The following is a 121896-nucleotide window of genomic DNA, read 5'->3' as shown; positions in this document are numbered from 1 at the left end:
ACGTTAAAATGTAGTACATGGCTGCAGACTGAATTTGATGGGCAAATAATGAATGCCTTCATAAAGCTGAAAGTCTGAACTTTGATCTTTGTTTCATTTCAAATGCAATGTGCTGAAGGACAGAGTCAGAACAACCACAAATTGTGTCATTGACCAAATACACATTGACCCATCTGTATAAATCCCATACCAACCTGGGTTGAGGTGCTGCAGTTCAGTCCCATGTTGACTGTATCATATCCTAGTCAGTCCTAGTCCTACTTATGAAGCATTCGAAGAAAAAGTGGGATTTCCAATGAACATAGTTATGGTATCTATCTCGGAAAAGGGAAAAAGAAAAAGACCTGAAAGGAGAATTGGAGAAGGAGGCAGAGAAATTGAATCAAAAACCAAATCATGACAGAAAACACTTTTTGCAGGCAAAAGCAAAATTAGAAACACACAAAAAAGAAAAGTGCCTAGGAGCCATTATAAGAAGCAGAGCGCAATACACAGTGGAGGGAGAAAAATGCACAATTTTTCCTAGGCTTAGAGAAAAAGAAACAAACAAAAAATTACATCACAGAAATTCTATAAAAAACTGTCCAAAAGAGAAAGAACAGAACAGAAGTGCATAGACACAGTGCTGGAGACAGTGAGTGCAAGAATATCTGAGGAGGACAAACAAATGTGTGACTGAGACATTGCAATAGAAGAAATCAGAACAGCAATAAAACAAACAAAACCCAATAAAAGCCCTGCATTGGACGGCCTAACCCACAAATTCTACCAAAGCTTCTCAGACATTCTTGCACCAATCCTGTTAAAAGTGTTTGTGTGCATGAGAGGGGGGAGAGGGAATGTTGACAGGGGTAATCACTATCATTTATAAGAACAAAGGCAGTCCACACAAACTGGAAAATTACAGGCCCCTTAGTTTACTGAACACAGACTATAAAATACTGGCAAAAACACTGGCAAACAGAATGAAAGAAGTAGTAGGGACCATTATATCACCAACACAGACATACAGCATACCAGGGAGAGAAATAACAGACACAATTTGCGCAATCAGGGACGTAGTACACAGGATGGAAAAGGAGGTACAAAGACGGATAGTTCTAAGCATAGACTTTTGCAGCAAAGCTTTTGACAGGGTAGAACACAATTTCTTAGAACAAACAATGACAAAATTTGGGTTTGGGAACAGAATGGTCAAATGGGTCAGCTTGATCTACAAGAACGCAAAAAGCTGCGTCAAAATAAATGGAGCTCTAACTGATGCTTTCCCACTAGAAAGATCAGTAAGGCAAGGATGCCCAATGTCATCACTGCTATATTCCATAGCAGCTGAACCACGAGCGACACTGGTAAAAAAAATGACACTTCCATCAATGGCATCCCAATTCCATATGGCACCAACAGTCTCATCCATCAATATGCGGACGACACAACATTCACAGTAAGGAAAGAGGACATACAAAGGATCATAAATCACCTAAACATCTATGGGAAAGCATCAGGAGCAGAGGTAAACAATGAAAAATCAATAATCATGTGCGTAGGGAACATAAACATTAGCAAAATACCTTTCAGTGTTGAAAAGAATTACACAAAAATATTGGGAATAAACATAGGGACAAAAGCAAAAGAAGCTAGGGCAACTGGACAGGAGTATTAAACAAAATAAAACACTCACTCAGTTTTTGGAAAGCAAGAGATCTTAAGATAAGAGGGAAAGCAATAGTCATCAACTCACTACTACTGACAAAATTAAACTTTTTAATAGGGGCAACTGACATGCCAGCAGGGTGCTGAGGGAGGTACAAACAGCAGTAGAGAATTTTCTGTGGGGAGGGAAAGGAATAAAAATAGCAAGGAAAACACAAATAGTACAATACGAAGAGGGAGGGCTCAAATTAATAGACTTAGATAACAAAAGAAAAGTGATCAGAATAAAAACAATAAAACATATTTGTATGACAAAACAGAATTTGGGTGGAAAGGGTTCTTTAAAGAAGCTTTGGATGAATGTGGAAAATGTGGAGAGAATGGAATATTTATGAAAATGAAGAAACATATGACAGAAAAAGTATCAATGTATTATCAAGAAGTATTGAGTGCATGGGTGGATGTTGTGGAGATGAATGTGAAAACATAAACCAAGTGCTAAATCAACCAATTTACCTCAATCCTAAAATATGTGTGAATGGCAAAACATTGTACAACAAACTGTTCATACAGGCAGGAATAAAACAAATCAAAGACATATCATATGAATATATAACAGGATTTTTACCAGACACAGCGATTTCCGATGGCATAGTGGACATAGGGAAAACAAAAGTAATCAATGAATGCAACAGAGTCAAACAAAGTCTGCCAACTAATTGGGTCAAGTGCATCGAAAATGAAACTGTGAGGGTGGGGGAGGATGGATTACCACCTTTGTACGTAGACATATTTAAGGAAAAAAAATACTTATCTGAAACTAACGTTAAAACCATGTATAATGTCTTGGTAGGAAAAGAAATCAAACGGCCAGCTTCAGAAAGCACATGGGAAAAAATATTCCCAGAAATAGACGTAAAATCAATATGGACCAACCTAAACATAAAATACAACAATATAGAATGTGAAAATCTGAATTTCAAACTTAGACACACCTACATATACATAAATGTGGTAATCCATCAAATCAACAGAAATACAGGAAAACAGTGTGATGTATGCAAAAAAGACGCAGAGACACAGGTACACCTCTTTGCTGAATGTGAAGAATTGAAGCCTTTCCAGGAGAAAATCAAAGATATGGTAAAAAAAAGAATTGGAATATCGACCATAAAGAAAAAGAGTGGAAAAGAATATTGATGTTTGGAATCTGCAAGAAGAATAAAAACATAAACACAAATTTACTAAATTGGACTTTGAGCCATGCACGATATGCCACATGGGCAAGGAGAAACACTATGCACTTTGAAGGGAAGAAGGTGGATGTGTGGATTTTTTTTGAAGCCAAGATGAGGGCAGACCTATTTGCACTGAACAAATACTTAAGCAGAGCACTATTTGGGAAATGGTTTGTAAAAGGGTGCAAATTAATTCACATTGAAGAAAAGGGAGGTTTCAAAATTAACATCTGAGGGTGGGAACACGGGGGAACACCAGTGCATCCTCATCAAGGTTTTCAAGTTTGTCTTCATGTTTTGTGTTTCGTTTGTTGTAAGGAAATTATGTACCATGGCTTGTATATCATTTCTTGATGAAAGACTTTCTGTAAATATGAACTGATTTTAAACATTTTTGATAAATAAATAATAATTAAAAAAAAAAAAAACATGCCCGACCTCGTCCAATTTTGGAAGCTAAGCAGGGTCAGGATTGGTTACTTGGATGCGAGACCGCCTGGGAATACCAGGTGCTGTAAGCTTTTCCTTCTCTTTTGTGATCAGAAATAGGCTGTTCTTTCTTTTGTGGAGTGCGAATAAATGGATGGACAGAACGAGCACCATAGATAAGGAGACTAAGCTTGGTGGCCTAATAAATTTGTGTACTAATAAATTGCCACTGTGACCAGCTCAAGAAAGACAATTGAAAGGAGAGAGCCCTCACACACTGAGTGTCCAAACAGAGAGTATGCCTATAAAAAGATGGTGCCCATCCGTGACTGTGGCTCACGGCCATACCACCCTGAGCAGCGCATGCACGAAGTGTGTGTGTGTGTGTGAATGTGTGTGTGTGTGTGTGTGTGAGAGAGAATGAGAGAGAGAGAGAACCGGGAAGAGAGCAGAGCAGAGAGCGTGGAGAGTGTGGCGTCCTCCAGTTTGTTTTCATTATTTTGTGGATAATATCACCACCTTATCACCATTTAAACAGTCGTTTTTCTTTTTAAGAGTGTCCCCCAGCAGTTGGTGGCTGTCTGGGGGCACGCCTTTTTCGTTATTTCACAAGTTATTCAAGAAATAATTTATGTAAAGGATAGACAAAATGGCAACGGACCATCAGAAAAAGGCAAAGAGAAACGGACAGGGGAGAATAACGCGATCATGAACAGATCGTAGGGGACAAGGAGAGAATTACAATGATGGAGCTACTGAAGAAAATAAAAGAAGAGTGTGGCGAAGTCATTGGCTGCATTTTTAAGACGCTAAAGAAATACGAACTGACCATGACGAAAACGGGAGAGACAAGGTAATCAATGGATTAAAGATAAAACACATGTTGGTAACGGCGAAAAGGCCGGGGAATGATGAAATGGTCGTGTCATTTATCAGCTTGCCCACATACACCAGAGACGATGATAGAGTGGGGAGTGAAAGCGCTCTCCCCGATTAAGAGGCACATGTTGCCGGGGACTGACATCGCAGACGGAACAAGATTCCTAAAGGTAAAGTTCACAGACACGGTAAAATCTCTCCCTTACTCCATGAAAGTTTGAGACGGCAGAAGGTCCACAATATTTCCGCATAATTCACAACAGGCAGAGTGTGTCGCCTCTGCATTCAGCGTTCCCGTGCTTCAAATGGGGAAAACAGGGCCATTACGCACGAGAATGTGAAGTGCAATCTCAATGCTGTGTGGATGTGTGTGTGCGTGGCAACGGCGGTGTTTGGAGGTGAGAGCAGAGACGCCGAATATTCAGACATCTCCGACGAAGGAGAGGAAGAGACACAGACAGACGGAAGAGGCGAGAGAGATGACAGCCAAGACTCGACTGCAGCGGAGTCTGGGTGCAGCGAATTGGGTTCTCGATTCTTGTGATCATTATGTAGTGTTTTTGTAGTGTCTCTCGCCCTGCCTGTGCTTCCCTCCTATACTCTGCCTCTCGTGTCTCTAGTTTCCTCAGTGAAAAGTGTTGGTGTTCTTTTGTTACCTTGCCAGTTTGAGTTCCCTCCTGGACAACTTAGGTTATTTCATAGTGTTTCTTTGTAACTTTTCCCGTTATGGTGATTTTCAGTTGCATAGTCCTAGCTCTAGTGTTTTTTCCCCGCAAGGTGGTTTTTTGTTAATAAAAATCAGGTTCATTTTCCTCCGCATCTTGGTCCTGGCTTCCCTAGCTGGAAACAGTAACACAGTGGGAGGTACAAGCTGCAGGGAGGAGTGGATAGGAAAAGGAGTTAAGATATCAACAAAAACTCTTAAGAGTATGAAGAGGGGGGATAATAGACCAGGGGCCTGTTGCACAAAAGTAGGATTTAGACATCCAGGATAAGTTATTGAGCCTGGCTCAACCAATCCAAAACAACAGAGTTCAGGCTTAATTGGTTGCACAAACGCCAGGCCAGGATAAGTAGACACGGATTTATCAAGCCAGGTGAAACCAATCCTGGATAAGTTGCAGCACACAGCTCCTCAAATAGGGCCAGCAATCAATCACAGATTCACTGATTCACCATGGCATCTCGTGCAGCATACTTCTCCCCATTGGAGCAGGAGATAATTATGGACGCATATGAAGAGAGAAAGCGTGGCTAATCATTGCAGATCGCCTGAATGCGTAAGTATTGCACAAACACACTCACGACTCCACTGAAACCATCATCCATCACCATCCCCAAAAACGTAGTTGTATTCTGATTATGACACAGCTGGAACTACCAGTGAAATTGACTGCAGATGTGAGTAAAATCATGTAAATGCAGCTCCGTATTTGCTCCTCATGCTCCTCTGTTGTCTATCTATACACCGCTGAATCCTTTGCAGGGTCACAGGGGGGCTGGAGCCTATCCCGAAGGCAGGGGACACCCTGGGCAGGTCGCCAGCCTACCACAGGGCTACATATACAGACAAACAACCACACGCTCATTCACACCTTTGGACAATTTAGAGTTATCAATTAACCTAAGCATGTTTTTGGACTGTGGGAGGAAGCCGGAGAACCCGGTGAGAACCCACGCTGCACAGGGAGAACATGCAAACATGCAAACCCAGGCGGGATCGAACCGGGGATCTTCTAGCTGTGAGGCGACACTGCTAACCACCGAGCCACCGTGCAGCCCACTCCTCTGTTGTTTCATTCATTATGTGTGTGTGTCCTTTGTTCATTTTTTTATTTACTTTATTATTTTCAGATTAAACATGACTGGGCCCAAACGAACTTGGCAGCAAGTCCTCTGCAGTCTATCTGCGCCTGTCACAAGGTGAGCCACATGACCTCGATTAATAGCCACTTTTAACATCAAGGTTGTGTCAAGAATGTCCCTCTATTGATGACATTTTGCATTCACAGGTGAATTCTCTGGTGTGCTGCTGGGGGGCAGAGGGTATGCCTGTGAGCCTTTTTGCCTCACATCTTACGCAGACCCTCAGGGAGCACAGCAGGCATATAACAATGCCCATGCCAGGACAAGGGCTCGGATCGAGATGACCTTTGGCCTCCTGAAAGCACGCTTCCAATGTCTACACCATCTGAGGGTCAGTCCAGACAGAGCATGCGATATTACTGTGGCTTGTGCTGTCCTCCATAATGTGGCCTGGCTGAGGAAGGAGAGGGCCCCCAGAGTACCCTCAGATGACGACAATGGTCGGCTGATCACAGACCAATATGTTTTCAATTATTTCAGTTAAAGTGCATTCTGTACATTTAAGTTGAACATGGCCTGCAATAGCAGATGGCTATTCATTTGGCCTATTGTACTGTGTGTACAGGCCTGACATTTGTCTGTTCATTTGTTAAGTATAGATTTGTCCTGCATTCTTGTGATGAATAATATGCTTTGATTCTGTGCTTTCTATCTTGTAGAGCACAGTGTGACTGCACTTTGAAAGGAACTGATGGATTACTTGCTTTGATTTATTCTATTCAATAAAGGAACGTCATGTCACTGTATGATGTGTATTTTTATATTGATTCCTTTTTTTCGAACATGTAATAAAAAAACAAAGCAAACAGACAAAAAGTGATAATAAAAATAAAGAAGAAAAAAAGTCACCCACTTCAATTCATGTTGATCTCAGATTACATGAGCGAAAGGGAGTAGGAAGAAGTGTAAACTTATTAAACCCTACCCCTTAAGTATTACAATTATCAAAAAACTCATGCATCATCATAGATCCTGGAACTTAGCCTGGTCTGGAGCAGGCTAGCTCCACAGAATATATCTCCATGGTAACTTATGTCAAAACATATCCAACTTCTCCTTATCCCACTTTTGTGCAACCAGATCAAGGATAAGTTGATCCAGGATAACCAACATATCCTGGATTAATCCCTTATCCTAGTTTTGTGCAACAGGCCCCTGGGGGTGAAAATGAGCAATAAAAATAAAAACAATGAAAACGTTTTTGTTTGACAAAGTGGAATTTGGGTGAAAAAGGGTTTGGGTTTTTTTTTTGTTTGTTTTTAGAGAATTTCTGGATGAATGTGGAAAATGTGGAGAGAATGGAATTTTTACGAGAATGAAGAAACAAATGACAGAAATGGTGCTGCTGTATTATCAGGAAGTGTTGAGTGCATAGTCGGTTATTGTTGAGAATGTGAAAACATAAATCAAGCACTAAATCAACCGATATACCTTAACCCAAAAATCTGTGAGAATGGCAAAATGTTGTACAACAAATTGTTCATGCAGGCAGGAATAAAACAAATTAGAGACATCTAATACGAATACATAACAGGTGTCTTACCAGACAGAGCCGTCTCTGACAGCGTAGCAGACTGGGATGAGGACATAGGTAAAGCAAGAGTCAGCACTGAATTCAACAGAATCAAACAGAGTCTGCCTGGAGATTGGGTCAGGTGCATCGAAAGTGAAACTGTGAGGGAGAGTGGATTACCACCTTTGTACAAAGACCTGCTGAAAGGAAAAAAATAATCTGTCTGAAACAAATGTAAAATCCATGTATAGCATCTTGGTGAGGAAAGAAATCAAACAGCCAGCCTCAGAAAGCATGTGGCATGTGTGCTTTAAATGCGGAAAGCAGGGCCATTACGCACAAGAACGTGAAGCGCAATCTAGGAGGAGAGAGCAGAGACCCCGAATATTCAGACATCTCCGACGAGGGAGAAGAGGAAGGAGAGGAGGAGACACAGACAGACGGGAGACGCTAGAGAGATGACAGCCAAGACCCAACTGCAGCGGAGTCTGTAGCTGTTGACGGAGAGTTAAAGGACATCACCTCTCCGTGCGAGCAGCGCGAGAGAAGTGGAGGGAGAGGAGGGATGGCGGTCGGCACACGGAGAGGGAGAATTCTGATAATAGAATTTGAACTAAACAACAGTGTATATAGATTGATCAATTTACACTGAAAAAAATGTAAATAGCAGGTCTTTGAATTTACAAAAATGAAGTTAATAAATGCAACACGATTCATTTATATTCCTTTGGTGAACATAGTTTAATCACGTAGACTTCACTTGTTTATGGAAAATGTTGAATATACATGTTGATTGAACGTGATTTAATTGAAAATTTTGAATCAATGCAATTGATTTTTGTCATCACCGGAAATGAAATATATTCAAAAGGTGCCAGGAAGTGTCATTGGGCGATCCGGAGCAGAATGTGGCGGAAATGAGCCAATAAGCTGAATGCCAACCGTCGCGATACAAGAAGAAGTGTTGACCGTGGTAATTTTGGAAGATTCTCCAGCTATTTGATGCCTCCAACAGCGACCTAATTACTGGACACATAAGTTAATAGGTTAATTAAAAGTTAATTAGTAAGTTCCTGTTCAAGTAGGCGTCATTTTCACTTGATTGCTGTTTTCGTAACGTTGCACAAAGTATGAATTCCAACAGTCTGTCGACTTGTTTGTATATATATCTTTGCTTTTTAGCTAGCTAGCTTAACACCAACAGTATCAATCGCTAGTCCCGCTAGTAATGGCGCTGCTTCAATGTACTCGCAGCCAGTTGAGCTTGAGTTTGTGGGGATTTCCCCGAGCTTCGCCCCTCCGCTTCAGACTGTGTGACTGTGGCGGGTGGGGCCGGAGCAGTCGGCGAATACGAGCGGGAGACGGGGGTTGCATAAATTAATAAGAAGTTTAGAACGGCGCGTGTCTGGGACAGAGAGCTTTTGTGTGCAGGCAAACGTAAGCGATTGATTCTCAATTGATTATATGCGTGTGTTTGTCAGTTTCCTTATATACTCTCTCCTCACGTACATCGACTAAGTGTTCAAATGAATGAAGCAACGTTCTTAAAGTTGGACTCAAAGTGGACTTAAAACTATTTTCATCTTGCCACTGTGTCATTGCGCCATTTTACAGAAAATACTTAAAAGTTGATGCCTGTCGGATCTTTGCACTGTGCTTTTGTTGTATTTTTTGTGGTCTTTTAAGTAATTGAGGCAATCCACTGAGTTCACCTCACTGATTCTAAATATTTTTTTTCATAGGTCCATTATCATATTTGCACAGCATACATACTCAAAGGCTTTATAGTGGTAAGTGCTGTCATACTTCTTTTATTTTGTGTTGCTGTTTAAACCCAAAATCTGCATTTTTGAGACTTTCTGAATAAATAAAATAATAATAAATAAAAATAATCGAAGACTTTGAGGTATTGATGGAAAATGGCAATTAATTTTGTTTATTTTTCAATTTAGTATAATTAAAAATATAGATTTGCTCTACTCACGGCAAACATTGCTAGTCTGAGCAACATCAGAAAACACTGAAAACACATTTGCTTGTTGTTTAGTGTTAGTTCTTGTCTTTAAAGATCTATCAATTCATTTGGATGTGATGGCAGATTTCCAAATGTTTTCAGTTTTGGTAGTGCAGCGGACCTTTTAGTTTATATTTGAATTGCAGATTGAAGCTCTTATGGTGCGACTTATGATGATCTTGATGTATGTTGCAGGCTTAGGTGGTGCAAATGAGGAGTTTTAAGGGGTGCACAGAAACTGTGTCAAGTAGGTCCAAACTTTTGCATCACTACAAATTTAAGCATCCACATTTTGGACGTAGTTCTCGCTTTCCATGTACATACCTGCACTGTCCATGCACATTTAAGACTTGGAATGCCCTTATTGTCCACCAAAGTAAAATCCACTCCACAGGGGTCACTCGCAAAGAGGAAGCAATATTCAGTTGCCACTTTTGTGCTTGTAGTGATTTCACCTCAGAGAGGGATTATTTTGCTCATATAAATGCTCATGTCAAAAGAAATGAGACGGTCATTTGTATGTTTTTAGGCTGTGACTTTAAAACAAACATTTATTGTACATTTAAATCACACAAAAACCGAAAACACTGCCATCACAGATTGGTTGATTTTAAACCTGGAGTAGTTATAACTAGGATACCATCTGTGAATGAATTGGAGGCAAATAGTCAGGAGTGTGTAGAGTCCGATACAGCCATTTCTTCAAGTAGTCATTGTGCAGTATAAAGTCTATGTCAGTGATAAGGAGATGGAACAGGTAGCCCAGAGTCTTAAGACACATCCATGTTGAACTGAGAAAGGGTCCTGTACTGGATATGGTGGATGGAAGACCAGTTTAAAGTATAAACTAATCTAACTACCGCACACACCTGAGAAAACTGGGCTGTCCAGAGGTGACAGTGAACTCTTTAAAAAACAAACCCGCTGGACAGTGCAGTGCAGCCTTTGGTGTCAAAAAGGCAAAGAGGGCAAAGGTGAACTTTTGCCCGACATACCCATCATCAGAAACTGAGGAGAGTCTGGAGGCCATGCAGAAAGCTCTACTCTTAGATGTAAAGAAGAGGAATAACAGAGAGGTTGTGAAACTCAAGATGGAAAAGACTTTCGCACACAGAATTAAGACAGTAATCAAGAAAATCTCCTTTCAGTCTAATGATATAGACACTGGACGAGAGTGTATCATCAAGGGAGAATGTATCTACATGGGTGAAGATCCAGAAAACCTTGTGCGGGAATATGTGGTATGTACATAAATCAGTGCTTACTTTTTCCCCTTATCTTCCATCCTTCCCTTGTTCTCGTACTTGATCACTTGGTTTTTTAACTATTCACCTGATCTCATCTTTTATTTTATTCTTTAATGTGTCGTTCTTTCATGTTTCATCCTTTTCATTTTGTTAAACAGCTACACAGTTCTCTGACATGAGTAAAGCAATTGAAAATAATAAAACAAAAGTCAGTTGCCAATATGATGATTAAAGTTTGACTGGCAGTATGGTGGCCACAACAGGGTTCATGTGATTTAAACATCTTCTGAAATTTGTTTTAATGTTCATCTCTAGTTACTTGTTCTTTTCTTTAAATTTACCTTCATTCTCACTTTACTTACTTACCTTGTCTATATACTGTCACTATGCCTAGCAAATTTCATATTTATTTATTCTTTTATTGATAGGGGCTTTTATAAATAGCTTTATTTACCTTCCTTTATTTGCCTTTTTTGTCTGTTTTGTACAGGGCATGGATGAAAACGCCATCAACGAGGCCATTGAAGACACCACTGTTGGGATTTATTTTCTTAAAGAACATGCTTCAAGTGATGAACCTAAGGACACTGGAATTGTCCTTGAAGGCATCAAGGTGTTGCAAGATCTAGATAATGTAGCATTAGCTGTTGCTATGCTGTTCGGACTCATGTATGCACTGAACCTCAGCTACCCTGCTGACCTCCGCTTTACCTTTGAGGTAGTCCAAAAGATTTTCATGGAACAGAATGGAGATAAACTTTCTAACAAAGCACTCACTCTAAAAACAGGCTCTTTCAGTGTTAGGGGTCAGAGACACTGTGTTCCCAGCGATAAACAAACAAATAAAAAAAAAGGACATTTGAATTGTCCTCAACGGCATCTTCATTTTCTTTTGTAAATCCACTGTTGTAAGTTGCCAGTATTTTCTATTATGAAAACAAAGAGGGTTTGTAACCATTTTAGTTTGCTGCTCTGAGTCAACTTACCAAATAAAGCAGCTGTTTTTAATTTGTTACTTTGAATCCTCTGACAATGGCTTGTACAAGGTGTTGTGTGCTGTGTTTATTCCTCAAGGAAAACAGGGTTGATATTTGTTCTTTCAATTGTAAATCCACTTTGAAAATACTGTGGTCCATACTGTGAAAATAGTGAGTGCAGGGATAACCTTGGGAGTACACTTATTAACAAAGCACTAGCTGTAATTTGCCTTCTTCACTTTCTGACATGTTTAGTTCAGTGAGAAATTGTTATTCAGTTTTGTATTTGCTCCTGAAAATGTACTGTTTGTCATAACAGTTGACAGTATTTTGTTTTTGCACTTTTAAATATACTGTGACAACAGTTTACGCAGGGTTTATAACTATTTGCTTTTTTTAATCTACTCTGAAGATGTGGTGTATATGCGATTCTATCGATATAATGTGAAAACGGTTAATGCAAGGTCACGTGTTTTGTGTATCCATTGCACATCATGCAAAATTTGCATTTTTTTCTGTTGTGAATCCACTGTTCTGTGAAACCACAAACAGTTGTGTGGCTTGTATTGTTGTATATTTGTGTTTGAATCAACTGCTGTTGATGCAGAGCTCAATACATGAAATTTTGATATAGAACTGACTGTCTTTTTTTTATGCATATCAGCTTTTTTACATTTATGATTTTATATTTGCACACATTTAACTAGTACATGGAACCAATGTCTACAATATGTTTGGATAGAGTAAACTTAAACAAATCAGGTAGCAGGAACATAATGGAATTGTTTTAAAGTTACGCAATACCTTTGAATAATATTAGCATTAAGAAATTAAGTAGGAGTTGCAGTTGAAAATCAGGTATCATGGACATGATAAAATTACTTTAACATTACACAATAAATTGGTATTACAGTAACTGAAAAATAATGTGTTGAATCAACATGACTCTTTCAAACAGGCAAACATGAATGCAATATTTTGGTTTGACGAGCAATAATTAATTGAGAAAAAGAGGAAAATTATGTCAGTTGGCCACATTCTGATCATGTGGGACCGATGTACACATTTAAATCAAGTAAATTCAAAGGACTTTTTTTTCAGTGTATATGCACCAAATATAGAGACCAAGAGGAGGGAAATTTTCGAAAAGGTGGAAACAATGTGTGTGGGGAATTGTATAATGTTGGGTGATTTCAGTGTGTGGTGTACAAGATTAGATGCGTCCATCCATGCCATTTTCAGATCAGACTCCTCAAGGCAAACCTTACAGGAGCTGATGCTGGGACAGGACATGGTGGACACATGGAGGGAAGAAAACCCACACAAAAGAGAATAATCAAGATGACAAACGGCGATGGGCACTTTGAAACAGAGCGGGATAGATCTATGCTTAATCAAAAGAAATGTAGTGGGCAAAGTAAGAAACATAAAACACAACTTTATTGGAATAAGTGGTCATGGTGCACTAACTTTTGGTTTTGAGGAGATGTGAGGATGTATGGTGTCTAAATTCAAGCATGTTGGCAGAGGAAAACTGCAGGAGAGTGATCACTGTATAACCAAACCAAAACAATGTGTGCATGGTGGGAGATGATAAAAGTATTAGATATGCAAAAGAAAGGAACTTTGAGAAGAGAAGAAAGACAAACTAAAAGATTTAGAGAGAGAAACGGAAAAATTAGATCAAAACCCAAATTTTGACAAAGTACGCTTCTTACAGCTACAAGCAGAGATAGCATCTATTAAAAGAATAATGTATCAGAGCTAAACTGAGAAGCAGAGCTCAGTACACAACAGAGGGGGGAAAATGCACAAAATTCTTTCTCGGTTTGGAGAGAAAAAAACAAAGGAAAACTATATTGCTGAAATTGAAAATGGGAGAAATAATAAGTGACTGTAGGAATATTAGAGGTGGTGGAGTCCTTCTACAAAAACCTGTTCCAAAAAAGGAAACTAGAACAAAGGTGCATAGACAAAATACTGGATACAGTGAGTGCAAGGTTATCAGAAGAGGACAAACAAACATGTGACGATGATATAACCATAGAAGAAATAAAAACAGCAATAAAACAAATGAAACCAAACAAGATGTTGTGGTCTCGATTCTTGTGATTATTTTGTAGTGCTTGTCTCTCGCCCTGCCTGTGCTTCCCTCCTCTCCTCTGAGCGCAGAGAGGCGGGGCAGTCTCCCCGGCAGCAGGGCTCATTAGTCTCACCTGTTTAGCATTCAGCAATCAGCCCGGCTTATTGGGCCACCTCCAAACTTACCTTTGTGCCAGATGATTCCCTTTGCTTTGTTACCCTGCTCTCAAGCTGATATCCTGCCTCCTGTGTCTCTTCTTTCATCAATCTAAATTGTTTAAGTTCTTTTGTTACCTAACCAGTTTGAATTTTTCTCCTGGACAACTTTGTTTTTTCTTAGTGGGTAGTCCCCTTCGAGGTGATTTTGTGTTTCTTTGTTATTTTTCCCGTTATGGTGATTTTCAGTTGTTTGATCTTAGCTCTAGTGTTTTTTTCCCTGCAATGTTTCTTTTTGTTGAAAATAAATATCAGATTCTTTACCCTGCATCTGGGTCCTGGCTCTCCTTGACTGAACTGTAACACAAGAGCCCTGGCTAAGATGGATTATTCCATGAATTTTACCAAAACTTCTCTGATATTCTTGCACCAATACTGTGGAAAGTGTTCACATGTATGGAAGAGAGGAGGGAGGTCCCAGAGACAATGGCAACTCGATTGATAACAATTCTGTACAAAAACAGAGAGTCAATTAAGGTTAGAAAATTACAGACCACTGACCTTACTTAACACAGATTACAAGATCCTAGCAAAATAATCTAATTCATCAATACATGAATGACACAACATTTGACAAAGGTCGTGACCTGTGATGTGATAAATACATGCTTACACATGGCTGCCACAATATGTTGTCTGAAACGGAAATAAGGCTAAAAAGGCTCGTAGGTTCCCCTTCACTTATAGCGCTGACATGTGTCTCATTTAACAGGGAAAGACACCGACACAGCGACGCTGATCCGGGTCAGGTCAGCAATTGACCATCTCTTCACCGGGAACAGGCATACAGCCAAGAGGCCTGGGGGTGGGTTCAGTGTTGCACAATGCTATATAGCTCACCAGCACACGCACGTGCACTGTGTGGGCAATGCAACGTCGCACTGCCTCCATTGTCCACATACCGGCTACATATAGGGTGCGCCCGGAGTATTACTGCACCTATTGCCTGAACATACATCCCTTCGCTCTGCTCAGTGAGACCCACATGAGTCAAATGGCATGAATGTGAATAAACCTTGGTAGTAACACAGACTCACGTTAAATACAGTGCACATGCATGAGCATTTGGGACAGTAGATGTTTTACACAGTGCATCACATTCTAGTGGTTACAGTGTCTACATGTGCCTGCTAAAGTCTGTCACTGATATTCCCTAGGAACTAAGGAACTAGGACAGACGGGGGGAGGCGACGGCAGCCACAAGGCCCTGGTTTGCCCAGATGCAAGAGGCCATTGGGGGGCGTCCCTCTATTGAGCCCCCAGATCTGTTAGACTCATGCGACATTGCCGCCAGTGTCAGTGCTGCACCATCTCCTGGAGCTGGGGCCGGTACATGCAGCCAGGCATGTGTGACAGGGAGTTAGATTCCCCACAGCCTGGCACAAGTGGCGGCACCACCACACGGGTGGATGATGGGCCGTCCACCTCAGGCAGGCCCCCATCCAAGAGGCCCCGCACATGGAGGGGCACTGTGATGGTGTTCCTCACAGTGGAGGCAGAGAGGGGGCAGGCCCCTTTTCTGGACCATAGTGCAGATACAAAATACTTCCTTGAGGTATTTAGAGAATTAGTCAGACAGTAAGTTCTATATGTGCAGTCAAATGTTTAGTTAGTTTTATATCAAATCATTTATGTTTCCAATGAATAAACTCCTTCTTTTGTGGCATCTACATCCTGACTGCAGGTGCTGGATATGTACTGCAGCAGACTGGGACCAGGGATCCGTTTCACAAAGCAGGTTCAACAAACTCTGAGTGTAACCCTGAACTCTGAGTTGATCTACCCTGAGATAGGAAACTCTGAGTTTTCGATTCCACAACAGCAGATTTTAGTTAGTTTGATTAACTCAGAGTAGGTTCACCTCGAGTTAAGCGCGTGCACCGCAACTTTAAAAAGACAGCATCAATGGAACCCCGATATGAGGAGTCACCATGGCAACGGGGAAGCGGAAGGCTGCCAACTTCACGCCACTGGAATTGGACATTTTAATGCGCTCATACAGCGAATATGAACATGTTTTTAGACGGAAGTCCAACACCGCTGCAGCTGCGAAGGAGAGGCGTGGGAGAACATTGCTGCTCGGGTCAATGCGTGAGTATAAATGTAGTCCTTTGAAATCACAATAATATTACAGGGCAAAACTGCTTAAATTGGTTGCCTATTAATTTATTTCATTTAGGTGCAATCCGCTCTTTGCAGCAGCTTAAAATGAAATATAAAAACATTGTTCAAACAGGTAAGACCTCGGCATGATCTCATGGAGGTAGCTACCTCATTTTTAACATGTTTTACATTGTAAAGTAAATATTAAGTGGCTGTTTGTGCAGTTGTTTTATCCCCAACATAATGCTGTTTTCACACACATAAATATAAGTTTTTTTTCTTCTTTATGCTCCCTTTCATTGTAAAGTTGGGTATATTGTGTTCATATAATGTTTTGTTTTTTGTTAACGAATGAAATAAAATTTAAAAAGGAAAAAAAAGTGTTCTCATCTATATCATGTTATGTTAAATAATTAGGCCTATATTCAAACTAACACAGACTTTTACTCAGCCAACAGAAAGAAGGCAGATGCACGAAAAACGGGTGGTGGCCCAGCACCGCCACCTCTAACTGAGGCAGAGGAGCTGGCCCTAAGCCAGAATGTAGGAAGGCCAGTGGCTGAGGGAATCCCTGGAGGGAGTTTTCTTTGTTTCTTCAAATTATAGTAGAGCCTTTGGTGTTTTTGTTTAGATTAATTATCAAAAAAGCCTTACTGACAGACAAGTTGTCCTGTTGTGTTTTATTTGTAGTCTAGTTGGTAATGTTTGTTTCTTGTTATCCCCTTCGTTTCACAATGGTCTGATCAGCCACTATATATGTTCCCCTGTCCCCCTGTGTGCAGTTCCTGAGGTCTATTATGTGTGTTAGGCCTGTTCTTGTGTTGGTTAGGTCAGTTAGGTCTATTTTGTCTTTATTAGGGTAGTTTGGTCTGTTCAGTTCAATTCAGTTAAGTTCTGCTCAGTTGACCTCTTTTAGGGGCCCAGAACTTTATATATTGACTTAATTTTCTTGTAAATAAATCATTTTTTCTTGGAAATCCACCTATGTCTCCTCATGCTTGCCTGCTTGGTCCCTCGCATAACTATTGGAACATTACCTAAACAAGCTCTTGTATTTGTAGGAAATACAAATGAAATGTGTATTATTGATTTATTTGACTGCTGTGGTGGTGGTGGTGGTGATGATGGTGACTTAATCTCGAAAATGATTATGGCATATGGTGTCTCTGACAGCTGGCAAGTGGAAGGGGTCATCATCAGGGTCGTCCATTTGTAGGGCAGGTTGTTGCTCTCCTCTAATAGTAGCAATATTATGAAGAACAACACAAGCCACAATAATATCGGGCTTTCAGCAGGCCTATGGTCATCTCCACCTGGGCTCTCGTCCTGCAGTGAGCCCGATTGAAGTTCTGTTGGGGGCCTGGGTCAGGGTAAGGGGTCAGCAGCCTGGGTTGGCATGGGTAACCCCTGTCACCCCTGTAATGTATCGTTAGAGTATTAAAGGAGGGAGACAAGTGAATTGTGCACATTGAGCAACTCTTTAGGCTGCTTACCACGTTGCAGTCTTATGCTCAGGTTAGACTCGCAATAAATCATTGAGTCATGAACAGACCCAGGCCACTTGGCCTCCACATTGGAAATAATGTATCCAGCATCACATATGATCTTGACAGTGCAGAGAATGACAGATGTTTAACTATGAAGCAGTCTTTAACATTTTGAAACAGTAGTCAATCTACATGTACCTGCACATTTATGCTGTGAATGGACTTCCTATTCACATAGTCTGCTTCATTATGTGAAGGAGCTATGTTGGGAATATGTGTGCCATCTATGCAGCCAATCACACAGGGAAATCCAAAAAGAAATTAAAATTACTAATCCCAGTCTGAGGTTGCAGCATGTCATTAACCCTTAAATGACCCTTAAAATCCATCCTGATTTGTCCCTCGTGGCAAAAAATGTCCCTTTCACAAAAACTGCTATAAAAATATCACACATTAATATTTTTGCCACTTTAAATGATTGAATCTTTTAAAACTACTTCAGCCTGAAACATACATATCAAATATTAAGCAATCATTGTTTTTTTTAACCCTTTAAAGGCCAATAAGTTTACATTAACCTGCTGTTTTTCAGTGTAAAAAATCAAAAAACATAAATAATTTCAATAATATACATTTCAATGAGTATTTGATCATTATTATTATTAGGCCCTGGGGTGGGTCAATGATTGGCAGCAACATTGAATTCGATGCATAATTAATTTTTTTTTTGGAGTGTCAGATTTAAGAAAAAACTCACTCATTTGTCCCTCATGGCAAAAAATGTCCCTTTCACAAAAACTGCTATAAAAACATCATATATAAATATTTTTTCCATTTTAAATGATTGAATCTTTTAAAACTACTTCAGCCTGAAACATACATATCAAATATTAAGAGATCTTTGTTTTTTTTAACCCTTTAAATGCCAGTAAGTTTACATTAACCTGCTGTTTTTCAGTGTAAAAAATCAAAAAACATAAATAATTTCAATAATATACATTTCAATGAGTATTTGATCATTATTATTATTAGGCCCTGGGATGGGTCAATGATTGGCAGCAACATTGAATTCGATGCATAATTAATTTTTTTGGAGTGTCAGATTTAAGGTAATAATCTAAGCCTATATTGCTATATAACGATTTTCACAAGCCCTTGTCTTACAACAGGTAAATGTTTTCTTTCCTACTAAATGGTGATTACACTGTCATGTTCTAAAGAAATTCCAACCAAACAAGATCAGCTTGAACCAGAAAACCTTTTATTTTTAGAAAAATTAATACTGAATGAATGAACACTGAAAGAGGAAGAGACAGAGAAATGGAGAGCATGTCTGGGCGTGAGAGTCCATCTCAGGTGGAGCAGAGGCTGCAGATGGACAGACTGTGGTCTTCGCAGGTGACCTTCCCACATTTGCAGCAGGTGTTCCCAACTTTTCTCTTTTTGTCTCTGCAAAACTTGCACTGCCTCCTGCCCTTACTTTTGCCAATGAAAGAGGGACCTGCAGCAGCAGCAGCCTGCAGATTTGCAACTAATCCTGCAGCAGCTGATGAGCGGGGAGGATGCCTTCTTTTCTGGATATGTGGCGTCACCAGCATGTCTCCCACCTCTTCAATGTAGAGCCTCCTCCTGTGTGGTTTCTGCTACTGCCAGGATGGGTCAATTGATGTCCACAGGACAAAAGCGTTGTAGAGTGACACATCAACCAGGTTGTGGAAGAGGGCCAGTGGCCACTGATTGGTTCTCCTCCTGCAGGAGTAGGTGCTAACAACCTAAGAAACCCCCAAAACAGAAAACAAGACAATATGAATAAATGATCCAATTATTCTTTCTCATGACACACATATTTGTTTTATTTGATAAAAAATCAACATATATTTTTGACAAGTACATAAGAGTAAGAATAAATGAATGTGTGTGTGATTGATGCATAATGGCACCTACCTTATCAAGACTGTCAACTTACATCTGTTGTAATCCTGGATGATGATGGGCTTCCTCTGTGTCCATGTCTCTCCAGTCTGCCATTGAGCGTTTCCCATGCAGGTTTGTCATGGCCACAATATGGTGCAGGATTTCATCCGTCAACAGCAGAGCAAAGCTGGACGTCGGGTCACTGATTCCGGCAGCAGCATAGTGTGTCGGTCCTGGAATCAAACCGGTGGATGTCCATAGCGGAGTGTTGCAGAGTTTGTGGGAGACCAAAATATTTTCCCATTTCTTGATGACCATTCGTGCTGATCTGCTTCATCCCTTTGCTCTCATCTTCAGATGTGTCAGCCAGCGGATCCGTTTCTACCTCTGAGGCTTCCTCCATGTCAGTCTCCAGGTCCTCAGAGTCCCCAGAGGAGGATGAGGAGCTGTCCTCACACTCAGACTGTATTATAATGTCCAGAGCCTCTTGTGTGCTGTATCGTCTTGCCATCTCCAAAATCACTGCTCCTCACTGCTGATCACATTTATAACCGTGGATGCAGTGCGCCTGTGTAAACAACCTGAGCGGTAGCCAAAATGAAGTTGGACTTTGGCTTCTCATATAACAGTGTGTGTGGCCTTCAAGCTTTTGAAGACTTTTGAAGTTGGAAACACACACACACACATCATCAATCACACATCAATAGTGACACAACAGATCATTTCATTTGCACCCCTGCAAATGAAATGTGTTTTCAGTAACAGTAAAACAGTGTTACACAACTTGACCACAGGGATCACTGTGGTGATACACAAATACACATAAAAGACAGGTTTTTGTGCATTTTTTTTGTTTTGTTTTTTGGGGGTTAATAGACCAATAAAAACACATTTTTAGAAGTTTTTCAAAATTAGCAGTGTGGTGTGTATTCTGACAAATTGTTACATTGTTACATGACAAATACACATTTACCAACACACACACACACACACACACACACACATTCACGCACGCACGCACACACGCACGCACGCAGGCACCATCAATCACACATCAATAGTGACACCACAGATAATTTCACTTGCAAGGCACCCCTGCAAATGAGATGTGTTTTCTCGCAGAAAACATTAAAAAAGTGTGAAATTTTGCTTGCATGCTTTAAATAGGAAAAAGTGGCACCATTAGGTGGACAAATATAAAAATTAATAATTGAAGGGAAGAAGTCCAAAATGAAATCTTAACAAAAAGGAATGCATTAGTTTATGTTACGATAAATGGGGGATCAAAAATGGCATTTTCAATGGGGCATTTTTTGTCACAAGGGACAAATGCGTTTTTGCGTGAGCTTAGCGTGGCGAATTTTAAGAACTGACACCAGAATTCAAAAGTTTTTTAAAAATTAATATCCTCTGGCAAATATGAGCTATATTCATTCAACACAGCCAAAAAGACGTGAAAATAAAAAAACAGAATGGCAGAAAATGTCCCGAGGGCCATTTAAGGGTTAAATAAGATTGTTTCGGGGCTGCTACTCCTGTAAAACATTAAGCTACCGAGACTTTGATTATTACGTTTCTTTGTTTCTAAAGACGAAATGTGAAGAAACGATCTTTTCATTGATAAATACCTTTCATTTGAACTCCGTGTCCGGGGCCGCACTCCGTGTGTCTGATACAGAAGTTATCGGCCCAGCAGAAGCCCTCTTTGCAGCGGCAGACCCTGTTGCTGACTGGCGTACACTCCTTCTCCACCTCCTGGTTCTCATAGCAGAAGTTGTTGCAGTACAGACACCTGGGCAGGTAGTTCCACAGCTCGGTGTACAGTTCCCCTTTGCACAGCGCGCACCTGGTGGCCGTGGTGGCTGTGCAGTGCGCGGCCATGTGCGTGCCGGGTGGACATTTGGCACAGATGAGGGTCTCCCCGGGTTGACGGGTAATGGCGCTCGTAGGTAGGAAAGGATTCCTCCACCGAAACATCGCAGAGGACACCAGAGAGGACGAGAGGCACCGCTAAGAGGAGCTGAAGAGAGGACCGCGATTACTGCTCTGTGTCTTAATACAACTATTACTGCTGTTGGCTTCACTACAGCTGACTGGATTGGCTAGTGGATAGGACAGCCCACAATACAACTAGGACTTGTAGAAATACTAATGTGGTTCATAGAAGAATGCTAATGTCACAGCAAGATGATCAAAAGCAGCAATATCACTGTGTGACACTGGAGCCAAAAGAGGATCACTGATATAACCTCAGTATGAGCTCTGTCCATCCAATTATTCTCACTCAAGGAAAGAAGGAAGAGCCTCCTATTTCTGATCACAAAACAGATGGAAAGCTTACAGCACCTGGTATTCCCAGGTGGTCTCCCATCCAAGTACTAAACAAGCCCGACCTTGCATAGATTCCGAGATTGGGCGTGTTCAGGGTGGTATGGCCGTAAGCCACAAGGAAAGATTCGCACAAGCTTTTTATAGGCATACTCTATATTTGGACACTAAGTGTGTGAGGGCTCTCTCCATTCAATTGTCATCCTGTCGTGGTAACAGTGTCAATTTATTCGTACACCAAGAGTATTCTCGTTTTCTATGGCCATGCTCTGTCCATCCAATTATTTGCACTCAAAGAAAGAAAGAACAGCCTCCTATTTGTGATCATAAAAGAGATGGAAAAGCTTACATCACCTGGTTTTCCCAGGCGGTCTCCCATTCAAGTACTAACCAAGCCCGACCCTGCTTAGCTTCGGAGATCGGGCGTGTTCAGGGTGGTATGGCCGTAAGCCGCAATGAAGGTTTTGCACAAGCTTTTTATCAGCATACTCTATATTTGGACACTTAGGGTGTGAGGGCTCTCTCCATTCAATTGTCTTCCTTAATGTGGTAACAGTGTCAATTTATTCGTACACCAAGAGTATTCTCATTTTCTATGGCCATGCTCTGTCCATCCAATTATTTGCACTCAAAGAAAGAAAGAACAGCCTCCTATTTCTGATCACAAAAGAGATGAAAAAGCTTACAGCACCTTGTATTCCCAGGCGGTCTCCCATCCAAGTACGAACCAAGCACGACCCTGCTTAGCTTCCGAGATCGGACGAGATCGGGCGCGTTCAGGGTGGTATGGCCGTAAGCTGCAATCAATGATTCCCACAAGCTTTTTATAGGCATACTCTATATTTGGACACGAAGTGTGTGAGGGCTCTCTCCATTCAATTGTCTTCCTGAATGTGGAGACGGCAGCAATTTATTCGGACATCAAGCTCAGTCTCTTTTTCTAAGGCGCTAGTTCTAGCTATTCATTGATTTGCACTCAAAGAAAGAAAGAACAGCCTCCTATTTCTGATCACAAAAGAGATGGAAAAGCTTACAACACCTGGTATTCCCAGGCGGTCTCCCATCCAAGTACTAACCAAGCCCGACCCTGCTTAGCTTCCGAGATCGAGCATGTTCAGGGTGGTATGGCCGTAAGCTGCACAGGCAGATGCGCACAAGCTTTTTATAGGCATAGTCTATATTTGGACACTCAGTGTTTGAGGGATCTCTCCATTCAATTGTCTTCCTGAATGTGGAGACAGCAGCAATTTATTCGGACATCAAGCTCAGTCTCTTTTTCTAAGGTGCTAGTTCTAGCTATTCATTGATTGGCACTCAAGGAAAGAAGGAGCAGCCTCCAATTTCTGATCACAAAAGAGATGGAAAAGCTTACAGCACCTGGTATTCCCACGCGGTCTCCCATCCAAATACTAACCAAGCCCGACCCTACTTAGCTTCCGAGATCGGACGAGATCGGACGTGTTCAGGGTGGTATGGCCGTAAGCCGCAATGGGATTCGCACAAGCTTTTTATAGGCATACTCTATATTTGGACACTCAGTGTGTGAGGGCTCTCTCCATTCAATTGTCGACCTCAATGAGTTTACAGTGTCAATTTATTTGTACACAAAGAGTTTTCTCGTTTTCTATGGCCATGCTCTGTCCATCCAATTATTTGCACTCAAAGAAAGAAAGAACAGCCTCCTATTTCTGATCACAAAAGAGATGGAAAAGCTTACAGCACCTGGTATTCCCAGGCGGTCTCCCATCCAAGTACTAACCAAGCCCGACCCTGCTTAGTTTCCGAGATTGGGCGTGTTCAGGGTGGTATGGCCGTAAGCCACAAGGAAAGATTCGCACAAGCTTTTTATAGGCATACTCTATATTTGGACACTAAGTGTGTGAGGGCTCTCTCCATTCAATTGTCTTCCTTCATGTGGGAACAGTGTCAATTTATTCGTACAACAAGAGTATTCTCTTTTTCTAGGCCATGCTCTGTCCATCCAATTATTTGCACTCAAAGAAAGAAAGAACAGCCTCCTATTTCTGATCACAAAAGAGATGGAGATGCTTACAGCACCTGGTATTCCCAGGCGGTCTCCCATCCAAGTACTAACCAAGCCCGACCCTGCTTAGCTTCCGAGATCGGACGAGATCGGGCGAGTTCAGGGTGGTATGGCCGAAAGCCACAATGAAGGATTTGCACTAGCTTTTTATAGGCATACTCTATATTTGGAAACTCAGTGTTTGAGGGATCTCTCCATTCCATTGTCTTCCTGAATGTGGAGACAGCAGCAATTTATTCGGACATCAAGCTCAGTCTCTTTTTCTAAGGTGCTAGTTCTAGCTATTCATTGATTCGCACTCAAGGAAAGAAGGAGCAGCCTCCAATTTCTGATCACAAAAGAGATGGAAAAGCTTACAGCACCTGGTATTCCCAGGCGGTCTCCCATCCAAGTACTAAACATGCCCGACCCTGCTTAGCTTCCGAGATCGGACGTGTTCAGGGTGGTATGGCCGTAAGCCACAATGAAGGATTTGCACAAGCTTTTTATAGGCATACTCTATATTTGGAAACTCAGTGTTTGAGGGATCTCTCCATTCCATTGTCTTCCTGAATGTGGAGACAGCAGCAATTTATTTGGACATCAAGCTCAGTCTCTTTTTCTAAGGTGCTAGTTCTAGCTATTCATTGATTCGCACTCAAGGAAAGAAGGAGCAGCCTCCAATTTCTGATCACAAAAGAGATGGAAAAGCTTACAGCACCTGGTATTCCCACGCGGTCTCCCATCCAAATACTAACCAAGCCCGACCCTGCTTAGTTTCCGAGATTTGGCGTGTTCAGGGTGGTATGGCCGTAAGCCACAAGGAAGGATTCGCACAAGCTTTTTATAGGCATACTCTATATTTGGACACTCAGTGTGTGAGGGGTCTCTCCATTCAATTGTCTTCCTTCATGTGGTAACAGTGTCAATTTATTCGTACAACAAGAGTATTCTCTTTTTCTAGGCCATGCTCTGTCCATCCAATTATTTGCACTGAAAGAAAGAAAGAACAGCCTCCTATTTCTGATCACAAAAGAGAAGGAGATGCTTACAGCACCTGGTATTCCCAGGCGGTCTCCCATCCAAGTACTAACCAAGCCCGACCCTGCTTCGCTTCCGAGATCGGACGATATCGGGCGAGTTCAGGGTGGTATGGCCGAAAGCCACAATGAAGGATTTGCACTAGCTTTTTATAGGCATACTCTATATTTGGACACTAAGTGTGTGAGGGCTCTCTCCATTCAATTGTCTACCTCAAAGAGGTTACAGTGTCAATTTATTCGTACACCAAGAGTATTCTCGTTTTCTATGGCAATGCTCTGTCCATCCAATTATTTGCACTCAAAGAAAGAAAGAACAGCCTCCTATTTCTGATCACAAAAGAGATGGAAAAGCTTACAGCACCTGGTATTCCCAGGCGGTCTCCCATCCAAGTACTAACCAAGCCCGACCCTGCTTAGCTTTTGAGAAAGCTGGGGAACAATAGTCTGTATGGCCGGGGGAAGAAGCGGAAAGAAGGGGAAGAAGGGGGAAGAAGCGGAAAGAAGGGGAAGAAGGGGGAAGAAGGGGGGAAGAAGGGGGAAGGAGAAAAAGGAAGAAAAAGAGAGAAAAAAGGAGGAAACGAAGTGAAATGACAGAGATTATTGACTCTGTTGCCCGCCGGAAGTTATAGGAGTGAGTTTTTATGTTGATCGTTTGAAAAATACGTCCAAACGTGAATTTTTGCTGGCGTACAGTAGGGGGACTCTGGTTCCAAAGGTCGCCGGTTCAATCCCAACGTGGACCATAACTCCACTAACCCAAACTCTTACAAAGTGTTATGAATCGTTCAAAAATCACTTAAAAATGAAAACACAAATAGGAACGTGGGTTATTTTGAATAGCAACATTTGAGAACCACACATACACACATGTAACTTTGTGTGTTTCTTTAGTAATAGATGCAATTTAAGGATACAATCTAATTAACAACTAATGGAATAAAGCACTGCAACAATGCAGCTGCCTTGTCTAGCTGACTGTACAATGTGGAACTGTTTGCAATACTGTTTGGTTCCTTTCTTGTTATTTCATTGTCTGCTTGACTTTGCAAAAAGCTAAACTTTACCTCACTCCTGTTTTACAGATATGTTTAGTAGAAATGATTCATCAGTACTGCTGTAGAAATATAAATTTTATTAGAAAATATACACCTTAATTCTCTCTCATGCACACAATTGTAACCATAACACACACACAAAAAGAAATTAATGAAAGAAAATGTATAAATAAACTGAATACAAAGTATAATAATTAAAGCTAGAAAACACTGCTCTACAATATATATACTGTATATACTAAAACACAATATCGACACACTTTGCCAGGAACACACAATATTTGTCAGTATATATAGTATGTTATTTCTGTAATGCTGACTTTCAGACCTGTTACATGTGATGATAATAAAATTATTACAGCAATGGGCTGACAGAAGAAGCAGGCTGTGGGGCGTGGCTGTACAGGTGGGAGAGGGACAGGAGCAGCAGGAATAGAGGCAGCAGGCAGGTTGACTCCTCGCAGCAGAATACTACATTTCTGCACCGTCTGATTCACATCAAACAACTGCAGAGTAGTGTTGTGCATGACCCTACCATTACCCAGGACCAGCTGCCTGATCTTGCTGTAGTCTCTGAGAACCATCTCTGAGTCCATCTTGTCAGAGGTTAACTGCCTGTTTTTTAGGCCTCTTAATGTTACAGAGTCTGACAAAGTTGGACTCTACGAGACGACAACAGTCTGGCCACTTGGCAGGGGATCCTGTTGATGCTCAGACACAACATAACATGCTCTCCACACCTGGTTTAAATTCAGGTTTCTTTTTTACAACACCTGAAGCATCCTGTTGTCAGACACACGCGGTGCCATGCAGTGTATGCCACTCGCTGCTGGTCCTGCGGCAGGACCAGCAGCGAGTGGCATACGCAGAAGGTTCTGCCACAGGGCTTTGATGGTGGTGGCCTGCTGGTTGCTCAGTGTATGTCCAGTTTGAGTCCTCAGCCCCAGCAAATCCTCTGCCAGGCTGTCCACTCGGCCCATCCCTGGGACACTGCGCTCATCTACACCCTGATAAATATAAGAGTACAGCAAAATCAAAAACACACAATATCACAGACAGACAAATAACACATCTGTCAGAGTGTGACTTCTCACAGCATCAGATTATTGAATTTCTGGATAAGAAAAATAACCTCATCATGATAACTGACCAGAGTAAACAGCAGGCGGCTGAAAAGAGGCCCCGCTTCCTCCCGAGCACCCTGACGCTGTAGATGTTGACGCAGTGAAAAGGGTCCCCTGAGTGGCTCAAAGCAGTGAGGGAGGCTTCACTACCAGGGATGCAGCCTCACAGTCCTGGTTCATCTGTGGAGGCCCTCCGGGGGTACAGCTGGAGATTCAGGCTGTTGCCTTCAGATAGTAACCATGTGATCAATAACTGTAGGTTTATTTGTTGTGTTTGATCATTTAAAAGACATTCATTGTGTCACTATTTCCAGGATGATAATGATGATAATCATCATCATCAAGATGGAAACGAGGCAATGCGATTGGCCGTCGGCCGAAAGATGGAAATGGCGGCCCGCGATTGGCCGGGGGAAAAGATGGAAATGAGGCGCCGCGATTGGCCGTCGGCCGAAAGATGGAAATGGGGGCCCGCGATTGGCCGGGGGGAAAGATGGAAATGGCGGCCCTCGATTGGCCGTCCGGCGAAAGATGGAAATGGCGAGGCGCGATTGGCCCGCGAAAGATGGAAACGGGGAGAGGCGATTGGAGGAGGGAAGCCAGTCACTCGGTCCCCGGGTTCCGAGATGGGACGAGATCGGGCATGTTCAGGGTGGTATGGCCAAAAGCTGCACTGGCAGATGCGCACAAGCTTTTTAAAGGCAAACTCTATATTTGGAAACTCAGTGTTTGAGGGATCTCTCCATTCAATTGTCTTCCTGAATGTGGAGACAGCAGCAATTTATTCAGACATCAAGCTCAGTCTCTTTTTCTAAGGTGCTAGTTCTAGCTATTCATTGATTGGCACTCAAGGAAAGAAGGAGCAGCCTCCAATTTCTGATTACAAAAGAGATGGAAAAGCTTACAGCACCTGGTATTCCCAGGCGGTCTCCCATCCAAGTACGAACCAAGCCCGACCCTGCTTCGCTTCCGAGATCGGGCGTGTTCAGGGTGGTATGGCCGTAAGCCACAATGAAGGATTTGCACAAGCTTTTTTATAGGCATACTCCATATTTGGAGACAAAGTCTGTGAGGGCTCTCTCCATTCAATTGTCTACCCCAATGAGGTTACAGTGTCAATTTATTCGTACAACAAGAGTATTCTCTTTTTCTAGGCCATGCTCTGTCCATCCAATTATTTGCACTCAAAGAAAGAAAGAACAGCCTCCTATTTCTGATCACATAAGAGATGGAAAAGCTTACAGCACCTGGTATTCCCAGGCGGTCTCCCATCCAAGTACTAACCAAGCCCTACCCTGCTTTGCTTCCGAGATCGGGCGTGTTCAGGGTGTTATGGCCGTAAGCCACAAGGAAGGATTTGCACAAGCTTTTTCTAGGCATACTCCATATTTGGAAACTCAGTGTGTGATGGGTCTCTCCATTCAATTGTATTCCTTCATGTGGTAACAGTGTCAATTTATTCATACACCAAGAGTATTCTCATTTTCTATGGCCATGCTCTGTCCATCCAATTATTTGCACTGAAAGAAAGAAAGAACAGCCTCCCATTTCTGATCACAAAAGAGATGGAGATGCTTACAGCACCTGGTATTCCCAGGCGGTCTCCCATCCAAGTACTAACCAAGCCCGACCCTGCTTAGCTTCCGAGATCGGGCGTGTTCAGGGTGGTATGGCCGTAAGCCACAATGAAGGGTTTGCACTAGCTTTTTATATGCATACTCTATATTTGGACACTCAGTGTGTGAGGGCTCTCTCCATTCAATTGTCTACCTCAATGAGGTTACAGTGTCAATTTATTCGCACACAAAGAGTTTTCTCGTTTTCTATGGCCATGCTCTGTCCATCTAATTATTTGCACTCAAAGAAAGAAAGAACAGCCTCCTATTTCTGATCACAAAAGAGATGGAAAAGCTTACAGCACCTGGTATTCCCAGGCGGTCTCCCATCCAAGTACTAACCAAGCCCCACCCTGCTTAGCTTTCGAGATCGGGCGTGTTCAGGGTGGTATGGCCGTAAGCCGCAAGGAAGGATTCACACAAGCTATTTATAAGCATACTCCATTTTTGGACACTCAGTGTGTGAGGGGTCTCTCCATTCATTTGTCTTCCTTAATGTGGTTACAGTGTCAATTTATACGTACACCAAGAGTATTCTCATTTTCTATGGCCATGCTCTGTCCATCCAATTATTTGCACTCAAAGAAAGAAAGAACAGCCTCCTATTTCTGATCAAAAAAGAGATGGAAAAGCTTACAGCACCTGGTATTCCCAGGCGGTCTCCCATGCAAGTACTAACCAAGCCCGACCCTGCTTAGCTTCCGAGATCGGGCGTGTTCAGGGTGGTATGGCCGTAAGCTGCACTGGCAGATGCGCACAAGCTTTTTATAGGCACACTTTATATTTGGACACTCAGTGTTTTAGGCATCTCTCCATTCAATTGTCTTCCTGAATGTCAAGACAGCAGCAATTTATTCGGACATCAAGCTCAGTCTTTTTTTCTACGGTGCTAGTTCTAGCTATTCATTGATTCGCACTCAAGGACAGAAGGAGCAGCCTCCTATTTCTGATGACAAAAAAAAAGTACTAACCAAGCCCGACCCTGCTTTGCTTCCGAGATCGGACGAGATCGGGCGTGTTCAGGGGGTTATGGCCGTAAGCCACAATGAAGGATTCGCACAAGCTTTTTATAGGCATACTCTATATTTGGACAATCAGTGTTTGAGGGATCTCTCCATTCAATTGTCTTCCTGAATGTCAAGACAGCAGCAATTTATTCGGACATCAAGCTCAGTCTCTTTTTCGAAGGTGCTAGTTCTAGCTATTCATTGATTGGCACTCAAGGAAAGAAGGAGCAGCCTCCAATTTCTGATCACAAAAGAGCTGGAAAAGCTTACAGCACCTGGTATTCCCAGGCGGTCTCCCATCCAAGTACGAACCTAGCCCGACCCTGCTTAGCTTGCCAGATCGGGCGTGTTCAGGGTGGTATGGCCGTAAGCCGTAAGAAAGGATTTGCACAAGCTTTTTATAGGCATACTCCATATTTGGACACTCAGTGTGTGAGGGCTCTCTCCATTCAATTGTCTACCTCAATGAGGTTACAGTGTCAATTTATTCGTACACAAAGAGTATTCTCGTTTTCTATGGCCATGCTCTGTCCATCCAATTATTTGCACTCAAAGAAAGAAAGAACAGCCTCCTATTTCTGATCACAAAAGAGATGGAAAAGCTTACAGCACCTGGTATTCCCAGGCGGTCTACCATCCAAGTACAAACCAAGCCCGACCCTGCTTAGCTTCCGAGATCGGACGAGATCAGGCGTGTTCAGGGGGTTATGGCCGTAAGCCACAATGAAGGATTCGCACAAGCTTTTTATAGGCATACTCTATATTTGGACACTCAGTGTGTGATGGGTCTCTCCATTCAATTGTATTCCTTCATGTGGTAACAGTGTCAATTTATTCGTACAACAAGAGTATTCTCTTTTTCTAGGCCATGCTCTGTCCATCCAATTATTTGCACTCAAAGAAAGAAAGAACAGCCTCCTATTTCTGATCACAGAAGAGATGGAAAAGCTTGCAGCACCTGGTATTCCCAGGCGGTCTCCCATCCAAGTACTAACCAAGCCCGACCCTGCTTAGCTTCCGAGATCGGACGAGATCGGGCGTGTTCAGGGTGGTATGGCCGTAAGCCGCAATGAAGGATTTGCACAAGCTTTTTATAGGCATACTCCATATTTGGACACTCAGTGTTTGAGGCATCTCTCCATTCAATTGTCTTCCTGAATGCGGAGACAGCAGCAATTTATTCGGACATCAAGCTCAGTCTCTTTTTCTAAGGTGCTAGTTCTAGCTATTCATTGATTGGCACTCAAGGACAGAAGGAGCAGCCTCCAATTTCTGATCACAAAATAGATGGAAAAGCTTGCAGCACCTGGTATTCCCAGGCGGTCTCCCATCCAAGTACTAACCAAGCCCTACCCTGCACAGCTTCCGAGATCGGACGAGATCGGGCGTGTTCAGGGTGTTATGGCCGTAAGCCACAAGGAAGGATTTGCACTAGATTTTATAGGCATACTCTATATTTGGACACTCAGTGTGTGAGGGCTCTCTCCATTCAATTGTCTACCTCAATGAGGTTACAGTGTCAATTTATTCGTACACGAAGAGTATTCTCGTTTTCTATGGCCATGCTCTGTCGATGAAATTATTTGCACTCAAAGAAAGAAAGAACAGCCTGCTATTTCTGATCACAAAAGAGATGGAAAAGCTTACAGCACCTGGTATTCCCAGGCGGTCTCCCATCCAAGTACTAACCAAGCCCGACCCTGCTTAGCTTCCGAGATCGGGCGTGTTCAGGGTGGTATGGCCGTAAGCCACAATGAAGGATTTGCACTAGCTTTTTATAGGCATACTCTATATTTGGACACTCAGTGTGTGAGGGCTCTCTCCATTCAATGGTCTACCTCAATGAGGTTACAGTGTCAATTTATTCGTACACCAAGAGTATTCTCGTTTTCTATGGCCATGCTCTGTCCATCCAATTATTTGCACTCAAAGAACGAAAGAACAGCCTCCTATTTCTGATCACAGAAGAGATGGAAAAGCTTACAGCACCTGGTATTCCCAGGCGGTCTCCCATCCAAGTACTAACCAAGCCCGACCCTGCTTAGCTACTGAGATCGGACGAGATCGGGCGTGTTCAGGGTGGTATGACCGTAAGCCACAATGAAGGATTTGCACTAGCTTTTTATAGGCATACTCTATATTTGGACACTCAGTGTGTGAGAGCTCTCTCCATTCAGTTGTCTACCTCAATGAGGTTACAGTGTCAATTTATTCGTACACAAAGAGTACTCTCGTTTTCTATGGCCATGCTCGGTCCATCCAAATATTTGCACTCAAAGAAAGAAAGAACAGCCTCCCATTTCTGATCACAAAAGAGATGGAAAAGCTTGCAGCACCTGGTATTCCCAGGCGGTCTCCCATCCAAGTACTAACCAAGCCCTACCCTGCTTAGCTTCCGAGATCGGGCTTGTTCAGGGTGTTATGGCCGTGAGCCACAATGAAGGATTTGCACAAGCTTTTTATAGGCATACTCCATATTTGGACACTCAGTGTGTGATGGGTCTCTCCATTCAATTGTATTCCTTCATGTGGTTCCAGTGTCAATTTATTCGTACACCAAGAGTATTCTCATTTTCTATGGCCATGCTCTGTCCATCCAATTATTTGCACTCAAAGAAAGAAAGAACAGCGTCCTATTTCTGATCACAAAAGAGATGGAAAAGCTTACAGCACCTGGTATTCCCAGGCGGTCTCCCATCCAAGTACTAAACAAGCCCAACCCTGCTTAGCTTCGGAGATCGGACGAGATCGGGCGTGTTCAGGGTGGTATGGCCGTAAGCCGCAATGAAGGATTTGCACAAGCTTTTTATAGGCATACTCCATATTTGGACACTCAGTGTTTGAGGCATCTCTCCATTCAATTGTCTTCCTGAATGCGGAGACAGCAGCAATTTATTCGGACATCAAGCTCAGTCTCTTTTTCTAAGGTGCTAGTTCTAGCTATTCATTGATTGGCACTCAAGGACAGAAGGAGCAGCCTCCAATTTCTGATCACAAAAGAGATGGAAAAGCTTGCAGCACCTGGTATTCCCAGGCGGTCTCCCATCCAAGTACTAACCAAGCCCGACCCTGCTTAGCTTCCGAGATCGGGCGTGTTCAGGGAGGTATGGCCGTAAGGCACAATGAAGGATTTGCACTAGCTTTTTATAAGCATACTCTATATTTGGACACTCAGTGTGTGAGGGCTCTCTCCATTCAATTGTCGACCTCAATGAGGTTACAGTGTCTATTTATTCGTACACAAAGAGTATTCTCGTTTTCTATGGCCATGCTCTGTCGATGAAATTATTTGCACTCAAAGAAAGAAAGAACAGCCTGCTATTTCTGATCACAAAAGAGATGGAAAAGCTTACAGCACCTGGTATTCCCAGGCGGTCTCCCATCCAAGTACTAACCAAGCCCGACCCTGCTTAGCTTCCGAGATCGGACGAGATCGGGCGTGTTCAGGGTGTTATGGCCGTAAGCCACAATGAAGGATTTGCACAAGCTTTTTATAGGCATGCTCTATATTTGGACACTCAGTGTGTGAGGGCTCTCTCCATTCAATTGTCTACCTCAATGAGGTTACAGTGTCAATTTATTCGTACACAAAGAGTATTCTCGTTTTCTAGGCCATGCTCTGTCCATCCAATTATTTGCACTCAAAGAAAGAAAGAACAGCCTCCTATTTCTGATCACAAAAGAGATGGAAAAGCTTACAGCACCTGGTATTCCCAGGCGGTCTCCCATCCAAGTACTAACCAAGCCCGACCCTGCTTAGCTTCCGAGATCGGACGAGATCGGGCGTGTTCAGGGTGGTATGGCCGTAAGCCACAATGAAGGATTTGCACTAGCTTTTTATAGGCATACTCTATATTTGGACACTCAGTGTGTGAGGGCTCTCTCCATTCAATGGTCTACCTCAATGAGGTTACAGTGTCAATTTATTCGTACACCAAGAGTATTCTCATTTTCTATGGCCATGCTCTGTCCATCCAATTATTTGCACTCAAAGAACGAAAGAACAGCCTCCTATTTCTGATCACAGAAGAGATGGAAAAGCTTACAGCACCTGGTATTCCCAGGCGGTCTCCCATCCAAGTACTAACCAAGCCCGACCCTGCACAGCTTCCGAGATCGGACGAGATCGGGCGTGTTCAGGGTGTTATGGCCGTAAGCCACAAGGAAGGATTTGCACTAGATTTTATAGGCATACTCTATATTTGGACACTCAGTGTGTGAGGGCTCTCTCCATTCAATTGTCTACCTCAATGAGGTTACAGTGTCAATTTATTCGTACACGAAGAGTATTCTCGTTTTCTATGGCCATGGTCTTTCGATCCAATTATTTGCACTCAAAGAAAGAAAGAACAGCCTCCTATTTCTGATCACAAAAGAGATGGAAAAGCTTACAGCACCTGGTATTCCCAGGCAGTCTCCCATCCAAGTACTAACCAAGCCCGACCCTACTTCGCTTCCGAGATCGGGCGTGTTCAGGGTGGTATGGCCGTAAGCCACAATGAAGGATTTGCACTAGCTTTTTATAGGCATACTCTATATTTAGACACTCAGTGTGTGAGGGCTCTCTCCATTCAATGGTCTACCTCAATGAGGTTACAGTGTCAATTTATTCGTACACCAAGAGTATTCTCGTTTTCTATGGCCATGCTCTGTCCATCCAATTAATTGCACTCAAAGAACGAAAGAACAGCCTCCTATTTCTGATCACAGAAGAGATGGAAAAGCTTACAGCACCTGGTATTCCCAGGCGGTCTCCCATCCAAGTACTAACCAAGCCCGACCCTGCTTAGCTTCCGAGATCGGACGAGATCGGGCGTGTTCAGGGTGGTATGACCGTAAGCCACAATGAAGGATTTGCACTAGCTTTTTATAGGCATACTCTATATTTGGACACTCAGTGTGTGAGAGCTCTCTCCATTCAGTTTTCTGCCTCAATGAGGTTACAGTGTCAATTTATTCGTACACAAAGAGTACTCTCGTTTTCTATGGCCATGCTCGGTCCATCCAAATATTTGCACTCAAAGAAAGAAAGAACAGCCTCCCATTTCTGATCACAAAAGAGATGGAAAAGCTTGCAGCACCTGGTATTCCCAGGCGGTCTCCCATCCAAGTACTAACCAAGCCCTACCCTGCTTAGCTTCCGAGATCGGGATTGTTCAGGGTGTTATGGCCGTGAGCCACAATGAAGGATTTGCACAAGCTTTTTATAGGCATACTCCATATTTGGACACTCAGTGTGTGATGGGTCTCTCCATTCAATTGTATTCCTTCATGTGGTTCCAGTGTCAATTTATTCGTACACCAAGAGTATTCTCATTTTCTATGGCCATGCTCTGTCCATCCAATTATTTGCACTCAAAGAAAGAAAGAACAGCGTCCTATTTCTGATCACAAAAGAGATGGAAAAGCTTACAGCACCTGGTATTCCCAGGCGGTCTCCCATCCAAGTACTAAACAAGCCCAACCCTGCTTAGCTTCGGAGATCGGACAAGATCGGGCGTGTTCAGGGTGGTATGGCCGTAAGCCGCAATGAAGGATTTGCACAAGCTTTTTATAGGCATACTCCATATTTGGACACTCAGTGTTTGAGGCATGTCTCCATTCAATTGTCTTCCTGAATGCGGAGACAGCAGCAATTTATTCGGACATCAAGCTCAGTCTCTTTTTCAAAGGTGCTAGTTCTAGCTATTCATTGATTGGCACTCAAGGACAGAAGGAGCAGCCTCCAATTTCTGATCACAAAAGAGATGGAAAAGCTTGCAGCACCTGGTATTCCCAGGCGGTCTCCCATCCAAGTACAAACCAAGCCCGACCCTTCTTAGCTTCCGAGATCGGGCGTGTTCAAGGAGGTATGGCCGTAAGGCACAATGAAGGATTTGCACTAGCTTTTTATAAGCATACTCTATATTTGGACACTCAGTGTGTGAGGGCTCTCTCCATTCAATGGTCTACCTCAATGAGGTTACAGTGTCAATTTATTCGTACACCAAGAGTATTCTCGTTTTCTATGGCCATGCTCTGTCCATCCAATTATTTGCACTCAAAGAACGAAAGAACAGCCTCCTATTTCTGATCACAGAAGAGATGGAAAAGCTTACATCACCTGGTATTCCCAGGCGGTCTCCCATCCAAGTACTAACCAAGCCCTACCCTGCTTAGCTTCCGAGATCGGACGAGATCGGGCGTGTTCAGGGTGTTATGGCCGTAAGCCACAATGAAGGATTCGCACAAGCTTTTTATAGGCATTCTCCATATTTGGACACTCAGTGTGTGATGGGCCTCTCCATTCAATTGTATTCCTTCATGTGGTAACAGTGTCAATTTATTCGTACAACAAGAGTATTCTCTTTTTCTAGGCCATGCTCTGTCCATCCAATTATTTGCACTCAAAGAAAGAAAGAACAGCCTCCTATTTCTGATCACAAAAGAGATGGAAAAGCTTACAGCACCTGGTTTTCCCAGGCGGTCTCCCATCCAAGTACTAAACAAGCCCGACCCTGCTTAGCTTCCGAGATCGGACGAGATCGGGCGTGTTCAGGGTGGTATGGCCGTAAGCCACAATGAAGGATTTGCAATAGCTTTTTATAGGCATACTCTATATTTGGACACTCAGTGTGTGAGAGCTCTCTCCATTCAGTTGTCTACCTCAATGAGGTTACAGTGTCAATTTATTCGTACACAAAGAGTACTCTCGTTTTCTATGGCCATGCTCTGTCTATCCAAATATTTGCACTCAAAGAAAGAAAGAACAGCCTCCCATTTCTGATCACAAAAGAGATGGAAAAGCTTGCAGCACCTGGTATTCCCAGGCAGTCTCCCATCCAAGTACTAACCAAACCCTACCCTGCTTAGCTTCCGAGATCGGGCTTGTTCAGGGTGTTATGGCCGTGAGCCACAATGAAGGATTTGCACAAGCTTTTTATAGGCATACTCCATATTTGGACACTCAGTGTGTGATGGGTCTCTCCATTCAATTGTATTCCTTCATGTGGTTCCAGTGTCAATTTATTCGTACACCAAGAGTATTCTCATTTTCTATGGCCATGCTCTGTCCATCCAATTATTTGCACTCAAAGAAAGAAAGAACAGCCTCCTATTTCTGATCACAAAAGAGATGGAAAAGCTTACAGCACCTGGTATTCCCAGGCGGTCTCCCATCCAAGTACTAACCAAGCCCGACCCTGCTTCGCTTCCGAGATCGGACGAGATCGGGCGTGTTCAGGGTGGTATGGCCGTAAGCCGTAATGAAGGATTTGCACAAGCTTTTTATAGGCATACTCCATATTTGGACACTCAGCGTGTGAGGGCTCTCTCCATTCAATTGTCGACCCCAATGAGGTTACAGTGTCAATTTATTCGTACAACAAGGGTATTCTCGTTTTCTAGGCCATGCTCTGTCCATCCAATTATTTGCACTCAAAGAAAGAAAGAACAGCCTCCTATTTCTGATCACAAAAGAGATGGAAAAGCTTACAGCACCTGGTATTCCCAGGCGGTCTCCCATCCAAGTACTAACCAAGCCCGACACTGCTTAGCTTCCGAGATCGGACGAGATCGGGCGTGTTCAGGGTGGTATGGCCATAAGCTGCACGGGCAGATGCGCACAAGCTTTTTATAGGCACACTCTATATTTGGACACTCAGTGTTTGAGGCATCTCTCCATTCAATTGTCTTCCTGAATGCGGAGACAGCAGCAATTTATTCGGACATCAAGCTCAGTCTCTTTTTCTAAGGTGCTAGTTCTAGCTATTCATTGATTGGCACTCATGGACAGAAGGAGCAGCCTCCAATTTCTGATCACAAAAGAGATGGAAAAGCTTGCAGCACCTGGTATTCCCAGGCGGTCTCCCATCCAAGTACTAACCAAGCCCGACCCTGCTTAGCTTCCGAGATCTGACCAGATCTGGCGTGTTCAGGGTGTTATGGCCATAAGCCACAATGAAGGATTCGCACAAGCTTTTTATAGGCATACTCCATATTTGGACACTCAGTGTTTTAGGCATCTCTCCATTCAATTGTCTTCCTGAATGTCAAGACAGCAGCAATTTATTCAGACATCAAGCTCAGTCTCTTTTTCTAAGGTGCTAGTTCTAGCTATTCATTGATTCGCACTCAAGGAAAGAAGGAGCAGCCATCAATTTCTGATCACAAAAGAGATGGAAAAGCTTGCAGCACCTGGTATTCCCAGGCGGTCTCCCGTCCAAGTACTAACCAAGCCCGACCCCGCTTAGTTTCCGAGATCAGACGAGATCGGGCGTGTTCAGGGGGTTATGGCAGTAAGCCACAATGAAGGATTCGCACAAGCTTTTTATAGGCATACTCTATATTTGGACAATCAGTGTTTGAGGGATCTCTCCATTCAATTGTCTTCCTGAATGTCAAGACAGCAGCAATTTATTCGGACATCAAGCTCAGTCTCTTTTTCGAAGGTGCTAGTTCTAGCTATTCATTGATTGGCACTCAAGGAAAGAAGGAGCAGCCTCCAATTTCTGATCACAAAAGAGATGGAAAAGCTTACAGCACCTGGTATTCCCAGGCAGTCTCCCATCCAAGTACGAACCTAGCCCGACCCTGCTTAGCTTGCCAGATCGGGCGTGTTCAGGGTGGTATGGCCGTAAGCCGTAAGGAAGGATTTGCACAAGCTTTTTATAGGCATACTCCATATTTGGACACTCAGTGTGTGAGGGCTCTCTCCATTCAATTGTCTACCTCAATGAGGTTACAGTGTCAATTTATTCGTACACAAAGAGTATTCTCATTTTCTATGGCCATGCTCTGTCCATCCAATTATTTGCACTCAAAGAAAGAAAGAACAGCCTCCTATTTCTGATCACAAAAGAGATGGAAAAGCTTACAGCACCTGGTATTCCCAGGCGGTCTCCCATCCAAGTACTAACCAAGCCCGACCCTGCTTAGCTTCCGAGATCGGACGTGTTCAGGGTGGTATGGCCGTAAGCCACAATGAAGGATTTGCACTAGCTTTTTATAGGCATACTCTATATTTGGACACTCAGTGTGTGAGGGCTCTCTCCATTCAATTGTCTAGCTCAACGAGGTTACAGTGTCAATTTATTCGTACACCAAGAGTATTCTCATTTTCTATGGCCATGCTCTGTCCATCCAATTATTTGCACTCAAAGAAAGAAAGAACAGCCTGCTATTTCTGATCACAAAAGAGATGGAAAAGCTTACAGCACCTGGTATTCCCAGGCGGTCTCCCATCCAAGTACTAACCAAGCACGACCCTGCTTAGCTTCCGAGATCGGACATGTTCAGGGTGGTATGGCCGTAAGCCACAATGAAGGATTTGCACAAGCTTTTTATAGGCATACTCTATATTTGGACACTCAGTGTGTGAGGGCTCTCTCCATTCAATTGTCTACCTCAATGAGGTTACAGTGTCAATTTATTCGTACACAAAGAGTATTCTCGTTTTCTATGGCCATGCTCTGTCGATCCAATTATTTGCAATCAAAGAAAGAAAGAACAGCCTCCTATTTCTGATCACAAAAGAGATGGAAAAGCTTACAGCACCTGGTATTCCCAGGCGGTCTCCCATCCAAGTACTAACCAAGCCCGACCCTGCTTAGCTTCCGAGATCGGACGAGATCGGGCGTGTTCAGGGTGGTATGGCCGTAAGCCACAATGAAGGATTTGCACAAGCTTTTTATAGGCACACTCTATATTTGGACACTCAGTGTGTGAGGGCTCTCTCCATTCAATGGTCTACCTCAATGAGGTTACAGTGTCAATTTATTCGTACACCAAGAGTATTCTCGTTTTCTATGGCCATGCTCTGTCCATCCAATTATTTGCACTCAAAGAAAGAAAGAACAGCCTCCTATTTCTGATCACAAAAGAGATGGAAAAGCTTACAGCACCTGGTTTTCCCAGGCGGTCTCCCATCCAAGTACTAAACAAGCCCGACCCTGCTTAGCTTCCGAGATCGGACGAGATCGGGCGTGTTCAGGGTGGTATGGCCGTAAGCCACAATGAAGGATTTGCAATAGCTTTTTATAGGCATACTCTATATTTGGACACTCAGTGTGTGAGAGCTCTCTCCATTCAGTTGTCTACCTCAATGAGGTTACAGTGTCAATTTATTCGTACACAAAGAGTACTCTCGTTTTCTATGGCCATGATCCGTCCATCCAAATATTTGCACTCAAAGAAAGAAAGAACAGCCTCCCATTTCTGATCACAAAAGAGATGGAAAAGCTTGCAGCACCTGGTATTCCCAGGCGGTCTCCCATCCAAGTACTAACCAAGCCCTACCCTGCTTAGCTTCCGAGATCGGGCTTGTTCAGGGTGTTATGGCCGTGAGCCACAATGAAGGATTTGCACAAGCTTTTTATAGGCATACTCCATATTTGGACACTCAGTGTGTGATGGGTCTCTCCATTCAATTGTATTCCTTCATGTGGTTCCAGTATCAATTTATTCGTACACCAAGAGTATTCTCATTTTCTATGGCCATGCTCTGTCCATCCAATTATTTGCACTCAAAGAAATAAAGAACAGCCTCCTATTTCTGATCACAAAAGAGATGGAAAAGCTTACAGCACCTGGTATTCCCAGGCGGTCTCCCATCCAAGTACTAAACAAGCCCGACCCTGCTTAGTTTCCGAGATCGGACGAGATCGGGCGTGTTCAGGGTGGTATGGCCGTAAGCCGCAATGAAGGATTTGCACAAGCTTTTTATAGGCATACTCCATATTTGGACACTCAGTGTGTGAGGGCTCTCTCCATTCAATTGTCTACCCCAATGAGGTTACAGTGTCAATTTATTCGTACAACAAGGGTATTCTCGTTTTCTAGGCCATGCTCTGTCCATCCAATTATTTGCACTCAAAGAAAGAAAGAACAGCCTCCTATTTCTGATCACAAAAGAGATGGAAAAGCTTACAGCACCTGGTATTCCCAGGCGGTCTCCCATCCAAGTACTAACCAAGCCCGACCCTGCTTAGCTTCCGAGATCGGACGAGATCGGGCGTGTTCAGGGTGGTATGGCCATAAGCTGCACGGGCAGATGCGCACAAGCTTTTTATAGGCACACTCTATATTTGGACACTCAGTGTTTGAGGCATCTCTCCATTCAATTGTCTTCCTGAATGCAGAGACAGCAGCAATTTATTCGGACATCAAGCTCAGTCTCTTTTTCTAAGGTGCTAGTTCTAGCTATTCATTGATTGGCACTCATGGACAGAAGGAGCAGCCTCCAATTTCTGATCACAAAAGAGATGGAAAAGCTTGCAGCACCTGGTATTCCCAGGCGGTCTCCCATCCAAGTACTAACCAAGCCCGACCCTGCTTAGCTTCCGAGATCTGACCAGATCTGGCGTGTTCAGGGTGGTATGGCCGTAAGCCAGAATGAAGGATTCGCACAAGCTTTTTATAGGCATACTCCATATTTGGACACTCAGTGTTTTAGGCATCTCTCCATTCAATTGTCTTCCTGAATGTCAAGACAGCAGCAATTTATTCAGACATCAAGCTCAGTCTCTTTTTCTAAGGTGCTAGTTCTAGCTATTCATTGATTCGCACTCAAGGAAAGAAGGAGCAGCCATCAATTTCTGATCACAAAAGAGATGGAAAAGCTTGCAGCACCTGGTATTCCCAGGCGGTCTCCAATCCAAGTACTAACAAAGCCCTACCCTGCTTAGCTTCCGAGATCGGACGAGATCGGGCGTGTTCAGGGGGTTATGGCCGTAAGCCACAATGAAGGATTCGCACAAGCTTTTTATAGGCATACTCCATACTTGGACACTCAGTGTGTGATGGGTCTCTCCATTCAATTGTATTCCTTCATGTGGTAACAGTGTCAATTTATTCGTACAACAAGAGTATTCTCTTTTTCTAGGCCATGCTCTGTCCATCCAATTATTTGCACTCAAAGAAAGAAAGAACAGCCTCCTATTTCTGATCACAGAAGAGATGGAAAAGCTTGCAGCACCTGGTATTCCCAGGCGGTCTCCCATCCAAGTACTAACCAAGCCCTACCCTGCTTAGCTTCCGAGATCGGGCGTGTTCAGGGTGGTATGGCCGTAAGCCACAATGAAGGATTTGCACTAGCTTTTTACAGGCAAACTCTATATTTGGACACTCAGTGTGTGAGGGCTCTCTCCATTCAATTGTCTACCTCAATGAGGTTACAGTGTCAATTTATTCGTACACAAAGAGTACTCTCGTTTTCTATGGCCATGCTCTGTCCATCCAAATATTTGCACTCAAAGAAAGAAAGAACAGCCTCCTATTTCTGATCACAAAAGAGATGGAAAAGCTTACAGCACCTGGTATTCCCAGGCGGTCTCCCATCCAAGTCCAAACCAAGCCCGACCCTGCTTAGTTTTCGAGATCGGACGAGATCAGGCGTGGTCAGGGTGGAATGGCCGTAAGCCGCAAGGAAGGGTTCGCACAAACTTTTTATAGGCATACTCCATATTTGGACACTCAGTGTGTGAGGGCTCTCTCCATTCAGTTGTCTTCCTGAATGTGGACACAGTGTCAATTTATTCGTACACCAAGAGTATTCTCATTTTCTATGGCCATGCTCTGTCCATCCAATTATTTGCACTCAAAGAAAGAAAGAACAGCCTCCTATTTCTGATCACAAAAGAGATGGAATAGCTTACAGCACCTGGTATTCCCAGGCGGTCTCCCATCCAAGTACAAACCAAGCCCGACCCTGCTTAGCTTCCGAGATCGGGCGTGTTCAGGGAGGTATGGCCGTAAGTCACAATGAAGGATTTGCACTAGCTTTTTATAAGCATACTCTATATTTGGACACTCAGTGTGTGAGGGCTCTCTCCATTCAATTGTCAACCTCAATGAGGTTACAGTGTCAATTTATTCGTACACAAAGAGTATTCTCGTTTTCTATGGCCATGCTCTGTCGATGAAATTATTTGCACTCAAAGAAAGAAAGAACAGCCTGCTATTTCTGATCACAAAAGAGATGGAAAAGCTTACAGCACCTGGTATTCCCAGGCGGTCTCCCATCCAAGTACTAACCAAGCACGACCCTGCTTAGCTTCCGAGATCGGACGTGTTCAGGGTGGTTTGGCCGTAAGCCACAATGAAGGATTTGCACAAGCTTTTTATAGGCATACTCTATATTTGGACACTCAGTGTGTGAGGGCTCTCTCCATTCAATTGTCTACCTCAATGAGGTTACAGTGTCAATTTATTCGTACACAAAGAGTATTCTCGTTTTCTATGGCCATGCTCTGTCGATCCAATTATTTGCAATCAAAGAAAGAAAGAACAGCCTCCTATTTCTGATCACAAAAGAGATGGAAAAGCTTACAGCACCTGGTATTCCCAGGCGGTCTCCCATCCAAGTACTAACCAAGCCCGACCCTGCTTAGCTTCCGAGATCGGACGAGATCGGGCGTGTTCAGGGTGGTATGGCCGTAAGCCACAACGAAGGATTTGCACTAGCTTTTTATAGGCACACTCTATATTTGGACACTCAGTGTGTGAGGGCTCTCTCCATTCAATGGTCTACCTCAATGAGGTTACAGTGTCAATTTATTCGTACACCAAGAGTATTCTCGTTTTCTATGGCCATGCTCTGTCCATCCAATTATTTGCACTCAAAGAACGAAAGAACAGCCTCCTATTTCTGATCACAGAAGAGATGGAAAAGCTTACAGCACCTGGTATTCCCAGGCGGTCTCCCATCCAAGTACTAACCAAGCCCTACCCTGCATAGCTTCCGAGATCGGACCAGATCGGGCGTGTTCAGGGTGTTATGGCCGTAAGCCACAATGAAGGATTCGTACAACCTTTTTATAGGCATACTCCATATTTGGACACTCAGTGTGTGATGGGCCTCTCCATTCAATTGTATTCCTTCATGTGGTAACAGTGTCAATTTATTCGTACAACAAGAGTATTCTCTTTTTCTAGGCCATGCTCTGTCCATCCAATTATTTGCACTCAAAGAAAGAAAGAACAGCCTCCTATTTCTGATCACAGAAGAGATGGAAAAGCTTACAGCACCTGGTTTTCCCAGGCGGTCTCCCATCCAAGTACTAAACAAGCCCGACCCTGCTTAGCTTCCGAGATCGGGCGTGTTCAGGGTGGTATGGCCGTAAGCCACAATGAAGGATTTGCAATAGCTTTTTATAGGCATACTCTATATTTGGACACTCAGTGTGTGAGAGCTCTCTCCATTCAGTTGTCTACCTCAATGAGGTTACAGTGTCAATTTATTCGTACACAAAGAGTACTCTCGTTTTCTATGGCCATGATCCGTCCATCCAAATATTTGCACTCAAAGAAAGAAAGAACAGCCTCCCATTTCTGATCACAAAAGAGATGGAAAAGCTTGCAGCACCTGGTATTCCCAGGCGGTCTCCCATCCAAGTACTAACCAAGCCCTACCCTGCTTAGCTTCCGAGATCGGGCGTGTTCAGGGTGTTATGGCCGTGAGCCACAATGAAGGATTTGCACAAGCTTTTTATAGGCATACTCCATATTTGGACACTCAGTGTGTGATGGGTCTCTCCATTCAATTGTATTCCTTCATGTGGTTCCAGTGTCAATTTATTCGTACACCAAGAGTATTCTCATTTTCTATGGCCATGCTCTGTCCATCCAATTATTTGCACTCAAAGAAATAAAGAACAGCCTCCTATTTCTGATCACAAAAGAGATGGAAAAGCTTACAGCACCTGGTATTCCCAGGCGGTCTCCCATCCAAGTACTAAACAAGCCCGACCCTGCTTCGCTTCCGAGATCGGACGAGATCGGGCGTGTTCAGGGTGGTATGGCCGTAAGCCGCAATGAAGGATTTGCACAAGCTTTTTATAGGCATACTCCATATTTGGACACTCAGTGTGTGAGGGCTCTCTCCATTCAATTGTCTACCCCAATGAGGTTACAGTGTCAATTTATTCGTACAACAAGGGTATTCTCGTTTTCTAGGCCATGCTCTGTCCATCCAATTATTTGCACTCAAAGAAATAAAGAACAGCCTCCTATTTCTGATCACAAAAGAGATGGAAAAGCTTACAGCACCTGGTATTCCCAGGCGGTCTCCCATCCAAGTACTAAACAAGCCCGACCCTGCTTCGCTTCCGAGATCGGACGAGATCGGGCGTGTTCAGGGTGGTATGGCCGTAAGCCGCAATGAAGGATTTGCACAAGCTTTTTATAGGCATACTCCATATTTGGACACTCAGTGTGTGAGGGCTCTCTCCATTCAATTGTCTACCCCAATGAGGTTACAGTGTCAATTTATTCGTACAACAAGGGTATTCTCGTTTTCTAGGCCATGCTCTGTCCATCCAATTATTTGCACTCAAAGAAAGAAAGAACAGCCTCCTATTTCTGATCACAAAAGAGATGGAAAAGCTTACAGCACCTGGTATTCCCAGGCGGTCTCCCATCCAAGTACTAACCAAGCCCGACCCTGCTTAGCTTCCGAGATCGGACGAGATCGGGCGTGTTCAGGGTGGTATGGCCATAAGCTGCACGGGCAGATGCGCACAAGCTTTTTATAGGCACACTCTATATTTGGACACTCAGTGTTTGAGGCATCTCTCCATTCAATTGTCTTCCTGAATGCGGAGACAGCAGCAATTTATTCGGACATCAAGCTCAGTCTCTTTTTCTAAGGTGCTAGTTCTAGCTATTCATTGATTGGCACTCATGGACAGAAGGAGCAGCCTCCAATTTCTGATCACAAAAGAGATGGAAAAGCTTGCAGCACCTGGTATTCCCAGGCGGTCTCCCATCCAAGTACTAACCAAGCCCGACCCTGCTTAGCTTCCGAGATCTGACCAGATCTGGCGTGTTCAGGGTGTTATGGCCGTAAGCCAGAATGAAGGATTCGCACAAGCTTTTTATAGGCATACTCCATATTTGGACACTCAGTGTTTTAGGCATCTCTCCATTCAATTGTCTTCCTGAATGTCAAGACAGCAGCAATTTATTCAGACATCAAGCTCAGTCTCTTTTTCTAAGGTGCTAGTTCTAGCTATTCATTGATTCGCACTCAAGGAAAGAAGGAGCAGCCATCAATTTCTGATCACAAAAGAGATGGAAAAGCTTGCAGCACCTGGTATTCCCAGGCGGTCTCCCATCCAAGTACTAACAAAGCCCTACCCTGCTTAGCTTCCGAGATCGGACGAGATCGGGCGTGTTCAGGGGGTTATGGCCGTAAGCCACAATGAAGGATTCGCACAAGCTTTTTATAGGCATACTCCATACTTGGACACTCAGTGTGTGATGGGTCTCTCCATTCAATTGTATTCCTTCATGTGGTAACAGTGTCAATTTATTCGTACAACAAGAGTATTCTCTTTTTCTAGGCCATGCTCTGTCCATCCAATTATTTGCACTCAAAGAAAGAAAGAACAGCCTCCTATTTCTGATCACAGAAGAGATGGAAAAGCTTGCAGCACCTGGTATTCCCAGGCGGTCTCCCATCCAAGTACTAACCAAGCCCTACCCTGCTTAGCTTCCGAGATCGGGCGTGTTCAGGGTGGTATGGCCGTAAGCCACAATGAAGGATTTGCACTAGCTTTTTACAGGCATACTCTATATTTGGACACTCAGTGTGTGAGGGCTCTCTCCATTCAATTGTCTACCTCAATGAGGTTACAGTGTCAATTTATTCGTACAAAAGAGTACTCTCGTTTTCTATGGCCATGCTCTGTCCATCCAAATATTTGCACTCAAAGAAAGAAAGAACAGCCTCCTATTTCTGATCACAAAAGAGATGGAAAAGCTTACAGCACCTGGTATTCCCAGGCGGTCTCCCATCCAAGTCCAAACCAAGCCCGACCCTGCTTAGTTTTCGAGATCGGACGAGATCAGGCGTGGTCAGGGTGGAATGGCCGTAAGCCGCAAGGAAGGGTTCGCACAAACTTTTTATAGGCATACTCCATATTTGGACACTCAGTGTGTGAGGGCTCTCTCCATTCAGTTGTCTTCCTGAATGTGGATACAGTGTCAATTTATTCGTACACCAAGAGTATTCTCATTTTCTATGGCCATGCTCTGTCCATCCAATTATTTGCACTCAAAGAAAGAAAGAACAGCCTCCTATTTCTGATCACAAAAGAGATGGAAAAGCTTACAGCACCTGGTATTCCCAGGCGGTCTCCCATCCAAGTACAAACCAAGCCCGACCCTGCTTAGCTTCCGAGATCGGGCGTGTTCAGGGAGGTATGGCCGTAAGTCACAATGAAGGATTTGCACTAGCTTTTTATAAGCATACTCTATATTTGGACACTCAGTGTGTGAGGGCTCTCTCCATTCAATTGTCAACCTCAATGAGGTTACAGTGTCAATTTATTCGTACACCAAGAGTATTCTCGTTTTCTATGGCCATGCTCTGTCCATCCAATTATTTGCACTCAAAGAACGAAAGAACAGCCTCCTATTTCTGATCACAGAAGAGATGGAAAAGCTTACAGCACCTGGTATTCCCAGGCGGTCTCCCATCCAAGTACTAACCAAGCCCTACCCTGCATAGCTTCCGAGATCGGACCAGATCGGGCGTGTTCAGGGTGTTATGGCCGTAAGCCACAATGAAGGATTCGCACAAGCTTTTTATAGGCATACTCCATATTTGGACACTCAGTGTGTGATGGGCCTCTCCATTCAATTGTATTCCTTCATGTGGTAACAGTGTCAATTTATTCGTACAACAAGAGTATTCTCTTTTTCTAGGCCATGCTCTGTCCATCCAATTATTTGCACTCAAAGAAAGAAAGAACAGCCTCCTATTTCTGATCACAGAAGAGATGGAAAAGCTTACAGCACCTGGTTTTCCCAGGCGGTCTCCCATCCAAGTACTAAACAAGCCCGACCCTGCTTAGCTTCCGAGATCGGGCGTGTTCAGGGTGGTATGGCCGTAAGCCACAATGAAGGATTTGCAGTAGCTTTTTATAGGCATACTCTATATTTGGACACTCAGTGTGTGAGAGCTCTCTCCATTCAGTTGTCTACCTCAATGAGGTTACAGTGTCAATTTATTCGTACACAAAGAGTACTCTCGTTTTCTATGGCCATGATCCGTCCATCCAAATATTTGCACTCAAAGAAAGAAAGAACAGCCTCCCATTTCTGATCACAAAAGAGATGGAAAAGCTTGCAGCACCTGGTATTCCCAGGCGGTCTCCCATCCAAGTACTAACCAAGCCCTACCCTGCTTAGCTTCCGAGATCGGGCTTGTTCAGGGTGTTATGGCCGTGAGCCACAATGAAGGATTTGCACAAGCTTTTTATAGGCATACTCCATATTTGGACACTCAGTGTGTGATGGGTCTCTCCATTCAATTGTATTCCTTCATGTGGTTCCAGTGTCAATTTATTCGTACACCAAGAGTATTCTCATTTTCTATGGCCATGCTCTGTCCATCCAATTATTTGCACTCAAAGAAATAAAGAACAGCCTCCTATTTCTGATCACAAAAGAGATGGAAAAGCTTACAGCACCTGGTATTCCCAGGCGGTCTCCCATCCAAGTACTAAACAAGCCCGACCCTGCTTCGCTTCCGAGATCGGACGAGATCGGGCGTGTTCAGGGTGGTATGGCCGTAAGCCGCAATGAAGGATTTGCACAAGCTTTTTATAGGCATACTCCATATTTGGACACTCAGTGTGTGAGGGCTCTCTCCATTCAATTGTCTACCCCAATGAGGTTACAGTGTCAATTTATTCGTACAACAAGGGTATTCTCGTTTTCTAGGCCATGCTCTGTCCATCCAATTATTTGCACTCAAAGAAATAAAGAACAGCCTCCTATTTCTGATCACAAAAGAGATGGAAAAGCTTACAGCACCTGGTATTCCCAGGCGGTCTCCCATCCAAGTACTAAACAAGCCCGACCCTGCTTCGCTTCCGAGATCGGACGAGATCGGGCGTGTTCAGGGTGGTATGGCCGTAAGCCGCAATGAAGGATTTGCACAAGCTTTTTATAGGCATACTCCATATTTGGACACTCAGTGTGTGAGGGCTCTCTCCATTCAATTGTCTACCCCAATGAGGTTACAGTGTCAATTTATTCGTACAACAAGGGTATTCTCGTTTTCTAGGCCATGCTCTGTCCATCCAATTATTTGCACTCAAAGAAAGAAAGAACAGCCTCCTATTTCTGATCACAAAAGAGATGGAAAAGCTTACAGCACCTGGTATTCCCAGGCGGTCTCCCATCCAAGTACTAACCAAGCCCGACCCTGCTTAGCTTCCGAGATCGGACGAGATCGGGCGTGTTCAGGGTGGTATGGCCATAAGCTGCACTGGCAGATGCGCACAAGCTTTTTATAGGCACACTCTATATTTGGACACTCAGTGTTTGAGGCATCTCTCCATTCAATTGTCTTCCTGAATGCGGAGACAGCAGCAATTTATTCGGACATCAAGCTCAGTCTCTTTTTCTAAGGTGCTAGTTCTAGCTATTCATTGATTGGCACTCATGGACAGAAGGAGCAGCCTCCAATTTCTGATCACAAAAGAGATGGAAAAGCTTGCAGCACCTGGTATTCCCAGGCGGTCTCCCATCCAAGTACTAACCAAGCCCGACCCTGCTTAGCTTCCGAGATCTGACCAGATCTGGCGTGTTCAGGGTGTTATGGCCGTAAGCCAGAATGAAGGATTCGCACAAGCTTTTTATAGGCATACTCCATATTTGGACACTCAGTGTTTTAGGCATCTCTCCATTCAATTGTCTTCCTGAATGTCAAGACAGCAGCAATTTATTCAGACATCAAGCTCAGTCTCTTTTTCTAAGGTGCTAGTTCTAGCTATTCATTGATTCGCACTCAAGGAAAGAAGGAGCAGCCATCAATTTCTGATCACAAAAGAGATGGAAAAGCTTGCAGCACCTGGTATTCCCAGGCGGTCTCCCATCCAAGTACTAACAAAGCCCTACCCTGCTTAGCTTCCGAGATCGGACGAGATCGGGCGTGTTCAGGGGGTTATGGCCGTAAGCCACAATGAAGGATTCGCACAAGCTTTTTATAGGCATACTCCATACTTGGACACTCAGTGTGTGATGGGTCTCTCCATTCAATTGTATTCCTTCATGTGGTAACAGTGTCAATTTATTCGTACAACAAGAGTATTCTCTTTTTCTAGGCCATGCTCTGTCCATCCAATTATTTGCACTCAAAGAAAGAAAGAACAGCCTCCTATTTCTGATCACAGAAGAGATGGAAAAGCTTGCAGCACCTGGTATTCCCAGGCGGTCTCCCATCCAAGTACTAACCAAGCCCTACCCTGCTTAGCTTCCGAGATCGGGCGTGTTCAGGGTGGTATGGCCGTAAGCCACAATGAAGGATTTGCACTAGCTTTTTACAGGCATACTCTATATTTGGACACTCAGTGTTTTAGGCATCTCTCCATTCAATTGTCTTCCTGAATGTCAAGACAGCAGCAATTTATTCGGACATCAAGCTCAGTCTTTTTTTCTACGGTGCTAGTTCTAGCTATTCATTGATTCGCACTCAAGGACAGAAGGAGCAGCCTCCTATTTCTGATGACAAAAAAAAAGTACTAACCAAGCCCGACCCTGCTTTGCTTCCGAGATCGGGCTTGTTCAGGGTGTTATGGCCGTGAGCCACAATGAAGGATTTGCACAAGCTTTTTATAGGCATACTCCATATTTGGACACTCAGTGTGTGATGGGTCTCTCCATTCAATTGTATTCCTTCATGTGGTTCCAGTGTCAATTTATTCATACACCAAGAGTATTCTCATTTTCTATGGCCATGCTCTGTCCATCCAATTATTTGCACTCAAAGAAATAAAGAACAGCCTCCTATTTCTGATCACAAAAGAGATGGAAAAGCTTACAGCACCTGGTATTCCCAGGCGGTCTCCCATCCAAGTACTAAACAAGCCCGACCCTGCTTAGCTTCCGAGATCGGACGAGATCGGGCGTGTTCAGGGTGGTATGGCCGTAAGCCGCAATGAAGGATTTGCACAAGCTTTTTATAGGCATACTCCATATTTGGACAATCAGTGTTTGAGGGATCTCTCCATTCAATTGTCTTCCTGAATGTCAAGACAGCAGCAATTTATTCGGACATCAAGCTCAGTCTCTTTTTCGAAGGTGCTAGTTCTAGCTATTCATTGATTGGCACTCAAGGAAAGAAAGAACAGCCTCCCATTTCTGATCACAAAAGAGATGGAAAAGCTTGCAGCACCTGGTATTCCCAGGCGGTCTCCCATCCAAGTACTAACCAAGCCCTACCCTGCTTAGCTTCCGAGATCGGGCTTGTTCAGGGTGGTATGGCCATAAGCCACAATGAAGGATTTGCACTAGCTTTTTATAGGCATACTCTATATTTGGACACTCAGTGTGTGAGGGCTTACTCCATTCAATTGTCTAGCTCAATGAGGTTACAGTGTCAATTTATTCGTACACCAAGAGTATTCTCATTTTCTATGGCCATGCTCTGTCCATCCAATTATTTGCACTCAAAGAAAGAAAGAAAAGCCTCCTATTTCTGATCACAGAAGAGATGGAAAAGCTTACATGACCTTGTATTCCCATGCGGTCTCCCATCCAAGTACTAACCAAGCCTTTCCTGCTTAGCTTCCGAGATCAGACGAGATCGGGCGTGTTCAGGGGGTTATGGCCGTAAGCCACAATGAAGGATTCGCACAAGCTTTTTATAGGCATACTCCATACTTGGACACTCAGTGTGTGATGGGTCTCTCCATTCAATTGTATTCCTTCATGTGGTAACAGTGTCAATTTATTCGTACAACAAGAGTATTCTCTTTTTCTAGGCCATGCTCTGTCCATCCAATTATTTGCACTCAAAGAAAGAAAGAACAGCCTCCTATTTCTGATCACAGAAGAGATGGAAAAGCTTGCAGCACCTGGTATTCCCAGGCGGTCTCCCATCCAAGTACTAACCAAGCCCTACCCTGCTTAGCTTCCGAGATCGGGCGTGTTCAGGGTGGTATGGCCGTAAGCCACAATGAAGGATTTGCACTAGCTTTTTACAGGCATACTCTATATTTGGACACTCAGTGTGTGAGGGCTCTCTCCATTCAATTGTCTACCTCAATGAGGTTACAGTGTCAATTTATTCGTACAAAAGAGTACTCTCGTTTTCTATGGCCATGCTCTGTCCATCCAAATATTTGCACTCAAAGAAAGAAAGAACAGCCTCCTATTTCTGATCACAAAAGAGATGGAAAAGCTTACAGCACCTGGTATTCCCAGGCGGTCTCCCATCCAAGTCCAAACCAAGCCCGACCCTGCTTAGTTTTCGAGATCGGACGAGATCAGGCGTGGTCAGGGTGGAATGGCCGTAAGCCGCAAGGAAGGGTTCGCACAAACTTTTTATAGGCATACTCCATATTTGGACACTCAGTGTGTGAGGGCTCTCTCCATTCAGTTGTCTTCCTGAATGTGGATACAGTGTCAATTTATTCGTACACCAAGAGTATTCTCATTTTCTATGGCCATGCTCTGTCCATCCAATTATTTGCACTCAAAGAAAGAAAGAACAGCCTCCTATTTCTGATCACAAAAGAGATGGAAAAGCTTACAGCACCTGGTATTCCCAGGCGGTCTCCCATCCAAGTACAAACCAAGCCCGACCCTGCTTAGCTTCCGAGATCGGACGAGATCGGGCGTGTTCAGGGTGGTATGGCCATAAGCTGCACTGGCAGATGCACACAAACTATTTATAAGCATACTCTATATTTGGAAACTCAGTGTTTGAGGGATCTCTCCATTCAATTGTCTTCCTGAATGCGGAGACAGCAGCAATTTATTCAGACATCAAGCTCAGTCTCTTTCTCTAAGGTGCTAGTTCTAGCTATTCATTGATTCGCACTCAAGGAAAGAAAGAACAGCCTCCAATTTCTGATCACAAAAGAGATGGAAAAGCTTGCAGCACCTGGTATTACCAGGCAGTCTCCCATCCAAGTACTAACCAAGCCCGACCCTGCTTAGCTTCCGAGATCGGGCGTGTTCAGGGTGGTATGGCCGTATGCCACAATGAAGGATTTGCACTAGCTTTTTATAGGCACACTCTATATTTGGACACTCAGTGTTTGAGGCATCTCTCCATTCAATTGTCTTCCTGAATGCGGAGACAGCAGCAATTTATTTGGACATCAAGCTCAGTCTCTTTTTCTAAGGTGCTAGTTCTAGCTATTCATTGATTCGCACTCAAGGACAGAAGGAGCAGCCTCCAATTTCTGATCACAAAAAAAAATACTAACCAAGCCCGACCCTGCTTAGCTTCCGAAATCGGACGAGATCGGGCGTGTTCAGGGTGGTATGGCCGAAAGCCACAATGAAGGATTCGCACAAGCTTTTTCTAGGCATACTCCATATTAGGACACTCAGTGTGTGATGGGTCTCTCCATTCAATTGCATTCCTTCATGTGGTAACAGTGTCAATTTATTCGTACAACAAGAGTATTCTCTTTTTCTCGGCCATGCTCTGTCCATCCAATTATTTGCACTCAAGGAAAGAAGGAGCAGCCTCCAATTTCTGATCACAAAAGAGATGGAAAATCTTACAGCACCTGGTACTCCCTGGCGGTCTCCCATCCAAGTACTAACCAAGCCCGACCCTGCTGAGCTTCCGAGATCGGATGAGATCGGACGTGTTCAGGGTGGTATGGCCGTAATCCGCAATGAAGGATTCGCACAAGCTTTTCATAGGCATACTCTATATTTGGACACTCAGTGTTTGAGGGTTCTCTCCTTTCAATTGTCTTCCTGAATGTGGAAAGAGCGGCAATTTATTCGGACATTAAGTTTGGTCTCTTTTTCTATTTCGCTCGTTCTGTGCATTCATTGATTCTTCCTCAAGGAAAGAAGAGACAGCCTCCCATTTCTGATCACAAAGGACATGGAAAAGCTTTCAGCACCTGGTATTCCCAGGCGGTCTCCCATCCAAGTACTAACCAAGACCGACCTTGCATGGCTTTCGAGATCAGACGAGGTCGGGCGTGTTGTCTCCTTTCAATTGTCTTCCTGAATGTGGAAACAGCGGCAATTTATTCGGACATTAAGTTTGGTCTCTTTTTCTATTTCGCTCGTTCTGTCCATTCATTGATTCTATCTCAAACTGTAGTTGATGAGGAGCTTGAGAACCACTTAAAACGCTACGGCTCTATTAACAGAGTGCTTGTCATTGATGATCCAGAATCAGAGTATCATCTCTGCTCCATTGTGGAATTTGCAAATAGCTCTGCAATGCAAATATTTAGACCCCTACTGCCAAAAGAGTACATCAGCTCAGCAGATGTAAATGTTGCCTTTAAAGTGCGCTCCTTTGATAGTGTTTACACTAGCACTGCTAGCAGCAGCGCCACCAAGGGGTATCTTGAAGAACTGCAAGCCAACTGGTCAAGAGATTGTGAATATTAAAGTGTCATCACCGGTCATGCAGCAGCCCTCTCTCCTGCTTGGTTCTGTCTCACCTGAGATAGTCAGGAGCTTGCCAACTGTGTTCCCACCGTCTCCTTCACCCAGACGCTGTCAGCGTGGATTGAGAGGTGATGTCCAAGCAGCATCAACACCAGCTTTGCAAAGGCTCGAGGGCGCTGCTCAGAGCCCACAGGTAACGTCCTCACCCACCAGTGTGAATGGTCAGTCGCAGCCTGTTGTGTTGACGGCCGCTCCATCACCAAGCATGGCTGCTAACATGAACGCTCAACATCCAGCGTCTCTGTCCATTAAAGCCAGTAGTAATGATGACAGTGCTACAGTCACACATTCACTACTTACCATGAATGATGTTAATCCTCCTGCTGTACAATGGGTTGTTGTTGAACACGTCATGCGAGCTAATGAAGCTATGTCTCCCATGCACTCTTCATTCCGCCTCAGACCCTTCGTTGGCAAGTCTCCCCGTCCAAACAGTGAACTAGATTATGATACCTGGAGAGCAAATGTTGACTTGTTCTTAACAGATCCTGCCATGTCTGACCTGCACAGAACCCGCAAAATCTTAGACAGCCTATTGCCTCCAGCTACTGATGTCATCAAGCATGTCAGCCCTCAAGCTTTGCCATCAATGTACCTTCAGCTGCTTGATTCAGTCTATGGCTCTGTAGAGGATGGAGATGAGCTGTTGGCCAAGTTTATGGGGACACTGCAGAACAACGATGAAAAGCCATCTGATTATCTGAACCGCTTGCAAGTTGCTCTGACTGCTGCAGTCAGACGTGGTGGCATTGCAGAGAGTGAACAAAACCGCTACCTCCTGAAGCAATTCTGTCGAGGCTGCTGGAATGATGGATTGATCGCTGATCTCCAACTGGAGCGGAAAACAAATGCACCGCCCTCTTTCGCTGAACTAGTGCTCCTTGTCAGAACAGAAGAAGACAAACAGGCAGGTAAACACAATCGCATGAAAAAACACCTACACCTACACAAACCAAGTCCTGCTTTTCCAAAGTTTAGAGCTGCAGCGCAGCAGTTAGCCGCATGCAATTGTGCCACACCTGAGAGAGAAGCAACTGATGCTGAAGTTTTAAACAAACAGCTTAACGAGATACAAGCGCAGGTCGCTGCCATGCAGACTACAACTCCAGCAGCATCAGCATATTGAAAAGACAGATTGCTGATGTTCAAGCACAAGTATCTGATATGAAGAAAGCAGCTCATGGAGCTAAAAGTGAGCACCAAGAAGCAAGAGAGATTAAAGCATTGAAACGTCAGCTTGCTCTTCTCCAAGCACAGGTGACTCCAGCCCAAGTCCAGAGCCATCAGATACCGTCGCCTGCATTCTCAAGACACCCCCCCATCACAGCTCAATACCAGTCACCTAAAAAGAGAGTGAACACAAGGCCAGTTCAGGGTCAACAGCAAACAATAGGCCCCGTCCATGGTACTGTTTCCGCTGCGGTGAAGACGCTCGCCTGGCGGTCAACTGTGAGAGTGAACCCAATCCTCTCCTCCCCCCTCCATTAGCCGGCTGATGTGCCCTTGAGCAAGGCACTTAACCCCCCATAAGCTCCCTGGGCGCCTGATGCGGCAGCCCACTGCTCCTGTGTGTTCACTGCATGTTGCATGTGCATGTGTGTGTTTACAATGATGGGTGAAATGCAGAGAATAATTTCCCAGTTTGGGATCAGTAAAGTGAATAAAATAAAAAAAAAATAAATTAAATGGTTGAGGAAAAGAGACAGCTGCTGAAAGAGAGACAAAGACAATGGGATCAGCAAAATGACAGCACTGGCATACAGCAGTTAAACTACTAGGAGCCCCTGTTGCAGGGCAAACGGGGACTAAAAGAGCAACCAAGCGCCCTAGAAAAACAAAGCAAGTGGTTAGCAAGTGTAGTAATGCAAACACCTCATCCACCATACTGCCGCCCAAGCTGGTTGGAACAAAATGCACTGCTCAAGTCATCAGTGAAGGTCATAAAGCTAACTGCCTACTAGATACGGGATCTCAGGTGACTACCATCCCGTTGTCTTTTTTCCAGACCCACCTGTCCCATCATTCCTTGAAATCCTTAGATGATCTTTTGGATGTAGAGCTGCAAGTAGAGGGAGCCAATGGAGAGACTGTGCCTTACCTTGGGTACGTAGAACTCAACCTGATGTTTGGGCAAAGATACTGAAGTCCCTACATTGGTGTTGGTTGTCCCTGATGTGAGCAGTGTGCCTCAAATTCTCATTGGCACCAACTCATTAGACGTTCTCTACTCCAGCTATGTTGAAGAGCATGATTGCCGCCCCCAGTCATTCCTTCCTGGCTACAGAGTGGTTTTGAAAATCCTTGAAGTACGGAAAAAGCAGGCAAGTACTGGAGTTCTGTTGCTGACGAAATAACACCCGCGAAGTGGTGCCAGCGGGCAGCACCGTTGCTCTGGAAGGGCAGGTTCACATGAGTGGTGCTCACAAGGACAAGTGGGCTGTTGTGGAGGCCACATCTGTGTCGTCTCTTCCTGGCGGACTGCTGGTGGCTAGCTCCCTGTGCACCTTACCTGTTAAGCGCCCTCGCTCAATGTCAATCCTACTGAGGAATGAGACCCAACATGACATCACCATCCCTCCAAGGACAGTGTTGGCCGAGATTCACGCTGTTCAACAGGTGATGGGGAAGGAGCCCTCCGCCGATTCAACCACTCCTGAAGTCAAGAGGATGGAATTCAATTTTGGGAAATGGTTCTCAGTCCTTGATTTAAAATCAGGCTATTACCAAGTCGAAATGGAAGAGGCTGATAAAGAGAAGACTGTGTTCGTGTGCCCACTGGGCTTCTGGGAATTTAATAGAAAACTCACCTGTATTTCCATCCAAAAGAGTCCTTTGGGAAGAGGTGGACTCCAGAATGTCAGAGAGCGTTCGAAGAGATCATTGATAAGCTCACCACAGCACCTGTCTTTGGACCGTACCTCCTTCATACTGACGCAAGCACGACAGGGCTTGGTGCAGCGTTGTATCAAGAACAAGGCGGACAGATGAGGGCTATAGCTTTCGTGAGCAGAGGACTGATGAAGAGTGAAGCGAAATACCCCGCTCATAAATTAGTTCCTCGCGCTAAAGTGGGCAGTCACAGCTAAATTTAGTGATTACTTGTACAGTACCGACCTCACGGTTGTCACTGACAGTAATCCCTTAACCTACATCCTGACTTCTGCGAAGTTGGATGCCACAAGCTACCGGTGGTTATCAGCTCTATCGACATACAACTTCAAGCTCCAATATAGAGCAGGAACTCAGAATCAGGATGCAGACGGACTTTCTTGTCGACCACATGGAGAGCTCCAGAATGATGCTGTGTCGAGGAAAGACCGCGAGCGGATTAAACAGTTCACTCTACATTACCTGAAGGAGCAGGAGACTCCAGATGTTGTTCTTCCAGATGCAGAAGACCATATGTGAGAGACATGATGTTGAGTGGTCTCACAAAACCTCCACATGTCTATCAGTCACACTTGTTGAGTCCCCCACCGATGCTCTGCCCAGTGGTTTCCAGCAGGAAGATGATCATGGATTCCCTGTCATTGGTCATTGGACTGAAGAGGAGATGGGAGCGAAGCAGCGAGCCGATCCTGATCTGAGAGTGGTCATTGAGCACAAGGAGTCTGGAGACATGTCCTCACCTGCCCTCAGACATGAACTTCCAGATCTTGTTTGTGGCTCCAAGAATGGAAGCGTCTAGAACTGAAAGGTGGAGTGTTGTACAGAACACGGCAAGAACATGGACGAGCCACACACCAGCTGGTTTTACCAACTGAACTCAGAGCCACTGCACTGAAAGGCCTACATAATGATCTAGGTCATCTAGGCATTGAGCTGACCCTCGACTTTGTGAGGTCACGCTTCTATTGGCCTAGAATGTCCGCCTATGTAGAGCAGAAGATAAAGATGTGTGAACGCTGCATGCGCAGGAAGACTCCAGCCGAAAGGGCAGCCCCTCTGTGTAACATCAAGACCAGCAGACCCTTGGAGCTGGTCTGCATGGACTTCCTGTCGGTGGAGCCTGACCGGAGCAACACAAAGGATATATTGGTGCTGACAGACCATTTCACAAAGTACGCAGTGGCGATACCAACACAGAACCAAAAAGCCCAGACGGTGGCTAGGTGCTTGTGGGAAAACTTTCTGGTGCATTATGGGTTTCCAGAAAAGCTTCTGAGTGACCAGGGTCCAGATTTTGAATCTCGTACCATAAAAGAACTGTGCTCCATTGCTGGCATCCAGAAGGTCAGGACTACCCCTTATCACCCCAGAGGGAATCCAGTGGAGCGATTCAATAGGACCCTCCTCCAGATGTTGGGCACTCTTGAAAACAAGGACAAATCCCACTGGAAAGAATTTGTCAAGCCTCTGGTGCACGCGTATAAGTGCACACGGAATGACGCGACCGGATTCAGCCCCTACGAACTAATGTTCGGCAGACAACCACGGCTTCCAGTTGATTTGGCATTCGGTCTACCCTCCAACTGTGAACCCAAGTCGCATTCCCAGTATGTGTATGACTTAAAGGGCCGCCTAGAGGAAAGCTACAGAGTTGCCATGGAGAATGCCTCAAAGACAGCTGAGCGCAACAAACAACGGTTTGACAGGAGAGTCGTTGAGTCCACTCTGGAGGCAGGAGGTTGTGTCCTTGTGAGGAGTGTTCGGATAAGAGGAAAGCATAAGTTGGCTGACAAATGGGAGCCAGACATGCATATGGTGGTCAAACGTGCTGGCGACCTACCTGTATATACTGTCAAGCCAGAGGGAAAGGATGGACTGCTTCACACCTTACACTGTGACCTTTTGCTGCCGTGTGGATTCTTACCTGTTGCGGTGCCTGAGCAACCTTTGAAGCAGACCATCAGCAGACCTATTACAAGGAGACAGCTGAGAATGGAAGTCACAGCCGAGTCTGAGGTGGGACATGATGATTCAGAGTTAGAAGATATCGACTGCCACTACTACCTACCTGGAGAGACACTGAACACTGAGTTCATCGAGACACCACTTTTGACCCGGCCAGAGATGATACCTGCAAGGGAGAGACACCTTGGAGAGACAAAGCAGCAAATCCAGACTTCAGTTGGTAGACTTCCTGCTCCTGTTGACCTGGAAGGAAAGAGAGAGAGACTGAGCATGGAGAACCAGGACAAAAGGAAGGGATGTGCACCTGAAAAGAGCAACAGTACCGTGGATACCATTTTTTTTGCAGATCATTTCATCCAAATCAGAGGAACCTCCAGCTCCTAGGGATGCAAATGAGCCAAGCTCTGACAGATCAAACTGTTCTGGAGGGAAAGGAAGCTCAGCAGTTGTGGAATTGGAAGCTGAGGTCAGCTCAGAGCACAGAGAAACTGCTAACCCCAAAGTAAGGAGAGCTCTGTTTGATAAATCTCAGGACACGACCCCTGATATTTCAAGAGAAGAGGATGAGACCTTACCTGTCCAGCCGAGCCTTACAGAGTCCACCCCAGAACCAAACATCATGGATGAAAGTCTTCCAGTTTTCTCAGACCTGTCTTTCAGTGACAGCAGTAAGGATGAAGAATGCTCTGACAACAACTCTTGTGAGGACGTGTCAGTGGACAGAACCAATGAAGGAACAGCAGCTGGGACGCCTGGAAGAAGAACCTCTCCAGTCAACATGGGAGAGAGTGAGAGTGAGAGTGTTCCCAGACGTTCCCAGAGGCACAGAGAACAGCCTGAACTACTGCAGTATGGTCAACTGGGAAATCCTTTGCTGCCTATAGTCCAGTCACTCTTCCAAGGCCTCAACCTTGCCTTTGCTGATGCCCTCTAGAACCATGCAGATACTCCTCAAATAACCCCAAGGCCACTTCATAGTCATATGGGTGTAATGGGACATACACACCTTCAGGAGGGGAGGGTGTAACCCAGGTTACCAGGCCTCATTAATAGTCCAGTCCACCAATTAGTTAATTAGAACTATAGTGACTTGTTCTTAACAAAATAACAAAAACGAACCTAAGCCACTGAGGGGCTGCTGCTACCTGCTGGAACTAGTAATTGACGCGTCCGTCGTCTTCCAATGAATCCAACACTCGTTTGCAATCATCAACACTTATTTATAGATTTACGTTCTTGACACTATGCGCCAATACTGAACTGTGCATACAAACAAATAGGCTCACATAATTTGTCACAACGCATAAATAAAGTCGACAAACACAATCCGACGTGACATGGCGTGGCGTGGCGTGACGTGACGTGACGGTCAAAAAACTGTTTGCTCTTTCTCATTCAGCAGCACACCTGCTGAATAATTACCTCTTACTCTATTTAATCATTTCTGCCCCCACAGTGTAGAGCGCCCCCAACTGTGGCTTCCAGACAATAAACAAAAAATAAACAGAAATACACATAACCCAAAAAATGGCTCTAACACGCCGGCCCCTAATTGTAAATGGCGGCTGACATTACAATTACCTTCAAAATTTTAATTACAGAGCCATTATACCAACAATACATAAAATTGTACCAAACAATACCCAATATTGTGTACCAATGACCTGGTTTGAGATTGCTATAAAGTCAACACTAACAACATGCAGCTTCCTGTAATAGGCACAGCTTTGTGACAGGTCTTTCCAAGATATTTGTCTTCGTCTGGAGGCGAACAGAGCGTACTAGACCTTTCTTGTCGGGGAAAGTTTCCAAAACTCTGCCAAGAGGCCAGGATCCACGAGGAGCAGCAGAATCCATCACAACGACAATGTCTACAGGAACAAAATTTCTGATTTTTTGATTCCATTTTTGCCGTTCTTGGAGCAAAGGAAGGTACGCCTGTACCCATCTTTTCCAAAACAAGTCCGCAATGTATTGGACTTGTCGCCATCTCCTCTTCACGTACAAATCATCTTTGTTAAACAGTCCAGGTGATAAGACTGGTTTCCCTTTCATCAGGAGAATGTGATTTGGAGTGAGTGGTTCAAGATCAGTGGGATCATCTGAGAGTTTAGTGAGGGGGCGTCCGTTCAAAATAGCCTCAACCTCGCACAAAATGGTGTGGAGTCCATCATCCTCCAGCGTTTGAAGATGTAACAGAGAGGTGAGAACTTTCCTCACCATACAAATGACACGCTCCCAAACACCACCAGGTGCTGCAGGTGGGTTAAAGTTCCACTGGATCCCATCTTGCAATAACTCTCTCTGTATCTGGCTGTGATTTAAAGATGCAAGTGCTTCTCTCAGCTCTTTCTTGGCTCCAACAAAGTTCGTACCATTATCTGAGCGCATAGATGACACCTGTCCTCTTCAGCAGATGAACCTTTGTAAGGCATTAATACATGCGTCAGTATCCAAGGATGGAGCTAATTCCAAATGAACAGCTCTGTTGGCCAAACAGATAAAGATGACACCATAACGCTTACACAAACCTCAACCTCTCTTCACCCCAAAGTAATCCACGCCCACATTTGTGAAGGGAGGGAGATCAGGAAGGAGCCTTTCCTTTGGTAAATCTTTTGCTCACCCAACTTCCCTTTGTATCGTCTGCAGAAACTGCGCTGCGATATGATTTTTCTCACAGCTGAAGTGGCACTTGTTATCCAGAACTTTTTTCGTAATCTTGACAGGGTGTGGTTTCTTCCGCTGTGGCCAACTTGTTGGTGCATGTGTCTTGATATGAGTGTGGAGATGTGTTGATCTTTTGACAAGATGAGTGGATGCTTTGTCTCCTCTGGTAGAGCTGCCTTACTCAAACGGCCTCCAACTCTCACAAGTCCATCCTCAAGACATGGGTCCAGTTTGTAAATGGAACTGTCTCTTGGCACAGATTTTCCAGCTGATAGGGCAGCAATCTCCTCCTTGAACCTTTTCTGCTGACTATAACGAATGATGGAAACTTTAGCATCCAAGAGATTCACAGCTGACAAGGTTCAACACATTGCTTTTTTAGCCCTCTCCATCTCCAGCAACACATGTGACCCATTTGCATCCCTTCTGTTGAACTCAAGAGTATGCAATTTCTTTCTCTTTTGACTCAACTGCAGAAGGATCCTCTTCCATTTGAGAAACCATGCAACTGCCACTTTAAGTTTCCTCCAATCTGAAAAGTATGATAAGAGCTGGTCTGTAGCATTAAAGGAGTCCTGAGTGATGACTGTGTGACCTCTACATCGTCAACTGAAAGTGTGGCCTCTGTGATATCTGCAGGCCAATCCTTTTCTGGATCAAAGAGAAACCGTGGGCCTTCAATCCAGCTCCCACCATTCAGCAAATCTCCAACCTTCATACCTCTCGAGGCGTAATCAGCAGGGTTGTCTTTGGTATTGATGTACCTCCACTGAGAGACATGAGTTGAATCTCTGATGGTTGACATCCAATTTGCTACAAATGTGTGGAAACGTCTGTCCTCATTTTTTATGTACTTGAGCACTGAAGTGCTGTCCGTCCAGAAAACTGACTGATCCAATGGCAGCTCCAATTCTGCTCTCAACATCTGATCAACTCGAACAGCTAGGACAGCAGCTGTAAGCTCCAGACGCGGAATGGTTATCTGTTTCAGGGGGGTAACTCTCGCTTTTCCCAACAAGAAGGAGACATGGACCTCACCTTTGCTGTTTTCGATTCTGAGGTAGGTGACAGTGCCAAAACCATCTTCACTGGCATCTGAAAAGTCATGCAGCTGCACTTTAATGGCCTGTCCAAAGTGCTTGGGCTTGATACATCTCTCAACTTTGAATGGAGACAACCCTTTCAGATCCTCCTGATGGCTAATGTCTGCAGGTATGTTGTCGTCCCATCCACAACATCGCCGACAGAGCTCTTGCAAAATAACCTTTGCTGACAGTGTCACTGGTGCAAAGAACCCCAGGGGATCATAAACTGAACAGATTACTGACAGCAATCCTCTTCTGCTCTGCCCTTGCTCTTTCAACATCATTTTGAACTTGAATGTATCCGACTCCGCGCACCACTGTAGTCCAAGGGCTCACTCAACTGGAAGCTCATCTCTTTCCAGATCCAGCTCTTTCCAGTCTTTAGCTCTGTGTTCCTCTTCAATGTTTTGCAGCACTGTGCGGCTGTTACTGATTCACTTTGTCAAAGTGAAACCTCCCTTTAGGCAGAGGTCACTGAGAGCTTTAACCATTACAACCGCCTCCTCTTCTGAGGGCAGGCTCTTCAAACAGTCATCAACATTAAAATTGCGCTTGACTGTTTTCACCACTTCTGATGAAAAGTGAGCTTGATTGTCCTCTGCTGTCTTCCTAAGTGCGTAACTGGCACAACTTGGAGATGAGATGGCACCAAACAAATGAACTGACATTCGATACTCCTCAATCTCCTTGTTCACATTACCGTCAGACCACCACAAGAAGCGAAGGAAGTCTTTGTCCTCTTCGGCCACTTTAACCTGGTAGAACATAGACTAAATGTCTCCCATGAATGCTACTGGCTCCTGCCTGAATCTGATGAGGACTCCTAGCAGCGAACTGGTCAGGTTTGGGCCTTGAAGAAGCTGGCTGTTGAGTGAGGTTCCTTTAAACTCAGCTGAACAATCAAACACAACACGCAAAGTACCCTTTCTGGGGCACTTTCTCTGCATAGCCTGTCTGTATAACATCAGTGAAGAAGCTGGTGTACTCCTGGTGAAACAGTTCATCCTTTTCGGAACTTCCCCTTTAACAGCCTTTGCTTGACCAGTGAAAGATTATTAGGAAGAGTAAGATGTTCTTTTCTGAAGGGCAATTTTAAGCTGTAATGGCCATCCTGAAACTGTGCCGACTCATCCATAATCTTTAGGAATCCGATGTCTTCTCTCGACATCCCCTTTTCCTCTGAACTTCTTTCATTGAAGTCATGATTCTACTGGTTGTTCAACATTTCCTCCAGCTTACACACAGAAATCCTATTGACGGCAGCCACTGAGAACCTTACCTTAGGGTTACTGTGCTCTCCATCACGAAGGGGACCATTAACAACCCAACCAAGTACAGTTCTTACTGCATACGGGCCATTCCCTTGGCTGTTGACAACTTCCCAGGGTTCCAATACCTTAGGGACGTTGGTACCAATCAACATGTCAACATTGGCATCTATGCAGGGGATGCGGACGTTAGAAAGGTACGGCCACTTTGCCAACTCTTCCTGTGTGGCAATGTTGTTAGGGGTCACAGGCATTTTTCTTTGTGTGGTTACTGTCAAGACCAGCCACCTCCAAACCATTCAAGCATGAGTGACAACAACTTTTTCATGCCCCATGGTGCGTAAAAGGAAATTGGTTCTTCTACCATCGATGTTCAACCTTTGCATCAGGTGCTCTGAACAGAATGTAGCTTTACTGCCGGGATCTAGAAATGCGTAGGTTTGTATTATTTTATCTCCTTTGATGGATTTAACCTGGATTGGCAGAATAGACAAAATGCTATCCTCCTTTCTGGCCCCTGTATGACCACAAGTTTCTGAGAAGGGTGGTTTAACATGTCCTATTTTTTTAGAGTGTTCACCTTCTGTACTGGTTCTTGACCTTTCAGAAATATGAAGCACAGTAGGATGATTCCGACCACACTCTTTGCAAGTCAGACGCCTGTCGCAATCCTTACTCATGTGCCCACTACACAAGCAGCCAAAACACATCCTTTTTTCCTTTAGAAAGGTAATATTGTCCCGATGCTTCTTTCCTTTCAGCTTTGGACATTCCTCCAATGTGTGCGACTGGGAGCAACAGACACATGCTTTCTCAGACCTTTTCGTTGACTCTTGCCTCTGTGGGTTTGAGCGTGAACCTTCTGCTGTATCCACAACAGTAACAGTAGTGGCAAAGCTGTTACCCCTGGCTCTGCTGAACTTGTGCTGAGACTTGAACTTATTTACACTCCTTAATGTAGGTGAAACACTTGTGTCCTGGATGTCCCCAAAGAGTGGATCAGAGATGATCTTAACTTGACGTTCAAGGAATGAAACAAGATCTTTAAAGCAAGCTCGTCGATTACACCTCTCCAAGATTTCATGGGCCTTTGTCCTCCATTTCTCTCTATATTTAAATGGCAACTTTGTCATAATTGCTCTCATGTTAGTTGGCATGTCTAGTTCTTGCATATAGTGAAGCTCCTCCATCACGTTGCAACAACCACGCAAAAACAGAGAAAAGGCCTGAAGTGATTTCACATCCTCTGATGATTTCACTGTAGGCCAAGCCAGAGCCTTCTCGATGTAAGCTGCAGCAATCCTGTATTCATTTCCAAAATGTTCATGTAGAAGTTCTTTAGCCAGTTGATAGCCTCTGTCTGGAATCATATGCTGACAGCTCCTCACCAATTCTCTAGGTTGACCCTTTGTAAACTGTTCCAAAAAATAAAGACAGTCAGCTTTGTTAGCTTTTGCTTCCACTCCATGCTCAAAAGATCTGATGAAGTTTCTGTACTGGAGAGGATCACCATCGAATACAAGAATGTCTCGAGATGGTAAGGACAGTAGGCGTTGTTGTTGAACGAGAGCTGCTGTTATTTCATTCTGTTTATGCATTATAGTGCATAGATCTCCATGCATTTGTGCAGAAAGTAACTGTGGTTGCTCAGCTGATGCAGTCTGCACATTATTTACTGGCAAATGAAGAACTTGATGTTGTGTATCTCCATATTGTGTTGTTCCATACATTTCTGTTGTTTTCCTGTGTGCCTCCTGTCCTGATCCAGTGATGCACTGCTGCCTTTTTTCCACAGTGTGCATGTTCTGTGCACTTGAGTTGTAATGACGTGCTGGGAAATTGGTTTGCAACATTGCACTCCCTGTCCAAGGTTCATATGACTTTGCTGCAGGATTGAGTTCTTTGGAAGTTGTCCTTTGTTCCTTTTTTCTTTGTAAATATGAATTCATTCCATTCAATGCTTGAGATTTGCGTGAACATTCTGAAGCAGTTTCCAGAACTGCTAGTTTTGCTGTGGATGCAGCAATTTCAGCATCAAGTTCGAGCTGCTCTATTTGTCTTCTTAGTTCCGCTTCTTGCTTCTCCAAAGCATGTTTTTCCTTTAACGCTGCTGATCGAGCAAGAAGTGCAGCCTTTTCTGCCTCGATTTTAATGCGAGCAGAAGCTGTTGTTTGACCACTTTTGTTGCTGCTTTTACCACTGCATATGTTTTTTTGGTGAGACATTTACTGGCAACATTTGATATACTATCATCAGGTTGAACATCATCAACCACATCACCACCATTTTCATTATTTCTCAACCACTGTTTAACATCATCAATGAAACCATTTTGAACCAACATTTTTGCAGCAAACCACACATTTTGTTTCTCACTTTCTTCAGTGGACATTAAAGGCACCAGAGAATCATGAGCGATTTTTGCTTCTTCACACAAACAAGTAATTTTTTCCAGTGCACCTTTAACCTCTGCAACCTTAATTTCAAGCATATGCTCTTCAGTTACCTTTCTTAAATTTTTTACCTTGTGTAGTTTATCTTTTCTTACATTTTGCAACCTTTCACATTTTTCAACATAAGCCTTGTGGGTCAGTTGAACAGTTCTTTTACCTTTACCCAAGTGTGCTTCATTTGAATTTCCCACTTCACTAGAATCAGTGACAGCAGTCTTTTGCGCAACCGAATCATTAACTTTACCGTCCATCATGTCTTTTTTTTTTTTTAATGTTCCACAATGAAATCCAATATGCACTCGATGAGAAAAGTTCGTTTTTATGACGCGATCATCATAGTTATTTTTAGCGACCAATGCATTGGGATTACGCTGGCAAAGTAGTGTGTACACTTATTTTTTTTTATTATTATGGCCATAAAGCTGGTAGCGCTACTGCTCATACCTTAATGCAAGCGGTGGGCGCCATAAGATGGTCCGGTGGTAATGAATGAATCAGCTGATGATCTGCGTCACTCCGGGGAACACGGCTGTTGTTGACGTCTTCCATGCGGCTCGGCAGAGCTCCATTGTTAGCTCCAGCGTTAACTCCGGCAATAGCTCCTGCGTTGGCTCTGCCTCCGTGCGGTGGCCTTTCCGCAACTAACTAGACTAACTGAAGCGAAGTTTTTTGACTTAAATATAGTGACTTGTTCTTAACAAAATAACAAAAACGAACCTAAGCCACTGAGGGGCTGCTGCTACCTGCTGGAACTAGTAATTGACGTGTCCGTCGTCTTCCGGGTCCAATGAATCCAGATGAATTTATCTATTTTAAAAGGGTGTTTTATTTCATTTCTAATGTGGTGAAAGTGCCTTTCTCAAGTGTAAAAAATTCGGGTGACATGAGGAGTTCCTGTGAAGCGTAACCAATCAGACGCCACCAGGGCGTGCGTGCCTGGATGCGTTCGTTTTTTTTTCCTCTCTCTCTCTCTCTGCCGTGATTGTCTCTGAGGCAGCTGCATGCTAACCAACTGCTGCAGACTACACTGTTTTTTTTTTTTGTCTGAGAGATCAGATTATTCTAAGTTAACTCATTTTTACCGTCAGATCAGAGAGCGAGCCTTCCTTTTTTTTCGTGCGTAGATGAGCGGACCGTCTGTTTCACAACAGAAGCGGAGGAGAACGTAAGTTACGTTAATTAGCATTTGGTGCTAATTCGGCGCTAGCTTTAGCGCTAACTCCAGTCATTAGTCACATCCATTGCTAGAATGTAACGGTTATACATTACTGAACTCCCGTGTCCCTGTCTCTTAAAAAGTGGGATCTGAACTGATGAGCCGTGTATTGTGTCCTGTGCCTGGAGTGAGTCTGTGTATGTGAACTGTGAGCCTCTGGTGAGTAATTTTATTTAAGTTAGTCTGGTAAATAGAGAGAAATTGGCTGTTCTGCTATTGTTAATATGGATGATTGAGGCCTTATTTTCATGAATGTAGTGGTTAAAAAGAAAAAGGGGTTTATATTACAGTGTTTTGTTTTACATTTACCCTTGCTCTGTGTTTTTTAGTGAGTAGTGGTAGCAAAAAAAAAAGATAGATATTAGAAGATATTCTGTATTCAGTTCAAAGAGTTAACAGTGAAAAGTGGTTAGAATAATTATTAAGAAGCTGTGTTATAAGTATGTGTAAAAAAAAATGTGTGTTTATATGTATTTATTTAAATTTAAAAGTGTATATTGTTTATGTGAATAGTACAGTAACCCTGTTTTTGGCTTTATAGGCCGGGTCTTTTTCTTTTCTTTTCTTGTCTTTTCTTTCTTTTGTTTTTTTCTTTTCCTGTCCCTGGTATGGATTCCTGTGCCGATCTGCGATACATCTTCTACTGAGGATTCTTCCTGTGTCTGTAAAGGTAGAACAGGACCTCAGTGGTTGTGGCGAGCCAACCCATAAGATAGAGATTGTGATTTATACAGAGACTGTGATTTATTTAAAAAAGACTGATTTATTACTGTGGTTGAAATTTCATGTCTGAAGAGCTGAAAAGCTAAGAATTGTTTTTATTTATTTTTCCTACAAATTTTATTTTCATTTAATACAATACAACACACTTAAAAAAAAAACTTACCTTGATGTGTGAGGTTCTTTATTCGGTCACTCAATGCAATTTTGCTAATGCACCCTTTCTCCTGTAGCGACCTAAACTTCTGACTACTGGTCCACAAGGTAATTTATGCACTGATTAAATAAATATCTGTATCTCCCAGTCTTTTACCACTAGCGGTTAGAGCTGAGGCAGGTTACATGCGCATGAGCAAAACATAGCGTTTGATGGAGATCATATATGGTGGAAACAAGTAAGCAGGTGCAGCGAAAATTACGAGATGACTGACCCCCAAAAAGATGGCAGAAAAAGAAAGCAAACATATCATTTTCACGATGAAGAAGGCCTTTTCAGATGGGGAGGTTGTCAAAGAATTGCTAAAACTGTACTTGAAGACGAGAAATGGGGAACCGATGTTAGCGCCACTCTCTCCGATGCTCAACTGGGGGCAACTACAATGGTAAGAAGAGTGTCAGCGATGTCCGGGAACTTGGCCAACCAGCTGGACCGTGATCTGGCGAGGTGCAGGTGGTTTAGCATCCAGTGTGACGAGTCAGATTTATTTAAAAATTTGAAAATTGATTTTTGTATTTTACATGATTCATTATTCGTACAAACATGGTGCAAAATAATTCATGATTTGTTGAAAAATTTTAGTGGCTAGTGAAAACGGGACATTGTGATTTCCTATGACTGTTGCAGAAGCGATCATTTGAAAAAGTTTGAAAAATACTTGCACTTGAAGAAAAAATAGAAATAAAGTGTTGCATATTGCTATTTACCTGTTTCCTATCTTGTTAAATCATTGTTGATATTTATTGTGAGAAATCATCAACATGATCATCGCTTCACACAGATAAATATTGTTAATTATTTAGTTAATTTAAACACAAGATACTTGTGCTCAAAAAGAGGATTCATTCTCAGTGAAGAACCTTGGAGCTCTAATCTGCCTCAATACATGCAAAAGAGCAGTGATTCCTAACACGTCTCTGGGGGTCATCAGGTGGAAACCTCCCTTCAACAGTGTTTCGCCTACTTAGTCCCACTACACCTCCCAGAGTCACCCCCCCCAGTGCCAGTTCACACTGCTCCTACACAATCCAAACAGCACTGCCACGTTCAACTGACCCAGAGATGCTCCAGGTAGTGGCCAGTACCGATGCTACCATTTAACTATTGCTAATGCTACTGCTAACCGCTAAGAAGAACAGAAGAAGACAAAACAGTTCCGATGCTACCATTTAGCTAATGTTAAGTGCTAACCGCTACCTGCTAAGATGAACAGAAGAAGACAATAAAGCTAGATTCACCTATACTGTTAATGTTAACTGCTAGCTACCAGTACTAACTGCTAAGATACTATCATACTACCACTGCTTTAGCTATTGTTAGCTGCTACAATGCTACTACAGGCCTAGATGCCACATGTAACTACCGATTGCCACACTACAATCATCTACCCCTGCCTCTCACCAACTGCACCAATAAAAGCGGGGTGGGAATACAAACCCTGGTTCGGGTAGGGGATAGAAAGTAAAGAGGTAGAGTCAAAGATGAAAGTAGGGATTGGATACAGACCCTTGTTCGGGTAGGAAGCAAACAAAGCAGGAAAACAAACCCTAACATTTCCTCCAAGAAGCAGGCAAGACAGGAAAACAACCAAAAAGATCAAAAAACAAGCCAACTCTGTATCTTACAACACAAACTCACCTGAACAGGCCGCATGGTCCCAAAGAGAGACTCACCAATTTTGCCCTTGCACTCCCAGCTCCCTCAACAGTGAAACAGCTGACCCTGCAACAAAACCTCTACACCCCACTTCAACCGGACAAACCCTGGTCTTCCATCCCCTCTGCTCAGATTCTGTCTTTAAATCTGCATACTTAGTCTTCTTCCTTTTATAAGCTGCCTCCACTGAATTTTCCCAAGTTAACTCAATGAAATACACAGTCTTTTTACTCATGGACCATAAGACAATGTCAGGCCTCAGATTACTATGAACTATTTCCTGGGGCACAACTAGCTTTCCTCCCAAGTCGACCTGCATTTGCCAATCATCAGCCCCTACCAGGCAGCCACCTACCTGCCTTCTCCCTGACTCAGCAGCTCTATTTTTCTCCCCCTCTCGAACAAACTGCACACCTAACCTCTCCTTTCTAAAACTTCCAGAATTCACCTGCTTCCTTCTCTCTTCAATGCCTGCGGCTAAGCTTCTCAGCACCTGATTATGCCGCCATGTATACCGGCCTTGTGATAAGCTAATTCTACAACCTGACAAAATGTGCTTTAAACTTGCTGTACCTGAGCAGAGTGGGCACGATTGATCACCCTGTGTCGCCCCTATCAGAAATTTAATACGGCCTTCCTCCATATTCCACAGGTCCCTCCAACTAAGTTTCCTCTTCTCAACACCTTCCCAATTCAACCATTGTACCTGTTTGGCTTGACCAACTACTTTTGCCCCCCTTAACAACTCCTCCTGCCTATGCACCTGTTCCACTACAAGCTTTCTTTTCTCCTTTAGACCTGCTTTATTCCACACTGGTTTGCCTGGGCCAAGCCCCAAGCCTCCCCGGCCAAATTGAACATTTCCTACTATTTCTGCATGCCTAAGAGCTGCCTCTGCCTCCTGCACTGCTGCCCTTGGGTTCCATTTCCTCCCACCAGAAGGATTCGGAACCACATTGCTAACTAACATGTCCTTACTCCCAGATAATAACAGTTCTGTCCTAACCTTAGTGCATTTAAACTCCTCTGTTAGACTGGATACTGGCAGCTGAAGCATCCCATACAAAGCTACATTGCTTAAGCACCTGGGAGCACCCAACTATTTTCTAATATAAGAGCTAACTAGCCTTTCCATTCTCTCTGCTACAGATAATGGGACTTCATATACTGACATTGGCCACATTAACCTAGGATACAAGCCAAACTGCAAGCACCACAACCTCAGTTTTCCTGGGAGCCCTGATTTATCTATTCTCTCCAGCCCTTCTGCAGCATCCTTTCTAAATTGCACAACCTGTTCAACATCATTCAGGTCCACATTATACCACCGTCCTAGACTCTTGACTGATTTCTCCCTAATTGTTGGGATTTCCTCACCATCTATAGCAAACTTTCTATCACTTACTTTCCCTCTGTATATTGAAATACTCCTTGACTTACTAGGCTTAATCTTCATACTAGCCCACTTGAGATTCTGATTGACTTTCAAGATTCAAGAGTCTTTATTGTCATTAGGCATGTCAATGAAATTTTCATTGCAACCCCCATGTTAGGAACAGATGGTAAGATAGATAAGAAGACTAGAAAGAATAAAATTAAGATAACTACAATAAAATAAAATAAACCAACATGCAATAAAAATATTCGTAAAGCAATTAAAAATATAACAGAATGAAAATATACTAAGGCAATAACATATACTAAACAATAAACAATAAAATATGGAAGTGAAATGTGCAAACAGAATAAAATATACAAGCAGAATAAAATATACACAGTGAAATGTACCGACAGAATAAAATATACAAGCAGAATAAAATATACACAGTGAAATGTACCGACAGAATAAAAAATACACAGTGACATGTACCGACAGAATAAAATATACCAGTGGACAATAAAATATGCCAATGAAAATGAAATGTGCCAATATACTAAAATGTATATAATTAGTTAAGTATATGTGTGGACCTAAAAGTACACAGAAGGTGCAGGTGGAGGTAGAGGTGTAGGTGTAAAGTGCAGTGTGCAGTGGTTCACAGTTCTCACAGTCTGCTGGGGGTGATAGCTCTAACAGCTCTGGGGAAGAAGCTGTCCCTCAGTCTGTTAGTGGTGGTGTGGATGTTCCTGTACCGCTTTCCTGATGGTAGCGGTACAAACAGTCTGTGGCCCGGATGGCTGGGGTCTGTGGCGATGGATCTTGCCCTCTTCCTGTCCCGGCCTTCATATATAGAGTCTAGGTCAGGAAGGGGGCAGCCCACGATGCCCTGTGCAGTTTTAACCACCCGTGCCAGTTGTTTCCTCTCCTGTGCCGTGCAGCTGCCATACCATACTGTCACACTGAGGCAGAGGATGCTTTCAATTGTGGCCCTGTAGAAATTGACGAGCAACCGAGAGGAGAGTCCAGCTCGTTTCAGTTTCCTGAGGAAGAAGAGCCTTTGTTGTGCCTTCTTCACCAGGCAGGAGGTGTTCATGGACCAGGAGAGGTCAGATGTGATGTGGAGGCCCAGGAACCTGATGTTGTCCACACGCTCCACCACTTCTCCATCCATGAGGAGGGGGGCGTGATCCGTCTTCCTGGACCTCCTGAAGTCCACAATGACCTCCTTGGTCTTCCCTGTGTTCAGCACCAGGTTGTTGGCTGAACACCACTGGGTGAGCTGGCGTATCTCCTCTCTGTAGTGGGTCTCGTTGTTATCTGAGTAAACATGGTGAAGAGGGCTGGGCTGAGCACACAACCCTGTGGCGTGCCCTTGCTGAGGACCAGAGGGGATGATGTGATGTTCCCTATTCTCACCACCTGAGGCCTGTTGGTGAGAAAGTCTCTGATCCAGTGGCACAGAGACGCAGGCAGACCCACTGCGTGTAGCTTCAGCTCCAGCTTGTCTGGGATGACGGTGTTAAAAGCTGAGCTAAAGTCTACAAATAGCATCCTGACGTAGGTGTTGGGCTGCTGCAGGTGGGTCAGGGCTGTGTGCAGGGTGATGGATGACAACCTCCTTGTACATGGCACTGTTGAAGTTAGCAGTGTTATATCATCCATATAAGCCCTAATTGGTGGAAGACGCATTCCATTCTGCCGTCTCTCCCCACCTACGACCCACTTGGAAGCCCTAATAATTACCTCCACCTCTGTCGTATCTATCATACCATTCCTTTCTAAGTAATTAGCCAGCCTCTGTGCTACGATACTAAAGAAAATCTTTCCTCAACATTTAGGAGAGAAATCATCCGAAACTGGCTAAGGTCCGATGACTCCTTCTCCTTAGGGATGAAGACACCTCCTGCCCTGCGCCATGCTCTTGGAATACTTTGTTTCTCCCAAACTATTCTCAGGTATCTCCATAGTGTCCTTAAGATGCCAGGTGCACTCTTATAGACACGGTAGGGGACTCCATTAGGCCCTGGGGCCGAAGAAGCCTTTGCACGCCTAACCACCTCCACAACTTCTCTCCACCTAGGTGGGCTCACATCCATCTCCTGCTCCACTTCCCCTAATGGTGGCATGTCAGGTGGAAGACCTATGTTCCTACTCTCCTTTGAATCTGAATACGTCGACTTCAAATACTGTTCAATCTCTGATTTCGTTGCCTTAAGTTGCCCTCCTTTTTCTTGATTAAACAAGCCTTTCACAAAATTAAAGGGTATCCTAAAAAATGCTGACCTTGCACGTTCCTTCTTCTTTCTCTTCTCCCTAAGGTGTTCTGCCCTTCTGAGTACTGTTAACCGGCTTCTCAGTTCCTCCTGCAACACCTTAATTCCCTCCCTTTCTTCTTCTGACGCCTTCCTCCACTGCTTTCTTAACTGCCTCCTTTCCTTTACTAACTTCTGTATTTCTCTTTGCCGCTTAGACTTGCTGACCTGCACCCTCTCGCCTTTTCTTTTGACAAGCACTTACCCCAAATCTCTCTCGACCATAGGAGTAGATCACTTCTCCAATTTTATCCAATTTCTCCACTACATCTCCTGTAAGCCTGCTGTGTATGACTGACAAATCTCTATCAACTGCCTCCCACTCTTTGCTATCATTTGCCCTCGGCCACCTAACTCTAGCTTTCTGCTCCATGCTTTTCTCCTTGGCTGGCCTGTTGACCTCAACACCAACTGCATCCCCTCTCCGTACCTCCTCCTCTCCAGGGATAGTGTTACTGATGTCCTGTGAACTGTGGTTTTCTACCTGTCGCTGGACTTCATCCGACTGATTCGACTGACTTCTCAAGAAATACTGGTCAATGCGGCCACTCTGCCCTTCCACCGCTAAACACTTCCTCCTTCCCTGATGAGTTCTAAGGCTTCAGATTGTTGTTATTTTCTGTTAAGTCTGGTTGTAGCAAGTCTAAGTCTTGCCACTGCTGCCATGGGTTGCTAGCCCATACCAGCACCTGTGGGGTCTTTTCCCTCCTGTCAGCTGTCTTTCCAAGCAGTCACATGGTCTTTCCCTTGTTGTCAGCTGCTCTATTCACAACAGTCACTAGCCAAGCTAGTTGTGAGTTAATTTAAACACAAGATACTTGTGCTCAAAAAGAGGATTCATTCTCAGTGAAGAACCTTGGAGCTCTAATCTGCCTCTATACATGCCAAAGAGCAGTGATTCCTAACACATCTCTGGGGGTCATCAGGTGGAAACCTCCCTTCAACAGTGTTTTCGCCTACTTAGTCCCACTACACCTCCAGGAGACTAGGCGGTGAACTCCGGCGTCCCAGAGTCACCCCCCCTAGTGCCAGTTCACACTGCTCCTACACAATCCAAACGTACAGTTAAAGGTAAATTGAGCAAATTGGTTATTTCAGAAGTATGAATCAAAATGGTAGCTAATCGGTAGCCACTAAGTAGCTCTTGGTTTCAAAAAGGTAGTGTTAGTGTAAAGGTTGCTAACTTTAGCTGACAATTAAAACCCAATTAGCTTTATCTTACAGTAAACAACTTAACAAACCTAAACTAATGCTGGGTACATAGAATAATACTACTGCATCTATTTCCTTCTCCATTTCTTTTGTTGGACTGTAAGTCCAACAAAAGTCTATGGGAGTGTTCCAACTCTCTTCTTCAACAGCGCTGCCTAAACCTAACCGTCTCCATGGTGTATAATGCAGTAGGCGTGTCCCGTAGCAATTTAGAGTCCGCAGATTAACCTACTTGCACACAGCGTTTACTGGTCCAGCGCCATAGCAGACCAGAGACCGTAACATTTTGGATCAGGTGTACTGCAACATCCCTGCTGCTTACAAGGCTGCAGCAGCTCCACACCTGAGCAGGTCAGACCTCATCTCTGTGAAACTTATTCCTGCTTACAAGCCTCTGGCCTGCAGAACAAAGCCAACCACCAGGACAGTACAGATATGGACTGAGGAGGCCTCCTCTGCACTTCAGGACTGCTTCGAGCTTACAGACTGGACTGTGTTCAGAGAAGAGGCAGACCTAGAGGAGTATACATCATCTGTATTGTCCTATGTTCAGTTCTGTACTGATGCTGTCCTCCCTGTTAAGACCATCACAGTGTTTCCCAACCAGAAACCATGGCTGGACAGCACAGTGCGGTCCCTGCTGAAAGCCCGGGATACTGCCTACAGAGCTGGAGACAGGCTGGCTTACAGCAGGGCTCGAGCAGAGCTGAAGAAAGGAATTAAGCAGGCCAAGCTTGGTAGAAAAACAAAATTGAAGATCACTTCAATACCAACAACCCACAGAACATGTGGAGAGGCATCAGAACCATGACGGACTATAAGCCTAACACTCAGGTCGCCAGCAATGACCCCACGCTGCCTGACACCTTAAACAGCTTCAGGCAGCAGAGAAGCTACACACCTACCCCGGCTGGAGGAGCAACCCAGCTCCTTGTCCTGCAGCAGCACCAGGTGACATCCACCCTGAGGAGGATCAACACCCGCAGAGCTACAGGACCGGAAAAGGTGTCAGGCAAGACTTTGAGGACATGCGCTGACCAGCTAGCAGGAGTGTTCCTGGACATTTTCAACTTGTCCCTCCAGCTGTCTACGGTTCCTGAGTGCCTCAAGTCCTCCACCATCATTCCAGTACCTAAGAAGACATCACCTGCCTGAATGACTACAGGCCTGTTGCTCTGACCCCGGTAAGTGTTTTGAGAGGATTATTCTCAGGTACATCTGAGGCTTCATCCCCTAGACCTAGACAGCCTTCAGTTCGCCTACAGAGGGAATCGGTCCACAGAGGATGCTGTCTCCATCACCCTGCACACAGCCCTGACTCACCTGCAGCAGCCCAACACCTTACGATGCTATTTGTAGACTTTAGCTCAGCTTTTAACACCGTCATCCCAGACAAGCTGGCGCTGAAGCTACACGCGGTGGGTCTGCCTGTGTCTCTGTGCCACTGGATCAGAGACTTTCTCACCAACAGGCCTCAGGTGGTGAGAATAGGGAACATCACATCATCCCCTCTGGTCCTCAGCACGGGCACGCCACAGGGTTGTGTGCTCAGCCCAACCCTCTTCACCATGTTTACCCACGACTGTGCTGCCATCCACCCCACCAACACAGTCGTGAAGTTTGCGGACGACACTACAGTAGTGGGTCTCATCTCAGATAACACTAACATAACCACTACAGAGAGGAGATATGCCAGCTCACCCAGCGGTGTTCAGCCAACAACCTGGTGCTGAACACAGGGAAGACCAAGGAGGTCACTGTGGACTTCAGGAGGTCCAGGAAGACGGCTCACGCCCCCCTCCTCATGGACGGAGAAGTGGTGGAGCGTGTGGACAACATCATCTTCCTGGGCCTCCACATCACATCTGATCTTTCCTGGTCCATGAACACCTCCTGCCTGGTGAAGAAGGCACAACAAAGGCTCTTCTTCTTCAGGAAACTGAAACAGGCTGGACTCTCCTCTCGGTTGCTCGTCAACTTCTACAGGGCCACAATTGAAAGCATCCTCTGCTTTAGTGTGACAGTGTGGTATGGCAGCTGCACGGCACAGGAGAGGAAACAACAGGCACGGGTGGTTAAAACTGCACAGGGCATCGTGGGCTGCCCCCTTCCTGACCTAGACTCTATATATGAAGGCCGGGTGAGGAAGAGGGCAAGATCCATCGCCACAGACCCCAGCCATCCGGACCACAGACTGTTTGTACCGTTTCCATCAGGAAAGTGGTATAGGAACATCCGCACCACCACTAACAGACTGAGGGACAGCTTCTTCCCCAGAGCTGTCAGAGCTATCACCCCCAGCAGCCCCTCAGTGGAGTGAGAGACTGTGAGAACTGTGAACCACTGCACACCGCACTTTTACACCTACACCTCCACCTCCACCTGCACCTTCTGAGTACTTAACATTTGAGTACACACACACACTTAACTAAATTATATACATTGTAGTATATTGGCACATTTCATTTTCATTGGTATTTCATTTCATTGGTATATTTTATTGTTTACTGTTTATATACATTTTAGTATATTTCAGCTGCTGTCGGTACATTTCACTGGGATATTTTATTCTGTTGGTACATTTCACTGTGTATATTTTATTCTGTTTGTATATTTTATTCTGTTGGCACATTTCACTGGTACATCTTATTCTGTTGGCACATTTCACTGGTATATTTTATTGTTTATTGTTTAGTATTTTTTTATTGCCTTAGTATATTTTCATACTGCTATATTTTTAATTGCAATTACGAATATTTTTATTGCATGTTGGTTTATTTCATTGTAGTTATTTTAATTTTATTCTTTCTAATCTTTTTTATCTTTCTTATTAGCTTGTTTCTAACATGGGGGTTGCAATGCAAATTTCATTGACATGTCATGCTCAATGACAATAACGAATCTTGAATCTTGAATAGCAGTTCTGTGAGAGCCCTAGTTCCGCTCACGTTATTAAACGTCATCGCGTATGCGCCGTCACGTTGGTCGTTCTTGCAAGCAGCGGTCACTGACAGCTTCCTGACTCCTGGAGGTAAGCAAGACACTGTGTGTTTGGCTAGTAGAAACGCAATGTTTCGACCCTGAAATGTGAGTATTTAGTGTCTGCGCTGATTCAACGGTATCTTTTTTCCGGGGGTGAACTCGCTAAACAAATGTCATACCTACGTTTCGTTCACTTCCAGTTAATGTACCGGAGCTTTTTTCTTCTAACCAACGTTACAGAGTCAAAAATCCACATCCAACCCATATTAGCTCATAGCTAACAGCAAGTTTACATATTAAAGAGAGCAGAGTGGTGAACTGTGAGGGGCGCATGTAGCTAATTTTGCTTGGTTATTGTCTGAAGCATATATATTACATAACGTGACGTGACGTAAGTTTGGGTAATTTCAGAGAAGCCACATATTGATAGTGTAACGTTAGGCGCAGTTAGTACTGGCATTGTGCATGAAGTTACTCTTCAGTGTGAGTTTTGTAATTACAGTGAATTTAGAAGTCTTTACAGTACTGACAGATGTTGAATGTCTTTTTTTTGAATGCCTTAGTCCTTTATGTATGTATGAGACACGTTGGGGCTGCAAGTAACAGTTACTTTAAGTTTAGTTTAATGTTTTAATCCAGAAACGTTTAAGATAGTAAAGATAATGCCTACATCCAGGAGTGCAAAGAGATGTCTTTAGATTGCATGTTTTATCCAACCAATTGTTTAAAACCCAAAATGTACAATTTGAAATTATTTAATTAGGAGAGAGAGCAAATACATATATTTGAGAGGCTGGAACTAGTTAATGATGATGGTATTTTCCCATGACGAATTACTTATATGATTAATTATCTTATGTCCTTTGACTAATAAAATAATCAACTAATGGTTTCAGCACTATATGGACCTGTCCTCAGTGACAGAGCATAAGTGAACAGCTGCAGTCATCTGACTCCATATTGGTGAGTCCTTTGCATAATCTAGGCCACATCTGCAATGTTTAACTGTGCTCATCGCCTTAGGGGCAGTTAGACGAGAACGCCACCATGGTGCTGAACTCTGTTATTTCCAAACTGTCCGGTAAACTGGTTGTTCTGGCGAGTGCTTCTCCGAGGAGACAGGAGATTCTCCGTAATGCGGTATGTTTCCCACTGGTTAAACTCAAAGGAATTGAATGTATATCAGGACAACTGCACATTTTGTTTGATTGTAAACACATAAAACTGTACACGGTGAGTTGAGCTGGAAATAGGTTTCTCTTTTCTGGTGCAGACTCACAAAACTTCAGCCATTAGGGAGTTGTCAAGCTCTTGTGTGAATATATACATCACATAACCACTGCTTCAATCAAAGATACTGATTTATAGAAACAAAATAATCATAAGTACAGCAAATTTAGATATATATCTGTCTTGTGAATTTTTCATGACCCAATCAGTATATTAGATCATGTGTGGTCCAACTTTGTCCTGAATGATAAATGACTTGTCACATCTCTTACTTTGTCCAACATGATGATCATGGTGTCAATGATTATGGAAATAATTATGCAATTAGTATTTAATTTGTAACTAGATCGATAAATCAGCTAGACTGATATATTAGACAATATTAGCTCATTGCAGATATCAGTATCAATGTATATTTTGGTAGAAAAGTAACAAGAAATTACAGTGCAGAAGATGTTTTGGAGGTCATTTAGAAACTGCCACAGTGCTGCCACTGAATATGTCATCCACCAGAGAGCTCTGACAAGTTTATAATTCGACTGTAAAATATCCCACTAAGTACATATTTTGCCATTCTTTAAAATTCTCATTCAATACTCCAGTGTTGATTGAAGTGTAATTGTTGCTTTTTTCACTCCTCTATTTCAGGGCTTACGATTTGAGGTGGTGCCATCCTGGTTCAAAGAAACTCTTGATAAGGGACTTTTCAAGGCACCTCATGGATATGCTGTTGAGACAGCCAAACAGAAGGCCCTGGAGGTGGCCAGGAGGATGCCCTTAGTGAGTTACCCTCCTTTTTGTATGACAATAAACAGTACATATTATCCTGTTGCATGACAAGCTGATAACATATTGTGTATTGATGTGCTTTAGAAACACCTGAAGACTCCAGACATAGTAATTGGAGCAGACACTATTGTGGTAAGAGGAAGAAAGCATTGCAGTATTTTATCTGCTTACTCTCTGCAGTAGAAGTTTTTGCTTTTTTTTTGGATTCTGGCTATTCTTTTTCATTTCCACAGACTGTAGATGGCATGATTCTGGAAAAGCCAGTGGACAAGCATGATGCTTACAGGATGCTGTCAAGGTCAGAGCCATTTGCTTTGTTTCTGAGCTAACATCACAAACAGACACCGGGTCAGATCTTTTATAGTTCCTCTGTCTTCTTAATCATTCTCTTCCAGCTTGAGTGGTAAAGAGCACAGTGTCTTCACTGGTGTAGCTATAGTCCTCTGCCACGAAAAACAAAGTAAGTCACAACTTATTAATTGTTAGATTTACAGTTTGTTTTCTGTAGAAATGTGATTTTGTCAGAACTTGGTAGAACCCTTTTAAATGTTCTATTTCTTAAATGCTCAGCAAGAATATCTGTGAGAAAAACTATTACAGTAATTTCTTCAATGAACTGAATATGGGAGGCTCTTTAATGGTGAAATTTATTTCATTTGTAAACCTTCCTGCCTGCCAGACGAAGAGGTGGATTACCAGTTGGTTGAATTCTACGAAGAAACAAAGGTGAAGTTTGCTGATCTCTCAGAAAACTTGCTGTGGGAGTACATCAATAGTGGTGAACCCATGTGAGTATGAACATTTGAACTTTCACATGTGTAATAGCTATTGATTTTTCTTGATGTAGTAATCCAACCAAGCATTTGACCAGTGGAGGTCATTTAAGTGGATGTAAGCCTTGTGCGCATGCTGCTTTCTGGACTTTGATGTCTGACTTTTTTTCAGATGTGTTTGCCTGCCCTATTTGACAGGGATTGTGTTAGCTTGAAATAAAGTCTCGACTTGGGTCAGCAGTGTATCGTTTGATTTGTTGTGGATTTGGAGAACGCACCATCACACATACAACCCTGTTTGTGAATATGTACAATTGTTTCTGTATTAATCAGAGTGTGTATGTTGCTGTTAAAGTGGAATATTTGTGTCTGTGTGTGTTAGGGACAAGGCTGGCGGCTATGGTATTCAGGCACTTGGCGGCATGCTCGTGGAGTACGTCCATGGAGACTTCCTCAATGTTGTGGGTTTTCCCCTCAACCACTTCTGTAAACAACTGGACATTATTTACAACCGCTGTACTTCCTCCTCAGACCAGGAAAGTTTATCTTTCTTCCTGAGCCACAATGGCACTCAGACCACCACGATACTCACTGAGCCCCTACCCAACCTGCCAGCTCAGTCTAGGCACAACTCCTCAGCCAAACATAACCCCTCATCCAGCCTCAGACCGAACAGCCCACCTGTCAGTCCACCAGAGCACACCCAGAAAAGCCCCTCAGCCAGTCCCACCCATGAGGTTACTTTTTTTTCACCCTATGAGCAACATAACTCTTTTGCTTTTATTTATAAGTAACAGTCTCCTCTTGTAGGTGAAAAGGAACAGCAGTGAAAGTGAAGTGGGTGAGAGTTCCTTGATGTTGGTCAACAGTCTGTCTAAACATACAGACGAGAGAGAGGCTCAGCCCAGAGACTCTGAGAATGCAACATTACCACTGATGACCAGCAGAGGGCAGCATGAGGACTCTGGGCTGAAAAAAGAGCACTTGCAGCGAGTCATTGAACTGATGGATGGGTTCAAAGCCTCAAAGGTAATTAGAGATAAACTGTGTGGTCCTATATTGGTAAGGCTCTCTGTGATATGTGAAATATAACTTAAAATGATTGTATTTGACTTCTAGAGGATGTAATGAAGCACTATAATAGTCTGACATTTTGGGAAATAGTACACTTAATTGGTTTCTTGCTGAGAGTTAGATTAGAAGATTGGTACCACTCTTTGATATGTATGTTAAATGTGAAACTACAGACGGGAGACATCAGCCTAGCAGAGCAGAACAGTTAAAAAGTTAAAACGCCTCTATAAGCACCTCTAAAGACCACATATTAACATATGATATCTCGTTTGTTTAATCTGTACAAAAAAGTCAAGCATAAAAACGGCAAGATGTGGTTTTACAGGGGTTGCAGGGGATGTAGTAACTTCTTCAAACTCTCTAACATTTCTTCAAACAACTGGTTACCTGGAAATTTCAAGGTGACCACAAGACTCCAGGATACAGATTAAACAAACCAGATATGATATGTTCATTAGTGAGTTTTACAGGTGCTGGTTCATACTAATACCTCATACAAACAGACAGGGTGGTTTTTAAGGAGCTTAAGAAAAATCTGCAATCTGCAAGCATCAGAAAGTCACACTTCACAAAATAAGACATAATAATAACATAATAAATAATAACAAAAAAAATGTACTTTTGCTTTGGTATCCAATCGGCCTTTCCCAAAATGTTCCAGGCCCTATTTACTGCATCCAAGATGTGCGTGTTTGACCTGCTACAAAGCAGACCAGGGCTGGATGCCGCACAGGTGGCCCAGGAGATCAAAGCCTCTGTGAAGGGGACTGAATGCCTGCTGGAAGCGTGTGTGTCTCTGGGACTGTTGAAGAGCAAAGAGAGAAGTTAGTCAGCACTCATCTGTGTTGATCATTACATGATTGTCATGCCTTTAAAGAGATAGCATTTCACACTGAACTGGAAATTAACCTTGAAATGAACTTGAGATGAACCCAAATGTTTTCTGGTGTCTGTACTCCCAGCTTTTCAGAAGCCAGCATACGAGAACACAGATCTGGCCTCGTGTTTTCTGCGGTCAGATGCTCCTTTTTCGCTGCAGGGTTACATCCATCATTGTAATGACACAGTGTGGCCTCTTTTCTCCCACCTTGAGAGTGCTGTACGGGATGGGACCAACCAGCATGAGAAGGCTTTCGGCAAGAAATCTAAGGATATGTTTCAGGTGATTTACTTCTATTTCAGATTTGATTAGTTAAGAATTTATTAATCTCACAATGGAGAAATTCACTCTTACAGAAGCTCTTCGGAACACACAAGGGGGAGATGCAAACAGCAAATGGAGGTGCAAATAGGAACAATAAGGTGCAAATAAGATAGATAGATAGATAGATAGATAGATAGATAGATATACTTTATATATAGTAGTATAGATATACTTTCCCAAGCTGGGAAATTGCAGTGCAGCAGCAGCATTACACACAGTGAAATAAGTGAAAATAAGACTATGAAGAACAAACTATACATAATAAAATATAAAAATGGCGAGCAGTAAAAAGATTATATACATAATAATAAAATAGCCAAATACTAAACAGTAGTAAAAGTATTGCACAAAAAAAGAATCAAATGCAAAATGAGTATCAAAATAAGAATATCAAAAGCAAATGGCAGTGAAAATAAAGTGTACCGTGACTTTAAGAACAAACTATACATAATAAAATATCGAAATAGCAAGCAGTAAAAAATTATATACATAATAATAAAATATCAAAAGCAAACAGTAGTGGTAAGAAGTATTGTATTATTATTATTAGATTTTTTTTATTTTTTTTAGCTGTTATTGTACAGTGCAATGGCATGTGGCAGCAAAGATTGCCTGTATCTGTCCCTTCGACAGCAGAGCTGTAGCAGCCTGTGGGAGAAGGTGCTCCGCTGTCTGTCCACTGTGTGATGGAGAGGGTGCTGATCATTGTCCATGATGGATAGCAGTTTATTCAGCGTCCTCCTCTCCACCACAGTCTGAAAAGACTCAAGTCTGAGTCCGAGTACAGAGCCAGCCTTCTTGATGCTTTTATTAAGTCTGTTGGTGTCGCTGGCTCTGATGCTGCTGCCTCAACATACAACAGCAAAGAAGATGGCGCTGGCAACAACAGACTGGTAGAAGATCTCCAACATTTTGCTGCACACGTTGAAGGAAAGAACAAAAGGAGGAATAAATTACAACTTCAGCCCCATATGAATAAAATGTGGGGGGGGAACCTTTTAACATATTTTAATAATCAATTTTTTTTGTTCTTCTGACTCATTTGTAGGATACTTTCTACAACAGCCACTCAGTTAAACTGAGATTCATGAATGCCATGGACAGCATTGCAAAAGTCACAGGAAAAGCTGTAGCAACTGCCTTTGACCTGTCAAGTTTTAAAACTGCCTGCGACCTTGGAGGTAAGGAAGGAACGTGAAGATTTTAATTTGTGTTCTTGAGTAATTAGCCATTCTTTTAAATGTATTTTTTTCCCCAGGATGCACTGGTGCCATGGCCTATGAATTTACTAAAGCCCATCCACAGTTGTCTGTGACAGTGTTTGACTTGCCGGCTGTCATTGAGATGAGTGAACACTTCCATCCTCTGTGCACAGACAACCGAGTTTCATTTGTAGCAGGTCAGTTTGTGTGTCAGTGGCAAAATACAATCTTGACTGTTACTGTTTAATGACAAAAAGCTAGCTAATGCAGTGCAATTAGCTTATTCTATGGGTCTAAGATATGTGTTTGCCAATAACTCATGGCTTTGTCTTCACTGTATGAACAGGAGACTTCTTTAAAGATGAATTGCCCAAAGCAGACTTGTACATTCTGGCCAGAATTCTCCATGACTGGCCTGATGACAAGGTGCATCTTCTGCTGAGTAAAATCGCGACTGCGTGCACACCAGGTAAAGTTCTTAATGCTACTTCAGACCTTTTCTCTACATATTCTGACTGAACAAGGAATGCAAACATGACTCAAGTTAATTATTAATATATTCTTAGTCTAATGTTCTCATTCATGTGTTAGTGAAACTTAGGAGTCTGCATTTTTTCATGTGTACAGCAAGACAGCAGCAACTGATTTTAGTTACAGTTCCCACGTTGAGGTAAAATCATCTATAAAATCTGCTGTTTCCTTTAGTTTTAGTGAAAACCTGCAGACTCTCAGACCTCAGTGCGACTTTGTTGATAACTGCTGCTGTAACCGGTTATCGTCAGGTTTCAGCTGATGTATAAGATAAAAATGATTGCACCATTGTGACATGTAAAACAACACTTGAACAACACAGAAGCTGGCTACTTCAAAGCCAAGCCAAAATACCAACTTGATGGTAGTCTTTTTTTCTTCCTTGCTCTTCTTAATCTTTATTCTTTGCATAAAGCAAGGGAATGCAAGGGGGCGAGGGATTACAAAACCACTGCTATTCTTGTCTTAAGTTGAACATCTGCATACACATCATGCACTTACACCATTGTGCCAGGCTGTGGACTCCTGCTAAGTGAGATCTTCCTGGATGAAGACAGAAGGGGCCCAAGTCGTGGGCTGCTCCAGGCCCTCAGCATGAGCGAGGGGAAACAGAGGAGTGCCACAGAATACAGTCTGCTTTTGAAGGGCCATGGTTTCATAACGGCGCATGTCAGATATACAGACAACCTCCTGGATGCTATGCTCTGTGTCAAAGCATGACTGACAGAAACACGATACGGAAGGTCTTGTGATACACTGTGTACTTTAGTCAATCAAAATCAACAGCTAAAGTCAGGTTGATAAAGTGTGTCTGTAAAGTGGCCTCTGTGAACCAATAAAAGTTGTCTTTGCTTAAATATTTACTTTTTTGTGTTGTGAATTAGATTAGATTACGTGGCAAAATATTCTTGTTTGAGGTAATGGACACAGAAGGTTATAGTATTGTGTTTTGTATGTCTCAGTAGGCATTTTATGTGTAATTTCCCTATACACTAAGGTCTTAACCTGTTTTGTTGGGCTTTAGGATGTGCAGTGTTCATAGCTGAGACCATGTTGGATGGACAGACACCTTACTCTGCACTGCAGTCTCTGAACATGCTTGCCCAGACTGAGGGGACAGAGAGGACAGAGAGCCAGTATGCAGACTTGCTGAGCAAACATGGATTTGGGGGCACACGTGTGGTTCACACTACGAACTTCCTTGATGCCTTTATTGCTTTTAAAATATAGCATGTGAATCATGCAGGATGAATCCTCATGTTTTTCTATTCATTTGTTTATGACAGTCTTTGTTCAGTTTTTGGCCTTTTGATAATCCCAAATGTTATCAGGAAAATGTAACAACATCAAATGTGTTCAACATCAAATGTGAAAGTACTCATAATGCAGGATGGCCACTCTCAGAGTGTTACAAAACTGTTTACATAAAATTGATTAATATTGATTCATTAAGGTGTAAGCTGCAATTTAATGTCGGCTAAACTTTGAACTGGGTTCATACTGTGGGGTTAACATATACGTTTAATTATTATAGACACATTATCTTTTATTATGTGGTTCACAACAACAAAAATAATGACTGAATTCACGGGTAAGTCAGCTGTTGGAGCTACAGTGCTGTTTATATCATAAGTGCATCCCTTGTCTTTACTGCGGGAGTGATGCATACCTGGTGTTTAATGCAGGCATCCTGCTTGTGGTGCAGCTGGATCATTGACAGTACAGGACTTTACGGAAGCTCTGAGCGTAGTGAGGAAAAAAACATAATCCATGTTCTAAGTCTTATCTAAATTGTTTTCTCTCCTGTGTTTTCCTATCTTAATATTTCTAAATTCCTTTATCTGTGAAACAGGTCAAAAGTAAGGGTTTGCAAGGATAATTTTTGTAAGTTACCCTTTTTCCATCCCATAAACAATATTTTTCCAAGTGTTTGATGTTTCTGGCAGAAAAGCTTGAAGGCCAACTTCTCCTGTAGGCGATGCACTTCAGCCTTTTATGGCCACAATGAGTACTACAACAACAAACACTTCAAGAAAATTAATAATCCTTTTTTTCCACCTGGAAAAATTTGTTCTTTTGACCTTTTTCACAAATGAAAAATAACAAACAAACAAAAATTAAGGAGCTTAGAAAGGTTATCCTGGCAAATCCTTTTTTCACCTCTTTTCATTTCATCAACACAGGAAAGAAAAGAGGTGGAAAAACCCTTCTGTGATTGCTCTGTGTGTAGTTGCCTCAATTGAAAACCACCCACACCGCTCAACTGGATGGAGACTGTGACTGAAGAGTGCACCCTTCCTCTTAAACAGTCTTTAGTGCCATGTTCTGATGATGTAAACTAGATGCAAGGGGAGAAACGTGATTAAAGAAGAAATAAGATGGATGATTTTTGCACACTGTCTCACCGGTGGACATGACTTCACATTCACTTCAACTTTATAGGCTGGAAGAAGACTGCCAGTGATGAGGGCGGCTAAGCCTTCTTCAATGGGGCCCTGTCAAACATACTCTAAGGCATGCATGGAGCCCTCATTGCGGTCTCGTATAATGGGTTCAGTATATTTTCTAAGTTGCCCCTTGTTCTCCCACCCTTACAGTTTTGCTTGCAGTTTAAATCACACTAACCAGTGGACAAATCCATCAAAGCACTCGTTAAACGCAGCACATATTATTGTCCCATGTGGTCTGTTTGACCATAATAGTCTTTTTTTGTGTGCAAAGAATGATCAAACTCTGACTACCTCTCTTCTGACGTTAATCTATCCCAAATTAAGGTTGAGGAGAAAATGCTTTGCTTGTCACTGTTTGACTTACAATAGATGTAGCTCACCTCCGAAGTGATATTTGATACTCTGGAAACGTAACCCAAATATTTATTTTGCAGTTGAAAAGACACTTTGCTGAAGCTCTTTGCTGTGTCAGTAAACCTCCTCAAGATGGCATCACAAACCTGCAGATCTCACAGATAGTCTTCCCTGTTTTGTTTAACTGGCTTTAATTCTTTCCAGTGGCAGCTAGATGTGTGCCACAGAGATCGCTTGAACATTAAATGACATCAAGCAAGTTTGGAATTTAATTTGTGCTTCGTGCATGTGGTTGAGTAAGATAGTGTATTAATGCAGTGAAGCATATGACACCATCCCTTAATTTCTTAAAGCTCTTGGATTTCAGTTTTGTGGCAGTGGCTGAAGCAGCCAAACAGCTGATGGGAATGTGGGAATATAGCTATCTTGCCAAGATAAATAGCTCTTATTCTTTATGACACTGAAAGTGTATCCGGATTACTCTTCATTTTGGATCCCTCTCTAAGTATTTTCCTAGAAGGGTAATAAGGGTGGTCATGTTATTCATGGCTATTTTCTTGTCAGTCTGGGCTCAGGCTCTCTGTGACATCTAACTGATTTCCATTACTCAGATTTTGTTCCTTCGACAAGGAGAGACAAGGGGAGGGTGCACTAAAGTTCAAATATGACACTGAGTGTAAATCACACAAGGGCTGTTTTCTTGTGAACGCACACTGAAGGCATCAAAACGCCATATATTGCAATACTTCCCTGCCCCAGTGATTGTGAAAGCCTGAAGTGATTCAATAAATTCAATGCTTCACACATTACTGATCAGGTTTTTTTTTTTCTTTAAGGACAGCTAAGTGACACCAAATTGTTGTGATGAGCGTCACAAACTGCAGAACCTGCGTTGCCTTAAAAGACGATGAAGCCTTTCCGTAAGAGGATTTGCATATCCGTGTCCCATCTGCACCCACTCACCCTCAAATGCCTCCACTTTTGTGTACGAGCATCAGCAGCAAAGCCTCGGCTTTCTAATGAAAACCATTCAAGTCAATCAAGTTTACCAGAGACCAAAGGCCAGTGTAATTTGGGAAAATTGCTGAAACTCCAAAGTAATCTTCTGTAATATGATCTTGCCTATTGAACACTGGCTGTACTGTACGTGTCGGATAAGAGCTCAGTCATTTTCTTCAAATGCAGTCTTGACAAGCAGCACGGATATCCACCTGCAAGTAATCATCATTCTAGTGTTAAGTGCTTTGATATTAAAATGACTGATTTAAGACCATTTGCTGGTCGTAGATAGCGATTTGAAAACACTTCCATATGTTGATAGGGAGGATAAGCTGGGTTTGTGAACTGGGTGGACTGCATGTGGTGTTCACTGTTGTAGAGCAGCCAGTGGAAACACAACACGGCTAAGTCAGTCAGACTTCAGCGTTTCAGTTGAGAAAACAGACCATACATTTAACAAGCACAACTTGATCAAAGCCTGTTAACTAATAATGAATGCAGAGATTTTGCATTTGAACTGATTTGCGATGTAAACTTCAGGGAAGTTCAATGCAACTTCTAGTGTAACCACAGGGGGGCAGCGTTGGCTTAAGTAAACCTCCACACATGGGCTGATTTTATCAAGTTATATTGTTTATTGACACTGTTATCAGAGTGACAAGAGAGGACAGCTGATTTCACTGCTGAGAGATTTTAAAATTCGCAAACGTCCATGTCAAACTTTTGTTTTACCTTGGTTGGAAAATAAATAGCATAGCTGTTTATACTGAAAGCATCTCTGTGACTTTGGTAAGGATACACAGAATCCAAATGGTTGCATGCGGAATAACAAACACTCTCTAATCAGTCAGTTTTCTGAATTGCCTCTCAAAACCGAACTCATGCTCGGGCACCTGTTTCAAAGAACAGGCTTGTTTATCAAAGGCCTCCTCTGTCAACAAACAGAATAAGCGCGATGATGGCTGGCTCCTCAACGCACATCTGATTTCAGCAAATGTGCAATTGTTCAAAGTGAGTTGTGCTTCATTGATTTGTTTCAAGGCAGAGGAAAAATAACCTCGGGGCTTCTACCAGTTAGAAATAACAATGGAGTCCTTCTCTGCTGTTTGTAGTTTTTTGGCCTGACATCAGTAGTGGAACATGGAGGGATTTTCACTGCCGATTTTACTGCCGGTTGCGACTGTGTAAAAGAGTGGTCTACTTTTCATGGGAGATGGGGCTTTATGTTGCTGTTTCAGACCAGTAAATTACACAGTCATTGTGATCAAATATTAGAGTGATTCAGCATTTTAAATTGCTCATGTCTGCTTTTCTTTTCGGTGCCTGACATGATTTAAACATTTCCTGAGTTGTTTCACTTTAGATGATTCCACATTTTGGGAACTATGCGATTTTGCTTTTTTCTGCCTGAGATTAAGAAAGGAAGAGTTATACCAGTCTCATATCACTGCTCTAAGCAAGAGTACGGGGGTTATTATCTTAGCTTAGGATAAGGTCTGGAAGCAAGGCGAACCAGCTAGCCTGGCTCTGTCCAAATTCAAAAACCCTAGTGCTTACTGGAACCTGTAAAGCTAATGGCCTCCTGGCTTTAGCTGCATTCTCAGGCTAGGCAGTCTGATTAATCCTCTCATCTAACTTTTTGCAATTAAGCAAATTAGTGTCAAACTTTTCTTTAAAAACCCAAACAAACAAAACAAATGTATTACAATTAACATTTGGATTGTGTTGTCTGGCGGATCGCTCCAACTCCCAACTTTCACTGTTACAAAAGAAATACATGAATACCAGCAGGGAAATAGCGAACGTGCCACCATTCAGCTCAGAAGCCGTTTGGCCCCCACAAAAAGCCAACAACAATCTCATTAACATATGGTAATATTTGTTGCGGTCAAATACTAGAGACTGTCTCCCCTTCCTGTCTCCATGTGATGTGTGAGGTGTCACTCAGAGATACAGTAGGGGAGGAGACTCTCTGTGCTGAAATGGTTGGTGACAGGGCTTTCATCCGACCCACTGAGGGCTCTTTGTTGTTATTTTGGGATCTCTCATGGGTGCAATCTGAGAGAGCAGCAGACAGACGGGTCTCATCTCTGCACAAGCACTCATGCACACACACACACACACACATAGGCAGAAATGCACATGCACACACTAACCTGCATATACAGAAAAATTTAATGACACGCTCACTGTCATGTCAATCAAATTGGCTGGTTTTCTGGAGGTATGTGTGCATATGGAAAAACAATTAATTCTCAGTAATTAAACACATAAGTAGAATAATTCCAAACAGAGGAATTATTTGTTCCTTGAGTTGTAATGGAATTTGTACAGAAGCCCATTTGTGTGATGAAGAGGGAAAAAAACAGATGAAAAGCTATTCAAGATAAAAATAAAAAAAATAACGGTAAACCAAAATGATGAGATTTTATTAGATTATCTCATAGGAATTCACGGTCATACAATGTTTGACTTTTCTCATCATGGCTTAAACATTTGACCTATCATGAGGTCATTTCTATTCTCATCATGTTGAACTTTCAATTTTTTTTCATAATTTTGAGCCTATAGTGAACTATGGTGATCTGAGTGAGTACTGACGCTTGTTTCTATATTGCTTAGATGTGAGTTATTTTATTTTGTGTATGCAGCAAAAAAAAAGTTAAGGTTAGCTTCATCTCATGTAGGATTTTAAGATTTATGAGCAGAAATGTTTTTTGAATTCACTTCCTTGTGTTTGGGTGTTTCAAGAGGTGGATCATTTAAAACCTTGGTGCATAAAACCAAAATGATCTGCATAGATAGACGCCACTAGGTGTGACTTTTTTTTTTTTTTAATTTAGCTAAACTGACCCTTTAAAGAATAAAACCTGCAAAAATACAGCATCTTCATTGGCACAGCTGTGTGTTTGAAAATGACTGTACGAATGGAAATGAAAGTGTGCAGTTAACAGCTGAAGTCTATTTGATTTCACATTCAAACAGCAACAACGATCACAACCTCTGAGGGTTTAGGATGCAAAACAAATGTTTAGCCTATCAATGGTTTGTGCCGATAAGATATTTATGGGGTTGACAAAGTTGTCTTTGTGTCTGTCTTGTTGTCTGTTATCATGAGTTGAAGGTGCTTCCGCAGTGGCCTCTGACACAGATCACAGGCGGCTGCTGTTTAAAACAAGTGAGAAGATGCATTCCTCTCACTGTGCGATGATAACCCTTGCTCTTAACCCCCTCCAGCAGCAGTTCATCCTCCAAACAATAACAATCAATTCCCTCCACATCTGACAGAGCCGAAGAACAACTTATAAATGATATGCATCTCCTGCTGGTCCCATGGCAACCGCCTTGACTTTATTGTTGCGTTTCTTTGATCCCGCCAAGCTTTGATTCATTTCTCTTTCACCCTTTTAGCTAAACATATCATGTGAATTTGGAGCTTTGTTCCTGACAGTCCCCGTCTTACCTCGCTCTCTCCGCAGGCTCCTGACGCCTCCCAGAGGAGCCGCGGAGGAGGAGAGGAATTCCACTGGATTCAAAGACTTCTCTGGGTTTCTTTTGACTCTTCCGCCTGCCTTGCCTTCCCCAGCTCCTCGTGTTGACCTGTTCCTCGTGATCCCCTGCCAAACCATCTTCCTGGCCCTGAGGGAATGCGGCTACATGTGCGCAAGCATGGGTGTGTGGAGGGTTTGGGGCTTTTATTGTAGACAAGTTCCAATTGTAGGTTTCTCTGCATGTCCAAGTCTTTGATTCAGTGAATGAGGAGAATAAACTTTGGCCTGATTCATTGGCCGTTTTTCATCAGGGCTTATAAGTTTGTTGACTGAGCTGTAGATAAGTCACCAGGTTTCTCACAAACTGCAGCCTCGAGTGTGTTCTTACAGATCCCACTGAGAAATTCATTGCAGGCAGTCTTCAAAAGAGTGGGACATTATATCTTAGGGACTTTCACTCTAATGAAAAATGAAAAGTGTGTGTTTTCTCAGTGCCATCTGGTTTCAATCATGTCAATATCCTAAACATGACCAGTTTCTTGAATCAGCTACCCTCAGCTTGCCTCCCAGACGCACTCATTATTCTAGTCAGGCCTCTCTGACAGCTACACCAAAGTCAAACTTTTTCACGAGAAAAGCCCAAATAACAGTCGGCTATTCGCTTATTCACTTCAGAATCGCTTTACAGTGGCTGGTTTTATTGTTATAATGTGGTTCCTAAAGGAAAAGATTTCATAACAGGCCATTTGGTTTAACCTGGTCTCCCATGAGACTTCAAAGAAAGTCTTTTTTTTAGGTGTTAATCAACACTGCCAGTAAATTCATTCACATCTCATATCTTACTGTTAGATTAGTCATCACACAAAAGAAACGGATGTAATTCATCCTTTCTGTACTGACTATAACTTCATTCTGTCCTGCCTGTATTTGAGAGGTATATTTGATTCTACGAATAACAAGGCGGTGCTCTGGCTTTGAAGATACCCCCTCCTGGTTTTGTTATTGCAACCAATAGCATGCTGAAATCCAAAATCCTCTCCTCAGCTCACTGGTGAAGTTTCGAAACTCAACACTTGGCGATATTGGGTGCCATTGGTTGCTATGGCAAAATCAGTAAGAAGGGAAACTATTTTTTACGAGCCTCGTTTTCATGATTTTGGACATCATTCCTGCTGGTTATGTGTGTCACACTCAATAGGGATGATAGCCAAAACTACAGAAGTATGTAGCGTATCACACCACCAACCTTTATTACTCTTTTATTTTTGTCCCAGTATTGATGAGTTGGCAGATGATGTATAGAACAGGATACAGTGACCTATAAAAGTGTCAGAGTGGGAATACTGAACATCTACCTGAAGTTTGGACAGCACATAACGTAGCTGCTGAGGTATCAGTGCCAATCTTGTAAGTTATACATTATACATTATACATTTGTCAGAGCAAAGTTTTACATGCTTGTGCTAATTTGTGAGCTTGTGCATGTGCTTGCATGTTTTTGTATGTTTGATAGAGAGGAGGAAACATGGCAGTTAAACAGCATGTGACTCCAGGCTCCATCCGGTTTACAGGATTTTTGTACACATCAATATGTCATTTTAAAGTAAAATGTTTGGCATAATAACCATTAACAAATTAAACTACTGTACGGTCTATATGACTGCCCGCCTCTGCCTCATGCCAGATGTACTATTAAATCAGCACCACATTTCCCATAAACTTCACTACTAACTGCTGTGAGGAGGGCGTTGCCACCTGATAGAGGCCCTGAGGTATAGTTCTAGTTATTGGAACCCAGGCTTTACATATACCTTTACAGTATGTGGCTCCAGTTAAACGCTATTAAAACACATCCTTTCATAAACTCACACATTTGTCTCCAGTGACAATCAGTGAAAAGTCTCATTCTATATCGTAGATGCATGTGTTACAGTAGGTGGAGATGGGATGGCAGGCTTTCTCGCTTTGCTCCAGTTTCAGCCCTTCACTTATTTGCTTCTCTTTTCCCTCTTCACGCCTGCATTTTGTGTGTGTATGTGAGGCTGTGCATGCGTATTTTCTCCAGAGGAATTTAATACAGGCTTGTTAAAAGGCCCTGCACAGGTGTTTTCACTTAAGCTCAATAATTAGACCTCAGCCCAGATTGGAGTTGTTGGAAAAGTCAGAATCGTCCAACTACATGTAGCAAGAAGATCCGTCCAAACAGGTGCATCAAAGCTAACAGGAGCGCAGTCTGTAGCTTCCCACACAGTGAAGAGAAGAGGGCTAATCAGGTAAGTGGTATAAAAAGATGTGTGCACTTCTAGTCTGTGAAACGGCTGAGTCATGTCATAGATGTGCAGTTCACCAGAATCGTCGAATCACTTTGGGAATGCACTGATCATGCCGTGGTGTTATCAGAAACACCCACATCACACAGTGCAGTAGCTCCTCTGCCACAAGTGCAACATAAGTAAAAGGAGCATTTGTGACACTGATGTGGAGCTATTGAAAAAAACGCTTTCCTAATACTCTCAAAGGCCATACAACATTTATATTTGTATTTTAAGTGCAGCATTTTAAAAATAAAAGAAACATAGTTAGATATATAATCAACAACTTGCCCTCTGTTCTTTTCTTCTCACTCGTCATATTTCATGCTAAATAAAATGATGAGGATGATAACGATGATGAGAACCAATAAAGGAAAGTACCAAAATAGTTATTGGTGTATCAGTTTTTCCTTCCATCATAATAGTATCTGACAAACCCTAGCGAGTGACTCCCCCTTTTCTTTCATCACCCTCCGTCAGTGCCAAGGCACTTAGGCAGATAGAAGAGTATGAGCTGGAATATATTGCTTATTAAAACTTCTTACCCTCAATGACAACCATGTGTGTAATGCAACAAGTTTCAGCAGTCATGCAATCATTATTTTTCCGTGCATTATGAGATAGAAGAGAAGGGCGAACAGTACTTAAATTAATTGAAACTGATGTTTCAGTGATGACTACACTCAGCTATGCGTAGTGTAATATTGCCTAAGGGGTGGCACAAAACCACACCCATGCTGTTTTACGAACTGAAATTAATCGATATTGGCGAACAGAATGAAGATGAATTTTGATAGCTAATGTTGACTTCTTTGCAGTGGAGTGGTATTTATTGTAGACTATGCAAATGGATGAAATAGGGGAGAGAAACAGTATAGATGGGATGACGTGAGCAGAAAATCCTGAAGAAAAACCTTAACTGAAACAGACCTCCTACCTCAAACATGACTTATGCTTTGGAAGCAAGGTGCTGGAAATTGGACCTTGTAACGATCAGCAGATCTTAAGAAAATGTTGTGCGTCATCATGATGAAGTCTTTCCTCTGTGTCAATAATTTTATCCCACCTGTCTCTAACAACCCTGAACCGCTATTAGTCAAATTGGAACGTCAATACTGACTTCACCCTCAGCACAGTTGTTGTAATATGAGTTTCAACCAATGGAGGGCAGTATGACTATGATGACAAGCACCATCCCGTTGGCTAAAGCCCAAACAAACCATGTTCAGCACCCTTAGATACCAGTGTTTGGGTATATACTGCATAATATATACACACTACAAGGTGAATTTTGCGTCTTCTGCCATTCAGCTGTGACACTCAACGAGTTTAGATCCCTGTGATTATAGCTGATGGATGAAAATTTTAGATCCTTAAATAAAGGATGAAGTTGAAAACATTTTGATTTATTGCCTCAGTATGTTGCAATCAGATTTTAATAGTAAGCATGAGTTTTGCTTTGTATAATCCTGGGATTTAAGTCCATTAGCGCAGAAATTCTGACTGAAAACTGACCTGGTAAATACCGGAGTAACAGATTTCACTGATACAAAGATCATTTTCTATTCATTAAATTGATGGATCAATGAGGTTTAAGAACATAATTTTACAGATTGAAGCATGAGGTAATTTGTCCACTAATATGCTGCATGTTTTTAAAATCTAAAAATGTGGAGTGGCTCATTTAGATATTGTTCTCATGTCTGCTAAATTCTTCTTACCTTCCCTAAACCGCCTGCCTCTGGAAATAAACATCTACCAATGTTGTCTTGCTAATCAATGTTTAATCTTTTTTTTCCGACCACTTTTTTTTTGTTTGTTTTTTTTTGTTTCAAGAAGTGTTTGAAGAGCAGCGGCAGAGCCCGGGGATGGCTGGGGGTGAGCTCAGCCCGGACGGCAGACAGCACCTGAGAGCCATCCTCAAACCTGAGGGTACGACCCACACCGTGACCTCTGCAGTCAGAGCACAAACACAAAGAAACAAAGACTTTCCCTGAGATCACTGCCACACAAAGGGGAACTGGTCTGGACCTCTGTGCACGCCATTGTGCTGGAGTAATTTTGAAAATGTCGTTTCATGTAGCCAGTGATTTATAATGGGTTTTGATTGTGTTAATTTTTGTTGTCAGCTCCATTTCTCTTTGCGCTGTGACTTTTTTTTAATGTCCTCATAAATGTTTTGTTTAATCATTGTACACATCACTTTTTAGGTCCAACAAATTTCTTACTAGATTTATTAATTTAGTGTAAAATAACAATATATTTCACCCCCTTACAACCACTCACACCCTCACTGAGTTATTACTGTACCTCTTCTGCATTTCTCCAAAGAGCTACAGCAAACAGCTGCCTGATTAATAAGTTAGGTCCTCTAAATATGGCTCAGAGTCATGTATCTTTAAAAACTACTTAATAATGGTAATCAAGATTATCAACAACGTACCAATTATATCTTTACACTTTCCTCTCTTAATTATGTATAGTTCTCCTTCGCCATGGATAAAAGGGCTGCTTTCTCAGTCTCAGGTGGATTGTTCATCTTAAGTGTTTATGATGGTGTATTTGTATCACGGCTTAGCTATGCTCCCTTAAAGTGGCAGCGAGCTAAAAGGGGCCTGCGCCTCTTCCGTGTGTGAATCAACCACAATGGAGGAGTTCCTATGTTTTATTTATTGATATGTTTTAGTGGGGGAAGACCTAGCGTTCATTATCATAAAGGCCTCTAGACATCAAGTTGCACACAAAAGACCCAGCCATCTCTTAGCACACACACATACACACACACACAGATCAACACATGCTCACGAGGAGCAGGCCGCTTTGCTGCAGCGACTCCTCGCCAGCAACCACTGCTGGCGTCAGTGACAGAAGCTGACAGTGTCAAAGTATCTTTGTCTCTCGCACATAAACTGTCCCTGAAGCTGTCGTTGCGAGAGAGAGATGTAAAACACAAGGCGTTTTTTTTTTTTTTTTTTTTTGTTCATGGGGGAAGTTGTTTTCATTCCCCCCTTCTAGTTTTTTTTTTTTTTTTTAAATGTGTCATATCTCTTCTGTCAGGGCCCTGGGGCGCCTGGTGGTGCTCGTGCTAGAGGAGGAGTGTAAGTGTCTGCAAACCCAGCGGAGTCTGACCACATTGTACCTGCGCTTGTCTTCATCTTGCTTATTTTGTCAAAAGCTCAAAGCCGTGAGTTTCAGACAGCCGTGTTGTCATCTGATCTGTGCGAGTGCGGATCTTTATGTGTGTGTGCTTGCGTAAAGGAAGACAGCCAGTAGAACAGATGTGGGGAAAGTCAGTAAAAACTCAATATGAACCCTGCAGAGGCCTTCCTCTCTCTCTGTTCAATTATTTAGAGTCAAAGAAAAGAGGCAAGAGTAACATATTTCCACAGAAGCCACTGTGTTCGGCAGGAATGAATAACATATTTATCTAGTCTCATCTTTGCCAAATAGCCGGAAATGGAAACAAATACCTTCAATTGGATTCTTGGCTCTGGTGTTTTCCTTGAGCTGCTGCTATGTGTACTCATGCAGTCATATTGAAAAATTCCTCAGGACCAAAAATTACTGAAGCGCTGACAAGCAGAACTTTTCATGGTATCTAGATATACACTTGGCAGTTTCAGGCAAAGCTTATCCTCCCCGTTCTCATGTGATGGGAGGGGGAGAACGATCGAGAGAGAGCAAGCGCAGGAAAAAAGTGTTCACCTATTTAATTTGATTAGAGATTAGAAGAGAAAAAGAGTCACATTTCCTCCCTGGCACGTCTCTACTTGGCGCACTGTGAACCTGATTTTATAAAGAGATGTCACAGCCAAGCACCACGGTAATGCCTGTAATTACTCTGAACTCAAATAAATAAATAAATTTGCTTCTCTTTGTGAAAGTCTGACAGGTTTTCCAACATCCTTGACTGGAAGAATTGCAGCATGTGTGTGCATAGGCGTGTACTTTTAAGTGGCTGTGTATTGGCGTGTGTGTCTTTGTGTGGGTGTGCTTGTGTTTACATATACTGAGGAACTTGTAAAGGAGAAATTCAGACAGGATGAAATTTTGACAGCTACAGTATAGCTTGTTTTCCCCTCTCTTCTTTTTTTGACTGAGATAATCTCCGCTCAGCCGTGCACGCTGAAGGCAAACCTCCATTTGAGACTGATAAGGTTCGAGGTGCAGCTTTGTAAATAATAAGGTTAGAGTTTTTACACAGTTGCTAGTGCCGCGGCTGATCTCGCTCCTATTAGTGACAATTGGCTGTGACCTCACCTGCTCACCCATGCTGTCATCACTTGGGGTGCATCTCCAGCAGCAGCAGCAGGCGATTAGATCATCCACTCTGGTCATAGAAGGAGACATCCAGACAAATGCTGCTCTGCTAAACCCAAGGAGGTCTGATGCATGTTGTCATGAAGGCTGGCTCCCTGACTTTTGATATTGCTCAACTGCAAAAACACTTAAGTATTTTCTGTTATAGGGAAAAAAGCTCACAAAGCAAGCAGCCTATTTGGTGTGCATTATCTTTGTGATGCTTGCCTTCATAGCTGCAATGCCCTTCATTGATCCATCGGCAATGCTCTAACCCCGATATATGTGCGGTCATGTGCAGGTGTCTGTTTATAATAACTACACCATCACAAACTAAGGCCTCAGTATGACCACAAAGTTGAATCAACACCTTTCTGACACAGTTTCAGGCGTCACAAAGCTAAGCTTTATTTCATGTGTGTTGTGTTACATTGCATTACACCAGTGGTTCCCGACTCCCACTGCCCTGTTGTGTGAACGAAGTAGTGCTACGCTGTCACTGACACTGTCTAAATATGCTCATTTCAACTGATGCCAGAAGAAGTTTTAACCATTTATCCATTACTTTCAACTTTCAATTTGAACAGTACATCCATTATTTCACTTATTTCAACTGTTTCTATTGCTGTCAGCTAACTATTTAAACTATTGTATCAATTTGACCTACATTATGTTAGCTAACTGTTTCAACCATAAATACAATACTTTTAGCTAACTAGCCTAGATCAACTATTTATGAATTAATCTGACCTATTTCAACTGTGTATCCACTACTTTTAGCTGAGGGCTTCAACCATTCAGCCATTACTTTCAGCTAACTATTTTTATCCATTAATTTTAGCTGGCCAGCTAGCAGTTTCAGCTTCTCTGCTTGCGTGCTATCTACTGCTAACATCAGTCTTCACCCAGTCTCTCCATTGCAACTGTGGTGTTCAGGTGTTAGAGCTAACTCAATAATGCGTTGTTGTTGTTGTTGTTTTTGTGGGGGGACCCTTACATATGCTCCGTGGCAACTGCAGAAGTAGCCCCTGGGGTACAAGTCGGGCCTACCCCTGTTCGAGAAGTGAATTAAACTGATCCCTTGGCATGAGGGGCACTGCTCAGCCTGTGAAAACAGTTGTTTGCAGCTCTGCAGGAATTTTTTAATTCTGAAAAACACAGATGACATCATCAGGGTTATTTGGGGATGAATTCATATTAGAATTTGCATTACAAATTAGGGGAGTGGAGTTTGGAAAACGTAGGCGTTAATCAGGCAAGGAGGGTCCAACAAAAGGATGCTATTGGTTACATGTTTCTGGAGCTTGAGCCCACACTAAAATAAGGATATCTGTCTATAATCTGTCTCTTTTGTGTGATTAATGTTAAAATCTCTCACCTATAGAACAGTCAGGGATCAGAAAATATTCTCAGTTTTAATGGAAAAAAACAAACATTTTTCTGATGAAAAGAAGCAAAAAGAAAAATTACTTGGCTTTCCTGTGCTGCCTGTTGTTAGGGTCACTCTTCTATTGATGTAATTTTAGGCAACACCAGAAGAGAAGGTTGGATATTGAAACACTCATGATGGAGGGCAGAAAATTACAGTAACGCCTTAAAGTCCCAATCTTTCTACTGGGACAACATATCTCCTTTCTCCCTCACGATCCCATCACGGCCTTTCTTCACTGAGTGACAGTCATGCTGAGGTTTAAGGCCTCTCTCCCTTCATCACCTTCTCTGGTCAGTGAGTGTCAATCAGCAGCTCCTCACACAATTTGGCAATAAATATCTCCATGCTCACAATGCCTCTGAGTCCCTGTGCAAGCCACAGCGGCGTCAAGCAGTCGCACCTCTCCGGCAAAGCAGATGTTCAGGATGCTCTTTACCGCCACGATCAGGGATTCACACGTACAAACTGAAACTAGCCCTTTTTCCCCGACGAAGCCCTACCATATAAATTATAGATGGTGAAACAACCTTTAAACATGTTCATTAAAGACAACGCTTTCTTTAAAAAAAATCAGCTCATAAATATTTCTTTCAAGCAAATCTCAATACAACTCCACCACCCCTCCCCTCTCCGCTCTAGCCTCATATTCTCTTTTCCCAGTCAACTCGTACGTGTGAGGGGAAAGACACAGACAGTGCCTCAGCAACCTTGACTGGAGACAAGCAGGAGACACATGTGTGACTGGATCAACTTCTCCTGTGATGGCTGTTAGCTAGCGTTCCTCCAGAAGCCGAGCCGCCTGCCTTCCTGCCTGCCTGCCTGCTGATGTGCTATTACTCGCTCTGGAGTAGATGCTTGTGTGGAGGATGACACATTATTATCCTTTAATCTCGGTCTCAGCTTGTTGAGCATCAAATTGAAATATCCTGAACAGATGTAAAAACACATGTGAGCCTGGGCGCGCAAGCTGTGCTGCGCTTTGTTTCATCTATCCGTGATGTGAGCCTTAAGGAGAAGCTTTTTAAAATTTCATCACTATTCAAAAGGATAATTAATACGTACCCCCAGGCTTTGATTATGCGATACCCAGTGTGTAGTGCTGGTGTTGCCATAATGAGCCACTCATCAGTGCTCTGCCTGTGCCTCCGCAACAAACATACAGTTTGCATAAGGTACTTAAGATTCTGCTGAGGTACCAGCTTGTGTGTGTGGATATGTGCTTATATGTGTATGCACCTGCATATATTTATATGCAGGTGCGTCTATGTGTGTATGCACGTGAGGTGTGAGTCCCCTTCTAATTTGCAGTACAATGCTATAGGTTAGATCACACTGGTTGTTACAGTTTGTTTACAAGAGGACCCCTGTCAGATTGTCAGCTGATAGCTGGGCCCTTTCTATAAAGCCTGCCACTGCCTACACCCACACATCCCTCCCTCACATACAGAAACACACACACACACACACACACACACACACACACACACACACACACACTACAGCTCCCTCCCAGCCTAAAAGCTGGCGAGGAGATGGTGGTTGTCACTGAGTGGGTGCTGAGGCAATGCAGCAGCGAGATGGACAGGCAGGTGGAGACTGACAGGCTGTGGAATACGAAGGGGAATATTGGGAGTTCACACATAATGAGACCTGTCAATTTGAATGCCTCAAGGCCAAGCAGTGAGCAGGCCGCGGCTGACGACTGAGGCAGCCATTTCTTCTCAGGGAAAAATATTTCAGGATAATCTCTCACCCTTGACCCTGACTGGTCTCTAAACAACACTGTTACCACAGCAATTACTCTGTCGTTATCTGGATGTAACCACTGCTTTCTGAATGGTAAAACACACCAAACTGACGCCGCTGAGAATATCAAGCTGTCTGTTTTTAAGCGTGAGCTGCTTGTTTTAAGGCGCCATATCAACAATAAGTTAATGTCAGCTCAATAGTGTTTTTCCGGAGTATCACTGAGGGTACCTGTGTGCACGTCTCTTGTGTGTGGGCCTGACAGATAATAGGACATCACTGTCACAGGGCCATGATCTCCGCTGGCCTCCTTTTCCCTATACAATGTGCTGCTCCTGCTTAAAGATACTCAGGGATCCTGGCCCAAAGTGGTGGGGTATATGGGGAATAGAGAATGTCATCAGAGATTTGCCCAGGGCCTCAGATAGCCTGTGATGGCGCTTTACCCTGTTAGGAGTTTAGCATGTTCACCCAGCGCTGAAGTGACACACGAGAGGGGCACTGGGACCTGCTGACAGCAGACGGACCTGCGCAACTTCTCTGTCCTTAAATCCAATTCCATGCTTGACACCAGGCAGAATTAGCTTTGGACAGGTGAGTGATAAGTTCCCTGGGTGCTTTGGTCAAATAGATCTAAGCCATCTTACAGAGTGGTGGAGCCACGGGCTCCAGATACTAAGTTGTTCCTGCAACAGCAAATTGAGCTATAGAGCATGCGGTGATCACAATCAGTGTTAAGGATCTCTTTGATAAAGCAGACAGGCATCTGCGTCGATTTAAAGAGATGATCTTATCAATTACGAATCAATGGTTCTCCCGCAGCTTAGAGTGGAGGAAATATACATTTGCCCCTGTAGTGTATAGTGCTGAGAAAATCATTACGTTTGGCCGTGCTGCTTGTTTTCATGGTTAGTGCTCTATTGACTTGTGTAAATGATCATTCACCAGGGAGGAGGTTAGCTTTTGAAAGGATAAATTATAAAAGAGGAAACTATCAGAAAAGAAACAGGATAATTAGACTAACACATTCCAGTTGTGATGATCATGGACCTCTTTCCCTCTTCTTGCGCTCTCCTCTGCTTTCTCCCTCACCTTCCCATCAGCCCGTCTCTCCTCCGTTTCTAATCTTTGAGTGACAATCATGGTGATACTCAAGGCCTTCCAAAAACCCTCTCCCTCTCTCCCTGCATCCCCTGGTCTCTCTGGTCAATTGGTGTCAATCAGAGCTTGGCCTTCACGCAGATTGGCAACAAGTATCCTCGTGCTCGCAAAACAATTATGACTGGGCTGCGGTGAAAATGGATTCCCGCGTTGACTCTCCACACTGGGCTCCTCTTCTCCCGGCCGGCGGGGTCCTGCCATGGGAAGCAATTATCGCTAGATGCCAGCTGACAGCCCGATTCTATTGCCAGCGCGATCAGCCCTCATCCTCAGGCTTTCTCTAGGCAAATAGCATCCTCAACACTCAAATCAAACCTCTTACCAGCCATTGGCTTCTATCACAGAAATAGATGGTTCCCTTTGTTCCTCTGGACAATGCAGTGGGAATAAGGCGGATACAGAGGCGGACAATAAAGAGGTGTTTTGATTTTGCAAGCACTCAACTCAAACTGCTCCATCTCTCCAGTGTCCAACCCTCAAGAGAGGCCTTTGCAAGGACGGTGAAGAGGAGGTGGAGGCGGGTGTAGCACTGCCCTGTGTCCCAGACTGAGGAAAGCAAGAAGACTGAGGAGAGGAGCAGTGAGAGTGAGACAGAGTTTAATGAGTGCCTGTCATATGCGCACATGGAGTGATGTGTATGAGGCTCCTGCTGCCCTTGTAATATGGATGTGCTACATTTATGTCTATTGGCATCACATGCACATCCTCAGAATTTCCAAATTCAGTTGAGATCATTTGAGGCATGTTTATGAGCTTACCCAAATAATTTGCAATCAAATGCACAGTATATTTCTTAGCTGACTTTGTGGAGGCGGCTTACAATTTATATACTGGTGTGGTGTGATAATAATCGGACATCAGTGTCATTTTCATTAAAACAGCAAAAAAATTGAATTGAAAAAGTTTTTAAAGAGACAAAATAATGATTTATTAGTGCTGATCTCTGGGATAACTACAACTGTAACAGCTGTGTGAGAACTCTGAAGGCTCAGTATGATTATAAAGACTAATTAATTGGTATATTGGTGTAAAAACTGGTGTAAAATCATAACTGAGTGAACTTGTAATTCATACACAGATTTGTAGTCAAAGTTTATTCGGGAATTGAAGGCAGGGGATTCTCTGGGAAACGGGCAAAGATTGATGTGGCAGCTTAAGAGGATGAGTGTAAGATGAATGAGCCTAAATTAACGAAAACGGTACAATTAATCGTTATAAAAGTCAAACAGTCATCTGCCACTTTGCTTATTAATTGAATAAACACATCAAGGCAAAGTTCAGTCAATCCTTTAATCACTTTAATTAATGCACATTGTTCTATTTTCCTCTCCCTCTCTTTCTGTAGCTCACTCTTTCCCTCTCCCTGTGTACCTATATTTGTGAAATAATAAATTAATTAGAATACACACTGCCACCAACTAATTATCATGCAAATAAAGCAGCAACAAAGCATAGCGGGACTGTTAATCTGTGCCAGATCGTGGGTGAAATTCCCCAACGTGCTCAGAGATGTCCACCGTGCAATTAGAGGAAAGAGTGACTTGGGATGGGTAGGAGAGGAGAAGAAAGCGCAGCACTAAAGGACGGGAATGGCTGTCACTTATTCACTGTCAAATGAATTCTGTCTTCTCTCTCTTCTGCCTTTGTCTACGGCAGAGTGGCTGCAGTGTCTCTCCCTCTGTGTCTCTCTCCATGTCAGATGTGAAAAGCTCCACTCGTGGCCCATAAAGGCTTCTGTGCTGATTGCAATCCACACTTCAAAAGCATTGGATGGCCGCAAACAAAGAAGTGACCACATTGCTACTTTTAGGTGGAAAGTTTGTCCCGAGGTTTGTGCTAGAGGAAAGGCCAATAGAGCCATCACAGTCAAATGAGTTCAAGCCTACGGGTCCATGAATACGCTTAGCAATTTCATGGCAGTCAGCCCATGAAATGTCTGTGCAAGGCAATAATTCTGTCCTGAAGGTGGTGCAAGAGAAAAGGTCATATGTCACAATGAGCAGTCTCAGTTCGCAGAGGTGGGTTTTGCTGCTCGTGCTAACATGCAGATCATGAGTTGTTTTCCTGCTTACATATTAAATGAATTAAATACAAATATTCAATCTTTTAAGAAAGTAAACTATATATTATTGACCCATTTTCAAAAATTAAATCTTGATTAGGAGTGAACAGGTTTGGTGCTGAGTGCCACAGACAGGCTGGGGAGGTCAACACATTGTTGTCTTTTCGTGGGACAAAAATAAAAGAATAGTACCAATGCTGAAGCATATATCCATGTTCTGTTCATGCTGTGTATCATTTTAAGTAACATTTCATAAGAAGCGATTGCTGGCTTTGTGCAAATTTTGTGTTATCTCACTGAAGATAGACTTTCAGTTGTCTGACTGAAATGGAGTGAAGCTTGTGAGCTAATTCACGGGACTGTACCATTAAAGGACTGCTGTGTAGGATTAAGTGGCATCTAGCAGTGAGGTCATAGATTGCAACCAACTGAGGACCCCTCCCCTCCCCCTCCCTTTCCAAGTGTGTCAGAGTAGTTATGGTGGCTGCTAAAAACACAAAAGGCTCTCTTTATAGTCAGTGTTTGGTTTGTCCCTTTGGAGCTACTATAGAAACACTCTGGAGGAGGACTTGTTCGCTCTGTAGATATAAAGAGCTCATTCTATGATGAGGTCACAGTTGGGTCTAGTTGTTTTTAGACATTTTAATGCAGAAATGTTACATATTATACCTTTAACAACAAAATGCATGATAAAAGCAACTTTTCTGGTCGGATGCCCATATCAGCCAGACAATGTAAATTATCTGTATCTTCCAAAACCTGCAAAAATGAAAATATTTTCTGATCTTATAGTGCTATGGTCAAGGTTTGGTTAGGTTTAGGTTGAAAGCAACTTGGTTAGGTCTGGAGAAAGATCAGGATTTTGGTTAGAATAACTACTTGCTGGTGCAGTGCTGCTCATTTGGTTCTGCTGATGATGCTGCTGGTCATACAGCTTTTAATAAACCCAAACTCTACTCCAGCATCCACCTGTGGGCTCTCCAGAGTCTGCTGAGCTTGCTTTATGATTGCAGGGATTGACGAGGTAAAATATAAACTCAGCATACTTTTGACTCTCACAGTAAATCCATTCCACATGAGTCGACTGACTGAACTTATGTTTAAATGCATCCACTATAATCCCATTACCATTACCAACATTTTAAACTGGACAAAGAGATCCAAAGACGGATTTGTAGCTGATAGCTTGTGTAGTACCAGCACTGCAGAACAGGCTTCTTTGTTCTTTGTTTATGAAGCCCTTCATAGATTTAACACTCACAGACACACACACACACCAAATGCATCACCTGCTGTGTCAAACCAATTGCACTTTTAGTGAGTGCCTTCAACTTTCAGGCATTAACCTAGTTTAGGAAACTTAAATTCTCACAGGTAATTAATTTCATGGAGTATCCCCACACAAAGACAGTGATAATTCTATAAAATAAGCTGCAAAGAGGACCTTGTTTAAAAATTCAGACCCCGTCTTGAATCATCCCTGGTGAATTCAAAGAACACATCAAGGGTGCTCTGCTAAGAGAATTAAAATCAAAGAAAAAGACCAATCAAATGCAGCCTTTTTTTCTCAGTGGCAATGTAGGGTAAATATGCCACAAAATAAGAAAACAAACAAGAGCAAAAATGCCTTATTATCAGCATCCCAATTATCATAACGCCCTTATTTGCCTACATCATGTCCTTATTAGGCCCAAAAGTCTCTCTGTCCCCCGTGAGTAATGAGTAGCCAGGCTGGGATTCTTCTCCCAGCCCTGACATGTCTTTTATTACTCTTACACTAAACGGAGGCAATGATGACCATTCCAGTCGTGTGATTACTTACTGTGTACCCTTGATGTCAGAGGGGAAAAGTGGTGTGCCCTTTTTTAATATTTGATTGTTTTTCTGTGTAATTTGGTCCAATTCATCATTTGAGCCTTTCATTTGCTCGCTCTGTGACATTTGTCTAATGTGGATGTCCTGATTACTGGACTCTGATATTATGTTAGCCTTTGATGTCCAATTTCTTCTTCCTCTTGTCCCAATTTTGGCCGCAGCGAGTACAGAAAACTTTCCCCTCGCTCCATTACAACTTTTGCAAATTTTGTAGAGCGCTTATTTGCTGTGCCCTGCAAATGACATGGCTACATTATTCACAAATTATTCACCAAATTATGATAAGGGCACAGCTAGATAATCTAAATATTTGTTTTTAGCGTGTTCTGATTAATGCATGTTTCAGTAACAGCAGGAATTCTTGGAAGGCATGCCCGAAAAAACACATTAGCTATGCAGGCTTGGTTGGGCAGGACAAGCTGTAAGCAGTCCAGGCATCATGAAGGACCGCAAAGTCCAGTGAACATGCATCACAGCAACTAATGTTTTCCACAGATTGGAGCCTGGGATGTGAACTGTCCATGAAATAATAAGCTGCTTGTCATGCACCTCACGTCTAACATATCAGCAGCTGTTTCGAAGAGCTAAACATCAGTCTTGTTATAAACACTGAAAATAACAAATTAATATGTAAACAGCTGCAAAATGCCACTTTTTTTTCCATTTCGTACGGGAAAGAGGGATCAAAATCAAATTATTCACACCCTCTGTCTGTCTCGAACTGTTATTTCCTCCCAAAAAAAAAAAAAAAAGAAAGAAAAATCCCATCAATTATAAGTTAAAAATGTGAGGGAATCACATTCATTATTTTCATTACATGCACCCACCAAATTGCATCAAGCTTATGAAATATTTCTTCCTCCTGTTCAAAGGCTTGTTAGAGCTTGTATTCAATTACAGCTGTGGCTGTAACATGCTGTCAGGTCTCTTTAGCCAATCATTAGTCAGGGACTATTCCTTGCCGCGCAGTCGGCCTGGCAGAGTCAAGCCAGCGAGCAAACGACAGGCCTAATTGTTGTTCGGTGGCTAAAGGTCGGCTAATGAACCAGGGGGCTGACGGAGGAGGCTGTTGGTGCGAGGGTGGCGGGGTGGGAGGGGTGGGTGGCAGACTGAGGGCTGCTCAACACACAGAATTTGCAAAACTTTCCTCAGATCAAAGTGGGGAAGAAGCGGGGCATTTTAGGAATTTTTCGGCTTCAGATTAGGTCTGTCTGAGATGTAGCTTCGAGATTTGAGAAAGATGGGAAACAGGGAGGAAAAGATGTGTGTGTGTGTGTGTGTGTGTGTGTGTGTGTGTGTGTGTGTGGGTCAGAGTAAGTCTCTTTCCTGTAGTCAAAGAGAGCAAACAGAAAACCATTATTCTGATTAACATCAATCAGTGTCTCTTTAGTGAGGAACAACTACTGACGTCTGACCTCCAGCTAAGACTGAATGGTTGGTTTTTGGAGGGTTAGCAGCAACTTCAATCAAACACTAAAGACAAAACAGTAATTATTTTCCATTTTCTCTTCCTCTGCAAATTCTGACTTAAAGTACTCCATGTATGTGAGCTCTCCCTGTCTCTCTCTCGTTCTCATACCTTTTCTCCAACACCGCAGCTCTGACCGAAGCACTTTATTCTGTATGACAGGGCAATGACGTGAGAATGGGCTGGAGTAACATGCGACTGCTCTATGAGCCCTATTTTGGCAAAGAAACAAAGGGAAGCTTAGGTTAGCTGAGACAGTCACAATGCTGTTGATTCCCTTCAGGCTTCAGAGGACAGGTAGCATGTTGTGAGAACCTGCCAAAGCTTTTTAAAGCCGATGGGGCAGAACTACTGTAAAGTATCTACAGCATCAACCCGCTCTTACGGTGGTCAAAGAATGTAGAGGTTTTGATTTAAGCTAATGACTGTGTGAATTGATCTGGGAACAAGACAACAGCCACCCTGCCAAGGACTCGTGCTTTTCAGTCACTCTGTGCCCACTTGAAAAATCCTAGATTAGGATGAAAGCGCACATCATTAATTTATAATTTGTGTCAGTCACTGGGATCGGTGATGTCCAAGACCACTGTACATGATGTGGAAAGCAGCACAAGATTTCTGGGACCTGTGCATATGTAGTCTCAGTGGCCCCCACCTTGCTTTCAGTACATCCATTCTCAAGCATTTAAAATGAAGATAAAAAAAATTATTTGGGGCCCTGGAGCAGCTTGCCCCAGCTGTTTATAAGTCCAAAGTTACCCTCACTATCTTATAAGTGTTTACTAAAGCCTCTTTCACACCAACATCTGGCATTTGTCTTCAGTGGGAAAGAGTACAATCGGCATTCATTCCTAGATCAAATGAGCAGTCATGGGTATTTGTCGGCTCCAGCTCCGATCGCCAGTGATGGAAACATGACACCCGGGTGGACACCCTAATTTTCGCCCCTTTTCCGGTGCGAGGATGACATGTGCTAAAGTTCCCGACGTTGGTGCATAAATAAATGCTGATATCAGACGGAGCTGTCAACTCGTAACCGTTTCCATCTCATCATCATCACCTCATAAAAGATATAAAAAAATAACCACAACTCTACTGTCACTGGCCTCCATGCTGCTTTTGTTGCTATTGTTCCCGGTTGCCTGTTGGTGACATCAAGCAAAACAAATTTAAAATAAAACTGAAATGCAAACTCATCTACTGACAATGGGAAAGGAGACAATGGGTTATTTTTAGCGGGTTTACCTGCATTTAAAAAAAAAAAACCCTGCATAGATATGCTAATTTTGGAGGAAATTTTGTATATTTTGGGGATTTACACATTGGTAAATTAAATTCTACATAGAGTTTAATTTTGCAGTGTATTTATTCCGAATAACTGCCAGATGTAACTGCTGTACAGTTAACTGAACTGACTAACAAATCTGATGTAAGCTTGCCTATATGTGATCCATTTAGATTGAAGGGTTACGAGATGGCGTGCAGTGTGTACCTGACCTCACAGATATATTTTTATTGGGTCGTCAGTTGGCAGATTAAAGTGCATAGCAGTGCTATGAAATGTTGATTTTCCTAATTAAAAAAGAGTGAGAGCTTTCTTTTTTGCTGCGCTGGTGTGTTCAGCTCAGATGAGGCGTGCAGTGCGGGGTGTTTAAGGCTGACGGACGAGGGGATGGGGTCAGTGATGCAGAGCTGAGACAGGGGTCAGAACTAGAGAGGAGAGTCAAACACGTTGATTCACTTACAAGTGTTACAAAAGTGTGTGTACATATTTTATGGGGTGCTGAGAAACTTAACGTTACACTCAGCAAATCCGATGATTGCTGTGATGTGCTTTTTATATCTGGCTGCACTCCCCACCCAGCTGACAGTGAGTGTATTGCCTTACTGCTTCTATGTCCTTATTTTTCAGTGCAAGTTCATTATGAGGTGGTGAGAAACTTAACGATATGCTGAGCAAGTTTGATCACTGCTGTGATGCACTTTCATCATGAAATAAATACATTTCATACACATTTTAAATGTTGTTCTGGTTGTTGTTCCTTATCAGAAGCTTATAAATGTAGATGTGACAGGAATCCATGATTGTAAGTTTGGGTCCTGGAGAGTCTCAAGCGAATGTTACTACCCCTGAGAAAAAGACAGGCTGTGTTTAAATTGGTATCTTCATCAGTTTCACCAGTTAGAGTTTGGAGCAGAACCACCATTTCCTTGGGAACTAATTTAGAAAATTATTGACGAGTGCTACAGTCTCCTGTTTACCACCTTATCATCCAGTCAGAAACAAAAGCAAAAACAATCACCGACCACATTTGTGGTGTGTGGGTTTTTTTTCCTGACAAAGGACACAAGTTATTACCATGTGTCTCCTGTGCTCCCCTGGCTTATTTATTACCTCCCTACAGTACATTCATGAAAAACAGCAACAGAAAAGTGACAAGAGTGGATGAGATTGATGCAGCTGCACAAGTTGCTCTAAGTCAAGTCAAATCTTAAATCAATGTATTTCTTTCATCAATATGATAAGGGTTATGTAAACTGCTCCTGGCAGGTTGATGCCACGCTGACTGAATGACAGGAAACAAAATGGCAATTCAGTTTGATTGTCAGTAATATCCTGCTTTTCTCTTATTTTATCCTGGTTTATCACCATGCAAATTGTGGGCGTTTCCTTGAAAATGGTTAATAAAGGTTACCGGGGGCCACAACCGCACAACCGTTCTTGTCACTCATAGCCAAACCAATATGAAAATTTTCAATCGGAGTGTTAATTCAGTATAAAAATGTGCATCTTCTTGAGGTATTTACGGTAGTTTTTCCCTGTTTACTCAGCGAGGAGCCCAAATACCAGGCCTCTCTGTGAGTTTGACTATGTCTCTGCATTTCATCAGAATACCCCAGACTCACCATCAGTCTGAACCAGTTCAAATAGCTCAACTCAATCTCTCAGCAGCCAGCGCAGAGGCACAAGGCCTAATAAGCACATGCTAAATGTGATAAGCAGCTTTGTAGCTGCGTTTTGCCTGTTTTTTTTTTCACCATTCTTTTGTTCCACCCTGGTGATTTACTCACTCCAGGCGATGTGCGCTCTCTGTTTCAGCATAGACTTATACGCACCACAGAGTAGTGCAAATAGATTTCTGTCTCAATTGGTCCCTCGGTGTCGCAGTGGAAAGATACTTGGACAGAAGACAGGGGGAAAAGGGTTTTTTATGTAAGAAATTTTCAAGTGCTAAATCACAGTGTGTACTCTGAGGAGGTTGAGTTTAGTATTTTTAAGAGGCCCCTGTTGGAAACTGTGACTGGAGGCTGAATCCAAAGTGCAGTACAGCTCAGCGCCACTCATGAAAATTCATTCACAAGTACCTGTGCAGAGGTCAAATCAAAGTTTGGGAAATGTTGCCAAAACAACTCCCACACATGAAATCCATTTTTGTCATACAGGCGAGAGCGATAGGTGCCATTTGGTTTCAGTTACAGTCTTAAGAGCAGACATAAATGGAAGAATGTATCTCCTGATGGTTAAATTGTCTTACATTAATATCTATGTGCATGTGTGTGTGTGCATATGTTTTCTTATGTATGCAAGTGCTCACATCTCACTTGTTCAGTTCTGAGCATGTAAAGACAATGAGCCACTTGTGAGTCTCTGGCGTCTCTGTCCCTCTTACCAAGGGGCACTCTGACCAGCTGGTGGATTGCACAGCCAAAGAGATGAAAAGCAACTCTTTGCAACTCGCCGGAGTGGTACTGATGGAACCTTTTAAGAGCAGAATTGCGCCAGTGAGTGAAAACATGGCCAACGCTCCGGCTGATGTCATATCCCAGCTGTTACCTCAATCAGAACAGGTCCCACCACGACTAAGCGAGTCTCAGTGCGACGCATTCCACGTAACACGCAGTTGCTCGATAAAGCACAGAGAGCTTTTTGAAGCCCTGCGTCTCCTCTGGTTCTCTTGTGACCCCGGTGCCAACTACCAGGTCTCCAAAGGCCTGCTGGTTAAAAAGAGCCAGGCTCAATCAGCACATGCTTAGACTGGTGATGACTCCCCTCCCCTTGTTGCTGTTAGTCTATCAGTGTTCCCTTGTATTGCCCTCCATTTTCTGTCCCCCATAACAGACGGCACTCCCATGCAGCTGTTGAGAGGTTTTCCCTGATGTCATCCTAATAGTGCCCTGCCCCCTCTGTTTAGCATCCATCTTTCAGCATGTGCACCTAAGCATTTTTGTTTGATGACATCTTCTTTGTGGTTTTCACAGTTCGGGCCGCTGATTGACCCCCTTCTTATTACTAACACTACTATGTGGTCTGTTGATTGTGCAGTGTATTGTGTTATAATGGCACGAGGGACTGGGAGTCCAGCAGTGAGTTTGCTGTCTACTGGTGTCAACAGCCATTTTAGCCTCCTTCTCACCAAGAAGGGCACCACATGGCCAGCGCACACATGGAAAGGACAAGCAGTTATTCGGTTTTGACAACCAGTGCCAGCGAGACCTCAGCCTGACTGTCAGTGTGTGTGTTTGTGAGTGTGTGTGTGTTTGGAAGAGTCTGTGAATGTTATTGTCTGAGGTTTCCAGAGAGACTACCGGAGCAGAATGGCCAAATACCAGGTATACTCTCTTTCTTTCTCGCCCAGGGCAAGGTAAGACATGTTAGCATTCATAGACACAAAGCACTAGAGGCCAACTAGCTGAAAACAGGAAGGAGAAGTGGACAAATGACATGCACAGCACAGTAAACCTCATTCGGGGTCAGGGCAGGGGAACAAGGAGGTGGAAGACTGGGGAATATGGATGCGTAAAGCAGAGTAACATTTGTTTGTGAATACGTCTCATGGTGCATTGCGGGGCCCGGAGCTTGTTGTTTCACTGTTAAATGAGTGGCATTGTTGTTTTTCTGTGTCATTAAGTATTCAGCACGAACACTCGATGGAGTGTCACGTCAGAGATACAGGTAAGAGGGAAGAAAACAGAAGAAAACAGAAAGAAAGACAGAGCGAGAGAACTCCTGTCAGCGCTGACTTGATTAGGTATCACAATCTAACAAAGCAGAGTTTACTTATTTACACTAACACTCCTCGACAGTTCCTGCAAATTCCTCCAACGTTGCCAAATGCAACTGTGAAAAAATATGTGAACCCCCAAACAAGAGGAGACTCTGTTATTATTTTAATTATGCTCTTTTTTGTTTCATTTCCCCCAGCTGAAAGTCAGCAGAGGAGAGCGTGAGTGAGAGAACAAGCGTGTGTGTCTAGTGTTAGGAAGCACCCCAGTGATTCTTCAGCAGGTACAAAAGCTGGCAAGTAGGAAATAGCTCTTATTAAAGTCAATACATATACATATTCCTGATGCATAATTTATGGCTACTTCTGTAGCATTAGAGCTAGCTCAGGAGAATAAATTCACACACCACTACAGTTTGAGATTTTTCAAAGCGTTTAGAAAAGGTGCACAAAATATGCCAAAATCAGGGTGAGGATGAAAGTCTGGTATGTTTTAGAAAAGCATTAAGACTGTTCAACCACTCAGGTCACTGCAACACTGAGATATGAGTATTTTCAGCTCATGGTTAGGACAAACCACAAAGTTTTCTTTTTTGAAAGACATTTTTAATATGATTTGATTTACTAGAGCACAAGCACCTAACAATCAAAAACCTGTACAGGAGAGAATTTAAGAGCATTCTGGTGTAAAGTGAAAACATTCTTATTCCCATCTCACGTGTCCGCCGTGTCGGACAACAGGTTAATGGGGCAAAACAACTCAATTAAATAAGTCAACAGTTTGTGGTTCCCATCATTAGCGGCGTGGCGAAGCGGGCCGGAATATTGCACATTCCAGACTAAAGCAGGCCATCTGGTCCCCGAGTGCACAAAACATCTCTTTCACATTAAGTGTTTATTGTTTTCTTAGATTGATGCCGTTAATATCAGCCTTTCAGAATGACAGATTAGCATCACCTCCTAATCAGCACTATTAGGAGATAAATATCAGTAATTTAATCACCACAGCAATTTCTTTTACAATAATAAGATTTACAAATGCAAGTGATTAAGTAATTAGCTTACATCTCTGAAGATTACAATCCCCTGGACTTTGGGGCATCTGGCTTTCTGAAGATTACACGCTTTCACTTCAGTCGGCTGCCCTCATTTTTTTGTGAATGAGATTTGTGCTTGACCAAAGCGTAAAGCAGTTTGTAAATGACCCCCAAATCCCTTCAAGTGATTTTTTTTTTCCTAAGTGCACCGTTTTCTGAGTGGACACGCAGCACAAATACTGCACACAAGGGAGATGAATGCCTTACATTTATTTCAATTGAAAAATGATATACACTTGATAAAATAAAGCCAGGCTGTGGGATGACATATCTAAACAGCTATCAAGGATTTCTTTGTTGCTGGAAGAACACTGGCCCTTGGGCTACTCCTGGTCTCAACGTTCTAAAGCTCTACCTTTTTTATTTACTAAGTAATTTGTCGGTTAGTGTTAATTTCCTAAACGCAACATAAAAGGAGTGCAGTCCAGTGAGAAAAAAAATTAAAGGGGAAAATCATAAAAACAGCAGAGAATCAGGCAAATTGCTTCCATGTGTCTGTGGCTGCCAGAGCTAAAGGAAGCGGAGCGCTGCCTAAATGCCCCTGACCCGCCGAGACTGGGCCAATTCAGTTTGAAAGGCCCAGCTCTCTAATGAAGGCCTAATTTTTATTGCCACTCCATTGACTTCAAAGCAGTTCAGGTTGCCAAACATAATTTCACTGGAGGTATTTTCAGGTGCACTGCAAATAGTTCATAAATAATTTCCCCATTAGTCCAAGCGATGCACTTTTTGGGTGAATGTTTCGTCTGTTAGGTCTCTATACCACACCATTCCTCCCTCCTCCTGGCCTCACCACCACCACCACCAACAGCACACCAAGCAACAGCCCTGCATCCTTCCTCTATCCCTGCACCCCCGTCAGCCCCTAACCTTAGTCCTCCAGGAGCTTAAGGAGTCAAATACCGCTTAGTGGCTCTGGTAGTTTTCTGCTGAAGCAATAAGACAGGCTGGCCATGGCTCGGCGCTGTCAATCCTTTAGTAAGGAGCCCCACAGCCCGGAGACACGGCTCCACCATTACAGGATTAGTGAATTAAAATAAATCCAACCCCAAGAGGCCCAATCACCATTGGCTTATTGGTTGTGACCATGCTGTCACTTTGAATGGCTACCTGCTATTGTGCAAGGCATGGCATATGAGATGCAACAGCCGATCAGGGAGTGTCCAACACTGGAGGTTCACTTTTCATGAAATCCATGTGAAGGAGCTCTGATCATCTGAGTCGCAGACAACATGATATCTGTCAATTTAACAAATTACTGGATTTCACTGAGTTTTGCCCTGCGACCCTGAGCAGGAAATTAAATTTGCTGTGACACACTTAACGAGGCATGGCTGTGGGTCAGCAGGTAATCGCGGTTTGGATAAGAACGATATATGGATGCAGTCCATTTGCAGTCCAGGATAGTTTCAGGTGCTGCCACAGTTCAGTTCTTGCCTGATTTCCAGATGATTTCAGTTCCTGTTTATCATACTGAGTCTGATGACAGCACTGGTGACCCCTGACCTCCCCGTAAAACATCTGGGGAAAAAGAGAATTTCCCAATAAGAATCAATATAGCATCATATTACTTCAATATGATCATTAACATAAGCAATAACTAGCCTTTTAATGTGTGCAAAGGCACCTATCCAAAGTGTGGTGTATTCTGTCAAATCAACATTTTAATGAATAGTGAAAGCCTCCCAGGATCCTGCAATCACAAGCCTAATTCAAAACAAACTAATAATAAAAAGAATCAATGCCATCAAAGCACATATGTTTCCCATTTCCAGGCATTCTCAGAGAAGTAGTGGAATCTTGTGGGGCCGTGCCTTGACTTAGCAAGCCGTTAAACTAGTTTTTCCCTTTGTCCGACGCTCTGTAAAGAACTTCATAAAAAACTATGAACCTTTTGATAGGTAATAACACGCAGGAAGCCGCACGGGCCAAGATGAGTTGGAGAACTCTGGAATCGACTGGGCACCAAATGTAAATCTCCCAGACAGGAATACCAAGCTGATTGCCCATTAACCAACCCCCTCCCCCACAACAGCCCACATTTCTCCTCCTTTTTTACATTTAGATGTTATTATTGTTCTATAATTGCGTTTCCTTCCCTGCAGCAAACCAGATTCTTTGAAGAGGGAAAAATGGAACACTTCTTTATTTTAAGCGGCCAGGTATTTTTCAATAAACTGGGGTGTTGTCATTGTACACATAACATGTTTAACGTGAAAACAGGCCATAAATCACAGCAGTGATAAGTGATTACTCTCAACTCCTTTTCTCCTTGCTCTCGGTCGCTCAGTTTAAACCACCTCACTACCCACCAGTTCTCAGTCGGTGTACTTCTTCGTTGTGGGGTTGAAATGTGACAGTGCAGCCACGTGTTTGTTTGCACTCAAAGCATGACATGGGCTGGGGCACGTAACTTAAGGTCAACGTTAATAGAGCTCAGGACAACAGATGCTGAAATAAGATGGAGTTTTCCTTTGGGATCATTCCAGTGTTTTTACATCTTTTTAGTTTTAGTCCAACAAATACAAATACAAATCCAGATTTTTTTTTTTTTTTTTTTTTTTTGGAAAATGAAATCCAAACACATACACATTTAAAGGGGTGAGGTTTTCTGTAAACAAACAAAAGTTATCTTAACATATAATGTTACTCCCCAGAATGCACTGTGTGTATCCTTCAGATCTAAGAAATGTGTTGAATGGCCCCTGAAAACATCCCGCATAGTTAACATCCACCTTTACTAGACTTTGTTGGAGCATTGCTGCATTTTGAGGCACATTAACACCACCTGTAGATCAGTGAAATGCTGTGCAATCATTGTCATCCATGTGCATATATGTGCATGTGCATCCATGAGACAAACAAAATGAGGACCCAACCATAGGGAGAAAGCTCCATAGTGCTACTACAGGTTAAAAACTCCATAGGAGATCTTAAACTTTGCATGTTAATTTATTTGTTTATTTTTTGTTACCAAACAAAAAACCTGGCACCAATAAATACTCAGGCATGTCCATCTTGTATACTGTAGGTAATACTGATGTGAATCCGGTTTCTGCTTGGTAAAGAAGGTTCTTTGATGGCCACATCAACAAGGAGAGCTTTCAAAACAGCCCCTGCTTACTACTGCATTACCTTATTCATAAAGTATGTTAAACAATTTTAACAAAATAAAAATGGATTGATTTTGACAAGCAGGTTTTAAAGTGTAATTTGGTAATGGAAACATTATTTTTTCCTTTAGTCATTCTTATTGTCAGCAAATCCCATGAAAAGACCAGGAGCAATAATTCATCACTCCTCCTAACATGTATTGTTAGTAATCAAGCCAAAGCTTGACTAAACTTATTCCTCTCTGCTATAGATTTACGTTGTTGTCAAAAAACTAGTAAAAACACATGTTCCTTCAGTATGATGAACATTCGCTGTGTAGTTTATTTTCAGTCAATCCCACAAACTGCACATTGTCCTGCTGCTGTAAATACTAAAAATAGGCCCCAAAAAGACCCTATTTTCTCCTGTTTGAGAACATTTTAGGAAAATATGAAGTCTTTTTCAAACTGAAAGTGCATGTTTGTGGCCCACATTTAAAAGATTGACATCTTCAGTCGGACAGGGTCAAAAAAAATATTTGGTTGGTTTTGGTCTTTAAATGGGATTTTTTAACAATATTCCCTGCCTTACTTTTAACACTCTTTGTATGTTTTGAAAAATGGTGGCTTGGCAGTAATGTGAAATATGCTTCTTGAGGTAAATGACTTAAAACATGTAAAACCACACCATCACATTAGCATTAACAGGCTAATTCTGAAGGTGTTACTAAATGCATTGTGCAGCTCTTCAGGATGATGTGGTTATTGGGTAGAAAGTCAATCATAACAGCAGTCATTCAGGAAAGCATCCGGATAAGTGGACATATATGAGCGGCTGTTGTTCTTCCTGCTTCTCGCATTGCTGCTGTGTTTATCTCTGTCAGCCCGCTGTTTGGGATCTGATCAATAACACAAGACTGATGTGTCTCATGATTCATGACTACAGCCACTCTAATTCCCTTACACACACAAACCTTCATTAATGAGTTGTTATTGGAAGAAAGAGAGCCCTTGGTATCTGTTAAACACACATGGGCCCTCTTAATGAGCTCTCTCTCAGCACACACAGTCGTCTCTCTGTCAGCTCTCGGGCACAGTGGTTCATGCTAACTCACACTCCCGAAACACGGTGGAGGAGTGCCATTGTTCCACTGTTTGTGGTGAAAATGTTCTTACAGCTGAAACCGTTACCTTAAACATACCCTTGTCTCAACTGTAGCACTCGGGTTCCTTGAAGGAAAATAAAAAGCACCTGCTTTGGCTGCCGGGACGTTATTCCTCTCTGCTGTTAGGATTGAATGGGTCCTTGAGTCAGTTTGATTTTTGATGGATGGAGATGTGTCCAGACTGGCTATATATGCTTTTGCAGGCCCTAATCTGGGCCTCAAGAGGCCCCTAGCCGTGTCCTTCATCCAATTCCACTGACTCCCAACAGGAAATGAGGGCTTCAGGGGGCATTGGTAAGGAGACGGGAGGCTGAGTCACATGGAGGAGTACAGACACTATGCACACCCAGAGCAGCTGTTAAAAGAAAGAATCCAACCATAATATTCAATGGATCACTGATACAAAACACGGCAGTCGCCAAGAAAGGCATTTTCTTTGTCTTTCTTACAATTTCTTTCATTCTTAGACATAAATCAGTTTGTCTGAACCCAACATGCTGCTCAGAATTTACAACCAGGAATTACTTAGTTCTTCAGAAACCATTTCAGTTCAAAGAACACTTAAAAAGTTCAGGGGCTTTTGTCTTTGTGAGAGGCAACCCCTCCCAAGCAGACGCAGCCATTAGACGTTCCGGACATAATTAATCAGGGAGAGCGGCACGACACTGATCCGCATCAAACACCCCCTATTTCCAGATATCTCCTCCAGATTTTCCACTAACACTTTCTAATCATAAATAATCACACACAAAAAAGACACTCAATTAGATTAGTCTCCAAAGTCCTGGCATTATGGGGGAAAAAAGACATTCCTCTGGTCCTTTGCTAACTATCAAGCTGAAGCGTAATTGCTCTCTGGTGACTTCATATCAGTTGCAAGCTCAGGGTTTAACTTGCCTTATTAGGGGATTTTCAGAGCAGCGTGGATTGAGTGTATTGAGTTTAGCCTGACTAGTATGAAAGAGAAGATTGGGATCTTCCATAGACAGTGTATGAAGATTAGATTGGCCCTTGTTTTGATAATTGCGTGACGTGTTGTGGAGTTATCGTCTGCACCATAATGAGAATGTCTGGAGTTAGTGCCCGGAGTTTTCCACTAGTTAGTCAGGTTTTCAGGGGAAAGGGCTCGAGCGAATAACAGCAAGTCTTCTGATGCCTATCGAGAGCGAACACAGAGAAATGACGTCATTCTGCCAATCGAGGCGTCACATCAGACAACAGCTCTTTGTTTCTTTCTAGAGGTCATCGATGAACATGTTTTGGTGTTTAATTTGGCTAAAAGCTAATGAGGGAGAGAGGACATTTAAGATTTTTTGTTCTTTTTTTTGTAATTTTAAAATATGTTAATTATTTTTCTACAACATTTCACTAATGAAAAACACAGTAAATCCAGGATTAGTAACATTCTGACCACTCCTATCCCCAGTTTTGCTGAATTTTGCTACATTAAAGTCGTATTTTCCACTATTTTTTCTGTATTAATTGATGACCAATATGCTGTATCTTTTTCTAATTCATTATCAGTCTGTAATTCATTCTCCCAGGGAGAGCTTGAACACGCAGGGGCTCGACAACATCATGCCACCAGATCCAATCAGGGGTAATAGGAGTGATTGGAGTGGGTTTGGAAAGGGTGTGGGATTGTTATTGGCTGGTAAAGGAATCAAGGAATCACTGCACTGAAAGAAATTCCTTTCCCCAAACCCCAGATTTTTGTTTCTTCCTATGCCAACTGAGATTACTGCATAAGGGTTTTTTTCCCTGCCTTGTCCCCCCGGTGAAAGAAATTGCATTGACCTCTTCTATCTATTGCTTCCATATGCGAGCAGTTATCTCTCTCTCGCAAATGGAAATGAGACCCAAAATTGCAACAAATGGGGCCATGCCACTGAATGCAGATGTTCTCTGCTCCTCGCCCAGAGTACACATGCCCGATCAAATTAACTTTAACCCCTCCGCCGACAGAACAGACATCTCTTTTACAAACCCTCCGCTCCAGCAATTTGTTTTGAGTCGAGGCCCGAGGAACAACTGTATGTCCACACGTGGTAAATAAGAAGTGATGGTATCAAACACCTGGACCTGGCAGGGTGGAGTGTTACCCCTGCTGGAGGGGCTCCCAGCACTAGGCCTCTAAGTCTTCCCCTTCCCATGCATGGGCCCAGTTTGGCCTCCCGATCAGTTCCCTCTCTTTGTGCTTCTCCCTCTCTCCTGGCTGTGAGGGGACTCGGCTGTTTGACGGAGAACACCTGCTTGTGGGGTGATTCTTGGGGGTCGAGGCTGAGGAGCTACAGTGATGGAGGGATGAAAGAACAGCGAGAGAGAAAGGGTTAGAGGGGGAAGATTGTGAGAGGCTAACAGGTGCTTCCTCCATGGGACTCTGGGAAAAGGCAAAGCTCTGGTAATATATGTAAATGGGAGCAGGCTCTTCGTGCCCATATCCCTTCATCAAGTCTCTCTATCGTTCTCTCTCTCTCCCCGCTCCCCCTCCTTCTGAGTAATAAGAAAGCCCTATAAAAGTGGCCTCACAGATAATTTGCCAAATTGGTTAAATGTTGCTGAGAGCCTGGAGTGTTAATATGCATCCATTCAGAGCAGGCAGAGGTCAGAGGAGTCACTGGTTAGCAGGAACCAGACAGAAACAACAGTGCTCTGATGATCCCATCCCACACACTGCCCTTCAGGGTTCTTCTGTAATGACCAGCACGTCTGAGCACATTTAGCACTACATAGATCCACACTGCATATGTTCTGTGTTTTGTGCACCAACATACACAACTCTGAATGGTCTTGATATTATTGTTCGATACTATATGTGTCTTTGAG

At 43.1% G+C, this 121896-nt stretch overlaps 1 protein-coding gene, 36 non-coding genes and 46 pseudogenes across 39 annotated transcripts; 1 reads left to right on the top strand and 82 right to left on the bottom strand.

Annotated features, from left to right (window-relative positions):
- Positions 1-21949: 21949 nt before the first annotated feature.
- On the bottom strand, positions 21950-22058 carry LOC121616701 (annotated as a pseudogene).
- A 227-nt stretch (positions 22059-22285) lies between these two features.
- Positions 22286-22394, bottom strand: LOC121616688 (annotated as a pseudogene).
- Positions 22395-22622: 228 nt separating this feature from the next.
- LOC121616729 lies at positions 22623-22741 on the bottom strand. Its single transcript, XR_006007350.1, has one exon. It is a non-coding gene; the product is annotated as a 5S ribosomal RNA (ribosomal RNA).
- Positions 22742-22970: 229 nt separating this feature from the next.
- LOC121616674 lies at positions 22971-23079 on the bottom strand (annotated as a pseudogene).
- Positions 23080-23308: 229 nt separating this feature from the next.
- LOC121616727 lies at positions 23309-23427 on the bottom strand. The gene has a single exon (XR_006007348.1). It is a non-coding gene; the product is annotated as a 5S ribosomal RNA (ribosomal RNA).
- Positions 23428-23653: 226 nt separating this feature from the next.
- On the bottom strand, positions 23654-23762 carry LOC121616685 (annotated as a pseudogene).
- Positions 23763-23989: 227 nt separating this feature from the next.
- Positions 23990-24108, bottom strand: LOC121616720. The gene has a single exon (XR_006007341.1). It is a non-coding gene; the product is annotated as a 5S ribosomal RNA (ribosomal RNA).
- A 229-nt stretch (positions 24109-24337) lies between these two features.
- Positions 24338-24446, bottom strand: LOC121616681 (annotated as a pseudogene).
- A 229-nt stretch (positions 24447-24675) lies between these two features.
- LOC121616700 lies at positions 24676-24784 on the bottom strand (annotated as a pseudogene).
- Positions 24785-25011: 227 nt separating this feature from the next.
- LOC121616731 lies at positions 25012-25130 on the bottom strand. Its single transcript, XR_006007352.1, has one exon. It is a non-coding gene; the product is annotated as a 5S ribosomal RNA (ribosomal RNA).
- Positions 25131-28086: 2956 nt separating this feature from the next.
- Positions 28087-28195, bottom strand: LOC121616669 (annotated as a pseudogene).
- Positions 28196-28423: 228 nt separating this feature from the next.
- Positions 28424-28532, bottom strand: LOC121616675 (annotated as a pseudogene).
- A 228-nt stretch (positions 28533-28760) lies between these two features.
- Positions 28761-28869, bottom strand: LOC121616741 (annotated as a pseudogene).
- Positions 28870-29097: 228 nt separating this feature from the next.
- Positions 29098-29206, bottom strand: LOC121616667 (annotated as a pseudogene).
- A 228-nt stretch (positions 29207-29434) lies between these two features.
- Positions 29435-29543, bottom strand: LOC121616748 (annotated as a pseudogene).
- Positions 29544-30074: 531 nt separating this feature from the next.
- Positions 30075-30183, bottom strand: LOC121616690 (annotated as a pseudogene).
- A 228-nt stretch (positions 30184-30411) lies between these two features.
- On the bottom strand, positions 30412-30530 carry LOC121616734. Its single transcript, XR_006007355.1, has one exon. It is a non-coding gene; the product is annotated as a 5S ribosomal RNA (ribosomal RNA).
- A 227-nt stretch (positions 30531-30757) lies between these two features.
- LOC121616711 lies at positions 30758-30876 on the bottom strand. The gene has a single exon (XR_006007333.1). It is a non-coding gene; the product is annotated as a 5S ribosomal RNA (ribosomal RNA).
- Positions 30877-31105: 229 nt separating this feature from the next.
- On the bottom strand, positions 31106-31224 carry LOC121616743 (annotated as a pseudogene).
- Positions 31225-31451: 227 nt separating this feature from the next.
- On the bottom strand, positions 31452-31560 carry LOC121616740 (annotated as a pseudogene).
- A 228-nt stretch (positions 31561-31788) lies between these two features.
- On the bottom strand, positions 31789-31907 carry LOC121616724. The gene has a single exon (XR_006007345.1). It is a non-coding gene; the product is annotated as a 5S ribosomal RNA (ribosomal RNA).
- A 228-nt stretch (positions 31908-32135) lies between these two features.
- LOC121616696 lies at positions 32136-32244 on the bottom strand (annotated as a pseudogene).
- Positions 32245-32472: 228 nt separating this feature from the next.
- Positions 32473-32591, bottom strand: LOC121616722. The gene has a single exon (XR_006007343.1). It is a non-coding gene; the product is annotated as a 5S ribosomal RNA (ribosomal RNA).
- Positions 32592-32820: 229 nt separating this feature from the next.
- LOC121616682 lies at positions 32821-32929 on the bottom strand (annotated as a pseudogene).
- Positions 32930-33157: 228 nt separating this feature from the next.
- On the bottom strand, positions 33158-33276 carry LOC121616718. The gene has a single exon (XR_006007340.1). It is a non-coding gene; the product is annotated as a 5S ribosomal RNA (ribosomal RNA).
- Positions 33277-33503: 227 nt separating this feature from the next.
- Positions 33504-33622, bottom strand: LOC121616726. Its single transcript, XR_006007347.1, has one exon. It is a non-coding gene; the product is annotated as a 5S ribosomal RNA (ribosomal RNA).
- A 228-nt stretch (positions 33623-33850) lies between these two features.
- LOC121616736 lies at positions 33851-33969 on the bottom strand. The gene has a single exon (XR_006007356.1). It is a non-coding gene; the product is annotated as a 5S ribosomal RNA (ribosomal RNA).
- Positions 33970-34196: 227 nt separating this feature from the next.
- Positions 34197-34305, bottom strand: LOC121616680 (annotated as a pseudogene).
- A 228-nt stretch (positions 34306-34533) lies between these two features.
- LOC121616749 lies at positions 34534-34652 on the bottom strand. Its single transcript, XR_006007361.1, has one exon. It is a non-coding gene; the product is annotated as a 5S ribosomal RNA (ribosomal RNA).
- Positions 34653-34880: 228 nt separating this feature from the next.
- LOC121616697 lies at positions 34881-34989 on the bottom strand (annotated as a pseudogene).
- Positions 34990-35217: 228 nt separating this feature from the next.
- LOC121616728 lies at positions 35218-35336 on the bottom strand. The gene has a single exon (XR_006007349.1). It is a non-coding gene; the product is annotated as a 5S ribosomal RNA (ribosomal RNA).
- Positions 35337-35565: 229 nt separating this feature from the next.
- Positions 35566-35674, bottom strand: LOC121616699 (annotated as a pseudogene).
- A 228-nt stretch (positions 35675-35902) lies between these two features.
- On the bottom strand, positions 35903-36021 carry LOC121616725. Its single transcript, XR_006007346.1, has one exon. It is a non-coding gene; the product is annotated as a 5S ribosomal RNA (ribosomal RNA).
- Positions 36022-36248: 227 nt separating this feature from the next.
- Positions 36249-36367, bottom strand: LOC121616710. The gene has a single exon (XR_006007332.1). It is a non-coding gene; the product is annotated as a 5S ribosomal RNA (ribosomal RNA).
- Positions 36368-36595: 228 nt separating this feature from the next.
- On the bottom strand, positions 36596-36704 carry LOC121616702 (annotated as a pseudogene).
- Positions 36705-36932: 228 nt separating this feature from the next.
- On the bottom strand, positions 36933-37051 carry LOC121616703. The gene has a single exon (XR_006007325.1). It is a non-coding gene; the product is annotated as a 5S ribosomal RNA (ribosomal RNA).
- Positions 37052-37278: 227 nt separating this feature from the next.
- Positions 37279-37397, bottom strand: LOC121616721. Its single transcript, XR_006007342.1, has one exon. It is a non-coding gene; the product is annotated as a 5S ribosomal RNA (ribosomal RNA).
- Positions 37398-37626: 229 nt separating this feature from the next.
- Positions 37627-37745, bottom strand: LOC121616668 (annotated as a pseudogene).
- Positions 37746-37974: 229 nt separating this feature from the next.
- LOC121616679 lies at positions 37975-38093 on the bottom strand (annotated as a pseudogene).
- A 229-nt stretch (positions 38094-38322) lies between these two features.
- LOC121616698 lies at positions 38323-38431 on the bottom strand (annotated as a pseudogene).
- Positions 38432-38659: 228 nt separating this feature from the next.
- Positions 38660-38768, bottom strand: LOC121616755 (annotated as a pseudogene).
- A 228-nt stretch (positions 38769-38996) lies between these two features.
- LOC121616686 lies at positions 38997-39105 on the bottom strand (annotated as a pseudogene).
- Positions 39106-39333: 228 nt separating this feature from the next.
- Positions 39334-39452, bottom strand: LOC121616714. The gene has a single exon (XR_006007336.1). It is a non-coding gene; the product is annotated as a 5S ribosomal RNA (ribosomal RNA).
- Positions 39453-39680: 228 nt separating this feature from the next.
- On the bottom strand, positions 39681-39799 carry LOC121616709. The gene has a single exon (XR_006007331.1). It is a non-coding gene; the product is annotated as a 5S ribosomal RNA (ribosomal RNA).
- Positions 39800-40027: 228 nt separating this feature from the next.
- LOC121616695 lies at positions 40028-40136 on the bottom strand (annotated as a pseudogene).
- Positions 40137-40364: 228 nt separating this feature from the next.
- LOC121616723 lies at positions 40365-40483 on the bottom strand. Its single transcript, XR_006007344.1, has one exon. It is a non-coding gene; the product is annotated as a 5S ribosomal RNA (ribosomal RNA).
- A 227-nt stretch (positions 40484-40710) lies between these two features.
- Positions 40711-40829, bottom strand: LOC121616694. The gene has a single exon (XR_006007324.1). It is a non-coding gene; the product is annotated as a 5S ribosomal RNA (ribosomal RNA).
- Positions 40830-41058: 229 nt separating this feature from the next.
- LOC121616730 lies at positions 41059-41177 on the bottom strand. Its single transcript, XR_006007351.1, has one exon. It is a non-coding gene; the product is annotated as a 5S ribosomal RNA (ribosomal RNA).
- Positions 41178-41406: 229 nt separating this feature from the next.
- LOC121616670 lies at positions 41407-41525 on the bottom strand (annotated as a pseudogene).
- Positions 41526-41752: 227 nt separating this feature from the next.
- On the bottom strand, positions 41753-41861 carry LOC121616754 (annotated as a pseudogene).
- Positions 41862-42089: 228 nt separating this feature from the next.
- On the bottom strand, positions 42090-42208 carry LOC121616678 (annotated as a pseudogene).
- Positions 42209-42436: 228 nt separating this feature from the next.
- On the bottom strand, positions 42437-42545 carry LOC121616673 (annotated as a pseudogene).
- Positions 42546-42773: 228 nt separating this feature from the next.
- Positions 42774-42882, bottom strand: LOC121616687 (annotated as a pseudogene).
- Positions 42883-43110: 228 nt separating this feature from the next.
- LOC121616666 lies at positions 43111-43229 on the bottom strand. Its single transcript, XR_006007321.1, has one exon. It is a non-coding gene; the product is annotated as a 5S ribosomal RNA (ribosomal RNA).
- A 228-nt stretch (positions 43230-43457) lies between these two features.
- LOC121616733 lies at positions 43458-43576 on the bottom strand. The gene has a single exon (XR_006007354.1). It is a non-coding gene; the product is annotated as a 5S ribosomal RNA (ribosomal RNA).
- A 227-nt stretch (positions 43577-43803) lies between these two features.
- Positions 43804-43912, bottom strand: LOC121616745 (annotated as a pseudogene).
- Positions 43913-44140: 228 nt separating this feature from the next.
- LOC121616689 lies at positions 44141-44249 on the bottom strand (annotated as a pseudogene).
- A 228-nt stretch (positions 44250-44477) lies between these two features.
- Positions 44478-44596, bottom strand: LOC121616717. Its single transcript, XR_006007339.1, has one exon. It is a non-coding gene; the product is annotated as a 5S ribosomal RNA (ribosomal RNA).
- A 227-nt stretch (positions 44597-44823) lies between these two features.
- On the bottom strand, positions 44824-44942 carry LOC121616716. The gene has a single exon (XR_006007338.1). It is a non-coding gene; the product is annotated as a 5S ribosomal RNA (ribosomal RNA).
- A 227-nt stretch (positions 44943-45169) lies between these two features.
- Positions 45170-45288, bottom strand: LOC121616683. The gene has a single exon (XR_006007323.1). It is a non-coding gene; the product is annotated as a 5S ribosomal RNA (ribosomal RNA).
- A 229-nt stretch (positions 45289-45517) lies between these two features.
- LOC121616747 lies at positions 45518-45636 on the bottom strand (annotated as a pseudogene).
- Positions 45637-45865: 229 nt separating this feature from the next.
- LOC121616739 lies at positions 45866-45984 on the bottom strand. The gene has a single exon (XR_006007359.1). It is a non-coding gene; the product is annotated as a 5S ribosomal RNA (ribosomal RNA).
- A 227-nt stretch (positions 45985-46211) lies between these two features.
- On the bottom strand, positions 46212-46320 carry LOC121616753 (annotated as a pseudogene).
- Positions 46321-46547: 227 nt separating this feature from the next.
- On the bottom strand, positions 46548-46666 carry LOC121616677 (annotated as a pseudogene).
- Positions 46667-46894: 228 nt separating this feature from the next.
- LOC121616671 lies at positions 46895-47003 on the bottom strand (annotated as a pseudogene).
- A 228-nt stretch (positions 47004-47231) lies between these two features.
- LOC121616732 lies at positions 47232-47350 on the bottom strand. Its single transcript, XR_006007353.1, has one exon. It is a non-coding gene; the product is annotated as a 5S ribosomal RNA (ribosomal RNA).
- Positions 47351-47577: 227 nt separating this feature from the next.
- LOC121616744 lies at positions 47578-47686 on the bottom strand (annotated as a pseudogene).
- Positions 47687-47914: 228 nt separating this feature from the next.
- LOC121616693 lies at positions 47915-48023 on the bottom strand (annotated as a pseudogene).
- A 228-nt stretch (positions 48024-48251) lies between these two features.
- On the bottom strand, positions 48252-48370 carry LOC121616715. Its single transcript, XR_006007337.1, has one exon. It is a non-coding gene; the product is annotated as a 5S ribosomal RNA (ribosomal RNA).
- Positions 48371-48597: 227 nt separating this feature from the next.
- Positions 48598-48716, bottom strand: LOC121616713. The gene has a single exon (XR_006007335.1). It is a non-coding gene; the product is annotated as a 5S ribosomal RNA (ribosomal RNA).
- A 227-nt stretch (positions 48717-48943) lies between these two features.
- Positions 48944-49062, bottom strand: LOC121616672. Its single transcript, XR_006007322.1, has one exon. It is a non-coding gene; the product is annotated as a 5S ribosomal RNA (ribosomal RNA).
- Positions 49063-49291: 229 nt separating this feature from the next.
- On the bottom strand, positions 49292-49410 carry LOC121616746 (annotated as a pseudogene).
- Positions 49411-49639: 229 nt separating this feature from the next.
- Positions 49640-49758, bottom strand: LOC121616737. The gene has a single exon (XR_006007357.1). It is a non-coding gene; the product is annotated as a 5S ribosomal RNA (ribosomal RNA).
- A 227-nt stretch (positions 49759-49985) lies between these two features.
- On the bottom strand, positions 49986-50094 carry LOC121616752 (annotated as a pseudogene).
- Positions 50095-50614: 520 nt separating this feature from the next.
- LOC121616708 lies at positions 50615-50733 on the bottom strand. Its single transcript, XR_006007330.1, has one exon. It is a non-coding gene; the product is annotated as a 5S ribosomal RNA (ribosomal RNA).
- Positions 50734-50962: 229 nt separating this feature from the next.
- Positions 50963-51071, bottom strand: LOC121616684 (annotated as a pseudogene).
- A 228-nt stretch (positions 51072-51299) lies between these two features.
- LOC121616692 lies at positions 51300-51417 on the bottom strand (annotated as a pseudogene).
- A 227-nt stretch (positions 51418-51644) lies between these two features.
- Positions 51645-51753, bottom strand: LOC121616750 (annotated as a pseudogene).
- Positions 51754-51980: 227 nt separating this feature from the next.
- LOC121616676 lies at positions 51981-52099 on the bottom strand (annotated as a pseudogene).
- Positions 52100-52327: 228 nt separating this feature from the next.
- Positions 52328-52446, bottom strand: LOC121616712. Its single transcript, XR_006007334.1, has one exon. It is a non-coding gene; the product is annotated as a 5S ribosomal RNA (ribosomal RNA).
- A 229-nt stretch (positions 52447-52675) lies between these two features.
- On the bottom strand, positions 52676-52784 carry LOC121616691 (annotated as a pseudogene).
- Positions 52785-53312: 528 nt separating this feature from the next.
- LOC121616742 lies at positions 53313-53431 on the bottom strand. Its single transcript, XR_006007360.1, has one exon. It is a non-coding gene; the product is annotated as a 5S ribosomal RNA (ribosomal RNA).
- A 24859-nt stretch (positions 53432-78290) lies between these two features.
- On the top strand, positions 78291-88635 carry asmtl (acetylserotonin O-methyltransferase-like). Of its 3 annotated transcripts, none has more exons than XM_041951190.1 (15): positions 78291-78309; positions 79284-79400; positions 80139-80270; positions 80364-80411; positions 80513-80577; positions 80675-80739; positions 80959-81067; positions 81435-81789; positions 81863-82081; positions 82788-82950; positions 83089-83288; positions 84379-84511; positions 84589-84729; positions 84879-85001; positions 85578-86062. In XM_041951190.1, the coding sequence occupies exons 2-15, from the start codon at positions 79308-79310 to the stop codon at positions 85781-85783; spliced, it is 2052 nt and encodes a 683-aa protein (XP_041807124.1). In that variant the 5' UTR covers positions 78291-78309; positions 79284-79307; the 3' UTR covers positions 85784-86062. The 3 variants fall into 3 exon arrangements, with proteins under 3 accessions (XP_041807124.1, XP_041807123.1, XP_041807122.1); XM_041951189.1 differs by lacking the exon at positions 85578-86062 and adding an exon at positions 86088-88635 and having other exon boundaries at positions 78308-78365; XM_041951188.1 differs by having other exon boundaries at positions 78308-78365.
- The last annotated feature ends 33261 nt before the right edge of the window (positions 88636-121896 follow it).

Source organism: Chelmon rostratus, chromosome 13 (genome assembly GCF_017976325.1).
Source record: "Chelmon rostratus isolate fCheRos1 chromosome 13, fCheRos1.pri, whole genome shotgun sequence".
In the NCBI taxonomy this organism is placed as follows: domain Eukaryota; kingdom Metazoa; phylum Chordata; class Actinopteri; order Chaetodontiformes; family Chaetodontidae; genus Chelmon; species Chelmon rostratus.
The sequence above is the reverse complement of the archived record's forward strand: the minus strand, read 5'-3'. Positions and strand labels throughout refer to the sequence as shown.

What these genes read in the sequence shown, in the direction of transcription:
- asmtl (XM_041951189.1), top strand. Translation starts at nt 79,308, where the DNA reads ATGGTGCTGAACTCTGTTATTTCCAAACTGTCCGGTAAACTGGTTGTT. An exon ending in TGGCCAGGAGGATGCCCTTA is followed by an intron (nt 80,271 to 80,363) that starts GTGAGTTACCCT and finishes GATGTGCTTTAG; the next exon opens with AAACACCTGAAGACTCCAGA. An exon ending in CAGCCAGTCCCACCCATGAG is followed by an intron (nt 81,790 to 81,862) that starts GTTACTTTTTTT and finishes CTCCTCTTGTAG; the next exon opens with GTGAAAAGGAACAGCAGTGA.